Source organism: Saccostrea cucullata, unplaced genomic scaffold, assembly GCF_032062105.1.
Source record: "Saccostrea cucullata isolate Sc308-1 unplaced genomic scaffold, CSIRO_AGI_Scuc_v1 ctg750, whole genome shotgun sequence".
In the NCBI taxonomy this organism is placed as follows: Eukaryota; Metazoa; Mollusca; class Bivalvia; order Ostreida; family Ostreidae; genus Saccostrea; species Saccostrea cuccullata.
The window spans coordinates 1-111,053 of record NW_026926229.1 but is presented as its reverse complement, the minus strand read 5'-3'; the positions used below and the strand labels follow the sequence as shown (position 1 = coordinate 111,053).

General features: G+C 34.1%; 5 protein-coding genes, 1 long non-coding RNA gene and 1 other non-coding gene across 8 annotated transcripts; 5 read left to right on the top strand and 2 right to left on the bottom strand.

The window, feature by feature from the left end:
* The first annotated feature begins 314 nt into the window (after nt 1–314).
* Nucleotides 315–16,919, top strand: LOC134271175 (GRB10-interacting GYF protein 2-like). Its single transcript, XM_062753420.1, is given in 30 exon segments — nt 315–425; nt 821–863; nt 1,573–1,792; nt 1,878–1,992; nt 2,137–2,242; nt 3,185–3,351; nt 4,899–5,042; nt 5,125–5,213; nt 5,730–6,233; nt 6,451–6,604; nt 6,691–6,792; nt 6,880–6,944; nt 7,057–7,181; nt 7,544–7,705; nt 7,959–8,101; nt 8,185–8,264; nt 8,352–8,516; nt 8,611–8,741; nt 8,960–9,191; nt 9,304–9,417; nt 11,258–11,343; nt 12,728–12,851; nt 13,479–13,672; nt 13,969–14,083; nt 14,457–14,481; nt 14,484–14,520; nt 14,682–14,713; nt 14,912–14,958; nt 15,761–15,874; nt 16,357–16,919. Coding segments are annotated over 29 exon segments (3,828 nt in total). The 5' UTR covers nt 315–425; nt 821–831; the 3' UTR covers nt 16,561–16,919.
* A 1,986-nt stretch (nt 16,920–18,905) lies between these two features.
* LOC134271172 (mucin-5AC-like) lies at nt 18,906–27,300 on the top strand. Its single transcript, XM_062753418.1, has 18 exons — nt 18,906–19,148; nt 21,041–21,401; nt 21,500–21,650; nt 21,905–22,128; nt 22,225–22,347; nt 22,962–23,060; nt 23,660–23,686; nt 23,856–23,942; nt 24,046–24,135; nt 24,325–24,393; nt 24,575–24,709; nt 24,816–24,959; nt 25,115–25,291; nt 25,465–25,578; nt 25,762–25,788; nt 25,921–25,983; nt 26,105–26,204; nt 26,886–27,300. The coding sequence occupies exons 1-18, from the start codon at nt 18,948–18,950 to the stop codon at nt 26,890–26,892; spliced, it is 2,199 nt and encodes a 732-aa protein (XP_062609402.1). The 5' UTR covers nt 18,906–18,947; the 3' UTR covers nt 26,893–27,300.
* Nucleotides 27,301–30,414: 3,114 nt separating this feature from the next.
* Nucleotides 30,415–39,039, top strand: LOC134271171 (alkaline phosphatase, tissue-nonspecific isozyme-like). The gene is made up of 11 exons (XM_062753417.1): nt 30,415–30,750; nt 32,944–32,995; nt 33,219–33,439; nt 33,634–33,808; nt 35,993–36,168; nt 36,309–36,413; nt 36,589–36,691; nt 36,919–37,059; nt 37,350–37,541; nt 37,648–37,749; nt 38,747–39,039. Exons 1-11 carry the CDS (start codon nt 30,736–30,738, stop codon nt 39,019–39,021), a joined length of 1,557 nt encoding a protein of 518 aa, XP_062609401.1. The 5' UTR covers nt 30,415–30,735; the 3' UTR covers nt 39,022–39,039.
* A 99-nt stretch (nt 39,040–39,138) lies between these two features.
* Trnac-gca (transfer RNA cysteine (anticodon GCA)) lies at nt 39,139–39,210 on the bottom strand. Its single transcript has one exon. It is a non-coding gene; the product is annotated as a tRNA-Cys (tRNA).
* Nucleotides 39,211–41,903: 2,693 nt separating this feature from the next.
* On the bottom strand, nt 41,904–71,259 carry LOC134271174 (uncharacterized). The gene is made up of 24 exons (XM_062753419.1): nt 71,172–71,259; nt 68,505–68,689; nt 68,030–68,342; nt 67,700–67,873; nt 67,330–67,517; nt 66,233–66,395; nt 65,985–66,099; nt 65,542–65,695; nt 65,010–65,154; nt 64,454–64,625; nt 64,072–64,262; nt 63,882–63,935; nt 48,992–48,996; nt 48,351–48,533; nt 47,224–47,437; nt 46,895–47,065; nt 45,502–45,689; nt 45,165–45,336; nt 44,959–45,073; nt 44,529–44,682; nt 43,846–43,990; nt 43,473–43,644; nt 42,070–42,242; nt 41,904–41,989 (listed from the first exon to the last, which is right to left on the bottom strand). Exons 2-24 carry the CDS (start codon nt 68,682–68,684, stop codon nt 41,904–41,906), a joined length of 3,627 nt encoding a protein of 1,208 aa, XP_062609403.1. The 5' UTR covers nt 68,685–68,689; nt 71,172–71,259.
* A 20,621-nt stretch (nt 71,260–91,880) lies between these two features.
* Nucleotides 91,881–92,398, top strand: LOC134271170 (probable E3 ubiquitin-protein ligase HECTD4). The gene is made up of 2 exons (XM_062753416.1): nt 91,881–92,040; nt 92,168–92,398. The coding sequence occupies exons 1-2, from the start codon at nt 91,885–91,887 to the stop codon at nt 92,249–92,251; spliced, it is 240 nt and encodes a 79-aa protein (XP_062609400.1). The 5' UTR covers nt 91,881–91,884; the 3' UTR covers nt 92,252–92,398.
* An 11,568-nt stretch (nt 92,399–103,966) lies between these two features.
* On the top strand, nt 103,967–108,955 carry LOC134271169 (uncharacterized). 2 transcript variants are annotated; one of them, XR_009992969.1, is made up of 6 exons: nt 103,978–104,070; nt 104,475–104,586; nt 104,696–104,776; nt 106,555–106,685; nt 107,128–107,213; nt 108,850–108,955. It is a non-coding gene; the product is annotated as an uncharacterized LOC134271169 (long non-coding RNA). The 2 variants fall into 2 exon arrangements; XR_009992970.1 differs by lacking the exon at nt 104,475–104,586 and having other exon boundaries at nt 103,967–104,070.
* Nucleotides 108,956–111,053: the final 2,098 nt, after the last annotated feature.

The following is a 111,053-nucleotide window of genomic DNA, read 5'->3' as shown; positions in this document are numbered from 1 at the left end:
CTGCAGACCAACCTTGCTCATTTTATAGAGTGTGTATTTTTTTTAATGTCAAAAACTGGCATCTTATCCGCTATGTTCTCAACTAAACCAGGGACATATAAGATAGGGTCTCTTATACGTCTATGACTAAACATAGCTGCAGCTATCATTGGGTTTATTTCTTTCAAGAATTCCAAATGGTACAACTTCACGCATTTTACATTTTATCATCAAGCTGCAAATAAAACCACACGGGATAAATACCTGTAACCAACCCACTTTTCATATCCTCGGACTGCTTTCGAATTTTCGCGGGTTGATTTTTTTATTATTAGTTATCGGTCACTTCCGGCAAGAAGTGGGTCACGTGGTACATACACAAACTTACGGCCATATTGGTTTTGTGCTTCGTGTTCAGGCTGGTGAAAAAGTATTTTAACAGATAGGTATTGACACGCTAAGGCCAATGTCGGTCCATTTTGTTCATTAATACACCTTTGGCGACTATCGTACAAACTGATTAAGGTTGCTTTAGAAAAAATATACTAAAAAACGATGTCAAACTGTTGACATCTTGGCACCTTTCTGCAGAAATTTCTTAATCAGGAGTGTATGCACAGTCACCCGAGGTGTGTGGAATTGGACTTGATGATAGACATTAAGAATGTAATAAAATGACTCTGTTTGACTCTTTTACTTCAAACTATCTTAAGTATACTGAATGTTCGAAAAGAACGAAATTGTATGTCAATGTACAAGGTTTGGATCTGCCATGTGATTAGCAGAACTTGAGGCAAAACATTGAAGTCAGTACTAATCTAAAATTCTTGTCTTTTTTCAGATTGTAGTAGAATGGCAGACACACTGAAATTTGGTCCAGAGTGGTAAGGGAAAAGTCAAGTTAACTATATCTATTATTGCTGTCTTCTCTCAAAAGCTGCTTTGCAAGTGTTGCAGCATGTTAGTGATTAAGGGCAATATGCTTTTGGCACCACATGACCTCTAGCATTCATTGTTAAAAATAAAAAGTTGCCACTGAAACCTAAAATTTAATTTTAAAAAATGGACTTTGATATTTAGGAAAAATGCACAACAATGAAATGTTCTTCATTTGCAACAAAACTTGTGTGTGAATCGATGTTAATCTCTCAAACTAGACATATTAGACCAACTTGTCATCTAAAATCTAAATTTCATAAGGCAATGCAGAAAAACAGATAAAACAAAATTGGTTTTCTGCTCTAATGTAACTGAAATTTTTGTTCCTTCAATGGCAAGACCATCTGTAACAAACTATATGGATGCCCCCGACAGACTGACTAAAAATGGCCGACTCAAAACTTTTTTTTCTATTCCAGAACACAATATTTTTTTTTCTTTTTATTCCTCTTATTCAGGTCATCAAATATATTGAAATTTTCTGGAAAAAAGATTTTCCCAATCATGCAAACCCAATATTGATTGAAGAGTTTACACACAGACATTATTTTTAAGATGGCCCAATCTGCAAATTCATATGAAGTCAAATGAATAGTATATTGAAAGAAGGTGAACAATTTTATAGTTTTTAATGCTTTTTATTGTACTTTGTAGGCTTCGTGCCTTGTCAGATGGAAACAATGTGGGGACGCCTCCCCCTTCCCCAGGGTTTGGGAAGTATAAACTGGCAGAGCATCGGTACGGTAGAGAAGAGATGCTGGCCTTGTTTAATCCAGACATAGACCCTCCTGAAGAACTCAAAAAACTAACCCCAGTATATGTTGAGAAAAAACAAGAACCTCTTGCTCTAGTCCCATTATCTGAAGAAGAACAGGTAAAATTGTAATATGAGAAGTAACAAATATTCAATTTCTGTTGTGTTTTTATGGATTTTATACAAAGTTTCTTTGTTTATGTAGAGGATATTATCCCAGTCTGTAAATAGCGTAGCAGTATTAAGAATGTTTGGGCGAGGTGGACCTCCTGGGATACGAGGTGCCAGAGGGGGAGGACCAGATAGGGGGAGGGGCAGAGGTAAGTTATTTACCTGGTTTAATATGTTTATCTTAATATCTGACAAATCAAGTATTAGAAACATATATTTTTTTTAATTATTAAAAATAAAAATGAAAAAGTTTCAAGACTGTGACATTGAAGTTTTTTCCCCCTTTGGTACAGGGAGAGGTAGAGGAGATTACATGCAGAGGGGAATGTCCTATGAGGAGACAGGCGGGGGATTTGGTCGCCCTCCCCCACTCAACAGAAATGATGGATGGGAAGAAGTGTAAGATTTCTGCTTTACTCGTGCTATTTCTTAATTGTCAAGTGTTTCGCTCCTCCCGACTGATGAACTGGAAATGGTCTAACTCAAAACTTTAATTTTAACTCTGAGAAACTTTTTTTTTATTTACTCTGGAATAATATCATACAGTGTTTTCCCTTTACTTTAAAGTAAAAGGTTAGAGATCATTTGTAACAGGCTAGGGGCTGAGGTTTATGAACAGAATCTCTGTGAACCTTATAACAAATTTTTATTTCAAAAAGGCATTTTTAGCTCTACTGGTCAGAAAGGTGCGATAGTAAATTTCCGTCTGTCTGTCCGTCTGTCTGTCTGTCTGTAAACAATTTTTCAAAATGCTACTCCTCCTACAGTTTTGGTCTGATTTCAATATACTTGACACACAAGTAGACTACACTAAAACACATAATTCTGTGTATCAGTTTTTGATTTTGATGAAGGGTGTTGCCGTGGTAACTAAAAATAGAAATTTCTGTTAAATACTCTCAAAATGCCACTCCAAATACAGTTTGATTATTATAATATAATGTGACATGCAAGTAGACTACACTAAGGACATAAAGAGACTTAATCAAGGATCATTATTCTTTTTATTGCTGTGGTAAAGTTTCAATTCCCAACTGCTTAAAAACTTTTCTCCTCATTTGCTGTACGTACAGACCAGTAGAGCTTCAGTCTCGACAGAGACTTCTGGTTGTAAGTTGAAGCGGTCAATTTGGCCGGTAGCTGGTTCTTAGGGAAAACACTGATCATGTATTAACGTAATCTCCCATTTCATGAAATATTTTAAGTTTAACATTCCCTCAACCCACCCCAATTTTTTTTATCATTAGTTGGGTGGAAGCAGGAAAACATTTCTTTTAAAAGATGAACTTGAGAAAATATGTAGTGAAGTACATCCTTGTACTAAGTAATTAATTATTGTAGTGGTGCAAAAAGAAATTACAACACAGCTAGATATGATGATGGATCCAGTGGTCCTCCTAAACGTGAATTTAACCGTTCCTTGAGCAGTGAGAACTGGAGAGACAGGGGAGGTAATGAGGAGGAAGAGGATGAGGGAGACTGGAGGAGAGCGGGAGGATCCAAGTGGAGTAGGTTTTAATTAAAAAATATATTTTAGGCTAATTTATTTTTTTCAAGTCCATAATGCTATTTTCTCCCACCCTTTTAAATTTTTACATAAGGCAAAAAAAAATTAATCAATAGTTTCTCAATATTAACAACGGCTTGATCAGATTGTATTCACTCCATTACTTTTATACAAACATAAAACAACAACATTCTATGCATGACAGCCAGCCGTGCGTGCGCTGGAGGCCTTATTTTATTGACAGTTTCCACTAAACAGTACATCAATATACATATATATAACACAGAACATTGTGTATGAGAAATAAAAACATCAAAATTCCCCAAAACTGCTGCATCTATTATAATATTCTATACTATATTTTTGTGAAAAACATGAAAAAGCATCAAATTAAAAATAATTTTTTAAAAACTGAATGTGTCCGTCATGCCGCTGGATTTTACCTATCAACCCTAAGAAAAAAATCAAAAAAATATATTCATTTATACCCTTATCTATAAGGCTATCTAAATTTAATTCTCTGGTTCTCAGGCCAATTTTCTCCAACACAGATGCGGGAGGGCGGCTTTTTATTTATCTTTTTATTGGTATTAAAGTAGATGAGGGAGGTATTTTTTTAATTTTCGAATTTTCTTTCACATAAAGATAATTTTTTTAATCACAGATATACTTTCCATGTCTGATCAAAATTTCTGCTTTATCCATTGTTTATCAGTGTGTGAACATCGTAGATAAGGTCCTCGAATGTATTTTCAAACAAAGTAGCTAAAATCTCCATGCAAATGGCTACCGGAAGTGATATTTGAATACTAAACTACAAAAAAAATGAGGCGGAATTTTTTTTTCCGGACACATTTTATCAAAAATACGATAAAATTAGCAGTGCGGCTACCTCAAAACGGATGCGCGCGGGCCTGAGAACCAGAATTTCAATTTTATGTAGCCTAAAAAAAGAAAATTAAGCTGTTGCACGCTTAAGTCGGCGGCTAGAAGTGACCAACCTTTAAAAACCAGTTCTCTACTACACCTCAAAATCAATTTCTATTGGTCACTCTCTGACCAATCCACACAACATGCGTATAAACATCTTGTCATTAATACAACATTTTCCCGCTATACTAGCGAAACGCGGGAAAATATCATTATTGACATATTGAAATTGGAAATAACTCAATTTTCTATTTTTCCAAGTTGATAAAGAAAACCGAATTATTCCCCTTTTTATTAATGCTAAGATAGATGTTTTTATTAGAAAAACAATTTATTTCTTCTAAATTTACAGAATTTTATGAACTAACTTTTAAAATAATGTTTGGAATAACATTATTTAAAGTTGAATACATATTATACCTAATTTCAGAGAACAAAAATTAAGAAGTAGTAGTTACTATAATTTTATTGAAGAAATGGCTTAAAACAGGTGTAAAATCTACTTCCAAAAAAAAAGCCTGCCTGCCGCATTGAATTTTGAATTTGTTGGCCTGAGAAACTATTAATTTTTTTTTTGGCCTAAAGAACAGATTTACAATAGTAAAATTATCTGAGTAGATACAAGGGGGAGTTGGAGAGACCCGTCAACAAGAGGGGGGTTTGACCCTGACAGGAGACAAAATGGAATACACAGGGGAGGATTTGATAGGGGAGGGCGAACATATCAGCGGTCACGGACCAGTGAATCCTGGGACGACGATGGTAAGATTTTCATCTGATCTTTTCCATGCTTAATCAAAATGATGTATTGTTGATACAAATTAATATTTGAGAATTGTTTTAGAAATTTTACCCGAGTGGAGCATGCCTGATTCAGATGACGTGGAAGAAGTTGGAACTTTTGATTCAAGTGGAGCATTTGTCTCGACAAAGGTAATAATAACATTATAATGGAATTCTATTTTCTTATCACCTTTGACATTCCATGTAATCAGAATATTCTTTATATATTCCTATATAATTGTTGAAATTATCTGAATCTTTACAAGCATCATGTTTTCATGGCTACAAACAAAATGTGCTGACACTGACCGAGGTGTTTATGTTTGACAACAGACAAGGTCTAAAATCCATGCTAGGCAATTAAGATAACAGAAAGATGGCTCTGAAAAAAAAGAAATACAAACTGACTTATAATGTTAACTATCAGGAAATGTTGGATGGTTTTATGTTTCTCCAAGTACTTGAATACTGAATTTGATATTTGATGCTTAGACCTATCAATTTAGTATCTTTTTACTCATTCACGACACTAAAATATGATGAACACAATGTTCCTTTTCTTCAAGATATTTCTAAAACAAACCTTCATAAACTGCAAGCCTGCAGAAAAATATTAGAGGTCTAGATTTATAGATTGTCTTTAAGTTGTCTTGTTGTTCTGAACAGCCTGAAGATTTAAACAATAAAGACAATCAACAAAAGGAAGCAACTGCTAAATCTCCCCCATCGGACACAAAAGATTCAGGTAAAGTGGAGTCCAAACAGCATTCAAAGGAAGAGCCCTCTAAACCCTCAGACAAAACAGAGGAGAAAGTGCCTCCCAAAAAACAGGACAAGGTGACGGAAAATAAAACTGTGATATCTAACACTAATCCACAACACAACAAAAAAGCTGAAAAACCAAAGAAAGAGGAACTAAAAAAGGAGGACAAATCTGAACAAAAAAATAGTGCTCAAAATTCTGGTGATGATAACAAAAAACAAAGTGCTACGCTTGCTGCGGGTTCTGTACAAAGTGCCAAAACAGATACAAAGAGGGAGGAAAAGGAAAGGGACCAGCAACCAGCACCAAAAAAGAAGGGGGTTACTGTGTCTGAGGTAGAGAGGGAGGCACTGGATAGACTGCAGGACACCGCCGAAAATATGGTTCTATCGGCAATGACTGCTGAGGTAGGCTAGAGTTAGATAAAAATTGAGAGTTCTGTATTGATTTAATTGAGATTTGTGCTATAAATGTTGAAAGCAATGCTTAAGTTATAGAATTAGTTTAATACATGCATATGAGAAATATAAATTCTGGGTGATTGATTTAGCATTGTTAAAAATCAAGTCTTACTGTAATCTGTATTATGTAAAACTTTAAAAACTTTTCTTTTTGTAATATAAGGAAGAAGAAAAAGAGATAAAGAGCAGTCCAGTCCCCCCTACTGTGCCTCAATCCACTCCCAGCATGCCCCAGATCTCCCCCAGTATAGCAGTACCAATGGACCATGAAAACGCACAGAAATGGTTTTACAGGGACCCCCAGGGAGATACACAAGGTGCAAATTATGCATTCAATTCATTGATATTTTTAGATGATTAATTAAACAAATTCAGTTTTGAATACTTCTGACTTATTTTTCAGGTCCATTTACATCCAATGAAATGGCTGAGTGGTTCAGTGCGGGCTACTTCACCATGGATCTCTTTGTCAGAAGGGGCTGTGATGACAAATTTTCTGCTTTAGGTAAAGTTAATACCACACAGGACTGTTGAAATCACTGCTTTGTTGAAAACTTAGGACCACAGCTATAAATATGATTACTATTTGTAGGTGAACTGATTAAACGCTGGGGACGTGTCCCATTTTTACCTGGGCCAGCTGCTCCACCATTATTGGTATGAAGTCTTCGTATAGAATATCAAAGGAAATTGTCTTGGTACATGTATAAAGAATGTTTTATTTAAGAACAGTATCCCGGTGACTTGACACTTGTACATCATTTTACAGAATGCACCCCCTGCAAGTCAGCCCAGTCTAGAACAGTTACACTTACAACAACAACAGGAGCAACTTAAGGCTCTACATGCTCAGTATCTCCTCCAGCAACAAGTCATGCAACAGCAACTGCTAAGGTAAATCTGGTGCATGGATACCATGATCTATTGTGTCTCCCCTAACTCAAATCGAAAGGGAATTATGGAATTGTGTCATCCCTGCAATGCCTGTTTATCTCGCTTTTTAAGTGGGTAGCTGCAAGGTTAAAATCATTGATGGGTCAGTTTCCAGGAATCACATAGGATATCTTAACCCAACTTTCAGATATTGGTGCATTATTGAACAATTTCTCCTTTTATTTTTCTTTTTGAAAATGTATCAGATTGTTGTTGTGTTTCTTGTGCACCTGGGATTAGATTAAAGCACAAAAACTGGATTAGTACTTTTTGACGTTTTGTTATTATAGGTAATAATAATAATGTAATTCCTTGTTTTACAGACAATTCCAGATGCAGCAGATTCAGCAGATCATGCAGCACGTACAGGAGAACAGTCAGTATAAGAACCTGTCCCCCGCCCAACAGAAACAGATCGCCATGCAGCTGATGATGAAACAGACCTCCCCCGTCATGTTACCAATGCAGCCCAAACTATCTCCAAGGTACAACTTTGTAAATTTGTACATTGTGTGTCCATGGAATTTTGATATTTATCTAATAAGCATCATTTTGAAAGTTACTTATTATGTAAGTTTTGTTGATTTTTTTAAATTCAAAGCCTTTAATAAGTATAAGTGAGATGCAATGTGATTTGAAAATCTACCATATCGATGGAAATTTTGGGCATTTTATTTTGTGCATGAGTTTGAAACTTTAAAATGTTTTATTTCACATTAAATTTATATTATATTATAGATCCCCACCCACAGAGGCAGCAGCTGATCATCCACCCACCTCATCTAGTCACCCCTCATTTCACCGCTCCATGTCTCAACCCAGTGATTTACCGGTAGAGGAGGGCTCAATCTGGGGCGGCGTCCAGCCCCCCGTACCCACAGGTAAAATATACTCAGAAGATGCTTATCCAGTATCTGTAAAATCGTAGTGAATTCCAAATCTTCATGGTGAGTTTTTATTTCAGGTGCAAATCCTAATAGTGTGTGGGATGTAAATCCACACTCAAGGTCAACTCCAGATTTAGAGCAAGAAAGAGTGAGAAGGGTATTTATCCAAAACATTACAGTCTAGAAGTTGTAAACATACACAAAGTTTTCAAAAAATAATGTGACTGCACTGCTTTATCTGCAGGAAAAAGAGGAGGAGTTAATGAGAAAGAAACGAGAAGAGGAAGTGAAGCGTGAACAGGAGTACTTAAAGAAGCAGGAAGAACTACTGAAACAACAGCTGGAAATCCAGAGAGAGAAAGAGGAGATGGAGAGAAAGAGAGAAGAGCTGAAGCTACTAGAATTACAGGTAAAGAAATATGGAATCAGGATAAAAACTCTGTGAAATTATCGCCAGTCTCTTTACTGTGAATATTTTTGACAGTTGATTATTTGTATTGCAGAAGATTGAAGAAGCTCGGAGAAAAGAGGAGGAGACAAGGAGGAGACAGGAAGAAGAAGAAAGACTTAAAAAACAAAGAGATGAAGAACTGAGGAAACTGGAGGAGCTCAGGAAGAAAGACGAGGAAATGAGGTCAGATCATAAATATCGATGATTGTTTGATATGAAGAAAAGAGTTATAAATAAATTTATTGGAGTTTAATTCATTTAGAACTGAAGGAGTGATAGGGAAACATGAATTTACTTTTTTTCTTAAATATTGAAAAATATTTTTGTTGTTATGAGATGGATGCCTTTAAATCTAAAATTAAATGGTAAATTAATAAGTATATTGTGATTTTTTTTTACAGACAAAGAGAGATGAAGAGACAAGAAGAACTGAAGCGACAGGAAGAACTGAAGAGACAAGAGGAATTACAAAGACAACAGCAGGAGATGTTCCGACAACAAGAACAGAAGAAACGAGAGCTGGAGGAGCTGGAGAAACAGAAACAACTGGAGTTACAACGACGACAGGAACAACAAAGACAACAACAGGAGGCCCTGAAAAAACTCCAGCAAGAACAACTGGCCAATATCCAGGTAAATAGCTGTTGTCAGTACATAAACAAATATCTTTTTCTTTTACATGTGTTAACATATGATTGGGTCAGAGGGAAAAGTTTTACAGTATTTATGTTTATTTATATTCCAGCTGCCCTCTCATGCACAGTGGGGAAGCCAACCAGCAACACAGTCCCCCCAGAAAACAAAGTCTCTGTTAGAGATACAGAAACAGGAAGAGATTGATCGAAGGGAGAAAGAGGAGGTAAGAAGAAGAAAGTGTCAATTTACTAATTTAAAAAAAAATAAATAAACAGACATAGGAATGTATAGGTACACTTGCTAGATAAAAAAAAAATCACTGTAGAATGATCTCTGAGTTGTTTCCCTTTGAAATAAATGACGGGTTAAGACTTAAATCATTAAATTTCAAAAGATTTTTTCCCCATAAACCCATCTTTACCATAAACCACCAATACATCTATTTAAAGGATCCCCTCTTTTTCATGGGGGAAAAGAGCTCTTCATTATTAGTCAACAAACTGAATTGGAATGACAATGTAGGTCTATGATTAAAGAACATTTATTGGGTATCAAATTTGTACTCTTGTGCATCATGATAAGTCATTTTTGAGGCGCATCGTTTTCAAAGAAAATGCAGCCTCAGAGACGATCACCTGCCAACAACAACAACAGAAATCATGCGGCGGCAAATGACTAACAATATTGATCTCTCTTTAACACGTTATTAAAAATAGTGCTAATGTACATTGACAAGTTGGGCCATATAAAATTTTGTTTGTCTTGATATTGTGATCTGTACCCCCGCGCGCATTTCCTTCATTAAAACTTGTGTCTGCATTTGATGATTTTATTGTATTTTTGATAAACCATAAAAAGTTATATTGCAATTTTCACAATTTGAGGAAAGAAATTCACTACTCATTTTCAGTTTACTTGAGTTTTCAAATATCACTTCCGGTAGCCATTTACAATGAGATTTTGGCCTATTCATTAATATTAAAATACATTCAAAGACATTACCTACGATCATTACAAGCTGTTAAGCAATGGATAAAGCACAAATTTTGAAGAAAGCTGGAAAGTATATCTGTGATTAAAAAAAAAATCTTTATGTTAAAGAAAATGGTTTCAGTCAAATTAAAATGTTCTTAAAAAAAAACATGGTCATGTACTTTTTTGCCAATAAAATGCAAAATAAAATGCCGCCCTCCCGCATCTGTTTTGGACTAAATATTCATAGCATGTTCAGCTCATGGAATTAAATTTAGATAGCCTTGGCGATATCCATTGTGTGTGTCTTAAACAGCTAATAACATAAAATCTCACACATACATGTTGTTTTTACTTTGAATCAACAGAGGTTACAAAAAATGAGAAAATGAACAATTAAAACAAAGAGAGAAAACAACAACAAACATGCCCTGCGCGGAGTAAGATCTATTTGCATAACAACAGCTCGTACTATAAATTACTCGGTTTTGTATCGGGTTCATAATAAACTGTATACCACGCCCGATTGTTTATTTAAGTCCCGTATAATTTACATGAACATTTCATGTATATAACATTTGTTATATATTGTGCAACATTTATATTGGGAAATCAAGTTCAAAACAAAGTAGTTATTTATAAAAGTTCACATAATGAAAAATTTGAAATAATTCAGATATGAAATTATATAAATTTCTTCAATAATCATTACTAGTAATTTCTATATTGACATTCATTATTTCATTTTTAAAAGTAAAAGAATAAAAATAAAAAAGAATTAAAATACAATTAAAATCAATTATGATTTAATTTAAATATCAACGAATTATAACCGATATATCAGATTATCTTTTTTAAAAAAAAAAAAAAATGTTTTTCCTCTCCTTCACATGATCGGTTGGCTAAAACTCAGAGCCATGGCTCAATTTTTTTAACCTCAAAGAAACGTTAGTTATTTTTTAAATTCTTATTCCTGGATTCATTCATTCCCTTAACATTGATGTTGAATTTCTCTAAGAAAAAAAAAAGTTTTATACCCTCAATGCGATGCGCCTCTCAGGCCGTCAGGCCTTTGATTTTGTTCATTGTAGCTTCAAAGAAAATTGGAGAATGAGAGACAACAGATGATGGCCTTACAGCAACAACAACAACAACAGAAATCATGGTCCAGTCAAATGTAAGAATTAATAACTCTCTCTTTATCATGTAAAAATGAATAAATTTAATAAGTGTTCATCAAGTATTGTTTATCTTCAGTTTGCATTTAAAACAATATACCAGGTAATGTAACTGGAGTGTTTGTTTGTCTTGATATTGTGATCTGTACCCTTACAATGTCAGCTGCTGTCATTTCCTTCATTAAAACTTGTGTCTGAGATGCATTTGATGAAAATATTTATCAGCATTTTAGTTTGATGTCAATCACCAACCCATGTAAAAGATATATTCAATTTTCACAATTTGAGGAAAGAAATACACTGTACTCATTTTCAGTTTACTTGATTTTTGACAATAAATCATAGCATGAACCCCCTTGCCCCAATGCAAGTATGATAATTTTCTATTTACATTTATGTTAACCTATTCATTAATATTATAAAATATTATGGGAAAAAAAACAAACTTAAAATCATCTCAAGAACAATTAAGGCCCTGTAGGCACACAATCAAGAAGGGAGCTGTTAGAAGTTCCCTTCTTATTTATAAAAATAAAAACAAAATCTTCATAAGATGGAAATGGTTTCAGTCAAATTATTAGTACCCATGTTCTTAGATTTAATTTGATCAAAACATGGTCATGTTTGGCCTTTTTATGACAGAAGTAAATTGCAAGGGCTTAAGTTGAGGCGCTTGCATTTTGAAGTATGTTACTACATCATATTCATAGCAGTGTTCAGCTCATGGTCTCGTTATCCATAGAGTGGAGTTGCTGGAACATTTGTGTGTGTCTTACATAATGAATGAAAAACTGTGCAATCATGTATACTGTTAATCAGCTATTATTTGCATCTTTTAATTGCAATTCATCAGATTTAAATCATTTTGAAACTAAGGAAACATCTTTATACAAATGCAAAGCAAAGTGTATGCTGCAATTTATATTTTCAAGTTCATTTCTTACACATGAATAAATCTTGAATACTGTTCGTTATCTCCATATGTTTCATTCAAGTACATGTACTGTGAAATCACAAATTTTTGTTAGGTTTAATTTTCTTTGTTTTAGAGGTATGAATAGATCCTCGAATTCATGTCCACCACGAAATGTAAACACATACATAACAACTCAACAATTCTTCATCTGTGAAATCAAATTCATGAACCAAGATTTTTTCCTCAAACTAGGAAAATTTGACCCCATGAAAATATTTGATCTTACAGTACTCCACGAAACTCACATATGTTTCTTACCCATCAATAAAAATTGGTTTACAGTATACAGATGAATTTCTTTTCCAGCTTCATGATAGCATTTTTTGGCAAGTTTTTAAAATTGAATTTGGTGACTTCTATGAAGCAAGTTAAAAGAATACAGCTACAGCTAAATTTTACAAGGCTAGATGCCATTTTATTTGCAGATTTCCTAGCCAGCAACAAAGCATGAAGACATTACTTGAAATTCAGGAAGAACAGAGGAAATTAGAAGAAGAAAAACAACAAAAACAGCAACAAAGCCAGGCCAAGGTTAAGCTATCAAAAATTAATTCCCTGGTTCTCAGGCCATATATCAGTTTCTCCAAAACAGCATTGTCCGGAGGGACGGCATTTTATTTTTCATTTTATTGGCAATAAATTAGATGAGGGAGATATTTTTTTTATTTTAATTTTGTCTCTCTTCTTTAACATAAAGATATTTTCTTTTTTCATTACAGATATACTTTCCATTTCATGATCAAAAAAAATTCTACTGTAACCATTGCTTAACAGCATGTAAACATCGTAGGTAATATCCTCGAATGTATTTTCAAACGAAGTAGCCAAAATTCATTGTAAATGGCTAAAAAAAGTAATATTTGAATAGGTGTTCTAAACTATTCGAAATGTTAATTTTTGAACCCCGTTAATTTTTTTGCAAAAAATCTTCTTGCGCATTACAACTTTTTATTTTATCAAAAATACAATAAAATCGGCAATGCGGCTACCTCAAAACGGATGCGCGCGGGCCTGAGAACCAAGATTTCAATTTTTTATGGCCTTAGTTTGCATACTGTATTTCATGACTTTTACAGAAAGAAGAATCTTTTAATAATGAATATCCATCACAGAATTCAGGATCTGTTCTTATTGACTAAAATAATCTTTTTTCTACAGCAAAACCTAAGCCTGGGTGCAGCGAGTGCCTGGGGAGGGGGTCTCATCTCCTCCTCCCACTGGGCCAGTGAGGGGGCATGGGGGAATGCCGCCCGTCAGTCATCTACTGCTAACAGCAGTGCCAGTAATGGAGCCGGGTCTCTTGGATTCTGGGATGATGCCATTATATCCTCAAAACGAGCTACTAAACCAAGGTAAGTCATTCAAGGTCATCAATACATTGAAGTAGCATTTTGCAATAACTTAACATGTTTATATGTAAAAATGGTGCGGTAATGAAATGTGTAATAAGTGTAGCATGAAGTATATTATGGGTTTACTTAAAAAAGGCTTTTATTTGTACATTTAAAACAATATACCAGTCTGCCTGAAATTTTTAGGCACAAAGACTTCAATCTAGAAGGTTGAATTTTACATCTTGATGATACCATAGTAGCCCATAATGCATTTCAATGTGTATCAAATTTTGAATTGAGAATTTTTTTTCCAGTAATCAGGGAGGAGTGACTACTGAGTTTCCCACCTTAAAGGGACAGCCTCAGCAGAAAGCCCCACCCACAGCACAATCTAACAAAGGAAAGCCCTCAAAACGAGGCAAAGAAGAGGTAGGTGTGACAATGTGTAAAAATCTTAAATGTAGATTTTAAAAAGATGAAAAAAATAAAGAGGGAAATTTAAGCTCATAGCTGTGTAAAGCAAGTACAACTATATGATATTATGCACTTCATATTGTAACACAGAAATGAAAATTTTACAAAGAAAGGCTTTCTATGTAAGGAAATATTAATTTATTAGAAGAAAACAAGATATTTACAGGGACACGGTATGCCCCTTCGCTTTCTTTGAAAACAAATATCATTGTGACAAAGTCCTATTTTTGTATCAAAACGTTTCTCATAAATGTACAAGTTAAATCAGCATCATCTTTAAAATGAATTTGGCTTAAACATAAGCTTGCTTATTCCTTGTTTTTATCAGGAGGCAGTCCAGAGATTATATCAAGGCATGCAACAGATAAAAATTTCTCTCAGTGGTGTGACAATCTTGAAGGTGTTCTCAAAATTCAGTACATGTATATTTACTTATTTATTTTTCTACATTGTGGATAATAGACATTTGATGAAAAGACGATTAAGTTTTTACTAGGAGTGGCGAGGGGGTTAATAATGTAAAGACATAGTGGCTAATTTTTTTGTTGAACAAGGCACTGAAGGCCCTCAATACATCAGTAGACAGTAAGTACTGATACATTGTAATAATGTTAACAAGGCACTGAAGGCATCAATACATGAGTAGACATTAAGTATTGATATTGCTCTAATTTTGACACAGAGAGAATCAAACATCATGTTTGATTTCTTCCTCATTTATTACAGTGGGATTTTTTTTAAACTTATAAAACTTTGTAGCTTTGAGTCTGTTTGTATTTGCAGTTCCTACTTTTGTGGCATTTTTAAAGGAAGTGGAATCCCCATATGAAGTAAGTTAACAAAATTGTGTTTTATATTTGTTATGCTTTGAAGATACAGGCTTTATCAAACGCAATAGCAGGATAGTGTAGATCTATATTTTGTTTATTGGAAGTTCAGCTGTTCATAGAGACAAAACTGTCGGTACGAAAGACAGAAAAGTAGAAACTAAAGATCTTGGGGGGGTGGGTGGGGGGATATCCGCTTTTTAAAGGATTTGAAATGCAGTTAAAGCAGTTTTTGGGATTGTACATCATGATCATCTGTTTTTGTCATTTATTAAGCAATTTTTTTTAACTTAGATATACCGCTTGGATTGCTACGCATACAGGTGCCCTACGGAAGAAATAATAAACCATGTTAACAGTTTACAACTGAATTTGTTTAAAAACCACGATATGCTCAGAGTTAATTTTGCAAACATACCAATTTCAAAATGTTATAACTTTGTTTTAAATGAAGATATTTTGATTCGTTTTCAGTTTTTGTAATGGTTTTACATGGACCATTAAAAAACACAAAAATCTCAAATTCGATAAATTTTGCCATAAGGTCGATTTCTATCCGACGAGGCTCATTTGTTATCATTGAAGCATAATGTATAAAAAAAAAAAGAAACTTGTATATTATTCTTTGAGACATAAGGTAGCTTATCGTAATTGTATTGCCTTGATGCGACCTAAAGATATAGTGAAGTTATTGAATGTAAGACTCTCTGTGTTGAATCAAGTGTGCCCCAAAATATTGCATACTATAAGTGTAACTTATTTATAAAGAATATGTGTTTAGACACTGTACAATATGTTTTTTCAGGTCCATGACTATGTCCGAGTGTATGTTGGGGAGTCCAAAGGTGCACAAGATTTTGCCAAACAGTTTCTGGAGAAACGAAGCCAAAGTCGAAACAGAGCTAGACAACCAGTTGAGGTATATTTCAAGTTTTTTAACTGTAGAATTTTGTAATTTAAAAATAAATATCTTCACTTAAAATTTGGTATATTTAAATTGTATATTCTCATCTTAAATTGATAAAAAATTCTACTATGTTAAAAATCTTACATTTCTGCAACCATCCTTATTGACCTATACAATTTTTTGTCACTTTAAATTCAATCATTGTAAAATTTCGAATGAAAAAATAAAAACTATGTTGTAAAACTCCTTCATATTACTCATATACACATCACTTAAGTTGTTATTTCAGGATATTTGATAAAAAAAAATTTTGTATCATCTGTCCTTAAAAGAAAATTAACTTTCAAAAAAAAAAACCAACCTCAGAAAAAGACAAAATTTATTTATCGAAGTCTTGTACATACATTGAACATTGCAAGTATTTGCTATGCACTTCCCAGGCCTTTTGCTTATGTTAAGTGTTTTATTCAAGTGTATTTATTTCCTGTTTGTAGGACAGTATTTGGGGTCCAGCCCCAGCCAGAGATTTTCGTCAGTCCGGCGGGAATCAGAACAACGACTCCGATACACAGAAAGCCAAGGGAAAGAAGAAGAAGAAGATGCAGAAAATTGACAGCAGTATTCTGGGATTTACGTGTGCCGCCGACCCAGATCGCATCAACGTCGGGGAAATCGATGCTGACGGCACACCAAAATGAGATGGATTTTATCAGGAAAACAGAGGAAAATTTTATAACAGAAATTGTGAATAATGATTTGGTGACAACAATTTCTTTATTATGTGTGAGAACCTGGTGGTAGTTTTACTATTGGCTTTCTATACCCTGTATGTACGGACGTACGGGAAGTGATCGGGGCCCAGAAGTGAGCAGTCAGCCCCGGACACGATGACCCAGCCACTGGTTACAGCTCTCACAGAAATATATTGTTTTAGCATATCACAACTGACAAACTGTCTCCTGTTCTACCAGCCTAGGTTTTAAAATCTTTCTGTCTTAATATGCCAAAACATGACTTTTTAGATTTTTTTTTCTTATGCTTTTGAAAACTGTACTTTTTTTAAAAATAATTGAGGCCCAATTTCAAAGAAGCTTTTCACTACAAGTAAGCATTAAGCCAGAATTAATTTGCTAAACCCTGTGTGAGCTCCAATATAGCAAGCTTTTATGTTTATAGAGAATTTATAGATATATAAACTAAGCTACTGGGTTAGTGAGCTCTTGTCAGGGCTGTGCAATAATTTGATACACAAAATCATGTACTGATATTTTAATGAAAAACAATTTTACTTAGACCAGGAATGTCAGTTGATTTTCATTTAAATAATTCTAAACCTTTCAAATCTGATTGATTTAAACTGTAATTGAAATATTTCTCTGCTAATCTGTGATATAAAAAGAGACTGAATCTGAATTTCATGTTTATACCACTTTTCAAAATCCTAAAATACTCGTTTAAAGTATGTGAGATATTTTGTTACTATTTTGAAAATGAAAAATTTTAAAAATGGATTTTTTTCCTGTTAAGCAGTTGGTGTTAACATTCTGATGAATAACGGGCTTACTCCGGGTTGGAGAGAGTAATTGCCCTTTGTTACATGTGTTGATGATAATATCATCTGTTCTAGATCTTTGTCAGGGCCTAAGGCCAGGGTAATGTCAGTCCAGAACAGATGGTAAAAAGTTCAATAAAAAATTAAAACAATAGGTTTCATTTTATTTGTTAATCAGTCTGACAGGGTTTGGTGAAACAAGAGGGTCAACACACGATTGACCGTTTACTTTGCTAGGGATGTGATGTTTACGGAATCTAGACCGTTGACCCAGTACAAGGTGTTTAGTTAGTAAACGATGATGCAACTTTATCTACCGATTATCACGTGCATCAGGCCCCGGGCACGGATCCAACCCTTCTGTTCATGGGAAATGTTATTTATAAGAGGCCTTTATTAAAACTTGAGAGAAATGCTTCGCGTGGTTTACTGAAAATAGAAACGGTATTAAAGGTGTCTATTTATTAGGACACACTCGTGTCTATTTATTAGGACACACTCCAATTAAGACTTGGAAAAGACATTATAAACACCACTTTTGAAATGAGAACTCTGAAGTAGTATGCTGATATTTTGGTTGTCAACTGTCCTCGATTTACATTTAATGTAGAAGTCGCTGAAAAATCAAAGTACTTGAATAGCACTGGATAACTTTGCCGTGCAACAGTCGTCGGTCGCCAAGGCGGCACACCGATACTCCAAGTCCTTACCTCTCTAGATTTTAATGTATTTAATGCGATATCAAAAAAAAATATATATTACTCAGATACTAGTATATCACCCTATATCATGATATCGTCAGCAATTGAAAATGTGAAGTAATAAGTTGGACCTATGTCATTTTCTGTTTAGCGTCCACTGTATAGTTTTACGATTGTACTGGAATAAGTATAAGATACATTTATGTGTAAATTGACTGATTAATTTTTATAGATAATAACTATAATATACAATAAACCAAACAGATATTCTTCAGTCGTTTGTATAGGGTTTTACAAGTGTTTTATGCATGATAGTTTCTTGCATTATGATAGCATAACTTAGTGCCCCCAAAGAGGAAATGACGCAAAAGTACTCTGAAGGCACTAGTATCAGACTTCTGAAGAATTTATCTTACGTCACCGAGTCAATAAAGTAAATTTTTGTCTGTCTGTAGTTTAGATTTTAATCAAACAATTGCCTAATGTTTCTCATTCTTTGTTACGTTTGTTTGTCTAATGACGGCCCGCGGTGAAGATTTCGTCGCGTAGTACGCTCATTACGGCTAACCGACCAAGGAGTAAGCACTTCCAGGCACATTGTCATCCCGCACCAAAAAAAGGACAAGATTTTATTCGCTAGTAAATTATGTGTCCAATCAAACGATAGTCACGATTTGCTGCAAAATCTTGATAGTCATGCCTAAGTAACTTTCAAAAGTTCAAGATCTTGATGTAGCTTCTAGGACAGTTACTTTTGTAAATGTCAGGCAGAATAATGAAGTAAATACACTACTATCTATGAAACAAGCACCAGTAGCAAACTTTTGTGGAAATGATTGAGACAAAAGGAATAGTTTTTAAGTTTGTGGTATTTTTTCAGACTTTCGGGAGTATTTTAACACTTGTTGTGGAATTAGCTGATTTTGGTGCTGTTTTGTTAGATCCGCCGGGGCGTGGTTCTCTCTGGAGACACAATATATCGGGGGCACCTGTCAACCCCCGAGACCATCAACTCAACTGTGGAGGGGCTCAGGTAAAAATAGATATACAGAACTTAAACGCATCTTTTTGATTACTATCTTTAATTTTAATTTTTCAATATAAAGTACATGTACTTGTATCTGGACTTTTAATAAAGTACAGGGAACATTCTCTTTCGACATTATTTTTCTTCTTTTTAAAATGTAAAAAACGACTTTACTTTGAAAGTTTAGTTGTATAAAAAGTTCTGACTGTGCAAAATTAATTCAAATTCTCATAGTTTGAAACAAAGAACTAATTTATACGGTTTCCATATCACATTTATACTTAACTTATAAAGTATATATGTTGTAATTATAACTTATAACCTTAAAGAAAAGGATAATTCAGCGACCGTTGCTTTTTGTTGAATCATCAGTGTAATTTATCCAGGTGTAGGTTCTATACCCTGTGACCGCGCTATGGTCAGCCCAGAGGAACCCGGGGCGCTTCAGGCGCTAAAATGTGATATTTACGGCGCTTATCGGCTCCCATCTCTTACAAGTGCGATCCTCGACAATCACCGATAATTGGCCTGGTCGCAATTTATTTGTACATTAAATTCCGACACACTGACCCATTTGCCACAACACTTCATTTATTTTCCTTTAATTTTTTGGTGTACAAAATATTTTAAAAATTTTGTTTTTGAGAAATCATAAAAATCATTTTATTTAACTAGACTAGCTGTACGCGTGCAAGGGGAAAATTGCATGTACATGTACCAACAAATTATCTGTGAAATAAAAGAGAAAAATATGGTAACGACTCATTAGCATATAGTTGTTTTAATTTTAAACCTCTTTACATCTTCAAAGAGTGACTGAAGCAGCATTGGCCAACCCCCGTTCATTGTCGCATGTCTCTTGTCCATCTCAAATTTTTCTGACTTTAATTGCATGTCTATACATTTCATTCAAGTGATCAGCTAAATGTAATTTTTACGGACTTTTTCTTGTCAAGTAAAGGTTCATTTACTTTTAAATTATTGCGACAAAACAATAAAAAGATGATTTGGGAAAAAAAGGTACACCGTACAGTGTTTTTTTTTGTATTTATTTATATACCATTTTATAAAAAATTGACGAGAGAAAACTTTGACGAGGTAAAGTCATTCGTCAAAATCGTCAATGTTTCCTCCTCGTCAAACTTTCTACTTTTACAGTATTTTATCTATACACGCAAGATACTGAACACAGTATATTGTAATCATTTTATTATAAACATTCCATGATATGATTCTTTTTTAATTTTAGATCGAACAAGTAGTTCTTATTCTATCGATTACACTTTATTCAATGATTGTACTGAAAATAAACCATGATTATGCTCTCGTCTCTAACCAGTTTTTTGCATTGATAATAAGCCGCTATTTGAAAATAAGCCGGTTTTGAAAATAAGCCCCCACTTTCTTACCAAAAATTAAAATTAAAATAAGCCGCGGCTTATTTTCAAGGTTTTAGGGTATATATTATGGTAAAAGGTAAGAAATAATCAGTCATACAACAGTCATACAATGCATAATTAACAATATCAACAATACCAGTAAGGTTCAAGTTACAGTGAAGCTGTAATAGCTATTGTACGGAAGGCCACTTAGAACCTTTTAAAAATATTTTGAATGCTATATATATAGCATTTTTTCGTTAAGACAATGAAATCTGAAATATTTGTACCTTTATACACTATTATGTTCTCAATGTTCAACAACTGCATGATCATATGATAGTTGTATTTGTTTACAGTACTGCAATACTATTTTTTTTTTTTAAGTTAGGTCAACATAGCTTACGCTGTTTCTATTTGACGAATTAAAAGAATGGACAGCGCGGAATCTTATGAGGTTTAAATTAATGGTACGTTATGTACAAGTGCATACTTTAATGGCCATTTCCTGTCTTTCAGAATCAATGGAGAAATAATAATGGAAAATGTGGGTTATGTGGCGATCCCTGGAATGGACCACGTGATCACGAAATTGGCGGGAAATTTTTCACAAATCACATATCATCTTCATATCCAAGAAATTCTGTGATAAACTTAACAGTTAAAATGCTATCAAACTCTATAGGATGGATGGAGTTTAGAATTCACCCATATACCAAAAATATTGAACAAAATCATTTAGATAGATATTTACTTAAACTTGGAGGTAATCAAACAACAAGATATCGAGTCCGGAAGTCGGGATATCACGTGATACCTGTTTTATTACCGGAATATCTCGAGTGTGAGCGATGTGTACTTCAATGGAAATATCATACAGGTAAGTATTATGAACACTATTTTTTAGGGATGACTGATGGAAATTTTCATATATTAATTTGATAATTTGACAACAAATATATATATTGCGACTAACAGGTACTTTGTGGGGTTGTACTGATGACACCCAGACAGACTGTTGCTATGGCTGCGGACAGGAACAGGAAGAATACTATAACTGCGCAGACATCTCCGTCAAACCGGAGACTGGAATCAACAATCAACAGGACACCAAACTTAAATTTAAAAGGTTTACTTCTATGTGTGATACAATATAATTGGCCCTTTAATTTCCATTCACATAGAGTCCCAGAGTAGTCTCAAAGCAGTCCCACGGCAATCCTAGAGCGGTCCCAAAGGGACTGCTTAGGTGTCAGGTTGGGTCTAGTTTGTAACGTATATCTTTTAACTGGTGATAAAACGCTATAAAATGAAAGTAAATTACAAATTGTACGATTTAAAAAAAAAAATTGAAATAAACAAAGTTGTTATTTTGTGTCAAAGTTTGACAGTGACACCCAGCAGTGATTACCTGAGATGGTGGTGCCTGACTCAGTGTGAAGGGGAGGAGTGTAGAGAACCACCGTGTTCTACCATCTCCCGCCAACGCAGGTCCACGAGTAACTGTCTGGCCGCCGGGGCGTGGAGGGGACAGGCTAACATGGACACGTGGTGTCGGAACAATTGTCAGATAGGCTACTGTCCCGCATCTCACTGTCAGTGTCAAGGTAAGTAATATGTCACATGCTAAGAGGAAAGAGTGAATGTTATCTTATATTTTAATCCTAGTAATTAATTTATCGTGTGTTTGTCATTTTTTTAAGATGTGAGTCCAGTCACTACATCAACTACTAGCACAACCACAACACAATTCACGACGACAACGTCAACTGAAGATCTTTTGACCACGCATGCGCATTCCTCAACCACCACAACTTCGCAGAATGGTAAATGAACGTTGTGAACCGGGAGAGCCCCCCCCCCCCTCCAAGAATTTAGCCAGTAGATCCTTTGAACCATAGAATAACAAAATAATGCTTGCAATGTTTTTACTTTACATATAGAAAATTAGTGCTATTTTTTGTTGTACTCCTTCTTGTGCTTGTCAAAAAAAATCTACTGTTCGGTCCGCTGTATCCACTGGATAGAATTCCTTCCCAGTCCTGCTTTGAGAGATCTACAATATGCTGTTTATCTTTCTATTTTCGGAGATTCTTTTTGACACAGCCACTAATTTCTTATACAAAACACTTCCCATAAGATTTCTTAGTTTCAGGCACTTTTGAATACTTCAAGTCAAGTTCTAATTATCTAATTCTTTTTTTTAAAAAAACCCTTGAATTGTTCCAGCCGTCCTCTGAGTAGGTTTATATTATATATGATAAAACCAGAGACGTCCGATCTTTTGAATCCATCGTACATCAGATATTCCAAGTCGCATCTGAATACACAAAAGTTTCAAGAATACGCAGTTTATAGAATGAAACGATTATTAAAAATCACTTTAATTCAGTAATTAATTTTATTTCTAATTAATGTTATTTTCTTTTGTTCCCCTTAGGAGATGCCCCCGGTATTGTCCGTGTGCTTGTCAGTAGAGGTTGTGAGTACTGTAAGGACAGGAATGATTCTAACTGTGAAGATCTGTACTGTCCTGGATGTAAGCTATACTTTGATACTTAAATTCCATATTCCGAACTTTTGTTTTTCCGAAAGTACATGTACTTACTATTTTTTCGCCACTTAAAAAAAGATCTTGTTTTGTATAAATTAATCAGTATCTATCTTTAGATCTATATGACTTATCCCCAGTGATAGCCCAGTATGTTGTCATGTTGTATTTACTTCCATCTGGAAAATTCAAAATTTATAGCATGACAATTTCTAGACACTTATAGTAGCTGTAGAACCGTGTGTAATTTCTACTTATAATTTTGGATGAATGTCAAGATCGTCTACCATTTTTTTTTAAATGAGCTACACACCTGTACCTATATTTCCAAAAAATAATTAGGAATAAAATAAAATTAATTTAATTTCAACGGCTCATCAAAAATCTTACGTCCCCACCTCTGGTAAGAAATACCAATAAATCAGTTTTAAAAAAATTAAGACGAGGAAATGTCGATAAATATATCGTTTTAAAAAGTAAAAGTTGTGGCAATGAATTTCGTAGAAAAGGGATTTCTATGATAAATTGAATGTTTGCAGATATTAAGCACTGTACTATGTTTTTAAAAAAATACTTATTTGTTACAGACAACGCTGCAAATATTGTAAATAAAGGTAAGTGAATCTTAGATTTACCGTTTACAGTTGAATTTGACGATAACATTTAAAAATAGTTAGTTGTTTGGTTTTGGTTTTGCTTTTTTTTTTTTTTTTTTTTTTTTTTTTTTTTTTTTTTTTTTTTACACCAGAACCAAATTAAATTAAATAAGTTTTACTCATGCAGGAACCTTAACCCAAAAAATAACAGAGCTCTCGGATTATTTTTGTACAACGTGTGACATCGCAGATTCCATCTGTCAGAAACTGTTTTGTAAGTCGAGATTGCAAACAATCGAATTATAGTATGATTGTCAAAATATATAATAAAGTTCGCTCAACTTGTCAAATAAATGACAACTTTCCTTTATTGTTAGGTTCTCGCGAAAAATTAATGGTAAGTCTGGGACTTCACACAAAATGTCGGATCTGTGAGCTGACGGGGAACTGTCTGAATTACCCTGAGTGTGAGTATACTCACAGAGATGTCCAGCGTTACTATAAATATCTACTTAACGAAAAGCTCAAATATAAACTTGTTGCTGTATATACACAGATTGCAAGAAAGCAATTCGAACACTTTCAGAATATATGTACCTTTATCATTAAATAAATTCATAAAAGTTATAAATAGTACTTTGACCATATTTTGACAGGTGATCAGATAAACGGAAAGGGTACTACCACCACCAGTACTGTCACCACCCAACCCACCACCACCGTTAGTAAGTAACCACTGTAACTAATTTCATTGCATGTAAATATTTACTATTTATCACAATCTATCGTAGATGTGTTTATAAGACAAACCATTTGTCGCATTATAATCCTGTTACAAGAGAATTTTAACTTCTTCCAAATAAAAACAAATTCAGTGTTTTGACTTTGTGTAAAATGTTTAAACAGACACAGTACCGATGAAGAGGACATGTGTCGCCATTAACTACTACGCCCAGATTATTGGAATGGACCAATGGTGTGAAGACAACTGCGGAACTACGGCTGACATCAACTGTTACCCAGAGGTCTGCCAGTGTTCAGGTTTGAACCTTTCAAGATATGGACCTTCCATTATGATGAAAAATGCATTTCAGTATATATTTAAAATAGTTAAACTTTTGAAAGTCATTATCATTTTGTGGTACAGATCCTTCTATGCCGTTGGTACAGAAGTTGGACACAGGTGACGTCACAACATGCAAGGCCATAGGTCAAGTCGCCAACATTCCCGGCATGGATAAATGGTGTACAGATAACTGTCCCACCAACTGTCCAGAAACATACTGCTCATGTCAGTTTGAATTCAATGCTTTATATCTTTCCATTTGAAATTCTTCAGATTTTTTTCTTGATCCATTAATATAAAAATTTGCGAAATAAAAATTAGAATGGTTTTAGATTACTTACTACTACATGTACTTCACCTTGTCTATGGTCTTTTATTAGGTTCGGTACAACCTGTTACACAAGCTCCAACCACCACAAAAACGACAACAACGACAACAACAACAACAACAGCTTCTCCTACAATGACGTCATACAGGACAACTACTAAAGCAGACGACCCCACGGAATCAACAGCCACATTTACCACGCCATCACAAACAACACCCTCCTATAGAGGTATTAAAGCAGAGAGGAGATTCCGGAAAAAATCTAAAATATATATAAAAAAATTTTAAATATGAACTTTACAGCAGTAGAATATTTTATACTAGTGTTTACAAAAACCAATTCTCTGAATGACATTTAAAGATTTAACTTTCATTCCATATAAACAATAATTTTTTTTTTAGGAGCGGATTATTACTCCATAAATGCCATGAACGGGATAATGTGTAACATCTGTAGGAGTGACCTTGACCTTTATAGGGGGTGCTCAGATCAATTTTGTTCCAGATTTGACAACAGTAAGTCTGTCTGTGTCCTGTTCAGATTAAGAGCATCAGTGTACGAATAATTGTCTTTTAGAGAATGTTTATTTGAATAACAGCGGTATTTGTGACTATTTTTAATAACAATTTTAATTTACTTGTATCTGAATTAAATGTAATCAGTTTTTTAAAAAGAATATCTATGTTTGTGTGTTACAGGTGTTGGTGATCCGGTGGACAAAGTTGGTAAGCGAACATATGACTTGTTTTATAATTTCTATAGATAATTAACGGTATTGGCTTTGCGCTGAAAATATCTTTGGGTTCAAAATAATTATGCATTCATCCATATATTTGCATTCTTTGACATCATTTCAGACCGAGCGCTGAATTATTCTCCGGAACTTTTCTGCGGCATCCAGAACAAAGATTCAGTATTCTGTAGGTGTATCTATTACAACTATAATATTTTTTGAGCATGCATATTTCACATCATGGAAATGATTATATAAAATATTTTAGATATAAAAATCATCATACTGTCTCATTATTTCTATAATAGGTGAGCCTGCTCCTATCATCCGCCCCTTTATTCTGAGTTCCATGTGTTCCTCTTGTATTTACCTTTCGCCGGATCAAAACTGTAATATGTATTGCAGCAGGTAAGATACCAGAATTAAAACTGTTCACATATTGAACAAAATCCCATCTGTTTTACAATGTTAAAATGGGAAAGTTATTCAGTTATTATTATACCAGGTAGGATTGTTTACCTATTGTGCCAGGTAAAATACCCAAAGTGTTCACGAATTGAACTAGGTAAACTACCCAAAGTGTTCACCTATAGTACCTGCATCTTCGCTAGCCAAGGGTTTCTGAAACGCTACTCTCCTCATAAATCAGGAGGAGAGAAGTGTATCAGAAACCCATGGCTAGCGAAGATGAAGTACCAGGTAAAATGCCCCAAGTGTTCACCAATTGTACAAAGTAAAATACCCAAAGTGTGCACCTTTTCTTACAGATACAAATCCCTTTCTTAACCTGTTGTACAGGGTAAAATGCCAAAATTATTTAACTATGCTAATAGATAAAATACCAAAACTTCTCACCAAATTAACCAGATAAATTCCCTTTGAACACTGGAAACATAGGTATCAACAAATCTTTATGGACAATTCCTGAAAACTGAAATAGAAGGGACAGTTAAAAAGTTGACGATGGTGTGGGGTGCCTCTAACGGGAACTGAAAGGGGGGTTACCAGAGTAACTGGGTAATACTTTCATTATAGGCGGATCGAGGAAGTTGATCAGTTTTTAATAAATTTGATTTTGTACATTTTCAGTTCCTGATGAACGAGATTCAAAGCCGAGGCCAAGCTAAAAGAAATCCAATAATTCAATAGTGCATCATGTTGTACGGGTAATCTCCGTGTGAAATACTATGTTTTAAACAGTATTAATAGTAATTTGTGTGTGTTGATTTTAAGTGTTTTCCAAGGTTTTATTTTTGATAGACTAATCACTGACATATTGTAAATACTAGTTGGTGCTCTTCTTTTTGTCCTAAAATGTTTATTAGTATTTTCTTGTTTATGAATATTCATATGAAAGAGATCGTTCTCTTTTCGGGCCTAACGCTTACAAATACATGTACATTAAATTTGTTTAAATCAAACTTGAATGACGCAGGTAACGATTCTGCGTACTTTACGTGTTTGATGTACAAGCTAATGCTGTTAATAAAGATTAATAAAAGTGTCACCCAAGAAATCTACGAGCTTCCTGTTATGTTAAACTTCTTCTGATTTCCTACAAGGATTTCATTCAACACGCAGTGTTTTCTACACCCTGTTCTCGTGTTTTCTCCCTTGTTTGATATAGAAGACATGATGTAGGCGACAACAAATGTCCACTTCAAGAAGCCTGATTTCAGACGATTTTTGACACAGAACATGACTTCGCTACATGAAGGAACTCCTAACATCATAACAAATTCGTGGGTTTCTCTTTTTAAGGATTTTAAAATATCTTTAATTAGATTGACAAACAGAATAACGACTTCCTCCAAAACTGACATTCATCTGTTAATTCATTCACATGGTGTGTCGTTAATGGCGATGTTTATTCTCTGTTAGGGGAAAGGATTTTTTTTAATTTTATTTGGGTAACTGGGTATCAGAACGATAGGGAAATACAACATAGACAAACCCCATACCGCCTTCCCATAAAAGCAAGAAAAATAATGATAAGCAGAAAAAAATGCGAGTTTGAATAGAGACGTCTTCGGTTACAGAGTCAAAATTTCAATTAAGTTTTGGAGGGCAGGGTGTTTATACCTTTATGCTGCCAACAGATGGTATTTGTAAATAAAAAATTGAAAAGCTGTGACAAGAACCCTCTTTCGCAACATTTGTGCCGTTTTCAATGCTGAATTACAAATCGATTTAGGACAAGGAGAATCCTAAATATGATGTAAAACGATTTTTAATGATGGCTGATAATGGGATCAAAGATGATAAGAAGAAGTTGATTATAATGATATTTCCTTTTACTATAGAACATTTATATTAATTTGGAAAGATCCACGAATTCGTAGAAATTAAACCATATCCATCAACAATATACAATACCAGTATTTTTGAATGACTGACACCGAGGTCAAGGTTAATTATAGAAAGGTTAATTACAATAATAATTCATTTTGACGCATATATTACCAGTAGTATGTTTCTGATTCCCTCTGTGGCACACTAATGTTCAAATTGAGAATTTTTTTTTTCATAAGGTTACATGTATCTATTTGAATTATGTTAACCAAATTTAATTCACGTTAAAGAAATACCTACGAGTTTCTCAACCTTTTATGTGCGAATATTTTTCATTTTATGATGAATTTTTCCTCATAGATTGGTTTCAGACTGATATTTGAAGCAGTTTTGTAGCTGTATATCTTCATTTATATGTAAAGAATCACGAATATAAACAAATAAGTAAGTAAATGTAAGATGCTGTCAAAAGATTGAAGACTGGAGTTTGAACCACTTTTCTCCAAAAATTTCAAACTTTAACATTACTCACAACTTTTGAACAGTTGGTGCTAGGGCTTTCATACTTCACAAATGGTATAAAGATTTTTTACCTTGACCTTAGAGTTTGACCTACTTTAAAAAGCTCAGACTGAGTGGTAATAAACTGCTGATTCGGAGAAAATTTTGTTTGTTGATAGAGAAAATAAACAAGAGGTCCATGGGTTACAACGCTCACCAGAATAGCTAAAAAAATGAAAAAAATTTCCCCGATCGATTCCTTTATGTAAAGCTTTGCTTGCCCATTGAAGCCATATTCCCTACCCCCCAGGAGTCTTGATTTGAATGAACTTCAATCTACACTACCTGATGATGCTACCTTATTAATATGATTAAACGTTAACATGTCTTTGCTGTTCTTAATTAAAATTTTTTTAAAAAGATTTTCCCATTGTATTCCCATGTAAAACTTTGATCCCCTTTTCAGTGTGATTCCGCCCTACCCAGAGTTCATGATCTGAAAAAATTAGGTCTACCTATTGGAACTTCCATTTCCATTCTCCACATTAATAGTATTATGTAATTTTTTTGAATATTTTTTTTATTTCATGTATGCCTTAATCTACTTTTTTGTATTAATCTTATTGTTATGTTCTTGCAATCCAAATATACTCCTGTAAAATGGTGACGAGATTAAAATAAATAATTTAATGGTCAATTAGACACTGTCTAGTAATTTACCCACTGAGTCAAAATTCGCTCCGCAGGTATGTGGTCATAATTTATCATGTTCTTCTGCTTACATAATGTTTAATTATAGACTTAACATTACGGGCTATCCTTAATCCCTTAAAAAAGACTGAAATTGAGTATTAAACATAAACGCAGACAAACCCTTACAGAACCACACGAGCTTACAAGGTAGAACAATAAATGTCATGGACATATCTGATTTTCAATTGAAAGGTGTTAATTTCTTGGTGACAATTTATGTCATTGTATCTCCTAAAATGTTTGAAATTTTGAAAGAAGGATTAAATGATTCATAAGCTGCATATACTCGAATAGCCTACTGGAGAGTTTGGTGTGTCAATGAGTGGATCTCTATTTGACCATATATACATATATTGAACGAGGACAACTATATCTTTAAAAGATGTGTATTAAAAATAGAGAAAAAAGTCTATTTCAGAGAGGAGAAAACAATGTTACCATTCAGACAAAAAATGCACTTTTCTAATTTAATTCCCTGCTGAAAACTTGAGCAATTGATTTTAAAATAGTTTAACAATAAATATACATTATTTCAAAATGGTCTCTATTATGTGTGGTACGGGTATATGTGTGACTGTGTCTGACATGGAAAATATTCAAAAGTTGTTTTGGTCCCGTTTTTAAAAGAACTTACGACTAAGACGAAAAACGCAAGTTGATTGTCAAATTTTGCAAAATTAATTATTCTGTTTAAAATTGTAAGCGTAAAATATTTTAGAACTACATTCCTTTTAAAAAGATATAAAACCATTTTAAATTTAATGTAAATTAGAAAGTTATAAGCAGAATTACATTTTGGTCTTGGTCGTTTGTTCCTTTGTAAAAAGGGTCCAGTTTCTTAAATCACACATTCAAAAGATTTGTTGTTATCACTAAATATATTTTTTATTATATGAATATTCTTCAGAAAAACAGATTTGTTTGTCGTCAATTTCGTCCAAAAATTATGCAAAAAAGAAATCGGTCAACAACAATTTGTCAGCCTGAAAACGTAATGCAACACCAAAATATTTATCATCGAAAAGTAAATGCTCCATCATATTAAAGATAACCTTTGACCTTCTAATTAATTTGAATATTTTTTCTAAAATCAGAACTAGGGCGGGACTAAAGAATAAATTTTGACACGATGGCGATGCGTTATGAAGAGATGCCATTTCCCATCTATCAATCACCTGTAATTGGTGTGAAAACCTCATCTTGTTCAGGTTTGGAAATCATCTTTACTGTCATGTATTGAACGATGGTAGATATAAACTGAGAACTGGACATTTTTCGTTTTCTTCACTTATGGATAATATTGACTTACGTGCCATTATCTGGGTAAAGAGGATTTTATGGGTATATAGAAGGGGGCCGTAAATATTTCTGTACAACCTGATCCGAATTGAACATGAACTACCTCAAAGTAAGTCAAACTATTTATATCTTATCCACACATAATTTTTTTCTGCACTGTTTTAATTTCATTTTTTATGTCTCATTCACAATGTCTATGATAATATTTTAAAGACAAAGAGTTCGTAGGTTGTGCTTAATTATTTACCTAGAAAGGAATTTATAATTTTATTGTGAATAATAATTTCATAATCATATTTTAAACTCTACGTCAAATTTCTTTTAAAGATAATAGGTAAGAGAAGTCATAAATTTGACCAGCTTTAATAAATGTTAATGAACTACATCTCTCTGTAATTCGCTTAAATGCGTAAACATCAAACGGGCTGCATCACTTAATTCATAAAAACATTCATATAAGTTATATCTTCACTAATTGTAGAAATGACAATCATATCGTGAGTTAAGTTAATTGTATTCTCTCAGTGTTTTCGTTTTGATTTATTGGCGATAAAATTTATTTTAGTTCGACGTAAAATCTGATGATGCGCGATTGAACTTTGTTGAGTTTGAAACTCGCAGAACAAATTTACTAAGGGTGCACTTTTCGAAGTGTATATTGAGCTGAATTTTTGTTACTTGATTTTCAAATTAAAACTGTTTTATCGTTAATTAGATTGTATAATTTAAGTTTCAATCTGTGACTGTTGACCTTTTTGGTCCTGATAAGAAAACAGTTTGCTTTCCCAAAATATCACGGTAACATTTTCAGTGACAGCTCAAAAGATAAGTTTCTTCCCATAAATTCTTATTAAAATAGAAAAATTGGTGTAGTGACATATTAAAATTTTCTATTTTTATTAAAAAAAATTGGAAGACATAAGGTAGATTGTATTCCTTAGGCATTGACATACAAATTTATGTATAATACTTACAACATCAGTTTGATATTTTGACTTGTGTGGTAGAAACGTGCCCCATTAACTTTGACTTTTGAATAATGCAATGAAATAAAATAAACAAATATTTTTAAAAAATTGTTTCAAATAGTTCAAAATAAACACTTGAAATTTGAAACATGACATAAAATTCGAAACTTTGAAGATACCTGTACACAAAATTTATTACATACTTTCTAAAGTTGAAATTTAAATATGTGTCGAAAACTGTATGTTACGCAAAGTGTTGTGATGTCGTAAATTTTGAAATGAGTGAGTGGGATAAATGACAATTTATGACGCGACAACCCCTCAAAAGAGTTAATTTACAAAGTGTATACTGTACAGAAGTTTAAATGTGTCCTTTAATAAAAATAATTTTCTATGAGAAATGAAAGAAAATATTAAAAATGAAATTGAACTTGAGAATATGTCAAAAATATTAATTTTTGCAAACTGACATTTAATACAGTAACAAGAATACAAGCTTTAGTAATAAATATCCAACAGTGCAAACGTTATATAGTCAACTAAATTATTTATTCGATTGTATACAATTATGCAGTGCTAAGTATGATAAAATGTCACAATACCTCACATTAATTTGTTATATCAGTTAATTAATAGCAACAAAATAATGAAGAAGATGTCCTTTACATAAGACAGCTGAATTGCCTGAGATCAAATGCATTTATTCTATATGGGTGTCAGTTCGCATCAATGCTGACTGAATAACTCGAACTGGTACAAAGGGATGAGAACAAAGACTTTCCCTACAATAAATACAATTATCATTATACATCGATAGGTCACTGCAACTTGGTATTTCCTCAATGAATTCATTTATCAATTAATAAACACTCAAATGATTCATAATTAAGGGACAAAAGTGCTCACAAATCGAACGCAACTTTATTTCCTACAACCCTACATCAGAGAGGGTACCAGTGTAATGTTAATTTTAATAATAATGATAATGAAGAAAAAAAAATGTTTTTCAGGCCAAATGTCAAAAGACATTCCGTAATTTGCTAGGGGGCATTTTTTATTAGGATGATTACGTCATAATCGGAAGTACCTTTAAGATACATACCGGTATATCTATATAAGACTTTGTACAGTGAACTTATTATCAGAATTCATGTCAGAGAGTTTCGCAGACATTTTATAACAAGGATTTCTTTTAACAACTTCTCCATAAACATTTTTACAATCATATGAAACGGGTAAAGCTGACAACGGAAACCTATAATTTCTTCATAAAAATTCTGAAGATACACTCTGATACATGTACACGTATATATTTTTTTTTATCTTAATTTCAGATTTGTGTTTGCCTACTGTGGCTTCTATGTTGTATACGGACGACAAAACAGGGTACTGACCATAAGACAATAGACATGCAACACATTTTTCTTTGTATCAAATTGCAAAACTGTTCTACTTATTTTCTAAAAATATATTTCAAGCATAAAATCATCTTCGCTAGCCAAGATGGCATAAAATAAAATGAAATGAATGTGGATTTTTTATATTATCAATCTGAATATTCACACATATTTTTAAAGTGCCTTAACTTCTTTTTTGAACATTATTGTAGATGCAGAATTTTGGAATTCTATGGCCCAGGAAGACCTTCAGAAACTTCTTCAGAAGCAGTGGAACACTAATATCGCTAAGAATATCATCTTATTCGTGGGAGACGGAATGGGGATCCCAACAATAACTGCGGCGCGGATCTACAAGGGGCAGCAGCAAAACAAAACAGGGGAGGAATCAAAACTAGTGTTCGAGGAATTTCCAGAAATAGGACTTATAAAGGTAAGGGAACATTGAGGAAAACTTTAACATTTTAACAGTGTAATGGTCCATCAATGGGTATGAGGTAATTTCTGGACACTTAACAAATGTATACCATACACGAAAGGGAGAGAGCTAAAATTTTACTTTTCCCCGTATTATGTTGAAAAGTCAAACTTGACAAAGTGTGGAATTATAATAACTTGCCTTTCCAGACATACAGCGTTAATGAACAGGTACCAGATTCAGCTGGCACTGCTACGGCCTTTCTCTGTGGGGTCAAGGCTAAATCCGGGGTACTAGGACTGGACGACAGGGCAGACGAGGCTAACTGTACAACGTCTGTCGGAAAAGAAGTAGATTCAATTTTAAGAATGTCCAAGAAAAAAGGTAAGCTAGAAATATAATTATTGATCAAGAAATTTAGAGAAATTTACATGTTTTACATTATTTTTAGTTCATTTAAATCCCAAATACATGTATAAATGTACATTGTACTAAAAATCTGCCAAAAATTTAAAAAAAAAATTTCTCCTTTTAAAAACATTTTCTGTAAAAGTATAGTTGTATATATTGACAGCAAACTGAGACTCGATGAAAAGAATTTGAAAATAAACACTTAAGACCCCCCCCCCCAAAAAAAATCTATCCGTTCTTATGATGACAAATTTTTATAATAAAAATACTTTATTCAAGAAGTATTGAAAGTCCTATTGTCACTTAGCTATGGGAAGTGGATGTATTCTTGCCTCCACAAGCAGTAATTGACCCAAAAACTCTCTTCTAGTCGCGTTAAACATTCTTATCCCCCGCAAACGAAGCTTGGGGTGTGTATACAGGTAGTTCAGTCCTGATATTTTTTATCCCCCCCCTAAAGATCAATGTTATACCCTGTGGAAGAAAAACCATATTGCATCAGAACCTTTAGAGCTATCTGTCACAAAGTCTTAGTTTTCATGGCTTCGCTACGTATACCATTTCAGTGACATTTCTTTTGTTCGATTATTTTTTTTCTGAGAACTGTGTTCGATATTTTTTCTTCCTTAGTTAGTGGAAATGATACGTGACCTTGTTCATTTGGTGTTTTAAAACTAATTTGTCCTAAATTTCTAAAATGTCATGGCCGGTTAATTATTTTCCCGTGCATAGAAAGGCCCTCCACTTCCTGAAAGTGATCATATAGACAGCTGCAACTGAATTGTGGCTTTTCTTAATAGAAATATATTGTTCATTTCATTTTCGGTAGGCCCATCTTAAACTCAAGGTCATTTGAGAATTTACATGCACATGTGTGTCTTGGGATATGTTATGCTTTTCGGTTTATATATTTAAAATTGATTGTATAACGTCCCTCTCGAGAATTTTTCACTTGAATGGAGACGCCACCATTTGCCGGTGGAGAGCTCCAAATTTTGTCCTATACTCTGCACTTAAGGCCATTGAGCAGAGAGGGATTTTTTTCGTGCCAGCACCTACTGCGACACGGGACCTCTGTTTATACAGTCTCATCCGAAGGACCTGTCTCCACATCCCACAGTGGGATTCGAACCCGCAATATAAGGATCGACTCCTTACTTCGCGACTCTAGAGCAGACGCTCTAACCAATGCGACACGCGGGCGAAAAAAAAATATATATACACACACAACAACATGTATGAAGATATTATACACTTATCCACTGGTTGTGAGTGGGATAGCTCTTTTACCAACCCCGCGACCGGCAACTATTCCCCGCGGGCTGGCCCGCGGGGAATAGTCCCTGTCAAGGGTTTGATTATCCCACTCACAACCAGTTTTTTTATTATACCTAATATTTGAATTTTCTTTGGAGTTATATAATACTGCAAGAATGAGCTGAAATCCTGATGACATCACAATGCTACTGAAGTCATTATGACATCATCAGTCAATAGATTTATCACTGGAAATCAAAATTGGAGGCAAAAATTGCATGAAAATTTTCCGAGGGTGGATAGCAAAAACTATACCCCGGGGTATAGCTTTGGTATGCGTGAACTATAAAAGATAGCTATTTTACCTTCTGAACTTTATATAGGAAACATTTTAACAGACGTATAATAAATGGCAATAGACTTGAAAAAGGGCCTATCGCGACTTAACTTGGTAAAGGTCATTTTGGCAAGGTCAAGTATTAAAGTTGCCAAATTGAATGATTTGTGTCTCAAAGGCCAAGCAAGCAAGATTAAAGGCACAGGACTTAGAATAGTAGAACTTTGGATAACATTTATTGAGGGTTTATAAAAAGGGTTTATAACCAAGGGTGCAACATGACTTAGAAACATGTCTAATTAAATAAGATCAACGAGCATAGCATGTACATACAATATTCTGCCTACATAATTTTACAATTTTAATATCAGGTATATAAACATAAAGATTTTTAGGCAACACATTGTGTTTCAAGACATTTTGAATTGACAGTGTATACTGTAATGAATAATGCCACGTGTCCATTGGGGATTACAAAGCCTTTCAATTAAATCTTAAATCCCTTTATCCTTTTTAATTGAAACATCAACTCAAATAAAAAAAAAATAATTGTACATTTTTAGGAAAATCAGTGGGAATTGTCACAACTACACGGTTGACACACGCAACCCCAGGAGCAGCTTACGCACATTCAGCAAGTCGTACGTGGGAGGGGTCGTACGACATGGAACAGGAAATGGTGGACCCCCAGTGCACGGACATCGCATACCAACTCGTCATGAACAACTCCGATATAAATGTAAATAAAAAGATCTATATATTCTTTAACATACATATAAAATTTTTAACGTGCTAATGAAATACTGTAAGCACCTAGTTAACATAATTGTGGCCTGTTTAAAATTCCAAATTCTTTTAATTTTATTCCCACGTCGATAGGTACTAATGGGAGGAGGAAGAAGATTCTTTTTGTCAGAAAACAAAACAGATCCAGAATCTAACTTCACGTTTCGCCATCAAAGAAAAGACCTAGACCTCGTAGATGTAATTTTTTTTTATTCGAGACAAAAATATACATACATGTAGCTGGATAATGATAACCGACTCCTAAAATAGTTAACAGTGTTCTATGATGAGCTTAACGACTTCTTTCCAAACCATTTTCATTTTTCAACATTTTACGTTTTTTTAAATGATTTATTCTGACTGAATTTAACAGGAGTGGCTGAGAGTGAAAGAAGAAGAGAATGCGTCTCACAGTTACGTGTGGAATAACGCGGGATTTAACGCCATTGATCCTGAAACAACAGATTACATGCTTGGTAATCTTTTACAACATCATCTGCGACAATTGAAGAAATATAAGAAATATCAGTGTAAAAGATGCTGTATCATATCTGTTCTTTAACATGTTATAAATCCAGAAAAATATACCTTTTATTTGACACCCATCCCCATCAATTTATTTTATTGTTACTTAAAAAAAATTCTTTTGAAATATATTCATATTTTAAACAATCAAAAGTAAATCCTTTTTCGTTGACTTCAGGTTTATTTGAGCCGTCCCACATGCAGTACGAATTTGAACGTGACCAGGGGCCATTTGGAGAGCCATCTTTGGCGGAAATGACGAGGAAAGCCATAGAAATTCTAAGAAAAAACGACAAGGGCTTCTTCCTTCTCGTGGAGGGTAAGAATTAGGAATTCTTTCACCCCACATCTTAAAATTAAAATCTTATTTTGCAAATGACATCCTTGACATCCCCCCTCCCCATTTTCTTGGCTTTTTTTCGCTTATAACTTTGAAAGCCAATATTACACAGTTTGAGTTTTTTCTCGAACAATGCCCCCTAGTCACCAAGTTTAAGAACATCTAGCACGGTTAATCTACCTCCTTACTTTACAACAGTGACAGAAAGTAACAATATAAAAAGGATGACCCAATATAACTCTTGACAAAATCAATTTTTATTATTTCAGGCGGGCGTATAGATCATGGCCATCATGCCACACGGGCCGCCATTGCTTTATCAGAGACAGCCATGTTTGACAGTGCTGTGCAGGTTGCCAAGGAAATGACCAATGATGAGGACACATTGATAGTGGTAACGGCAGACCACTCCCACGCCTTCATGATTGCTGGATATCCCAGCAGAGGGAACGATATTCTGGGTAAGAAAGAAAAGTCTGTGACGAAAAATTCGATAACTCGATTGATAATTCGAAAATTCGATGTTTTCGAATAACATGACTTTACGTTCCTATGTTTGTTTACCAGGGACGGTTGATTCTGCTCCTGGGGATGATGGGATGCCGTACACAACCTTAAACTATGGAAACGGTCCCGAACAAAGAAGGAATCTTACGGGGGTCGATACCAGTGAGTACAATTCACTGAAATTCAGTAACATATTTTTATTAGGGATGTCAACGAATATTCGAAGATTCGAATATTCATTCGATGAGTTGATATTCGAATATAAATTTGAGATTCGAATATTCGTTTTTCAGTATACAAGCATTAAAAAGAGAGAAAACATGGCAAGTTTATTTAGAAATTGAATCAAGTTTGTATAAAATAAAAAAAAAAACACTCCTCTTGGATTACCTTAAAAGTATGAAGAGTGTATCTTCCTAAGAGTAATTTATTTATTTGTTCACTAAATTAGTGGTATAATAGTATATCAGCTTGTATTGTTGTAAGTAGTTTTACAGTAAACACACAGACTTCTTGTTTATGTAAATATCATTAAAAATCATTAACAGGAAATTATAATTAGCAAAAAGTAACTGCTAACTAATATTTCACCGTTAGATAATTGTTCTGCTTGGTATAAATTTTTAGGAGTTATCAGTGTAGACTTTAGTAAGACGATCAATTAATCTGGAATATATTAAAGAATCTTTTGAATTTTCAAAAATCAATCATTACATTTCGGATGTATACTTTTAAATAATTTTTAAAAATATAAATAATTGTAGTGCATTTTCCGAACTCTACACGAGATTTTTTTCTAAAATAATGGCATAAACCTATACTGCTTGACAGGATAGTGAAGATTTATATTTAATAATGGAAAATGTATATATTTTATCGAATATTCGAATATATTCGAATACTCCCATTGAATATTCGAATATCAATTATTGACAATTTTGACATCCCTAATTTTTATAATTATTTAAGGTTTCACATCAATAATTATCATACCAGTATTTCCTACAAAAACGATAAAATAAAGTATATTAGGAAGGACAGCCATAGGATGTAATTACATGTAACATATCGCTTCTGTAACCAAGATAAGCCACATTTAGGATTATTGTCTGTTTTTACAAGTTTCCTATGATTCTTCAAATCCGAACTCCCTTTACAGCCTCCTTCAGCTTCCAACAGTCCGGAGTGGTTCCGATGAGCTCTGAGACTCATGCTGGGGAAGACGTTCCTGTCTACGCTACAGGACCAATGGCACATCTTTTAGTGGGAACTCATGAACAAAATTACATAGCGCATGTGCTAGCCTATGCTTCCTGTGTCGGCCCATACCCGGGGCGATGTGACGTCACTCCTTCTGCCACACATTCTGGTGCTTCTAATACTGTGATCTCATTTCTCCTTCTGTTTTTGTCGTGTTTTCTCTGTTTCCTTTGAAATCCAATTTTATTCCAATTATCATATTTATATATTTTTGAAATAAAAGTTAGTTTTAAAAAAAGGTTTTTTTGTCGAAGGTCGTTCACTGTCAAGTTATTTGAAAACAAAAATGAAAGGGGACACCCGGGTTCGAACCGGGGACCTCTCGATCTGCAGTCGAATGCTCTACCACTGAGCTATATCCCCTGTATAACCTTACTGGACGACATCTACTATTAATTGGCAAGAAAAGTAACAGCTGTTCAATATTTCTACAACACAGTGAACACGTAGTAAATATAGTTTTAAACGTAAGCCGTCTAAAAATAGTACAGTTAAAACCGTTATGCTATTAATAACAGCTGGCCTTGACGCAAGTAATGTGTCTAGTCTATGGTGTTTAAAATTCTTACTTTTTCACCATCAGACATTGTGAAATATTGAGAGAAAAAAATTGATATTATTGTGGCTTATCTAAAAAAAAAAAGGTTTAGAATAAAATTGCAATCATAACGCATGCATTCCAATGAACAATTAAATATTCAATCCATTTAATGAATATGCAAATTTTAATGTATAAATGTCCTCCTTGTGCCTTTTTATTTGTGTAAATAAACCTGAAACATACTTGTACCCCAGTCCTGTAAAGTAGAAACTTCAGACATATTGTGGTTCTTATTCTTCGTATTGTAAATCAAAATTTTCTAGAAAATTCAGTCACTAACTTATTCAACGTACGATTTTTCTACTTTTAACACAACCATAACTCGTTATAAATTAAAAACTAAGTTTTTAATATCATAGACAACTGCTCCGTTAGTGGAGACAGAACTCAAACATGTTCACATCTTTTGAATGGGCAGCAACAAAATTATTTCATTTAAATTGACTTTGATTTTAAATACGTACTCTGAAGTTGATATTAAAAGGATGCTGGAGTTCCTTATTGATAACATTTTTATGTTTCCTTCTGAGACTAGGTCATCTGACAAACTGTTGGAATTACAATGGGCACTAATTGTGCTTCTTTATTAGGAGATTTGCTTTTATAGTCCTATTTCAAAACTTCTACATGAGAGGAAGAGATTATTTCCTGTGACATTCGACATTCAGATATATCGACGTACTTTGTTAATAAGTAATTTACATTCATTTGTCGCCCCTATATATCCTAGTGAACTTGAAATAACACACCACAGTGTCTGTCACATCTGTTTAATGATTGGGTGTTATTGACTATAGAACAAGACGAGACAACCAACAGATAAATTGTATGACATTCGAAATGGGTTTATGCCTGCCAACTTATTCAAGAGCATGCTCTGAGAATGGTCAATTGTTAAACAGTGGCAGGCTATTTACAGATTAGTTGATGATAGGATTTCAACAACGTCTTTAAAGTCAGCATTTCGTAAATTCTTGTCGGTATAGTGACCTTCTTAGCAAATCTCAGGCACGTAGCATCGTTTTTGAAAGTGGGGGGGGGGGGCAACCAGAGAAAATTTTTTTTACTTACCTGTAAAAGTTGACAAGCAAAAAAAAAAAAAGAAAAAAAAGGAAATTGCCCACACTCGAAAATCTTATTTCTTGGGGGGGGGGCAAATTTTTTTCAAGGCCAACTTGCTTTCACTTCCAATTTTTTTTTTTTTTGCATGCAATACTACTGTAAACCAAGTATTATACGCGTGCGAGAAATATCCGCGAGTTCCGCGAGTAACCTCTGCTCGCGGATATTTATCGTCGCGAACCAGTTCAGTTGTTCATTATCATGATTTATTTAGAGTTATTTGCCCTTTTTACAATACCGATCCCGACGGTTCAACAAGTAATCACGGAAGAACTTTACAGTTAGTGTACAAGAAGCAGTTGAAATTTAATTACAAACATTCAGAAAAAATAAAAACGAATGGCAAATCTAAAACTATTTGTCTAAAAATGATTAAAATGTCAATTATCATTTCAGCTTGTGTTATTATTGTTCATTTATTGTTACAGACGAGTCAGTGATAGCCTGGTTAATTATGGCTAATTATGGCCAAGTCCTGTTCTGTCCCAACCATTTATAATAATAGCCCCTTGGCTGTGTATATCTTAGAAAGCGTCGGTTACTCAATTAGTATGAGACACTTTTACAATTGAGAGTTTTAAATCAATTTTAATCTCCTAGATTTTTACCCGATTTTCGTTTGAGCGTTGTGAAAATGCGTATGAAGTATATTCATGGTAAACATTTTACCTACTTTGGGGCGGATATAAGATTTTAAATGGACGCAATGCACAGAATGTCTTGAATAATGCGTAAGCAGACCTCACGCTACCATTTTACCTAGTTTATGGGCGGATATAAAATTTTTATTTGATAAAAAAATACTCGTGGAAATAAAAAAAAATGTGACCACTCGTTCGCGGAAATAAATAGTCGCGGATAAGTTCTCTGGCGGTCAGTCGCGAATAAAAAATGACGCGTATAATAATTGGTTTACAGTACATTTTCCTTCATATCACTATACTATGGTAAGAAGTTGGGGGGGACCAATCTTTCAATGGACATTTTCAATAGTAAAAGTAATGTTGGGAAAAAAGGTGGGGGGGCAGGCCCCCCAGCCCCCCCCCCCCCCCCCCCCCGTTGCTACGTGCCTGAATCTATTACCCATCATTGGATCATACTATGTCTGCTGAATTGTTTCATAGCAATTGTTGGGCCTTTCTTGTAATGCCTCCTCACACTAGACACCTTGATTTGTATTGTTTGTTTAAAATTTTTCAGATTCCCGTTCATTATCTTCTGTTTTCGTATTTTTCCAAGTCTGGATGACCCCCATGTCTTGATGACCACTTTGATTTTTTTTTACACTAATCAACTGCAATTACACAGTCAATATTGAATAAAATAACACGTGTTATCTTACACAGTTCTTTATTTTGTGCACTAACGTTGGGTCAGTCATAGATGGCATAAGCCCGTTATTTTGTAAATGAATCAAACCTGTAAAAATATATATTTATGTAAAAGCGTAATTCAAAAATCACCTGAATTAGTCGTTTATATCAAGCTTGAATACTTACCAGCTAGGGCAGATTGAAATCCGGCATTGAAGTCACAGGCTACATCATTGTCTGTGTATACGTCATTTTCATCCGGGCCACCAACCAGCGCCCCCTTCAAAATGTGTGGACTGGGTCCGGGGTTAATAATATTGTCCCAACCGCAAGGGGATGATGGGGGATCAGGACAAGAACTGCACAGAAATGCTATATTTACCTCCTAGATATGCGTTTTTTACTAAAAACCTTATAAGAACTTGTACTATTTATACAATTTGACATAGTAAAAATAACTTTTTTTCTTCCATTTATGCCGCCGAAATATTGTCAATTCAGCTTTAAACAATATACGAGGGTTGTTCGGAAATTATTGAGACAATTACATTTACCCATAAAGGACGGAGATAATTTCAGGAAAATTCATCAACATTTTATAAAGAAAGAATAAAACACTTATGCAAAATTTCTAATTCTCATGATAATAAGTTTTAGTGAAATAATAAACATGCGTACGCCAGGGATGGTTTTGCATGTAAAACGATCGGGAAGCGTTTAATCTTTTTCCTTCTTTGTTATTACATATAACAGTACAAAAATTAATAAAACAGTCTCTTTTCTTAAACTATTCCTTAAAAATGTATGCTGTTGCTACCCGAGTGTAATATTTTCATTTGTGGGAAAAGATGACTTTAAATCATGCAGTGTCGATTTATGCAACTAGGGTCAACGATATTGATACCGTAACGATATTACTTGTAATACCGTACGTAATAACTGATGGTCGTCCGGAGCTTTTGATTTTACTCTGGTTGAATTAATTGTAAAAAAAAAGTATACCAATGAAATAACAAACCCAACACATTATTTTTTTCTTGTAGTTATTATTTTAGCAGGTCGTTGTGTCTGGAAAAGAGTTCTACATTGCGCTACACAAAATTTTAGGTATGTTCGCTGCTCCGCCCTTGACGTCAAAATCCATTTTTTCGTTCTTAGCAGATTTCTCTACCGCGCTTAATTTTTTTTATGATCTCCGTATTTCTGATCAAAATTCTATCAAAGTTGCACAACATGAATTTGAATTAAAGCTGAAAAATTATACACATAAACAGAATTATTTTCGCTCTTATTATGTGTTCACGAAAAGTTAGAACGTTGGTGTTACATATTTTCAATATCTGATATCGAGACTGCTCCGGGTACCCCTACTGATGACGCATTTATATACCATTGTACAGAAAAAATTTACTATTTGTAAAATATTTTTTGCTTTTATTAATTCTAAGTGTATGTCAAACGTATATGCAAATTTGCACCGAAAGACGTTCATTAGAGAGCAAAATAATGAAAATATACACAATGTCTCAATAATTTTCGAACAGCCCTCGTACAATAAATCAATCAATCAGTCACTTATATATTGATACCTAGCTCGATGGTATGGTTTCTGTGGATAGTTATCACCATATCCGATCTGATAGCTCAAGTTTTGTTTGTTATCCCCCAACATGTAGTTAATTTGTTTGATCGCCCACATCTTATAGACATCTCCCCCAATTCCTTCATCAGCCGCCATCAAAGCTACCAAGGCCGCGTTAGCTAGCATGTAAAAACAGTTTTCTGTGATTTTTATTATCATAAATTCACAACATTTTTCTTTATCAAATAAAATATCACAACATAGTACGTATACGTTGTCGTATGGTTTTTCAATGAAAAAGAACAGAGACAATTCGTTTGCAACAGTCGTGATTTAAAAAAAAAAGAGAACCATTTTAACCCCCATATATCCCATATTACCCGTGTATCTGAGGGGTCCGTCCCCGGTTCTCCAGGCTAGACCACAAGGGGTCTGCCTCACATCACCCCCTGGCATAAAACTCCTGAGGAAATCTGTGACGTGAGCACTGAATCGTCTGTCTCCCACAGCCTTGTACAACATCAGCTACAATATAGAGGTAATAAATAGAATGTTACGGTTACTGAATCGTCTGTCTCCCACAGCCTTGTACAACATCAGCTACAATAGGAATAGATTAAATGTTACAGTTACTATTTCTCACCTGCGTATACAGTACATGTGAGATCCACCTGGTCTCTATAGCAATTAAAATTAAAGGTTTATTTAAAGTTTCAGTGAGTTTTAAACACTATTACGAATGATTTGGTAAAACGAATCTTTGATTAAGGTTATATTAAACAGAAAGCCGGTCTGTTATAGAATGGATAATTTATGTAATCCTCGAAGATACCGATTCTTGACTGTCTACTTCTTGATAAAATAACAATCCTGATCCCAAACATCTCCGATTCTAAAGCAGTACCTATCATGCTCTAAAACTTTAGCTACTAGTATTACCGATTCCTATTTCTAACCAGTACCGATCCTTATCCCTGACCAGTACTGATCCCAATTCGATCTTAACCGATATCAATCTCGATTAACCAAGGATTACCAATCCTTGTCCTACAGACAAACTCACAGCACACTGGACATTCTTGTCGTCCCAGGAGAAGGCCCAACTTCTCATCCCAGAATCAAAGAAAGTCATGGCGTCTGTCAGGTAAGATGAATTCTGGGTAGCCTTGAAGAGTTCCACGGCGGCTGTACAGAGCTCGTCGCGATAAGAATGGGATCTGTAACATAATGTAACATTGCTTTATGCATCAAAGAACAATTTCTAGGCACGCTTCACGGCTTTAACAGCACAGCACAACAAATGTAAGACGCGATATTTTGGACCATCTTCGATATCGAACGAAGAACAATCACAACAAAGGTTGGTACATGTATATATTTTTAATTAAATAAAATGTTGCATATTAAAATTCTAGCTTGCTATTCAAGTCCATATTTCTTTAAAAAGTGTACTAGTATCTTCTCTGATGTATGTACATAAATACATATCTTACCCGTAATATTTGTTGGCATCCTGGACAGCCGTTGTGCCGTACATCCCTTGTTTTCTTTTGGCGAAATCATACAGACTCTTTGCAGCTGACAACAGTTTCTGAGAGTATGTTGCATCTAAAAAGTTTGTTAAAATATTTTGATATACAGATGAGAATCAAAACGAGGTAATAAATATTTTTCCTGAGTCGGTAAGTTCGTGACATACTTTTGTCTTTAAACACGATAGCTCCAGACGCCATGGCTGCGGCGGTTTCCCCGGCAACATCGCTGCATGTGTCGTTTACCGTACATTTATAGGCGGGCCTCCACATTGGTCTAAATTTAGACATATCCTCAGGCCGACCCCAGTATCTATGATCCTCTTTTCCATTTCCAATCTGTCATTCAAACAATATAAACTTTAAAGATGGTATTCACTCTATACGACTATACTCCATTCACTATGCTTTTATAGGTGCTATATTGCAAACACTTTTGTAAGACTGTTTAATGTACAGTATTTACAACATTTTTAGAATGCATTATTCTTAAAATTGAACTACCTGTGCATAATATTCTTGGGTTGTAGGATTCCAGCATTTCAGGAAGTAGTCCAGCGGCCATTTTAACATGTCGTACATCATTTCTAGCTGGCCTGTTGATTGATACGCATCCTTCCACCTCTCCAGACCCCAGGATAAGAAATGAGCAGACGATGCCATCGGAAGGTTAAATTTCATATGATCACCGGCTATTCCAATTATGAAGCATGAAAGAAAATACAATAACCTGAGAAATTTTTCAACTGAGCTAAGGTCTAAGTCACTCTCTTTTAACAAGTTTCTCAGGGTTTTTTTTTTGTTTAAAAGATTTCTTTCGGTCCATGCTATTGCTATATGGATTTAATTTTAAAATTACAAATACATGCAATATATAAATAAGTAAATTATTTTATATGATATAATATAAAGATCACCGAAGAATTATATCTATTTTTTAAATTTAGTTTAAAATGAAAGAAAATTTGACTCTGTACATGTATCAAATTCCTTATCTCATATACTAGCTTTTATTGAAAGAAGATGGGCGAACAAGGCGGGCAGAATGCCTATAGTGTCAGAAATTAAGAAATCATATTAAACATGTGAATTGATTATTTAAATTAACTCAAATTTATTGAAAATTTTGAAATTATGAGAAAAAAAACTTTTTTGAGAGTGAAAAAAATCTCGTAAAAAATGTCTTTCTTAAATTATTAGATGGTATTCGTGGGATTCGAACCCTGGCAATAAAAATCCGACGTATCAATAGCATACTGCTTTGAGACTAATGCGTTAACCACAATACTACACCGCTCATGTTGATTTGAGGCATTTAAATCATGTTTGTGATATGACCCGCGACTTAATGGACTTGAAGTATTTCTCGGAAAGATGCTAATGTTGTGTCATAAAAGTGTACTTTTAAGGTATAGTGGGTCTTCTCTCCATGTTTTTGAAAACCAAAAAATGTGTATTTTATTGCACACTTTTAGGATCATCTTTCAAAAAAATGGAGAGAAGACCCACCCATATTGAAAAATTTTGTTTAAGTATGAGAAAATGATCGTTTTTGTTCTTTTTAGTGTGTGTAAGCTTTTCCACTGACACATATTCTCAGTCCTTGTAAGATTTTTGTAAATTGAAGAGATTTTACATAAAGTATACTTTAATATTAGATGAGATATGAAATAATATTTGGATAAAATTGAGATTAATTTTTTTCCCTTCTTATCAGTCGCGCTATAGGCATTCTGCTCGCCTTATACGCCCATCTTCTTTTTTAGCACGACCATTTACATTGTTACCAGAATTTTCATTTTCAACTGAAATATAGGTCATTTTGCCAATAGCAAACTTTTATGATATTATTCTCCGCTTTATGAAACGTAAGCTATAATTTTTATGCATTATGTACCGTCATACCACCCGCCAGTTAGATCCTCTCCTTTGTCACCATGATCATCTACCGCGGAGTCATTTCTCCAAGACACCGGGTTATTTGCCGGAAGTATTCCTGATCTCTGAGCGTCAAAAAATAGAATCGACAAGGAGAGTGCTTCTGAATAGTTGAATTCCACCACTGGTTCTACAACGATATCGATGAGCATTCTGGTATTGATATTTAAAAAAAGGTAAAGTTTATTTGCAAATAAAAACAATTTTCCTTCTTATTTGATCTAAATGATGTGCAGGTATAGTAACATTCAAGTTTCGAAAATGCAATTGAACAAAGATAATCATAACCGATGGAGGTGTATCCTGGCATTGCTGTTGTGCTAATCCCTAATGCGGGAGCTGTGTCAACGGTACAGCGCGGATTGTTGTTATCCGAGGGCATCCTTATCACGACCTCTACTTCCTCTGGTGGCTTTGTGCTGCCATCTGGAAATAGTTCTTCATTTCTGACAGTAAACACAGAATTACCAGACGTTGCAGACACCACCGCAGCTGACCAAATCTGAAAATAGTGTTAAAGATGTAAATATAGTTTTGACATTGCACGTCTCTTAACATTCCAAAAATGCCCGGATGGCGCAGTGCACGTGGATAAAAAGTTTGCTCTCGAGTCGTTCTAAGAGTAAAGTATCAGTCACATTATCCAGCGACGGGGTATAGGACGAGAAACCGATGCGTTTTTTGATAAAAAATGGCGTGGTTGCCGGCCGGACACCTATGCTTTAGTAATCGTACGGTGACTGAGGCCATTTGGCGAATCGGTGGGGGTCATCAGTAGAAAATAAGTTGTAGTTAAAAATCCTCCACCGATGCCCCACATCGGTCCTCATCGGCAACCCATCATTGACACAACTTTCAAGGATTGTCCGATGTATGTCCGAGCATCGTCAAGTGTCCGTTGAATCTGAGGTCATCGGGGGGTTGAGTGGTGGGCAACAGAGATCGGCCGATCATCGGTCGATGTTCGACCAAACATTGGCCCATAGTCGACGGACGTGTGAACGATGTTCACCAATGTGTCAGCGATGTAATATACGTCGGCTGTTTACCCTGGAACATCGTGTTATGATTAGCAATGCATCGCTGGGCCTTTATAAGTCCGGCCGGCAACCACGCCATTTTTATCATAAAACGCATCAATTTGGTTGCCCATCGTATACCCCATCGCTGGATAATGTGATTGATACTTTAAAGGACTACTATGCCGACGTTGGGGCATCGCTCACACCACGGATTACCACCGGTCTACGGCCACCGGCCGAGAAATGTGACTAAGGCATAAGGAGTTGATCCTTACGTTGCACGCTCGCATAAAATGAGCTTCGCGGTTACCGGTCCTTCGATTTGGATGAGACCGTATAAATTGAAGTCCTGTGTTGCAATAAGTGTTGGCATGAAAAAATCTTTATTCCTACCTCTAGTTGACCTATATCCCTGTCACAGGAAATAGTAGCCTCCCATCCTTTCCCGAGGAGTGAGGGCTGAACTATAAAGTATCCGTCTATACCTGTATTCCACTCGTTCCTCGAGATAAGGGGTTGTGGCGTACCGCTAATAACGGTAACATAGGAAACCAGACACAGCCAAAACAGCATGCTCTGTAAAAGTATGATATATGTGTATCAAATATTCTCGAAAGAACAAGGTAAGTTTAATACATATAACACATGATGTATACATAAATCCTGGAAACTATATATATGCGTGCTATATACTGATTTGTAAAGGTATGCAATTGTCCCTTTAATTTAAACTCTTCAGAGACTGAAATATTTATGTACACCACAATGATACATAATCAGAAAAGAAATATGTGCGTATGAAATGATGATAAATGGGTAAATCTGCACCCCCTCCCCTAGATTCTCAGTGTTCCTAGTTAAGTGTTGTCTTCTTTATATGACTGTGTACAGAACTATTGTGAAGTAATCTTTGTATATTGTGCTGCATGCTATCCTTCTAAACATAGCAATGTTTGTTAAAAACGACAATTGACAAAACAATTTACAGATGATAATATATATGTTTTAGTATATTTCAATAGACGTCATCTTACCCCAGCTATTTTGATAAATCTCAGTCAAAATAAGGTATCATGTCCTTGTTATTAACACCAAGTCTTTCATACTGGACTGTTAAGAGATAAGGAACAAAAATCAGTTGATTATACCACACTGAATATATATATTATACTTAACGATTTTATGATTTTTTTTTATTTTAAATACAAATTGGCATATCATTCAAATGATGTATTCATGTATATTCAAAGAAAATTAGACAAAAATATTTCAAATACTGATAAATGAATTATTCTTTTTCCACACTCATGTTTTTTTATGATACATGTATGTTAGAAATTTTGTCAGAAAATTAAAAGAAAAAAATGACTCGCCTCTATCATGCTATCTTTCTCCCATCTAAGCATTTATATGTAGTTCCTTGTCTACTCAGTTTTCTCTGTGTTTTATCGCCATACAGTTCTTCCACTTGTCCTGGGTTCCAGGTCAGTACCAGTCGCCGAATTAAGGTTTCCTAAAGCTGTCTACATACTTGTGCTGAATGTAGGTTTCCTAATGATGCCCTACTTCCGGTGCAACAATCAAATAGCAAATTCTGCTATTAGTACTTGGCGACTCTTCTTTTTAGACTACCTTATGTTAATTAATTAAGATGTGTTTAAAACTTCTGAAAGTCTGAATTCTGTTCAGTAACTTTTTTCATCATCCATCCTCATCAGACCCGTAGAGCAGATAGTTTTGTAATCAATTAAAGGTGAGCAATTATGAGGCAAATTTTGCAGATTTCTCTCGAATTCCAGATATTTTTGAGCATAACATATGTTGCCCTAGGTCGCTCGCATGGCGCAATGGTTATAGCGTCTGCTGTAGAGTTGCGGAGTAAGGAGACAATCCATACGTCGCGGGTTCGAATCCCACTGCGGAGACCGGTCCTTCGGATCAGACTGCATAAATCGAGGATCCCATGTCGCTGCAGCTGTTCGCACAAAACGATTCCTCCCTGCTCAGTGGCCTTAAGTACAGGAAATTTTTTGCAACTCTTCACTCGCAAATGGTGGCATCTCAATATGAGTGAAACATTCTCGAGAAGGACGTTAAACAATAAACAAAGAAAACAAAATATGCTGCCCTAGCTTGCAAATCCTTTAATACGGTTTCCACTCGTAACTTCAAAAGGTATAGGAATTATAAATATTTTGTCTATTTGATTTGTGACATATTTTATTTTTTAAAATATCAATCTCATCTCAACGGATCTGCAGTCAAGCCATCCGTTATTTATGGCTGCGAATTATGGAACTATACCACCATGTATATCCCAACATGAGGGGTGTATGCTATGTTGTGCGCGGGGTGTATGCTTCCGAAGCGAGAGAAAGGGGGTCAATGTACGTTCTTTGTCCATTTTCTCAAATTACGGATATTTTTCGCCAGAAAGCATATGCCTACGGAAGAAAGCATTATCTAAGGAGTATATGGATACCTATGAATCCACTGGACACCTTCTAGTTTTATTAAACACCTCGACACAATTCCGAGGATCGGAGCAAGAATGACGCTACACTGTGTTTATGATCGAATATCAGAACAAAGCTTTGCTATATCGTCACTTTTATATTCTTGTTAAATATATGTTTACAATATAAACGTTTGTACAAATTGTCTGTAAATAAAACAGTTCGTATATAAAGATATTGACGAAAAATCAATGTTGTGTCCTGGGTGTATGCAACATGTTGTACGCGGGGTGTATACACCCAATATTTTTCTTAGGATTGTTGTGCGAAGTATAAATGGAAGTTATATTTACACAGGTTTAAAAGCGACAAATAGTGTTGATAAAAGATCTTAATACTACATGTAATGCCGAACCAAAAAGTAATTTCCATAAACGTACTGAAGTAAAAAACAAATTAACTAAATTAAAAAAAAAAATTTTAAACAAACTATCATATTCAAGCATAAAAGACGCTAGATGTACAAGGAGCGATTGTTATCTACATTGTAGACGGCGCAGTGGTCTAAAAAATCTCTCCAAAGCTTCCCCCCCCCTTCCCCAATCCCTGCATTGAAGACACTTTGCCCTTTCTTCGGCTCGTTTTAATCTAAATAAATAATAAAAACACTACATGAATGGTGTATTATGAATAAATCTTTTTATTTTTTGTTTCTGCAACATTTATGTTATCAATACATGTATTTTTAAGCATTTATGACAGTGATGTAGAATCTTTTTGAAGGGGGGGGGGGTACCCGAAAAAAACTTGAGATAAGTGGACTAGCTATAAAAAGGGGGGAAGGGCTTATCGAACTCAAAACTCCTAGATCAGATGGGGTTGTAGGTCCCGTCTTTTTTCAGTACCAATTCTCTCTTTGTTTTTTACTTAAACATAAAGCATAACCATTGCATGGTTATGTTGCAACAAAAAATAGGGGACAACCTGACTTTCGATGAACATTTTCTGTAGTGAAAAGTTGTGTCTGGAACAAAAAGGGGGGGGGGTGATATTACGTGCCTGTATGATATATTAATTTTCCTTTCAACTTTTGCAATATTCGGACTCATTTTTCCTTATCTGATAAGATTTCGTATTTTACAAATTACAATAAACATGTAAAGTCGGCTATAAAAATGCACATTTGTAATAAGGGACGACAATTTTCTGAGGGCATGCATAATTGAAAAAAAAAACAAACAAACTACGAAAGCCCAGAAGGCTCATTCGAGATTCAAGTTTCGAAATACGAGATTCAAAATTCGAGATTCGAAATTCGAGTTTCGAGATTCAAGATCCAGATTAACCAATCAAAAGGCTCATTCGAGATTCGAGGTTCGAAATTCGAGATTCGAAATTCGAGATTCAAAATCCAGATTAACCAATCAAATGCGGGTTCAACATTGATTACTCACCTTTATTATGTTTAATCTATCAATAAATCGTTTAATATATTTATAACAAATGAGTCATTTGAATAAATTACAATGCAAGAAAGAGTGTTATATTAGAAAGAAAGTTAAATAATCATTTGATTTTTGGTCAGCAAGATATACTTCAATTTATATTATGACTTCTTAAATATTAAATAGAATACATAATCAGAAATATATATATTTTTGCATTGTCTACTATATATAAAGGATTGTTGACATAATAATAAAGTTATAGATAGTGACTAAAGATTAACAAAATCCTTGTAGCCTTGATAAATAAAAACCGAGTATATTTTAGTCTTTGACCATAACACTATGGTCAGAGACTAAAATATAAAACCATAACGCTATAGTTCTGCAGCTAATTTAGACTAATCTACTGTTTGATATCAGACAAAATGAATGCTGCATTTATTCTAATTCCTATTTGCAATCTGTATTGTATATATAATTGTTAATTAGTTCAAGAAATCAAAGCCTTAGATGAAGATAAGTAATTGAAAACTTTATTTTAATGTATTCCCTCTATTAGGAAAACGAGCGCGGTTTTTATTTATCAAGGCTACCTTGCCTTTCAAATTTTTAAAGTAACATTTTCAGTGTCGGGAAAAATTGGCAGGTGTTGCCGGTAGGGGTGGGGATTTTGTTAATCTTTAGACACTATTTATAACTGTATTATTATGTCAGCAACCCTTTATATATAGTAGACAATGCAAAAATATATAAATGATAATAGATAAATGAGGGTCCACTGTATTCCTGATATATGTATTCTATTTAATATTTAAGAAGTCATAATATAAATTGAAGTATATCTTGCTGATCAAAAATCAAATGATTATTTAACTTTCCTTCTAATATATATAACACTCTTTCTTGTATTGTAATTTAATCAAATGACTCATTTGTTATAAATATATTAAACGATTTATTGATAGATAAAACATAATAAAGGGAAGTAATCAAATGTTGAACCCGTATTTGATTAGTTAATCTGGATTTTGAATCTCGAAACTCGAATTTCGAATCTCGTATTTCGAACCTCGAATCTCGAATGAGCCTTTTGATTGGTTAATCTGGATCTTGAATCTCGAAACTCGAATTTCGAATTTTGAATCTCGTATTTCGAACCTTGAATCTCGAATGAGCCCTCTGGGCTTTCGTAAACAAACTGTTTTTGGTACAATTACAATTTCACGGTGACGTGTAATTAATATCAATGAATGTCCACTCCTCCTTTATTTTATTATTGTATATACACGTAGTAAAGATACCACCCCCCCCACCCCCCAAAAATGACATAAGACACAAACACACCCTCCTCGGGCCCATTCCTAGAAAATATGTACTCAGCACAATACAATGCCTCAATATTAAACAAATAGTTTACTGCCAAATATGGGCTTATGGGGCCAAAGTACACAACGTAAACTATTACGTATTACTATTACGCATACTACATGAAGGAGAACAATTTTTTTTGGTGTTGATGACATTACAAAAATCTAAATATTTTAAAACTCATTTAAAAAATATTGAAAAAAAGTTAAACAGAAATTATGAGGAAATGTTAAATGTTCAAAATGATGCATGTGTGAAGCATTTATTAAGGAAGGATCTGAATAAGGTGCCTTTAAATCGAAAGAAGGGATGAATTGCTGGTTATCACATTAAAAAGTTAAACAAAGTACCCTGTACATTTACTTCCATGTGCATGTAAAGCCAAAAGTACGATGAACGTATTATTCCAGTAAATCGAATTCATGAACCTGAAGTTGTGCTATTACAAAACTGGTGAATAATTAAGAAAAAAAATAGAAATTTTATCACAAAAGTCAGTTGTTAAGAATTTTTTAATGACATTTCAGACAATGATACTATAGAGTAAAAAGAGGGGTATACACCCCGTGCACAACATGTTGCATACACCCCGGACACAACATTGATTTTTCGTCAATATTTTTTTATACGAACTGTTTTATTTACAGACAATTTGTACAAACGTTTATATTGTAAACATGTATTTAACAATAATATAAAAATGACGATAAAGCAAAGCTTTGTTCTGATATTCGATCATAAACACAGTGTAGCGTCAATCTTGCTCCGATCCTCGGAAATGTGTTGAGGTGTTTGATAAAACTAGAAGGTGTCCAGTGGATTCATAGGTATCCATATACTCCTTAGATAATGCTTTCTTCCGTAGGCATATGCTTTCTGGCGAAAAATATCCGTAAATTGAGAAAATGGACAAAAAACGTCCATTGACCCCCTTTCTCTCGCTTCGGAAGCATACACCCCGCGCACAACATAGCATACACCCCGCATGTTGGGATATACATGGTGTATACGGAGAACCAAGATATATGACACACTGCAGCACGGAGTATGCAAACAAGTTTTGAACCTTCCTAAACTTACCAGATCAGATATTTATGAACAACTCGTGTCTTCTTCCAATCACCAATCATCTTTATTTCTAATTCGCGCCTATTCTCCTTCCTCTGTCTACTACATGTAACTGGGGACCAAATGGGATTCATTCCGGATGTTTATTCCCCCTCCAGACCTACCGACTTTCACATTACATTGTACTTCTGCATCGTTCCCATCAAGATTATCATGGAATTCTATAGTGCATTCAACAGCTTACAAAAACTTTTATTTTGTATATCAAAACATATCTACATGTGAACAATTGAAGATTCTTTCAGTGAATTGAAGACTTTAAATTCATCTCCAAAACTTATTGTATCGAAACCTGCTCAAAATCCCTCGCCTGCGTGTTATGCGGTTACCCTATTACGGGCGTTTTTTCCCATGCAACAATATCCTGTCCAGCCCTTTTGAATCAACATAACATATATGGTGGAACTCTCTCTCAAAATCGTTTGACTTTCACCTTGAAGCTGAATTATGTGGTTCTCCTGAAGATGAGATTTTAATATTCTTCTTGAATACTTACAGTCATGTCCGCAAAAAAAGAAATCGAGTTTAAAAACTTAATTCCATACATATCGTCTTCTCTTACGCACTCTTCAACAGACAAGCAAACACAGATTTATAAATGGATAACCCATCTCTTGTCTGGTTGTCCTTTACCATAAACTACTGGGTAGTGTGTGATATGTGCATTATTTTCTGCATTTTTGCAGTTTTGTTTAATTTTTTTTTTTTTATTACTCAAAATATGTATTCTTTTCTTCTCTCCTCACTTTATGTTTGAGTTATAATCTATTTATGATAATTATCAAGCTAAAAATCTCTGTAATAGAGGAAATAAAAGATGAATGAAAGAATGAATGAAAATTTTTCTATGGAATTTTTTGATGTCGTTAACATTCCATGTTTGTCATAAAAAAAATTATGATCATTCCAATAAAAAATTGTTTCCCATATAAATGATTATATATTTAGCACATTTTTCTAAATAAAAAAAATTATTTAAATTTGGAATAGTTATACTATTTCTCGACATTTAACATTTTTTTTTCTAAAATACAATCTATTTCCGTAAAACTTACTTCGTCTTTAATAAAATACTTGTCTGTATAATTGAAAGAAAATGATAAATACCTGTAATTAACGTTAAATTTTCGTGTTTTCACAATTTTTGGGGGAACATGCATCAATTGACATTTAGACTGAGTTACTCAAATACAGCAACATGACCTTTTTTCATGAATTAACTTTTAAGTCATATAACATTTGCATACCACACTTAAGATTGTATTTGGTAATTTGTAAATAATTATAAGTCATTAGAATTAATTTTCCTTCTCATTTTGTCTGACTGATTTATGTGAATTACGCACATTTTGTGATAATTACTATTCTGGGATGTAAATGTATCAAAATAAAATGTATATATTAATAACACTTCCTCAAACACTGGGAATGTACAAATGAATAAATTCCTTGCTATTTCAAAGACCACAGCATATAGATAATTTGTACGTTGTGCACGTGTAGTCCGTATACAGACTTAATGGAAATAAATCACACCCATGTATAAATTAAAAAAAAATGTACACGTAACATCCTTTTTTTAACACAGTAAGCTGTAATCCGTATCTAAAAGAGAAGAAAATTATTTTCCATTTTATTTTTAACTCAAATGTACAAGATGTACACATTTGTTCATAGTTCAGTCATATGACAATCCTGCTAATTGCAGCTGAGTGTCATTGAAACAGAGAGTAACTGTGCATGATTAGTGATAGTGTAATCTAACTCAGTCTGAAATTTTGGTTACCATTCACGCCTCATATCTTTTAAATAGGAGCTAAAATAATGGCCAAAGTATTTGAAAAAAACTTAGCCCAGTCACTATTCGAATGAAATATAAGGAGATAACGAACGTATGGAATAAAGAACATTATTATACTTTCATGTTAAATACTAAAATCTGATTGATTTAGACGCAGTTAACAATCCGTTCGATTACCCTGAGCCTTAGAAACACACGTGACAACGGGTAACACAACGGTAATGCCACATGCGTGGAAATTATGCGCGTACGGTTCACCGTAGAATTCTCAAAACGTCAGTTGCGCGTTTGAAAGAACCGGAATTAACTTGACGTCAATAAAAGCTTGCGTCCGATATAGCTTACTTGAAAACAACAAACGACAGACGATACATGCTTGCGAGTGTAGGAAACATGCTTGCGAGCCAGAAATAACGAAGCTTTATATGATAAATGACTCTAATTCGAGTATCAAACAAACAACTAGTGCTAATTGTAACGGGGACCGTTACAGATGTTCCCCAAACGCTCCCTAACTCCCCTTTCGTGCCATATCCCCTGTAAGCTTCATTAAATAAGACAAACTCTATGCATTTGAGACTTTAACAACGTTTACCCAGAAGTGTACCAAGTTCATTCAAATTTAAGCATTGCACGCGCGCGCGTGTGAATGCATGTGTGTAATGACCATATCATATTGTCTACAGAATCTATATATATAATCCAAAAGTATTAAAAAATACGCTCATTCAAGTGTATTTTTTATTTTACTCTTTTCACGTGCACGCACGTGCATACATGAGCATGGTGACCATACCTTCTTGTAGAAGTCCATTATATCTATCTATATTCTAAATCCCAACCCGTTTGGTTGAAAACCAAGGGAGTTATTGCTGTTTAAAGTTTCAGCCAATCAGATTGCAGCATATGTACACGCACGTGTATGCATGTGCATGTTGACCATACCTTCTTGTAGAGGTCCATTATATCTATCTATGTTCCAAATCCCATCCTGTTTGGTTGAAAATCAAGGGGGTTATTGCTGTTTAAAGTTTCAGCCAATCAGATTGCAGCATATGTACACGCACGTGTATCCATGTGCATGGTGACCATACCATCTTGTAGAGGTCTATTATATCTATCTATGTTCCAAATCCCATCCTGTTTGGTTGAAAATTAAGGGAGTTATAGCTATATAAATTTTCAGCCAATCAGATTGCAGCACACGTGCATGCACGTGTTTTCATGATAATTGTTATATATCATGTTGTAGGATATCTTAATGCATGGCTATGTTTAAAATTTCAAAGGATTTCATCAAAAAACAAGAAAGATTTTGAGACTTTAGTTTCAGCCAATCAGAGCGAAGCGCACGTGCATGCGCGTGAGATCCTGCGATTTTGACCATGTCATATTGTCTATGCTACTAATATATCCTTATATTATAAGTTTCAAAGCATTTCATCAAAAATGTAAAAAGTTACGCCTATATCAATTAAATCGTTCATTTCACATGTTGCACGTGCACGCTCTTGCAAGCACGTGCGCGGAAAATGACCTTCGTTCCGCAAATCTACATAACATGCCTACTAACCCTAAAAAGGTTTTACCTAAGTCGGATGTGTAGTTTACAAGATCACTCCCGGACAAATAAGTACCCAGGAAGAAGAAAAATAATAACTAGTGCTAATTGTAACGGGAACCGTTACAGATGTTCCCCAAACGCTCCCCAACTCCCTTCTCGTGCCATATTCCCTGTAAGTTTCATTAAAGAAGGCAAAATCTATGCATTTAAGACGTAAACAACGTTTTCCCCAAAGTATACCAAGTATTTCAAATTTAAGCAATGCAGGCGTGCGCATGTGATTGCTTGAGCGTAATGACGATATTATCTTGTCTACACTATTTTACTCATATGCACGTGCACGCACGTGCATGATGACCATACCTTCTTGTAGGAGTCCACTATGTCTGTCTATGTTCTTAATCCCATCCTGTTTGGTTGAAAAACAAGGGAGGTATAGCCATTTAAAGTTTAAGCCAATCAGATTGCAGCGCACGTGCATGCGCATGTTTCCATGACAATTATTATATATCATATTGTAGGACATCTTAAAGTTTGCCTATGTTTTAAATTTCAAAGCATTCTGTAAAAAAACAGAAAAGATATTGAGATTTTTGTTTCAGCCAATCAGAGCAAAGCGCACGTGCACGCACATGCATGCATGTGAATTGTGACCATACCATCCTGTAGGAGTCCTTTATGTCTATCTATGTTGTAAATCCCATGCTGTTTGGTTGAAAACCAAGGGAGTTATAGTCATTTAAAGTTTCAACCAATCAGATTGCAGCGCACGTGCATGCGCGTAATTTCATGAAAAATTTTATATATCATATTGTAGTACATCCTAATGCATGTCTATGTTATAAATTTCAAAGCATTTCATCATAAAACAAAAAAGATATTAAGATTTCTGTTTCAGCCAATCAGAGCAAAGCGCACGTGCATGCGCGTGAGTTCTTAAAAATTTGACCATGTCATCTTATGTACACAACTTATATATCTTTATATAATGAGTTTCAAAACATTTTATCAAAAAATATAAAAGTTACAACCATATTAAATATATCAGTCAGTTTACTCATTGCACGCGCCCGCACGTGCATGCGAATGCGCGCAAAATGACCTTCGTTCGGCACATCTACACAACATGCCTACTAACCCTAAAAAGGTTTTAACTTAGTTTGGTGAACAGTTTCTGAGAACACTTCCGGACAAAAAAGTACCGGAGAAGAAATAAGAAGAAAAAAGAATAATAATAATAACTAGATGTGAAACTCGTTGCGAGCAACGAGAGGTCTTCCGTCCCTTTCCGGAAAGAAAACTTAAAATCGAGCTGAAAAAGTAAAAAATGATTTGCCCACAAGAGGGATTGAACACATTAGTCGCCAGCATGAAATTCCAACACACTAAATATTACGCTATCGGGACCTCTACTCTAAATCTACTTGTATATATCAACAAAACAGTGCTTCTCTCTTAAAAAGAAAGGCGGGTCACTATTCAAAATATAGCGCCAAACGCCACGAGTTAAAAAAAAGAACGTTCTTATAGCGTAACATTCGAGGTTTAGAAAGTATATTTAACACATTTTACAAATTCCATATTGTTTTATATATGCATGTAACACTAAAGCGGTGAAACGGTTATGAATTTTAAACTTTTTTCAATTTCCTGTTTATCCCCAAAGTGAACTATCCTGATTAGTTAATCAAAATAGGTTGAAACGTTTTGCCGAAAAATCTGGCTCGCCCTACGACGGTCAAGGAATCAGACATCATTTATGCTCAATAACTTGAATCAGGTCTTTGAGACAAGAATGCTTGAATAAACTCCATGAAGCGATTGGTTAGTGGTTAAGATTTATACTTACAATATTCATTGATATTCTTTTTTAATTTTGAGACAGTATAACTTATAAGTACGATTTAAGATCTGTTTTTCCGTGGTGCACAAAAGATATTAGGTATCGAATTTCATCTGCACATTTAGTCTTTTCTTTTTTTATTTTGAAAACCAGCCAAAACCAATTATAGAAGACGTTAGCTTGACACAGAACTGCAACGTAACTACGACGTGACAATCCAAGTATTCCTTTACATTTCATTTATCCTTTTGTTTCTTTCATTCAAGCAAACGCTCGGCTGCCTCTGAAAACCCCCATTGCGAAATGTCGACGTTGACTGAGACAGCCGCCATTTTGGACCCGCTTCAGATTTTTGAATGCTAATATCTAGAGTTTAGATTTATCAACATTCAAACAAATTATATAATAAGCATTATAGGGAGGGTTTCTATTAAATTACCAAAAATAAATGAGAAATATTGAAAAACAAAAAAGTTAGAAAATACAATTTTTTTAAATTCGCATGCCGTAACGACCGGAAGAACTGACGACGCACAAAAAGGTGATTCTGCAAACCACAAAGTCACGAACTATCGTCTCCAATAAGTCTCCAGGTCATATCTTTAGCCATTTACGATAAAAAGGGGCGACAAAATTGCATTTTAAAATCAGGAAATTGCCCATAACTTGGCACCAGAAGCGAATTTCCAAATTTCCTTAAAAATGTATCAAGTTCATCTTATTGCGCATAATTCCTGAAAATTTCATAAAAATCCGCCGAACAGTTGCTGAGAAATCGCGTGCACAAAATTTTGGGAAAAAAAATAATAATAATAATAATAATAAGAAACAGTAGAATAACTATAAGGTCTTCCGTGAAGACGGAAGACCTTAATAATAAGAAACAGAGTAAAAACAATATGTTCCCCAACTTCGTTTGGGGAACATAATAATAACTAGTGCTAATTGTAACGGGGACCGTTACAGATGTTCCCCAAATGCTCCGCAACTCCCTTTTATAATCATATTCCCTGTAGGCGTAATTAAATAAGACAAACTCTATGCATTTGAGACTTTAACAACGTCTACCAAGAAGTGTACCATGTTCATTCAAATTTTATTATTGCACACTTGCGCATGTGAATGCATGTGCGTAATGACCATATCATATTGTCTACACAATCTATATATTTTAATATGCTAAATATAATCCAAAAGTATATAAAAAAAAACGGTCATTCAAGTGTATTTTTGATTTTACCCATTTCATGTACACGCACATGTATGCATGTGCATAGTGACCATACCTTCTTGTAGAAGTCCAGTATATATATCTAATATGTTCTTAATCCCACCCCGTTTGGTTGAAAACCAAGGGAGTTATACCTGTTTAAAGTTTCAGCCAATCAGATTGCAGCGCATGTACACGCACATGTATGCATGTGCGACCATACCTTCTTGTAGAAGTCCAGTATATATATCTATGTTCCAAATCCCATCCTGTTTGGTTGAAAACCAAGGGAGTTATGGCTGTTTAAAGTTTCAGCCAATCAGATTGCAGCACACGTACACGCACGTGTATGCCTGTGCATGGTGACCATACCTTCTTGTAGAAGTCGATTATATATATCTATGTTCCAAATCTTATCCTGTTTGGTTGAAAACCAAGGGAGTTATAGCAATTTAAAGTTTCAGCCAATCAGATTGCAGCGCACGTGCATGCACGTGTTTTCATGATAATTGCTATATACCATGTTGTAGGATATCCTTATGCATGGCTATGTTCAAAGTTTCAAAGGATTTCGTCAAAAAACAAGAAAGATATAGAGACTTTAGTTTCAGCCAATCAGAGCAAAGCGCACGTGCATGCGCGTGAGATCTTGCTATTTTGACCATGTCATCTTGTCTATAGTACTAATATATCTTTACACTATGAGTTTCAAAGCATTTCATCAAAAAATAGAAAAGTTAAGGCAATATACATTATATTGGTCATTTCACATGATGCACGTGCGCACTCTTGCAAGCACGTGCGCACAAAATGACCTTGATTCCGCAAATCTACATAACATGTCTACTGACCCTAAAAAGGTTTTACCTACATCGGATCAACAGTTTACAAGATCACTCCCGGACAAAAAAGTACCCAGGAAGAAGAAGAAGAAGAAAAATAATAATAATAAGAAACAGAGTAAAAACAATATGTTCCCCAACTTCGTTTGGGGAACATAATAAGAAACAGAGTAAAAACAATATGTTCCCCAACTTCGTTTGGGGAACATAATAAGGAGATTAGTGAACCGGTGAGTGTGAAATCTTTCTATACATGAACGTAAAGACGATCGACGGTTTTTTTTTTTTGCTGACGTCCTTAATAAGACATTCAGTATAATAAAATAAATGGTGCCTGTTTTGGAGGGTAACATTTGAAATTGACACCCCTCGGAAAACCATTGTCAACCTCCGCTGACGCGTCGGTTGACAATGGTTTTCCTTGGGGTGTCAATTTCAAATGTTACCCTCCAAAACAGGCACCATTTATATATTATTCAATCTCAAAAGTCCAATTAAACAATACTAAACTGGAACAGAGTATAGTCATTGAATCGACCATAGAACTTGATAGAAATGATAACTTTAAACGAGACTGCTGATATTTTTGTCCCATCAGCTTATTTGTCAATAATTTGCCTCGTCTAAGGAATTGTTCATACATAGAGAGCATGCTCTTGCGTATCGAATCAACTGAGAGATACAAATCCCATATGCAGGTGAGGAAGGTACATTGCTGTATTGAAAAGTTTGTCATCACGTTTATCTTTAACTTTGGTTGATAGATTACCATTAATGCCTTTTTCAAGTAAAATATCCAAATATGAAATAGATGTGTTAGAATCTGTGTTTACTTATCTTTTATTTCTAGCCCACCGGGATATACATGTATCATATTGACAAAAGAATGGAAATAACCGTTGTAAATTGACAATACGCCGTCGATATTTCTAATTGTCGAGTTGAAAGCCACAGCAAGTAGTGTTTTCTTCTTTTTATGCATTAGATTTTGGAAAAATTCTGCTTCATATGAGTAGATTGTTGGAAAACCTGGTCGCCAAAAACCACACTTATACATGTGTATTGTCAATCAAAAACTAAAGGATCTTTTTAACATTAATTTCAGAAAACTTGTGTGTACGACCAGAATGTTTTTAACAAAATAATTTTGAAAATGACTTATGACAAGGTAAGTAAACTTACGAGTTCTATTTCTGCTTACAAAGTAGTTAGAATAATCTAACTGTGTCTCGGAACAAACCCTCACCGCAGTTAGAATACCACCCATATACTCGCAATGTAGCAAATAATTGCAGAATCGCTCCGAAACTATTTTGTAGAATACAAAAGGATTTGCACTGAAAATAACTTCCAAATCAATTGTAACAAACCTTCTTGAGATTGTATATGCCTTTTATTCCAAAAAATAATCCATAAAAATTCGAAAATTCAACTTATTTTCTCAACGGTTTCTCTCGCTTTAAATTTTTCTGCCATGTTTACAATCGGAACTCTCTGGATTGTTCATAGTAAATGCACTGAGTACGAGTTATCACCCGTGTTTATTTTGCTACATTGAGAATACACGCAACAAATTCTATTGTTAAATGGGTCTGTAGGACATTTATCATTTTAACGATAGAATATTCTATCTGTTGACAAAGCAGTTACCAATGATATAAAAAAGCCTGGCCCCAAGAACATAAACCGAAAACAGACTTAAGTCAAAATTTCAAATCAATATTACTTTTGTAGTAATTTTGATAACGAAACAAAAAAATTACCATATGTTTAAATTAAAATATTTTACAAAACCTGAACATATTTGTTTCTAGTTATCGTCCAAATCTAAAGAGACATGTCAGACTCTATATTGGTGTCTTTTAATTTTAGAATAATTGGATATATTAAATCAATGTAGGAATAGGAATAAGTATTTTAATTGACAGAAAGTCGTCGGAATACTTCTGAATGTCGAATTGAAGGCCACTTGTTTCATTGAAATCAGAGAACGTTAGGAGGATACCATCTTTGAAAACTTGTTTTACAGGTAAACAGATCTAGATGGACGGGCGATACACGCATGAATACATCTTAATTTGCAAGTAGATATACATATAAATGTATATAAAATGTTTGAATCATAAACATTGGCTCTGACTAGGCAATATCATTGGCTTAATTTGTGGAACCATACAATTGAAAATAGGAACTGTGTCACAGTAGAGATCGGATTTATTGTCACTAAATTTGATCAACAAAAATGTACACAATACACCACTAACACTTAGCCGGAGGTGAGTCGGGCAGGCAACCTCGCTTGGCCATGCTGGACAGCGCTGAAAGAAATTATACATTGGGAATTTATTTCTATGGTAACAGATGAACTATTGAAAAGTGATTTTAAAAGCAATCTGTTATTTCAATGAAAGTATGCTAAATGATGAATATAGCGGCAATGTTAGGAATACTAACCTGCCAGAGCGGACTGGAAGCCGGCATTGTAATCACACGTGACCTCGTTCTTGGTGTAATCTTTCCTGGAGTCTGCGTACTCGTCGCCTCTTCCGGGTCCGCCCACCAAAGCTCCCTTCAGTAATTGAGGACTAGGTCCGGGGTTGTTAAAGTCATTCCAGCTACAACCAGCTGGGGGATTGGGACAAGAACTGCAATCAAAATCTATTCTTTGAAAATATTTATTTATACATCAATAATGTGAAAAAATAATGCGACAATAACATAATTTGTATCCTATTTTTTGTGACTAAGTTTATAACAATTTTACATTTTATATACATATGTTTACGCAACTAATGAAGTTATGAGTCCATTGTTTCCCTATCCCTGGGTTTCCTACCTTCCTCTGTGGTGAGGCTGTCTGGGATAGTTACTGCCGTAGCCGATCTCGTAGCTCATGTGATGGTTATTATCACCAAGTATATAGTTAATCTGGCTCAGAGCCCACGACTTGAATTGGTCCCCTCCAATACCGTCCTCAGCGGCAGCCAAGGCCACAAAAGCTGCGTTTCCTTTTAAATAAGTCAAGAGCATGTTCAGTCCTTAGCATATCCAGCCATAACTTATTGGCTTTCTATTTGAAGTTTGATCTAAATCTAGATCTCATACTGTGAAATCACAAATTGTGATTAATTTTCGTTGTTTTCGAGGTATGAAGAGACCCAAGAATTCATGTCCACCATGATGTGTAAAATGTTACATACATAACTACTCAACAATTCTTCATTCACGAATTCAAATCCCAACGAACAAAGAGTTTTTACGCAAACCACGAACATTTGACCCCACGAAATAAGTGATTTTACAGTACTCATGGTTTTTGGCAAAATAAGAGTTTTGATTCAATAGTTTGAATGACACGTTGACAACTCTGATTTCATTATAACGGTTCTTACCTGCGTATCTGAGAGATCCCCACTGGTCCCTCCAGGCCAGACCACACGGTGTCTGGGCCACAGAACCACCAGGCATGTAGGACTTCACAAAGGAATCCACTAGAGACTTGTACTTAGCTTCCTTTGTCTCTTCATACAACAGAAGCTGAAATTACAGAATAAAGGAACTATTGCAGTATTTTTTAAACGATCTTAAAGGTTACTTAAAATGATTATTTACTCAAAGTGGCCCTTCCCACATCAACTTACTAATTTTCAGAATTTGGAGGTATATCAACTCTTCTAGCACATCTATCTAAACTTAATATGTATCGATATGTTTGTTAGACTTTGTATGTAATACTTAACATCTTGATGTATTTGTCAAAATTAATGAAAATATTCTCCAGCTAGAGTGCATCCTTTTAGCATTTAACTTTACAATAAAAAATCACTATATCAAACATTATGTCATTTAAGGATCATTTAAGCAGACATGGAGTGATTGACATCATTTGGTGATCATTCCTGAAAAGAATCATGGTTGACTTACCTGGCAGAACACGTGCTCATCGTCCCATGACAGAGCCCAGGCGGTCTCGCTACCCTCGAAGTTGGCCTTGGCGTCATTTAAGTACTTGGGTTCCTTGGTGGCCTTGTACAGTTCCATGGCGGCCACGCACAGCTCATCTTTGTATCCAGTGGATCTGAATTTTGAAGATAAAAGATATGTCAACATTTGACATAAAACACACTATTCCTTTAAAAAGTATTGATTTGGATGAGGTTGTTTAGAAATATTAACTTTTAACAATTAACAAGTATCGTTCATTTTCTTTTACTTTATTTTGAAATATCATTGCGAATCTATTGCAAAAGTATCCGATTTAGGAGAGGAACGAACGACAACTCTTAAAGGAGATTTGAAGACATCACGAAAGTAACTCATTTTGCTCTTACTGCTAACATGTTCTACAATATTTTCTATAATCCTACCCGTAATATGATGAGGCATCTGAGATAGGTCCCTTGTTGTAGATACCTTTGTGGGTGCTGGCAAATTGGTACAAGCTCTTAGCAGAAGACAACAATCTCTGGGAGTATGATGGATCTGTTTAGGAATGAAATTTGATTTACTTTTCAAGCTATTCATCATGTCAATTACTGAATACCGAGTATGATAAATGGCAAGATTCGTCCAGTTATTCCTTCAAATGTTGGATAATGCTGTTATCCATCCTTACCCTTTGACTTGAAGGCCATGGAACCAACAGCTAGCGCAGCCGCAGTGATGCCTTCTACGTCACTACATCCGCCATTACTGGCTGTGCATTTATAGGCAGGTCTGGACATTCTCATATCTTCTGGACGACCCCAGAAAGCGTGGTCAGTGCCTCCATTTCCGACCTTGTTACAAAATCATGCGTTAAATTATTTTAAAAATTTCGTGAAAGGATAACTTAGGTATACTAGTAACAAACGAAGAGACCTATAGTTGGGAACAATTTTCCGGAAAGGGTTATATTCCAAGAGAAGTCGTTTTACTGGTTGCAAAGTATATATCAAGTGTTTTGAGTAATTTATTATTTCGAAGGAAATGTGTTGCAAAATAAACGCATATCTAGAAGGGGATTAAGACTTAACATTACCATTACACTTAAAAGTAAAGAAAAGTATCAAAGAACGATTGGAAATAAAAAGAACTTGAAATGCATCGACAAATTTTTTTCGAGTTTGGTCGTCCATGAAAATGATCCTCCTATCTCTATATACTACAAAACTGCATGGATTGAATTTAAAACTGAAACGATGTAAGACTACGAGAAATATATAGTCTGACCAAAGTGGTACACACCAGGCTTTTAGTAAAGATGATACAAGTTCTAGTCCTATCTTTTCATGTTATTATGCATGTACCATTGTAGGCTGGGTGAAGTAGAAATGGAATTCCCGTCGTTATCAAGTTATAATTCTTTAATATATTTGTGTAATGAAACATATGGAGATAAAAAAAAATACAAAACAGGAGCAGAGCAAACACGGACCTCCAAAACATCAGAGGTAGGATCAGGTGCCATGGAGGAGTGAGCATCCCCTGTCGACCGGTCACACCCGCCGTGTGCTCCTTGTCATGATTAGAAAGTGACGGAAAAAATCTGTCGACTATTCAATGTGTAAAGGAAATAATGGTCTAACAATAAGTATGAAATACGTCAGTCAGCATTTGACTTCATGATAAATTGTATTTACTGACAAGGTCATTGTATCGACCGTAGAACTTACAAACTGAAGACTTTAAAGCTTTATCATGACATAATAAATCGGAACTATTCGACAGTACTTGAGCATAGTATTCCTGAGAACTTGGTCTCCAGCATTTCATGAAGTAGTCCAGTGGTGTTCTCAACATGTCGTACATGTTCTGGAGCTGATTTGCAGATTCATAACCATCCTTCCATCTGTTTAATCCGTAACCCAGTATATGGGCCGAGGAAGCCATAGGCAAGTTAAACTTCACGTGGTCTCCAGCTGTTGGAAGAAATCTTTGCAAAATTTATTTATGCACTCGAGTTTCAGACTCTAAATAAAGTAATATTCAGAAGTAAAAGTGACATTTTAAGAAAAAAAAATTTATACATTTATTGGCGATCTCCAAGATATTTTTACGTGTAAATAAACAAAGATCTGTTAAAATAGGCCTGATACCATACCGTCATACCAGCCTCCTGTGAGGTCCACCCCTCCGTCTCCATGGTCGTTCATGGCAGAATCGTGTCTCCATGGAATAGGGTTGTTAGCTGGCATTTTCCCAGATCTTTGGGCATCATAAAACAAAATGGACAGACCCAAAGCTTGGCCGTAATTGTACTTTGTACTTTTGGCGCCTTAAAAATAAAATGACGATTCTAGAAATTAATGACTTATGATGGAAACGGTATGGGGTTTCAATTTGATCGATTTTATAATCAGAACTCCGCAATGGTCACTCTACATCAATTTGAAGATCATAAAATCGAAATAAAAAAGAAAATGAAACCTACTTCCACAAGAAGCTCCAGAAGTCACGGTTTCTGGATGGTTGTTTCCATGTGTTGTATGAGAATCTCCGCCACCAGATGGGGGCTGTGTCGCTGGAGGGTTTGTGGGGGCCGGGGTCTGCGATCCTCCACCTGAATCTCCTCCCTGTCCCTCGATGAAAACTCGACAGTTTGGCGGGGTGTCTCTCCCTGGTGTTCGTCCCACAATGTCGACATTCAGAGAACTTCCCGCGTTAATGTCGGCATCGTAGGGTTTGTTTCTCAGGACATATTCGGTTTTGTCAGCACTGTTTGATACAATATCCGCTGTCCAGATCTTTTAGCACAAAGAAAGTTATTTGTTAAAAGTACAGAGATGTTGCATATGTCTAGTCATTTACGTCGACGGAGTTTAACACAATTTGGAGTTGCCCTAACTCCCTACATTAACCCAAGGAAAGATATTTAATGAAAACAATTTAACTTTCTATCTACTGACCTCTAGTGAATCTATGGCCGCATCACAGGCGAGATGCGCAGTCCAGCCGTGAACGGTAGTAGTTGGAACTAGAGTAAAGGTACCAGCAAAGCCGCCACTCCATTTAGACCTGATAGTCATACCTTGTGTTGCACAATGGGCAATGCCCACAAGACCAATGAATGCCCAAAGACGGAGCATTGTTTCTGTGGAGAATATATATTTTGTGAAATGTGAAAATAAGTTTGCAGCAAAAGCAGTCTGTGAAAAGAGTTCAAAAACTCTTTAGTTAGTTAGAGAGATTACATCAATCTGACACAGACTAAAACAACCATAACCTGTATAAATGAACAGTATAAAAAACCTTCCACCCCAGACACAGTCTAAGCCACTGCATCATGAAGAGAAAAAGCTAGGAAGGATAGAATCAAAATATAAATCAATGTAATAGACAGGATAGCCAATGTCTGTTTTGTTAGAAATGAAATTCATTTCACCAGTGAGACAGGATGTTACTCGTGCTTGAGTTTCATCTATTAACACCATTTTAAAGATTTCATGAAATTTCTACCAGGTCTTCAATGTTCGGGATCAGGTTGCAAACAGTTATTTCCATATTGGAGGTATATCATATTGTCAACCCAATCCAAGAAATGCGTTAAAAAGGTTTTGGCAATATTTCTCAGTGAAATATGAATCATGTTTAATGAAACGAAACAAACTGTGAAAAAAGCAAAGATGAAGCATTGAAAACATCAGAAGTTGGCTCAGGTGCCATGTAGGAGTAAGCATTCCTTTTTGACCTGTCACACACGTGTCCTTTGCTATATGATTGGACAGGTGATAAACGGTTCATGTTTATTATTGTTACATAAATAAGGGATGCTGTTTCGTAAATAATGGGGATTTACTATAGAAAAGTTGAAGTCATCACGTTTATCATTAAGATTACATGTAGTCGTTAGCTTGCAATCAATCTTTTGTTTAAAAAATCCACATATAAAGCGGATGTGTCAAACTTCATGAAGTCTTTAATTTTAAGTTGAAAAGCATATACCTAATAACTGTATGAATGAAAATACTGTTAAACCACAGACACATGAAGTTTCTTATTTTTCTTTTAATAAAAAAAAATATACCCCCAACCTAATATTATACAAGGTGTATTATTAGGTAAGGGGTTAATTTTTTTATCAAAAGAAAAATAAGTAACGTCGTGTGATTGTGTGTTTAACCGTCATCGATATACATGTATCCTTAATGTTGAATTGCCATACAAGAGACTTCTCTTTTAGAATAAATCCTGCTTCATAAGAATTAAAAAAAAATACTATCCATGAGAATTCCAAGAGATTGTTTAAAAACAGAGTTTTCAATAGACTAAATAGATACACAAGTCTTTTCTTTAATATGAACTTCATAGAAGTGCATTGAATCAAAACGGTTTTAGCAAAGTTTATAGATAGCTGATACATAGAAAGGAAAGTTTCCGTTTTCCATTCTAGTTCAAGAAGTTATCTATAATGTCAAAAAGCCTGGTCTATAATTAATCGTGAGTAACGGTTGTACATAATGTATAAAGTGATGAAAGTCATGCGTTTTTCATGTAAATAATTTAGTTAAATAACTTCATTGTTTTTTATACTGGGGATAGAGATTATAATTTGCAATTCATCCTTTGAAATATTGAGACATTATAAATGTGACCTTCAGGATTTTTTCAGTATATCTTGAGATGATTTCGCACAGTGTTGTATAAAGTGATGAAAGTCATACGTTTTTCATGTAAAAAATTTAGTTGTGACCCTCAAGATTTTTTTCAGTATATCTTGAGATGATTTCACACAGTGTTACTTAACGATCAGTGCTGCAGGACTGATAAGCCTCCAAATTTAGTTGCTAAGCTTTGGGTTCAAAAAGAAGGGCATAGAAACTAAATAAACGCACAAAAAAAGACAAAGAAACTAAATTAATGCACAAAAAGAAGGGGGGAGATACTTAGTGCATGCAAACAACAAATTAAAGTCATACGCAACGTAGTTTGAACTTTATTGGGTTCTTCCCTGGAGTTGAAGAGTTCCACTAAATAAAGGACCGATGTGCAATACTTTTAGTGTCTATATATGGATTTGTACATCTCTTCTATAAGAAATTTTGATGAAAAAATCTGGAATTTATGTTTTGTACATTTTTCTTTTCTTTTCAAAACCCCTGGTAACACATGCTGATTTCTTGTCTAAGAACATGTAATGGTATTATAAGTATAAATTTAGAATATCTTGAAAAGTTATCAGTAGGTAAGGTACATTGCGTATGTCCTTAAGCTCAGTTTAAAGGGAAAAGGGAAATGCATTCAGCAACAATATTGGAAGTTCAAAAACATTAGGGAACATAAATGCATGCCTAATGATATTAAGTACTAGTTAGTTAAATTACAATGTGATCTTGAATCCGACACTTATAGAGATCCATATACAATAATCAATGATAAAGTTAAACTAATTATGAAAGTAAGAAAAAATGTAATTTCAGTAAACTATGCTGATAAGTCTTAACATTTGCCTTGTCTGCAGTGAATTTATTTTTAATTTAAGAATGTACTACTTAGAAGTAAGTATGAGTATGGGTGGAAATGATTTTGTTTTAATTAAAAGTTTCATTATCTTCAGTAAAGAAAATTGTACTCACCGCTTATCTGGGTAGTAACTGTAGAAACCGTCCCAGTTAACTAGTTTTATAGCGTTCAGATAAGACTAAGACTTCTGAAAGTCATGGCCTGTAAATCTTCAGGTAAATATTTAGTATTCAGTTTTCGTAACAAACCCTTACCCTCCTATCATTGTACCAAGATAACTCCAGGTTGCAAATAAAAATGAAACTCTCTTTTTACTTATTCACACTGCAATATCAAAGCGTAGGACGATCATTTAGTCAAACTTTGATGGACCCATATTTAACCTTAATGATTGGATTTTTCCACATTTGTAGCAGTGTGCAAACTAACCTTGAGGTACAAAGTGATGATTTTGCAAAAAGCTGAAGGATCTCAAATCTAGAGAGCACTCTACTTGTCCTCTGGGTAATTTTCATTTCATTATATTGATGTTGTAGATTGCCCTATTAGGATGCAGGAATCATGCAAAATCCCCTACATTCTTATGTATAACAATATTTGTATACGGAGAGGGTTGCTTGAAATTCCGAATCTTCCATTCGAAGTTGGGTGATTTTGTAAAAGCTATATCCTTACGTCGCGGGTTCGAATCCCACCGTGGGACATGGAGACAGGTCCTTCGGATGAGACCGTATAAGTCGAGGTGTGTGTCGCAGTAGGTGCTGACACGAAAAAGATCTCTCCCTGATCAATTCGCAGCTCTCCATCGGCAAGTGGTGGCATCTCCATATGAGTGAAAAATTCTCGAGAGGGACGTTAAACAATATACAATCAACATAACACAACGAGCGTCTAACATAGCAAAGAAGAAGGAAAAAATATATCGGACGAGACCATGGATCACCATACGTACTCAATATGGATATTTTGATAATTTAAAGAGAGAACCTGAAGCTGAGGACAAAGTATCACCCAAAAAGAGTGGAGGCACATTTAGTTAGGAAGCTTGAAGACTTGTTTGATTTAAATATATATATTAAATATATTACAAAAACAAGATTCAATTTTAAGGAAGGATTAAAATTTTCCATTACACTTCGGTATTTATACAAAAAGGAGAGTCATACATTTGGATCTCGAGTTTCGCACAGCACAATTTCCTTGCTGGTTCTTGAAGTTTATGAAACTACCATAAACCAACTATTATTAATGTCATTTTATATTCGCGATTTGTCAGTTTGAAATCAATCCGCGACGATATTTTTGCGACCTTGGAAACATTCTCTTCAAAGTATTCGTTAATTTCGCAAATATTCTTCGTCGTGAATACTAGCAAGATTCCAGTATAACAGCAGAATATGCTAATGAAGTTATTGCAAGTCGAACAACTACAGATCAATGGCAACAGATAGCTGAGCAGTTCAGAGTTAGATGGAACCTGGATCATGTTCTCGGTGCTTTGGATGGGAAGTAGATAAGTTTAAAATGCTCCCGAAACAGAGGTTCAATTTTTATTACCATAAAAGGTTCATTCCCTCATTCTTATGATGCGTGATGCTTGTGATTATAAATTAGTTTGGGTTGACGTAGGTTCACACGGTCTATGAAGAGTGTGTATTAAACTAAAGATTCGGCAGAGCAAGGCGCGCTGTAGAAGATGTTTGGGAAACTCACCAACAGACGGCAATACTACATGTAGTACCTTTTAGGTCTCTTACGCCAAGAACCAGACACTATATCACCTATTGTACTAGCGTGTTTCTGTCTTGAGAATTTGATGTGGTTGGAATTTCAATGGGCACTATCAAGACCCTTTATTAGGTAATCTCTTTTGTATTCCTAAGAAGCAGAATTTATTCAAAATTTTCTACTTGAGAAGAAAACACTTGCTATGGCCTTCAACTCGACATTTGTATACTAGTATATCGACGATGCATTATCACTTAACAATACTTGCTTTTATTCATATGTCAATTGGATCGACAGATAAGTTATAGGCCTAGTTCCATGGAGTTCGTTTAACGTCGCATTTCGTAAATTCTATGGTTGTTACAATTATCTTGTTAGCAAATATTTCTTATCATTGGGTCGTGTTTTAGCTGACTTGTTTCATACCAATCGTTATTCCTCTTTTAAAAACTGAATTTATCTATGGATTTTTCCAGATTAATACATATGACTTACGGCGAGTGTAACCGGTCAACAGGGAATGTCTTCTTCTCAATGGCAGCTGAGCCAACTTCTGAAATTTCCAAATATCCTTGTTCCATGGTCTCTTTACAGATTTGAATTGTTTACATATTATATTAGATCGGTCAATGTTCGTCGTCTTCACTTTTTTCATACTGAGACGCTACCACTTGCCAATGAAGGGTTCTACTCGAAACATACAGCCTTTGAGTGGATAGGGATCTTTTTTGTGCTAGCAACTTCGGCTGCGCAGGGCCTGGGTTTATACAGTCTCATCCGAAGGATCAGGCTATACATGCCGTAGTGAGATTCGAACTTGCAACGTAAGAATCAACTCATTACTCCACGACTCATTAGCAAACACTTTAACCATGCGCCACTCGAGCGACCATGAAATATTTGAACAATAATCGAAGTCTCCGCAGTTGATTACCCAGCTTTGATATTGTTTTAAAGATTTCATTTTGAAACAAATCTTTATATATTTCGTATTCGTATAAACTCGTCATTGTTCTTAGGAATGCATTTTAAATCATTTGAAAAAGTATTGCTTTTAATCTCGTCTTTTACTTTCGGCATGTTGTCATCTCTGTTCTTAAATAAATCGCCAAGGTTTGTCCTGCTTTTATTCAAATAAACACAATTATACAAATAAAGCCCTTTCATAAGGTCGATCCATAGATAAACCGTCTTCACAGAGAAGCATATTGACAGAGCACAAAGTTGGAGGTTGATATGCTTTTCTGTGAAGTCGATATATCTTTTGATTGACCGTATAACAGGGCTACATTTGTTATATTTTTTACGGTAATTATCAAAACTAAAATTTGAAAATAATATGAACAAGCGACAAGTTTCCTCATTCATCTTTTTTAATAAAGACCAACGATTAAAAAAAATAAACTTCTTATCCTTATTGTGCTTCCTGTTTTATTGATGAAACATAAGGAGATAACGAACAGTATTCAAGATCAAAAGTCCATTAAAAAAATACAAAATAGGAGCATGGAAGGTTATTGTACAGACCATAGAACTTACGAAATAATGACTTTAAACGAGACAGCTGAAATTCTTGTTTCATCAACTTGTCTGTCAATAATTTACCTCGTTTTAGAAATTGTTCATACGTAGAGCATGCTCTTGCGCATCGAATCAACTGAGAAATATAAACTTCGTATGCAGATGATGAAGGTATATTGCTGCATAAGTAAGGGAAGTTGACAATAGAAAAGTTAAAGTCATCACGTTTATCATAGAGCTTGGTTGTTAGATTACCATTAACGTCTTTTTTCAAGTAAAATATCCAAATATGAAACAGATGTGTCAGACTCTGTGGTATCTTTTATCTCAAGCTCACCAGGATATATCGTATTGACATAAGAATGGAAATTACCATTGTTAATTGACAGTATGTCATCAATATACCGGTATCTAAATATCGAGTTGAAGACCACAGCAAGTGTTTTCTTCTTTTCACGCATAAGATATTGCACAAATTCTGCTTCATATGAATACAAAAATAGGTGTGCTAATAACGGGTACCCATGGGAATTCCAATAGATTGTTGGAAGACCTGGTCTCCAAAAACGACATAGATATAGTCAATCAGAAACTCTAGCATCTTTTTGATGTCGACTTCAGGGTACTTGTGTGTACAATCAGAATGTTTTTAACTAAATAATTTTGCAAATGACCAATGGCAAGGTAAATTTACGAGTTCCATTTTTATTGTAAAAGCAGCTGTCAATGATATCAAAAAGCCTGGACTTTAATTTATCATGGGGAATGGTTGTGTATAAAGCTGAAAGTCGTAAGTTTTAAAGCTGTTGTTTTTGGTGAAATCTTGTGATTTCAAATTTTCCAAAAGTTATTTGGAATTTTTAAGTATCTACATCTGATTTACATCACTTTCTGAATATACTGTTGCACAGTACTCTTGAAGTTTCTCCTTCACTATTGTTGTTATCAGTGAGGAGTAAAGAAAAGGGGCTTCTTTGAACATTTACTGGAACCCGCTTTGTATCTTTGTTTGTAAGGATTATTATGAAGTTTTGAAATCCAATACATATATATATATGTGTGATATATATTTTAATGAATGTAATAATTTCAAAGATTACATTTGTTTTACTATGTTAATAAAATCATTACGAATATATTTTGATATAAAGAAGATTCATTATGAAATTCAAGGCATATATAGTTACATAATACAGAACAATTATAAGAAGTAGTTGAATTGTCTTTTTTTTTCAGAAAAATCAAGTTATATTAGCTATTAGTATTGTGAAGTCAGCACTTTTGTAATTTTCCATTTTTAGAAATATCAAGAATGCTTTTTTAGAATCTATAAATAGTAACACAAGTCTATATGTTGTTACTTGTACATGTATATGGGTCGTTTTCAAAAAAGTTCACTTTTTTGTCTTTTGATCAGAATAGTAGGAAAAATATTCTTTAAAGTGAAATTTTTCCCCCGTTGGTTAATATACATGGTCATACAGCTTATAAGTTATTTTATGATCATCTCCCAGGTGTTGTATAAAAAATATTCTATGCATACCAAGTAAAATTTAACAGTAAACCATGTCACATTAACAGAAATTTTATAACGCGCTTAGTTAAATTATGGGGAAAATATTACCCTGTGTAGATATGTACAAATTTTGCACCTCATATTAATTGAATTCATTCACAGATTAATTTAATATTGGTGTTTTACTGATGCCGCCACTAAATACTAGTATTGTGCATTTAACATTCAGGAAGTGACATGTCTTACCAGTTTATGTCATTCCTGTTACCAAAAAGAAAATGTTAAAATAAAAGTTATCTCACTTTCCTAAGAACTGTTTTCACGATCCTCAATATATCATCATTTTCTGTTGCCTCAAATTTATGAGCGCCATGATTTGAAGTGAATAAAAAAAGGGTTCAAAGGTCGATAAGTTTGTCTTATTGGTAGTGTATAATGAAAATATGTCCTTATCTGTTAATTACCTTCATAATATGCAAGTACTTTTTAAATTGAACAATTAGATGAACTAAGTTACAAAGAAATGGTTTCAATGTCTCGATTATGCATAAAGAGTGCATTATACTAAATAACGGGTGATTTATATGAGAAACATCCGTCCTGTTACTGTCATTCCTGTTACCTTTAACATGGTAACAGTAAGGAAAACTGGACTTCATATCTTGAGTTTTAACAATAAAAACAATTACTTCTATTTTTCTAAGTAATAAAAGTTTAATTACACATATTAAAAAACTTCGTTATGTTGTGCTTCAAATAGTGCCATTATAACTTAAACATGCACTCTTGTAACAGAATGGACAGAAATTGTAAATTTATATAATTATGAAAAATTCTTAGTTTTGCAACAGCATAGAGTACCTTTAATAAACAAAAAATGAAGTGATAAATATTTTAATAGCACTTTACAATTAAATTTCGTATAACAGGATGGACATAAATGTCTTTCATCGTCTCGACTTTGCCAGATTTGACAAAATCATATTTCTATTCTACATTTCTTTCTTTTCTTAACCAATAAAGTTAGAAAAAGTAAATTTTTATTTAAATTGTAGATTTCATTGTCCATCCTGTTACATGTACACTGCTTTGTTCATCCTGTTACTGTTTTGTCCTTCCTGTTATCCGAGTCCTTACTGTTACCAGTATATTTTCCTAGTTTAAATTGCTTTGGCAGAGCAAATGTTTAAATAAGTTTCTGTAATTGTTTATTCTAATCACAAAAATAAAGTACATGAATGTTTTTTTGAACTATAGTATATAAACATTCCGCAATAAGATTTTTCACGAAGAGAAACCCGTAGATTTTGCTTCTGCTTGGTATATGGTAGTTTGACATACTTTTAAACGCTCATATATTAGATGAATGTCAAACATCTTGGCATTCAACGATATTTTTTTTTTCATTTTTTAACAATATACAAAAGATTATTTGATGAAAATTTTGAAATAGAGTTTTACAGCTCTTTTTATGAAAGTAACAGGAAGGACATTAAAGTTTAAATGACTAAGATAAAATGTCAATATTTTTTAAAAAGAAATATTTTCTTTTCTGCAATGCAGTGGATTTTAGTAGTTTATTGCTGTATTATTCAAATAAAGTTGAAAAAATCATAGTAAAACCACTTTCATTTCATTTCATCCGTCTTTGTGTGTAGGAATCTAGGTTATCGAACTTTTTTTAAAAATGACCCATTTAGAGAAAAATAATCAATCAAAAATAAAAATACAAAAGTAGTGTCACTAAAATGAACATTTTTTTTTTTAAAAGAAATGGATAGAGTTTAATATGAATACTAGCAATCTGATTAAATCAGATCCTTGATCCGTGCACATCGATCACATATCATTTAGATGGCTGCGATCCTTGCATGTGAGCGGATCAAAGGACCTGACTTTAATGTGATTGTGGATACTTGCATTTGATAACAATCATTTACACTCGGGAAGAAAATGTTGATAGACAATGAGGTACTTGTGAAAAGTAAAACAACTGAATACAAATGAAATGCTAATTAAATTAACATGCTTGAATTGATTAGAAATTGAATAGATGTAAGGGCAGATCATTCTGACTGCATAAAAAGACTGACAGCACTGTTGTACCTTCAGCGTAAAAATTGTAGTAGTTATCTTTCTTTAAATGCATTTTATTTCAGTTGTCAAGCTAATACCGTTAATTCGTCGTGTGTAAAATTTCACAAAAATAGAAGTTATGTTCAAATAGTAAAGAACAAAAAGAGAATATCTTTAAATCATATATTACAACCCATGTTATGGCGTGGAAAAATGATGGAAATTTTATAAACTTGATAACCTTATAATTTTTATGTCAAGATATGAGGTAACTTAATTTAAACTTAAAGTTAAGCGTAAATACAACTTTATTATTTTTCAAAAATATATGTGTATATTTAATGTTGCACTCTTTATTTATTTATTTTTTTTTTTTTTTTGGAAATTAGTGGCGCACGATATTTTAAAATAAATGTATGTGATTTATTTGAATGGATGTAAATAAAATACTCAAAACAATATATCAGTGAAGAACTTGTATTACCAATTTCAATATTCAAAAGATAAAAACTATCTACAAAATAAGGATACGTGTGGACAACAATCAAAAATTGAAATAAGAATGTATATTATCTATAACAAACTGAGCGTGCTCAGCAACTTCTTTAGTACAGGAAGCTGAACAATTTGATATAATATGCGCTATAACCCCCCCCCCCCCCAAAAAAAAAGAAGAGAAGATTTTCTTAAAATCAATAAGTATGTTTTGGTGTATACTTTATGAAGCATTTGAAATACGTACATATGAAAAAATGGAGATTATGGAAAGTAACTAAGTTAAAAGTCCATTTAAACCATAAAATCGGGAGCAGAACTAACAAGGACTTCTAAAACATCAGAGGTGGAATTATTTGCCATAGAGGAGTAAGCATCCCAAGTCAACGGGCACATCCACCGTGTGCTTCATGCCATGACCGGTCCAAAAAAAGCCTTGGTAAAAATAATGGCCTTACAATTATGAAAAACGTAAACTAGCATTCGACTTAATGTTGAAATATGAAGATAACGAACAGTATTTAAGCTTAGGAGTCCATTCAGATACACAAGAACTGTTAAAGAGCTGCTCATTTAGACAGAAATCAGGACCAGAACAAACAAGAACCTATAAAACATCATAGGTGGGGTCAGATGCCATTGAGGAGTAAGCATTTCGGTCGGAAACATCCGCAGTGTGTTCCTTGTCATGATCGGAGAACGGAAAATCCGTATTCAATTCAGTATGTAAATAACATTTAGTATGAAAATCGTCAGTCAGTATTTGACTTATGATGGATTGTTTTAGAAGCAATGGGGTTTATGTCTCTCAGTTGATTCGATACACAAGAACTGCTCAAGTACGAACAATTATTTCTTAAACAAAGCAAGCTATTGTCAAACAAATTGATGAAAGAAGAATATCAACTGTCTCTTTTCAAGTCGTCATTTTGCGAGTTCTATGGTCAATACAATGACTTTGTCAGCAAATACAATCTATCATTAAGTCAAATGGTGACTGATATTTTGCACAGTAATTGTTAGGCCATTACTTACACAACGAATTTTCCCGTTATTTCCGATCACGGCAAAAATCACTCGGCATGTGTGACCGGTCGGCAGGGATGCTCACTCGTCCATGGCACTTGATCCCACCACTGATGTTTTCGAGGTCCATGTTTCCTCTGATTTCTATTGTTTAATGGACTGTTGAGTTCGAACACTGTTCGTTTTCGCCATATATTTCATCCATAGGGAATGGACGTGCATAGTCTTCTTGTTCAATATTTTCCTCGTTGTAATCAATGAAAAACTATTAGTATGATAGATTGTATTTCATGACAAGGTCACTGAATCGACTATGAAACTTGCAAATTTTTAAATTTAAACGTGTTTGTTGATATACTTGTTTCATCAATTTTTTGTCAAAAGCACGCCTTCTTTGTGCAAGTATACTTACTTGGAGCATGCTCTTACGTATCTAATCAACTTAAAAACATACATTCACATGCAGATGATAATGGTAATTCCGTTCCAAAATCAAAGGGGTTAACGAAAGAAAGTAAAATTCATCACCTTAATCATTAACTTTTGTTGTTACATAACTATCTCTTTTTCTAGAAAATAATTCATATATATATAATAAATTCCATGGTATTTTTTTTATTTCAAGTTCAAAGTCTTTTTATTTCAAGTTCAATGTGGGTGTCTCCATATGAGTGGGAAAAAATCGAGAGGGGCGTTAAACAACAAACAAACAATAAACAAGTTCAAAGTCGATATTTTCAATCTAATCTTCAGACCTGGAAGTAGGCGGTGGCTTCAAATTAAGAGGCTGTTCAGGAAGGAATCTATGAAATTTCAGATATTGTATGTCAGAAAACTGTTGTTCAAATATAAAACAAGCTAGAAATACAAGACAATTTTCATTGATTTAATATATATAATTCTGCCACGGATATAATTTTTTATCGAGATGTTCATGATTTTCTTTTTTTTAAAAGTCATACATGTAGAGTCCAAAACCAGAAATACGAGGACATATCGGGGGACATTCAAGTTACAAACTGTCTTAACAATCGATACGCCATCTGTATGTACAGTTCGATGAAAATATACCGGTATAAGCGCCTAAAACGAGACCGAAAGAAGGTGGTGCAACCCATATAGAATTGAGGGTTTATTTTTTTTTAATTCTAAATTTTAAAAAAAATTGAACAGAGAAATGTTTACCAAATTCTATCCTTCAGATTTCAAAAACTGTAAATATGATTTCATTCAAATTTACAATTTAGACATCAGTTATTTCTTACTTCTGGCACAAATTGGTCAAGATTTAAAAAATGTTGAAATTGTGTACGGATACACTTACATCTACTAGTATTATACCTATAGATTGGTATGAATTTCTCTACTGAAAGGGTTTGTTAAAAGATTGATAATGCGTCTTCGAAATATCTGAATGTTGGATTGAAGTCCACCACAAGTTCTAAATGTAGAATATTAAAATTCTGCTTCAAAGAAATATAAAGACAGGCCGGTTAATAAAGGTTCACAATTAGTGCTTATCAAAATGTTGTCCAACAGAAACTCAAGCTTTAACATCAACACCATAGAGCATTGTACTTATGTGTAGAATCACAGAAGTTGAGGAATCCAGAATAAGTAGGGTCGATTGAAGTTACATGTACTTGGTTGACTGAAATTTTAAAAGTATAAAACAATGAAATATCATGCATGTCACAGAGTAATATAACTTCATAAGTACAAAATAGTAGACGATGGTAACGATGAACACCATTGTCATTCAATTTCGTTGTTAGGTGGCCTATCGTAAATGGTCAGTAAAACATCCAAATATGAAAAAAGATGTGGCATAGATATAATGTTTCATCACATTCAAGAAAAAAAAAAGGATCTGCACATAGGGAATTTTACTTGAATTTCTTCAGAGTTTCAATTTTTGCAAAAATGTTAAATCTTTATTCATAGTTTTTTTTTTGATTGTTCTGGGTGTTTTTACATACTTCAATACCTCGTCTTACTCTATCTGCAATCTGGAATACAGTTTTTACGTAAAATGTTTAAGCTGGGATGTTTGTGTACTAGTATTTAAGAAAGAAATAATGTTTTTTTTCCTTTTTTCTTTTTAAAGAAAATAAAGCATTTAAAATGGCTAACAGTAGAGAGGAAAATGACTTGTAAAAAGTAAATGCCCTAATTAAATATCTGACGATAAACATGCAATTAATTTTGTAACTGTTTCATTGTCCAGTTCCCCATAAGCAAAGAATATGTATGCCATCAATTAAGATAAGTATGTAGAACCAGTTTTTTTTTTCAAGATCTTTCTTCAGTTAACCGACACAAGAAAAAATTTAAAATGTCTTAAAGCTCGTAGTATAAAGAGCTGTCGCATTCGAAGTGAAGTTGGCTCCTATTTTCCGTGATATGCTTTCTTTCTTTTTTGGTAAAATATACGAAAAATTGTACTTCGTTACTTTAAGTTTCTGTACATGTATTTAGTTTCACATTGTAAACATATCTTTACCCAATATTGTTAATGCAATTTGAGAATACATTGAAGATGTAAAAGGAGTTCTTTATCATTGTTAGCTACAATAATTATTTAAAATCTGGATAAAATTTTCAAAATATATAATCTCAAAATTGACTGTAATTACAGCTGCCATATTAGTATATACAATCTTTGTCATTTTGGCCTAACTTTTATGTATAATAATTGTGTACTTATGAAAATTTTTGATTATACTGTATACTTTATGTTGTCATGGCTGTTTGTAAAAAATCTGAAACTTTTTTAATGTTAAGAAGATACATATGAGGACTGTTCATATCACATAGGAAAGACAAATCTACAGCAGGCCTGGCATGGAGAGCCATTCTGGCTTGCAGATTTAACATCCACTTTGAAAGGTATCAAAAAAAAAACATTTCAAGTTATTTATTCATTTTTACAGAAAAAATGAATGAAAGCCTTCATTGGACTAAGAATCATTCTTCTGATTTAAATTTTTTCAACTTTTATTATGTGAAGAAAACATAAAGAGAAGTAGCATATATCTAAAATTATAATTATCTGTGAATATTTTCAGGTGTGCCTGTCTTGATGTCAGTCAGGCGACCCAGACGGCCAGTCAGTGGACACCAGAGATGGACTCGGCCTTGGTCCTACACATCAACTCCTTGTCCCGCAAACTAGCAGTAGCCACTGCTTTGTTACATCCTCATGAAATCCATAGATCAACTGCTTACAAGGTACAGTAGAAATTTAACATAGCTCTTCTGATAATTCAACTGATAATTTATTTCAATTCAAATTTCATCAATTGAGATTACAGCAAAGCTCGGTTACAACGAAGTCACTGGGACCCATGGAATTACTTCGCTATATCCGTAATTCGTTCTAACCGTATAAGAAATTCATTAAATTTATATAGCTGGGGATCCAAGATGACTTCGCTATATCCGTTAATTCGCAATATCCGTGACCAAGCTTTGCTGTACTTGGTATTACGGTACAATTTTGTAACTCATTGGAAGTAAATAATGAATAATTGTAAACATTCAGATTACTAGCAACAATGGTAATAATGTAGCTGTAATTTAAATTCCACTTGATATATTGGGATGGTACCCTCTGTTGTAGAAGATGTGAAGAACTGCTCGGCTCATAAGAGCGACAGTTTTATTGAAAAAGGATTATTGTTTTTAAAAAATGGAAATTTTGACTTAAGGAATGAAGCTTATTTCAACTTATGTTATCCGATATAACATAATTTGGGACAGTTTACACTCTATAAACCGCGAAGCGGTTTATAAATTAGTGTAAACTGCCCCAAGTTTTGTTATATCGGATAACATAAGTTGAAATTAGCTTCATTTCTTATAATTTAATTAATTTCAATGTAGACAATGAGACAATATTTCCTCCAGGAGGTTACAGACTACTAATTTTACCCCTATTTCATTGACCACTCAAGTAGTTCTAGTTTAAATATAGAGGTTTTTTCTTAAAAATTCTTTGGGGTGTTTATGGAGTAGAAAGCGGTTATTTTGGGGCATAAATTGAAAGGAGAGGGTCTGAAAAAAATTATAAAAATGATAATAATGGGAAATTTCGCTTTTAAGTGCGTAGTAAGAAGGGTGTAAAGAGGCCCATATTTACCCTTTCCTCAAAGAGAAAGTGAAAAAGCAGGGATGGGGTTATTTGCGAGGCCATAAAAAGACTTGCAGACTATGAATGTTCGTGAGAACTTGGTAAATTTTTGGACTTGAAATGGTCTTACTCTGTGCCAAGTTTCAGGTACGTTGAGCTGGTGTAATTTTTAAAAATATTTTTTATGTTATAAAGGAATGAATAGCAAAATAATTCATTTGGTAGTCTGTGTCCTATCAAGTCAAAGGTCAAAACTCGTGTTAATCAGTTTATTGGCACTTTTCAGATAATTTGGAACTAATTATGCTAATTGTTGAAAAAAAGAATGGATAAAATTATATTTTTGAGAAATTAAATGAATTTAAATAATTAAAAAAGGGGGAGGGGCACCTGCTCAGGTTGTCAAAGGGTATGACATAATGTGTGCAATTAATGTGTGTCAAGAATTTATGCAAATATGAATTTTGATTCTTTATTTAATGTTGTAGGTAACATAGAACCCATTCCCCACCTATCCTGTTATCTTAAATGTCAAATGGAGTTCAAAACCAAGGTATGTTTTTAACATTTGATTGTTTAGATTACATTATTGTTAGTAGGAAAGAAATGCCTAATTTCTCAAAACTTAAGCTACTTGGTGTTTGTAATTATATTTGTCCCAATTACTTATTTATTTGACACAATAACTTATTAATTATGAATGTGAACTGAAGTTAAAATGCTTTTAAAGTCATTTTTTTAGTGGCTCATATTTAGCAGATTGTGGGGATGCAGGCAGTTGTAGCCTGGATGGGTGACTTAAAAATTTCAGGCCAGTTGCCAGTCAAAAGTGAACAATTTTTGTACCAGAAGCAGAGAAAGTGAGCATTCAGAAAACAAGATACAGCTGTCAATATCGCAGTCAAAAGCAGCCAAGTCAAAGGTATACAATCAACTGAGTCATAGTTTGTATTATTTTGTTACCGGTCACCAGGAGGCGGTCGGTTATATGATATGAAAGTTTTAAGTCGCTGTGCGTTTCTGCGGAGTTAACAATTTAAATAAAAATCAACATTTATCTTGTTCATATCGCTGGCGAGTCAACATTAAACAAAGATTGTCTAAACGTTTAAAAAAAGCACAATAATCGTAAAATTAAATTTTATAAATAATGGGGTAAATATTACATCCAATCCTGATTGACAAACTCTGATTTAACTGAAGTGCGGAGAAATTGGTACGAGTGTTAGGCATAGTCTAAAACAAAGACCGCGTTGTAAATCAACAATTTTACTTTCTCTTTTTAAAACAGGATCTGCTGTATTTATTTGAAATGAAGTGTATATTTAAACATTTCCTATAGATGTTTTTCAAAAATATGATGAAATATTGATTTCTTAAAAGCAAAGAATATTATGTTCTATATTATTTATAATAAATATAATTATATTGGAATATTATGTTCGTCCAGGAGACTAGGATAGAGCGCGTTTTACAATGTGCCAAACACTTTCCCGCCACATCTCAACACCAAAACAAAGAGATTGAAAGAGAAGTAATGTAGTGGTGGATCTAGAAGGAGTTCGGGGGGTGGGGGGTGTTAACATCCTCTAAGAGAGAGAATGCGAGGAGCCCCACATATTATATATTTGTTGCGTTTTTATTTAGTTAAAACTATAGCTAAGTTTAAACTTTAGTTTTGTACGTTTTATGTAAAATCTACTTAAACAGCAAACTCACAAGAGTTCGTTAAGTTGTATCAAACTGAGTGCAGAGACGCAGAGGACTATGCACAGTTTATATTGCCTATACATGTAATATTGTACATACATTATTCATGAATAAAATCGGCATTGTTGCATGCATTTTTTTTCGTGTCACGAGGATATTTTAACAGAAAAATATAAGAATTTTTGTTTAAAAAAACCCAGCATATTTCAGGTTCTAAAATAATTTCAACGGTTATATAAATTGGTTTGCGGCCGATTTTTGACGCTTGCGTCAATATGTTTCTTGTTTGTTTTCTTTTTTATATACTGTTTTCATCTGTTCATCATCATGTGTTGCCTTTTAATGTATACTCTCTAAAACTTTCTTTTTTTCCTTCAGCCTTTGGAAATGAACATCTGCTGTCTGATTGCTGGCACTGATCTGTGATTGTCCAAGACAGGGGAGGTCAGTAAGGTGCTCAACATTTCATATGGGATGTTTGGTCCTACTGCCTTTTTCTACTCTTGTGAAATCTTGGACATCATTGTCGGTGGTCGCATATCAGACAAAATCATCATTTTTTGACCAAGACAGGTGTTTAAGAGAATTTAGATAAACTTTGTGCAGTAATAGAGCTCCACAAGACAGACAGAACTTATGTACTCCAGTTTAATAGAACCTTCTCTACCCCCCCCCCTTTCCTGTTCTTAATAGTGAACTTCCAAGCAACTCCAGGACTAATTGTGACACAGGCATGGTATGTATTTTCTGTGTAAAACAATTGAATGTATGTATAAATGTGTTTTAATTGTTTTGTTCTTTGGTACCTTTACAGTGCAGAGTTGCCTCCCTTTTTTACAGCAGCCTGAAGAATGTATGTAGGTAAAATGTATATTTAAATTCCTTTTTTCGTAAATTCAGAATTATAAAATCCAAATTTTCATAGAATTTATGGTATTTGTTGTCTAAACATGCATATTGTTACAAGAAATATCCATCAAAGAAGTCTAAATATGACCAGGGATAATCCAATTAGAGTTGTAAGTACATGTACCACTTCCTGACAGAGGCTGAATTGACCAGGTTGGATGGTTTGGTTTGAACATATTTTATTGTTTTGGTGTTTAAACAAAAGGATTGGACACAAGTTCTTAAAAACTTAGAACGTCCTCTCCTTTAAAACAATTTGTAACACAAAGTACATTGTTCAAAATTAATTTACACAGGAACCAAAGGTCAATAAGATTATCTAACATAGACAATGCAAATACAGAATTGAATTAATGTTGTATGGACATACTAATCTAAAAACATTACTCAAACACGACCAGATCTCTTAATAAACAATTGCACATTTAAAAATAAACTTTCATTTTCAGAAATTTAAATGTCCCCATAATAGACATGAGTGTTACAATGTGAATTTATCATTCTAAAAATAGCATTGAACAAATCGTTTCTTGGGGCAGTGTATTCACACAAGAAAAAAAGAAATGATATGCATCTTCTTATTTTTCAACTGTCAATAATATTACACCTAAATAAGTCTTTATTTAGGACACAATTTTCTTAATCTAGTATGAATTACACTGAGTAACGATCACCAAAAGTAAAAAATGACTTTTTAAAAGTTTATACATTTTTTGAAGGAACCAATTGTAGTGGATTGTCTTGTTTCAAGAGATAAAGAATTCCATTCCCTTATTGCCATTGGAACAAACGATGATTTATAAATATTTAATCTACACCTAGGGATACCAGGTTGGATAATCTGCTTATAACAGGAAAAGGCTTCAAAGTGAGCATTATTTTAAAAGTAACGTCAAGCGGAGTGGTACGTTTTTGAAGTAACTCATTGTGACGTAGGCAAGTAATGTTATACAAAATGGATAAAACCGTTTAACCAATCAAATGACACGTTACAACTGGAGTTAAATTATCTATGGATAAAAGTGCTTGCATCCTTATCTTCATTGCTCTTTTACACTAGGTATTGACAAAATATGTTTTGTTTTGAGATTGGATTTATGATCACCATAGTTTTCTAACATTGGTCATTTAGGTGCAGTTGTTAGGTATCACAGTGTGGGCAGACATCCCCCTGGGGATAGACATACTGTCCTGTTTCTGGATTCTTGTCACAGAACTGGATTGTCCAAGACCTGAAGGAAGCTGACCAACTGACCTACAACTACACATGTACATCAAGAAGATTGAAATGGTTAGTTATTTCTGTGAATGTAGGTCAGTAATAAAATAAATGTTGTTTCCTAAAATGAGAAATTTTCTCTGACAGCTGTAATTTAAACAAGCTAATTCAGAGAATTCGTGTCCCCCGCTTAGGGAAAAAGTCGGCTCCCCCTGACTGAATTTGTAGAATTATTAAATGTATACATGTATACTGAAGCAAATAAAATACATGTATGTCAATATGCATATAAAGATTTGATTGCTTATTTTTCATTTTGTGTATAGAAGATTTTTTTATATGGAATTTTTATCACACTGTAATGATGATTTTATAACCTAATAAATTTTTCATTTCACATGCTGAATACTATAATTTATTAAAAAAAAAAAAAAAAAAAAAAAAATTTAAAAAAAAAAAAAAAAGAAAGGTTCGACCGAGATTCGATCCCGGGACCTCTCACACTTGAAGCGAGAGACATAACCACTAGACCACGGAATCGCTGTACATTCAGGGAAGTATATGCAGAAGTGAAGTCACATACATGTATATATTCATGTTTTCATGTTCAGGTATTCTGTTTTACACAATCCATGGTGTTTGATTTATTTAGCCTTTATTAAACAGTTCTAATAGATGTACAGTGTAATAAGAACATAAAGTCCGCCGAGAACCTGTTTTATACGCAATAACTCTCCTTCATGCCCCTGCGCTAAAAATAGCGATATGTAAAACTATAAATACTAATAAAACAAACTGGGCTAATACTGGAGGGGCGAGAGATATATGGGAGTTCTGATTAAGATTACATTGCATAAGCTTCTTCTTTTTATCGCCCGGAAATAATAGTAATTACACACAGAAAAATGTATAAATTTACGACCTTGAACTTTGACCTTTTGACCTCAAAATCAATAGGGGTCTTCATTAGGCCACAGGGAGTTGTTATGTAAAATTTCATTGCAATAGCTCAAATGGTTCTAGAGATTTCGTGTGGAAACGAAAGTGTTTTAACAGAAAATTTGCTTATTTATGACCTTGACCTTTGACCTTTTGACCTCAAAATCAATAGGGGTCTTCTTTAGTCCACAAGGAGTTGCTATGCTAAATTTCATCGCAAAAGCTCAAAGGGTTCTCGAGATATCGTGTGGAAACGAAAGCGTTACAGACAGACAGAAAGACGGACGGACGGACAAACCCAAATTAATATCCCCCACTTTTCAAGCGGGGGACAAAAATTTTAAAAAGTCAGAAGATCTCTTTTTAGAGACTGCTTTTAAAGCCCGAGATAATAAGCACCACCCTCAAATTTACCTGGTCTGTATCCTCCTGTCAATCAAATAAATTAAGGACCATCATTGGGTACTTGAAATTGATTGACATTTGGTTACTAGTCCCTGTGTATTTCTCTTTCGACTTGTTTGACACGATTGGCCAGACCATCAAATTAACTTTCGGTCGTCTGATGTTTACCGCTAAATCACTATCGTAATGAGGAAGCCATTTCGATACAGACAATTTTAACTTGATAATTGACTATGATTATCTTTATTACAAACATTTCATTATAAAATGAAAATGATCTCATAATAGTGTTTCAATACAGCAAATCATGATTGTGTATATTTTTTCTAATGAAAAGTGTATAGGCGACTGTTTTCAGTCGTTAAAAAGATTCTTGTTTTGAGACGCGGTGAAAGCATTATGGATTATGAAGGAGAAAATAAACTGGTAACATTTTTTGCATATATTGGACAGTAATGTTGAAAACAAAATGTCTGATTAGTAACAACTTCGCCTGGACAAGTATTAAATATATTAAGAATTTCTTTCTTTTCTCTTCCTTTTTTAATAACCGAGCATTTCTTGCTACATGGGTTGTTACCTCCAATCAAGGTCACAGGTGTTAAAAATAGTTTCGAAAGAAATACGCAAGTTAGCAATAAATTATTATGTTGTTTTCAGTTGTTTAATTTTTATCTGAATTTACTAAAAATACATATTATTTGTATATAATTCAAACTTTACGAAACCATCATTATCGCGAATTTTTCACAATAAGATACAGAATATGTACATCTGCTAAAAATTGGACCACACGACTTAAACAAACAGGAAGTAACTGTTTATTTGACGTGATCAAGCTCTATTCATTTCCCCAAACTGTTGGGGAACATAATGACCAAACTTGTTTCTTATTATTATTATTATTTTTCTTCTTCTTCTTCTTCCTGGCTTTTTTGTCCGGAATATCTTGAAACTGTTCATTCCTGTAGATTATATGAAAAGACATGTTATCTAGATTTGCGGAATGAAGGTCATTTTCCCGATCAAGAGCGTGCACGTGCAACACGTAAAATGACCAATATAATCGATATAGCGGCAACTTTTTTATTTTTTGAGAATTGCTTTGAAACTCATATATTAGGATATATTATATAAACCAAACTTGCACAAATGTTCACGCACTTGCACGGTGTTCTCAATATTTTCTTGTTTCTTGTCATATTTGAAATTTTGAACATAGTCCTACATTAAAAGATCTACAGCCTGATATATAAGAATTTTCCAAGAAAGCATGCGCAATGCACGTGTGCTGCAAATGATTTGAATTTATTGGCTATAACTTTGTTTTCAACCAAACAAGATGGAATTTGGAACATAGATAGATATAATGGACTTCTACAAGAAGGTTGGTCACCATGCACATACATACATGCGTGTACGTGCGCTGCAATCTGATTGGCTGTTTAAACAGCTATAAGTCCCTTGCACTTTTCAACCAAACGGGGTGGGATTTAGAAATAGATAGATGTAATGGACTTTTACAAGAAGGTATTAAATATGCTCATGTATATGCACGTGAAATGAGTAAAATCAAAAAGACACTTGAATGAGCGTATTTTTTGTGTACTTTTGGATTAAATACTTTAAATTTAAATATATAGATTGTATAGGCAAGATGATATGGTCATTACGCACATGCATTCATTGCGCATTTGCGATGCTATGAATGAACTTGGTACACTTCTGGGTAAACGTTGGTAAAGTAAATGCATTCTATTTAATGAAGTTTACAGGTGGCACCAAAAGGGAGTTGGGGAGCGTTTGGACATTGTAACCCCCGTTACAATTAGCACTAGTTGCTTATTATGAAGAGTTTAAGATTTTGAAAGGGACAGGCAAGGATGAGTATTTTACTTTTGAATTTTTACCTGTGTTTCATTATTTTTCATTTTAACAACAAACTCTAGCTATCGCTACTGTGACATACAATGTATTAAGGACTTTTAACAAAAGTTTGAGATTTTGCTTGTAAATAAAACAAATAAACTGAAATTAAATTTATAATTATCATCAATTATTTCTTATGATATTTTTTATTTATGGTGTTGAGATTTTTTAATTAATTAATGATAAACATTGGCCAACAATGTGTTTTGTTCCTCTGTACATACTGTTTGTGTATAGGGATTATCGCTTCCCACGGTCTGCATGACCGTCAGTGCCTCGGGGTTCCACACATGTAAAATTTAGTCCCTCCCCTTTCCTGAGAAAACCGTACGGTTAAAAATTTCGGCCTTTAACTCAGTTTTACTGTATCTTAACAGATTCAGGTAAACTGTGTGCACAAAAAATTTTCGGGTTTTTAATTGGTATACAGTGAAAACTTGTCTTATTTTGATGTTGTTCATTTTGTAACCTTGCCCTAATAGGAATTGAACTTCAAGTCTCACTGATTTAAAAATGTGGCCTGTTCCGGAATGTTTTCTAATTTGGCCTATTATTTGGGAACCAGTGGTGGTCGGATTTAAAAAAGTTTAATTGTCAATGAAATCAAAAAAGATGTAGGTTTAATACACTACTTCAGAAAAACAAAAGATAAGTTTTGTTTATTTAGACACAGAGGAGATTTGTAAAACAGGAATGAGAGAATAATGTTGTAATTGTAGGTGGAGTCGGAGCTGCAGGCTCTGTGCTCGGGGGCCTTCTCCAGATTTGTGTACTCCTCCCTGGCAGGGGAAGAGGTGGAACTCGTCAACAAGGGGCGAACAGTTCAAGTCTGGTAAGGGATACACTTATAATACCAAATACTCTAGTCAACTGAACTAATACTGGCCAAAATATATGCCTGGCATTGTATATCTTTTGGTTTCTCCCTCTTTTTACTGAAAAAAGTACATGTAATTATGACAAACAGCAAAAATTTATTTTATGGATAAACAAATTGCAAAAAATAAAAAAAGAAAAATAGCCAGCATTTCTACAATGTATAAATTGCTTAGAGTTATAATGTAGTACATGTATTTTAAAAACTTTCTTTTTAACAGTAAAATTCCCAATTTTGAAAGTTTCCTAATTCCTGAAATAAGGTATTCGGTAACTCTTTCAATAGAAACTCTGGGTTTATTATTTAAGTTGGGAAAATAGACAGGAATGTGTAGACGCCATCAGATGACTCAGATTCCAGAAACTTCTGAAGGCAGGGTAAGGGCAGTTCATTGTGGACTTGCATCAGTTATCCCCCTTCAACTGATGGCCCTAATGTCCCCACTGGATCTAGAAATCAGATCCTGTGGATTACCAGTGGTGGATCTTGACTTTTTGAAGGTATTTACTGATATTTTATGGCCTGCAAATCTTGCAATGGCAGTGAAGTTTTTCTTGGAAAATTTATTGATGCAGTAAGTATACACTGTATTGTAACCTTACAAACAAACTTTAATTATTATTAAAGGCTCACACCATGTACCAGTTTGGTCTGATGGAGACTGATCAAAACATCCAGTATTTCTGGAACACGTACTCTGAGTGGACTTAGTCAGGAGAACCTAGGAAAATTTATCAAATTCGCCTGTAACCAGGAGAGGATACCCCAGACCTGTCCCTGCAGGGATGGGGGTGCTGACTCCATGCATGTCCCTCCCTATCCCATGAAGATAGCCCCTCCCTATCCCATGAAGATAGCCCCTCCTGATGGACCAGGTAGGAAGTGGTTGCAAGAATATGAGGAGTGGATTTAGAAACAATTTTTTATGTGTACATAAATTATGTGCTCTGTTCAGTTTAATGATGTGTTGAGTATAATGACCAAGCGTGCATGAATGATTCATCCTACTAGGATGCATACTACCAGATGTACTTGCTTCAGATGCCAAATCTGACGTATATTTTTCAGTTGAGAGAACAGGTTAAAGTTTTTGGTGCAGGATTCATTTCCAAGTAACTGTGAGTCTCATAATGACCAAACTTGCTTGGATGGTACATCTAAGGGTGCATTCTACCAGGCTGGCTTCGGATACTGAATCTGACCTACATCTCCTGGATTAGTGAAAAGATTAGTTTTTTATACAGGTTTCATTTCCAAATTCCAAGTAACTTTGAGCTCTATGCTGAGCAAACTTGCATGGATGATACGTTTTAGGATGCACACTAATGGACTTTCTTCAGATTAATCTGAATTCTACATACATTTTCCAGATCATGGACTGGCGCCCTTAAACATTATGGGTGCAGGTCTATTACCAAGAAACTACATTTATATATTAGGCTTATATAAACCAAACTTGCACAAATGTTGCATCAAGGGATGAAAACTCTCAAACTTGCTTCAGATGCCGGATTTTAATTACGTTTTCATGAAGAAGAACTAGTTTGAACTTTTTATATAGGTCTATTCCAAAGTATCAAATCAAAATTGCATAAATTTTGCATTTTTGGATGTACACTTTTTGTTGGTTAATTGTTTTGACTTGTTTGTAAAGACAACATTCGTTGAGGTGAGCTCTGTATAATATCTGATTACCTATAGGTGCTCTGCACTCCTGAAAATATAAAATAAAATCCTGCCCCACTGGTGAAATAAATTCTATATTCAACTGCTACAAAACATTGAATATCCTCTTTATATTCAGCAGAATTATCCCACTGAATTAAAGGGAACTTATTTTTAGGTGCACTTGATACAGCTTCCTGGATGGTGTGTAGGCGTTTGTCAACATGTGAATTTAAAGATTAACCCACATGTATTTCGGGGTAGGTATATGTACATGTACAATGTATTTTTATTTTGGGTGCACTCAATTGGAACCCTTTCTTTTCCTGAATAATTATTCTTTCTGCTTGATTGGTTTGGAAGGGTAGACTAAGAAGGCCTTCGTAGCCTTCAGCACCAGAGAGGGAAGGATAGCAATTCCAATATGGCATCAAGTGGGTGGGTGAAAACTTTGGGGACTTTTATTATTGTAAATAAAACAAATGAAACTAAAACAAAATACAATTGCAAGAAAGTATTTTTTATAATGCATGAGGGGTAATTCTATTACGAACCATTTTTCCTAAATCAACCATCAAACAACGCACAGTTTCATTAACCATGTAATAATGGGATGAAGATGTGACCTGTATGTAACTTCCCTGAACATTCTCTCAACTTTTTATAATTTTTATACATTTAGTTTAATATTCGACTGTCTAAGGCACTTGATGTTTTTAATTAACCTTTTTTTTTACCTATTAAACTTCCAATACTTTTATATTAAATATATTTTACCACTCTTAGTTATCTATTCAAGTTTCCCTTTCAAACTAATATTTAATGCTTTAAATTAAAATATTCAAATTTTTAAAAAACAACAACTGCAGTTTTTCAAAACATTGCAGATGATATTCCACCATTTTCAATACCCTTCTGAACACTCGATTTAGACATAAAAATTCCCACAGTTCCAACATTCCCCTCTGCTTCTAGAAGGGTCCCAGTCAAGTGCGCCCCCTGGTCTAGATTTTTTTAAAAAGAATTAATCTTTATACAGTGGAGCCTCATTTATCCAGACGCTTTGGTTCCCTGTCAATTTGTCCGGATATGTGAAGCATCCGGATACCTGAATCACCAGTTAAACAATACAAAATTACATTTACAAATTTCGTTCTGATGAAAAATCGTCCGCATACATACTGAAGCATCTGGATATCTGAAGGTCCACTGTATTCTCTTTTATGTATGACAGTATATTAAGAGAATTTTTTGTGAGGATGATGAGGTTGCTAATAATTGAATATCGCTAAAAATTAATCGCAAGTGAGACAGGTAATACTTGCATTTTAAATAAATAATATAGTAAAAAAATAAAGAAATTGAAGTTCTTTAGTCTTAAAACATTCTTGTGGGCAAAATGAGAATGTTCCTATCAATATAATTATAAATAAGGTACAGGAAATGCTTTGTTCTTTAAATATATCATGGTAAATAATGTATTCATTGTATTTCTGTAGGTTGGACAAATGGAGTATTGCCTTGTATTTCTCCAACTGGAGCTGTTGGGATGGAGTCCTGAGACATTTTCCGTAAAGGTGTCTTTCCAAGAATTCTGATGGAGCCTGGAGCAGAGTTTGGAGATATTTTAGCTTTCCGTGTTCTTCCAAGGATTGTCTATTGGTCTTGAGATATTTTCACTTTTCATGTGAGATAGACTCGGGGGATTTTAATGTAGGATCAATCACATCACATGTAACTAACTGGAATTGTAGCTTCACAATGTTAATATATGGGATTGAAACAACATACTTGACATATGGGCCATAGCAATTTATTGAAGCAATAATTTTACAGACTTATTTATTTTTGTATTGTGCACATGACATTTTCCATAATTGATCTGGGATTATGACTATAGCTTTGGAAATTCTTAGTTGTATTATATACACACATATTATTTTTTTTCGCTAATATCTCTTATTAGGAGATTACAGTTGTTGTTTTGAACACTTTTCTGGATGCATTATAGGTTTCCGATGTTATTTGCTTGAAGGAGGTGGTTGTGAAAGAGGGGGGGGGGGGGGGGTAGTGGGTGGCCAAGTGAACCATAGAAATATGTTATTTTGAAATTATCTAAATATAGTATTAAAGATTTTGCTTTGTTTATTTCTTTTCATGTTGTTGACTTACATGTATCTATAGATAGTAACATCAATGAATTTTGCAGGCAAACATGAAATTGTCTATAATGTTTTTGATCTCTTTACATGTACCCCAAGTACTTCATAAAGTAGGATAAAAGAAAAAAATTATTGACCAACTTGTTTTAGGTGTGCATTTGCTGAAGAGAATTAATTAATTCTTTTCAGGGCTTAGAACTGTTTTTAAAATTGGTTATGTAAATATTTGCAGAGACCTGAAGACTATATGTTGTGCTTTATGATTCATGAATTAAACTCGGTCAAAGATGATTCAAAGTCAAACATGCAGAGCACTTTACAATGCATATTTGGATGCTTGCATTTGACACTCTTAATATCTATAAGTGTGCTCTAGACACAGACTATAGTACAGTGCAGGCTGCTTTAATGTACTTGATATTCTAGAAATCATACTTGCATATGTTCACCTACACATATGGATGCTGGTAATCTTATGCTTTGTATACTAGAAGCCTTATGCTTTGTATGCTGGTAATCTTATGCTTTGTATACTGGTAGCCTTATGCTTTGTATACTGGTAATCTTATGCTTTGTATGCTGGTAATCTTATGCTTTGTATACTGGTAATCTTATGCTTTGTATGCTGGTAGCCTTATGCTTTGTATGCTGGTAGCCTTATGGTTTGTATGCTGGTAGCCTTATGCTTTGTATGCTGGTAATCTTATGCTTTGTATGCTGGTAATCTTATGCTTTGTATGCTGGTAGCCTTATGCTTTGTATACTGATAGCCTTATGTTTTGTATGCTGGTAATCTTATGCTTTGTATACTAGAAGCCTTATGCTTTGTATACTAGAAGCCTTATGCTTTGTATGCTGGTAATCTTATGCTTTGTAACTACTGATAGCCTTATGATTTGTAAACTGGTAGTCTTATGCTTTGTATACTGGTAATCTTATGCTTTGTATACTGGTAGCCTTATGCTTTTTATACTTGTACCTTATGCTTTGTATGCTGGTAATATTGTGCTTTGTATGTTGGTAGCCTTATGCTTTATATGTTGGTAGTCTTATGCTTTTTTTACTGCATCTGACCTATATCTACACTATTTCATCATAACTTGCTTTTGTTGCAAGTCAATAATCAGCCTTGCTCATGGGGTACATCCACCTTAGGCTTTGTTTTCAGGTGCTCTGGTATTCCAGGGTTTTGTGTATGTTCAATTTATTTCCATCATTTATATGTCAGAGCTGTATTTATATGTTGCAATTTTTTTTTATGTAAATAAATATGTTGATGAATTTATTATTAGTTCTATAAATTTTTATGGACATTTCTTGTCTATCATGCAATGCCTTAGAAACTAATAGGCCTTTATACATAGGAGCAGCATGGCACAGTGGTTGGATCATTTGTTGTAGAGTTATGTCTGAGTACTAGGACTTGTTCCTAAAATGTCTCTTAGGTTTAAATCTGGGATATCCCCCCAAGAAACATATATTAAAGATCAGTCCTTCAGGCCAGGCACTGGGTGCCCAGTATAATGAAGTTCAAATTTGCAGTCCTCCAACGTCAAGTGGTGATATACCAGTATCTCAATATCGTGGACCTATTTGTATCAGAGCTGAATTGGATCAAGATGTACAATGTTCTGATTGTAATTCAAAGTCTAATGGCTATTAAAGAGAACAGACTTTAAATGAATTTCATATTATAAATTCTTTTAATTTGATATGCATCTAATTTTTGAAATAGAAAAAAAGTTTCTAATTTAAGGAGGAATGCCACAACTTTTTTTTATAGGTCTCTGAGTCAACCTTTTTAAACATTGGTTTCAGCATTGAAAGGTCAACATTAGCTCTTAATTATTTTATATGATATTTATTTTAGTATTTTTTTAAGAAAATGAAACAAATTATTTATATCCAAATAAGTTGTTTTCGAGTTAAAAGTTTGATGTGTAGTGTCAGACTCAGAAACAGATGAGCACGAGATTTGCAAGCATAGTAGGCCTTTTAGCTCATGACATACTGACCTGCCTAATTTATATTCTGGTAGAATTATTAAGAAATTAACTCCGGTAACTTTTAAAGATTTATCACAGAGAGAAAATTTAGAAATGGAAATATTTATCCTTTAACATCAGACAAATGTACAACTTTTTGATACATATGTTTGGAAAAAAAAATCAAGTCATTAATAAACATAGTAATTCTGATCTCCGTTTATAGTCTTCAAGGCGTTATAAAATACTAATAGAATAATCTTAATGAAAATGTAAAAAAGAAAAAAATTCCCGAATTAAAATAAATAGAAAGTTGGGACCCTGTTCAAATTCTTAAATTAGCATTCAGGCACGTAGCATCGTTTTTGAAAGTGGGGGGGGGGGCAACCTGAGAAAAATTGGTTTTGGGATTGGTAACAAGTTTTTGCCACTTTAAAAAACCTTTTACACTTGTTTACATGGTTTTATGAAAATGATATTTGACCAACAAAACTATTGTTTTTACTCAAATTACGAGTCACCATGGAAAATCACAGTAAGATAAGAGAAAAGCTTCTATATCTAAAAAAAATTTCAAACAATAACATTTAAAGGAATATTCTGAAAAAGTATATAGGCATTATCCCGCATAGGAGGCAAATTGAAAGGGGGCATATTGAAAGTGGGGGGAGGGGGTGGGGCTTAACCAACAAAAAAGGTCAGCCCTAGTTTTCAATGCCTATATTACATGTATGTCTATCTTTGCAATAAAAGTGTGTATGTGCGTTGGTGGATAGTTAGGCACCAATTGTCATGGCAACACAAACAAAAAAACACCAACCCCACCCCACCCACCCCACCCACCCCACAAAACTGTGTTGGTGCACTCCAACAAACTAGTTACATGAGAATTTAGACAAAGGTGTAACGTGAAGCGGTCACCCATCCAAGGGTTAAACAGACTCGCCACTGCTTAACTTGTCTGAAATAGAGAGAAACTACCGCCATCACTTGAAAAGCTAACTCACTAGCGAGGCAGTATAAGCTCCCTATATACTGTCCGCTACGAAAGCATTTAATATTTAAGAGCATTCATTTGGTTTATCTTTTACATTTGTCTACACCAAATTTGTCTTTAAAAATTAAAAATTCAATATTTCTTAAACTTTTATAAAATAGTCGTTGTTGAATAAAACGCATGAATCCATTAGAAGTTCATCGGTTTCTTAAATTGATAAGAATATGTCCATGACACACGGGCCATTCCAACAAAACCTCTAAAGCTTAATTTTTAGCTCTACTGGTCAGAGACCAGAAGAGCTTATGCGATAGTAAGGTGTCCGTCGTCCGTCCGTCTGTCTGTAAACAATTTTTCAAAATGCTACTCCTCCTACAGTTTAGAATTTCTGTGAAATTCCTTTAAAATGCTATTCCTCCTACAGTTATGATCTGATTTCAATATAACTTGGCACACAAGTAGACTACACAAAGATACATAAAATATTGCATCGGTTTTTGATTTCGATGAACAGTATTGCCATGGTTACTAAAAATAGAATTTTCTGTGAAATTCCTTTTAAACGCTACTCCTCCTATAGTTTTGGTCTGATTTCAATATAACTTGGCACACAAGTAGTCTACATTAAGATACATAGAATAGTGCATCAGATTTTGATTTTGATGAAAGGTGTTGCCATGGTTACTAAAAATAGAAATGTCTGTGAAATTCCTTTAAAAAGCTACTCCTTCTACAGTTGTGGTCTGATGGCAATGGCTTCTTTTCTCATCCTTTGTTATACGTACAAACCAGTAGAGCTACAGTCTCGACAGAGACTTCTGGTTCAGAATATAATACTAGGGACCCCTCCGAGGGTTCACTCTGAGAACAATACATGGATTTTGCCATATATTGAAGGTGGGGATATACATGTACTAGTATATCATTTAGTGAGCTGCAGTGATCACAGCTACCTTTAGTGTAAATCTGACTGCTGTGTAAAAACCTTGAAGAAAAAAAAATGAATGAATTTGCTCAAACAACATTTTGCATGAAAAAGATTGAAAATCTCAAAATAAATAGTTTTTACCCCTTTTTACCCCTTTGATCTCAAGATACATGTAATAAATAATTGCTTTCAGGGATCGTATTGTAATTTATGAAATAAAAGAACTATTTTCACAAGAAGATGTCCTATAGGCTACACATCGTCGCAAACCACGGCCAAAATGTATGATCCTCTCCCAGTCTGGCCGTCTAGGAGAGAGCGGACTCCGAACCACGGCTTGAGACGATGTAGGACTTTGTGAATCTGTAGGGGCACCTGTTGTAAAAAGAGAAGAGTGGACTGCATGGTTAATCGTCTTAAACGACAACAAAATAATCAAAATTACTTTATAAATGAAATAACAAGAGGCCCATGGGCCACATTCGTTCAACTGAGTAACTTTGGCCATGATATTCTTTACCAGATTTCCCTTTGTAATACATTGTATCTATTATGACCCTGCCCTAGCTATTAAGGTTCATAATTTGGAAGATGTAGAATCTACACCACCCCAGGATACTTTTTCGTAAGTTTCAGCTGATCTTGACCATTGGTTTTTGAGAAAAAGATTTTTTTTCAATCCTGGGAGGGGTTACATGTAACACGAGCCGAATGCCCATTTTTTTTTGGGGGGGGGCTTAAATTTGCAATTACAGTACTGACCGGACCCAACCTGACAGAAAGCAGTCCCAGAAAGCAGTGCTCTGGGACTGCTTTCTGTCAGGTTGCGTCTGGTCGGTACTGTTCGTTATTCGAAGTATTTCAGTAATGGATTCTTCAGATTTACTTATATGCATTCAAATGTTTCAAGTAATTGTGAAAGTGATATCTGGAATCTAAACAAGCTAAAGACTTCACTTTTATTTTGTTTTTTTTTTGCCACATAATGTCTATTCTGTAACCTGAGAGTTACAAGTGTAGATATTGTTTACAATGATTACAGCTGCAGAACTGTAGCTCTCCGAAAAATATGTATATTGATAGACCGGAGAGGTACAGTGCCACCCAATGAAAAAAAAAACTGTATATTTATTGCGCACAAAAAAGTGCGCTCGGTTCTAGATTCATTCTTCCAAATTCTTACCTCATTTGCAAAAAAGTTAGATTTCAATAAGGTCCTTACTTCTCTATCAATTACTTTCGTAGTTTACATCTGCACGAAGCGCGTCGGACCGAATTATCTTTCAAACCAAAATGGCAGTATAAACAGACGTAATTTTCGATGATTGTTCTGCTCTAATTTTGTATTGTTTTATGGACTTTGAGATTGAATACTGTTCGTTATCTCCATATCCTTCTTTGAGATGATAGTTTTAAAAACATGGAAAAATAAATCGAGAAACAGCGCACTTTTTTGTGCGCAATAAATATACAGTTTTTTCAATGGGTCAGTGGCACTGTAGCTCTCCGGTCTGTCAATTTTTTTTTCGGGGAGCTACAGTTCTGCAGCTACAATTATTTTTGCATTCTTATATTTTGCTTTATAAGCGCTTAATAGCAAAGAAAAACGGAAATACAAGTATACCATGGCCAATATAATATATTTATTATAACCCCCCTTCCCCCGGCATTTTGAATAATTTACTGTAAATGGGTTAATGTAGCCTATATGAAATTTTCATAGGCGCTTGGGTCAAGGATACTGTATTTTTTCTATATAATGTATTGTCGAGGAAATTGGAACTTTCTCGTAACATTTTGTTTCAGTGTGCAGTGTTAATTTTTAGTTTTTTGTCCACCTTTCTTCTTCATATACACTAGAATTTCACAAAAATTCGATTTTATGCACGCTTTAAAAATGACATATCTCACTGTATACTAAAAAGAAACCTTAACTTTCATTATAAAAAAATAAAAATTGCGTATCAGTATGCACTTATTTAATGACTACAAGGTAAACAGTCAATAATGACGTTCGATAAGGAGAAGATTCTGAAGAAGAAAAATTACCACTTCAATGCTCTTTATTGTATCGAGCTAACTCTGAAACTAATGTGAGTAGCACGTGATTTGTGAGCGTACATATTGTAACAATCACTAGTTAAACCTTTTGGGTACCCCTTGTTTTGTTTGCAAGAATTACCCTTCAAACACCTCACCGTTAGCACCCAGGATTCTTTGCAAAATTTTGGCCGACGGGTAACAATAGCTTGAGGTCATTCCCGGCAGAGCTGTCCAGCGTGCAAGACACAGAGTTATGGGACAGGGTAGAATTTGTTAATTTTTGCACCAGCATATACCTGAAACTTACTGTAGGTTTACAATAACCAATTTGTACTTTTCTGCACGGGAAACAGACCCAGGTGAGTATATTTTGCAGTATTTTAAAGTTATGTTTAATGTACTTTTAACATTCGTTCTATCAGTGTATCTTGGCAGGCACTCATCTGTGAATTACTTGTGTGTGTGTTCAGGTGAGACGTTAGCATTAGAGTGTTTGAATAGTTTATCTTGTCAGAAGTTTGATCGCTGTTAGAGAAAGTCTATATACGTTAGAGAAGAACAGCCTGTTTCCTTATTTTATTGTATTTTTGTTCACTGTATTACTAGTACTTTTTCATTCAAATGTGTGAGCGGTAGTAAATGACCGAAAATATTTTCAACTATTTTGTATCTATGTCAACTGTAAACATCCCGATGTAATGATATTGAAATTACATGTATTTTAGTAGCATTTCGAATGACCGCGGGGTGGGGGTGGGGGGGGGGGGGGGGGGACAAAACCCAATATCCCCCATAACCCACTTACAAATGTAAGGATGACTCGTTTTATTATATAGAGTGGGTTAATCCGATTTTTTTCAGTTTTTAAATAAATGAAAGTGTTTGTTTTTGTAACTTTTTGGGTTTTTTTTCTGATGGTATGGATTACAAGACAAATAATTTACTAAAAGATAGTTTAGGGAAAAAATCGAAAAGGGACCGCGGGTCTTTATTTATGGGGGGGGGGGGCTGTCCTCAAGCACCTGTGCATTGTCCTAGTGTAAAAGTATACCCTTCAACTTTAAAAGTAAGTGCTCCTCGCAAATTTTCTATGTGTGCTACTGGAGCACTACATCTACAGCTGATCTATATTATAAAACAATCGCCAGAAGCTGTTTTACTTGAACATCAATGTGTTTGTTTCTTGTTAACCTGTGATAAATTCAAGTTCCAATCCCCATGCATTTCATTTCAGTTATCAGGTTATGCTGTGGGCCAACCCCTACCCCGTTTGAATAATTCCAGGATCCTCTTGTGATACTTGTCAACAGTCTGTAATTATAGTCTTTCTATATTTCAGGTGTGTGTAATTTTGTCGTTCAAAATTTTTCAAATTATCATCAATAAAATATAAAAAAATATTCGAAAAAAATCAACCAAAATATAATTTGGCAAAAGCAGTTTGTGAGAAAGACATCATTGGGAATCATTTTTAATCTTTGAATTTAACATCTATTCAATTCAACTTGCAATTACCATGACTAAGTATTTTTTTTTTTTTTTTTTTTTTTGCATGTTTAAAATGCATCGGGATCGAAATGTCAAACCCATTCATGCGGAAGCGCGGGAAGAAAGGATCAAACGACAGTCACAACAAAAGATTGAGCAAGAGGATAGCTACAGGTGAATATATTTTAACAATGTAAAATAAAATAATTTGAATGTATTCTCAAAATATGAACAAAATGGGAAGGGTAATTTACAGAAAATTTTTGATAACTTGGTGACGGTGTAGTGCTCAAACAATGTTCTCATCGTTTTATTTGAAAGAATTAAAAATAAAAGTGGTTTAATATAGAGCCTTTCACCATAAATCTTGTAAGTAGGTCATGCTTAAAATTTATGGGTTCTCTTTCCTGATGGTTTTTTTATAAGGGGGGGGGTGGGTTTACTAAAAGTGTTTAAAAAAATGTATACCCTCTCCCTTTTTTTTTTTGTCTTTGGGGAGGGCTACTCCTTAGGATTTTCTATGGTGCAGCTGCGGGAGTATTTACTCCCGCACTGATTTCGGCTCAAATTAAAAGTAAATGGCTATTTTATACCCTCCGATTTTTTTCAGTTTTTAAATAAATGAAAGTGTTTGTTTTTGGGGGGGATTATAAGACTTTAACAATTGAAAAAAAGTAGTCATTAAGACTTAAACCAATGTAAAAATATTCAACTTTAGAAGGTAAATTTATTTTTTGTGTATGTCAACATCACAATCTAATTTAAAACAATCCCAGAAGCTGTTTACTGACCATTGTAGTTTGTTTTTGTTACAAAATTTCAGTTCCCCATATATTTCAGTTATCAGGTTATGCTGTGGGCCAACCCCTTTTGAATAATTCCAGGATCCTCTTGTGATACTTGTCAACAGTATGTAATTATAGTATTTCTATATTTCAGGTTTGTGTAATTTTGTCGTTCAAAATTTTTCAAATTATCATAATAAAATAAAAAAAAAAAAAAAATCAACCAAAATATATTTTGGCAAAAGCAGTTTGTGAGAAAGACGTCATGGGGAATCATTTTTAAATTTGAAGATTAACATCTATTCAATTCAACTTGCAATTACCATGACTAAGTATTTTTTTTTTTTTTTTTTTTTTTTTTTTTTGCATGTTTAAAATGCATCGGGATCGAAATGTCAAACCCATTCATGCGGAAGCGCGGGAAGTAAGGATCAAACGACAGTCACAACAAAAGATTGAGCAAGAGGATAGCTACAGGTGAATCTATTTTAACAATGTAAAATAAAATAATTTGAAAAGAAATAGTAAAATATTCTCAGATAGATATGAACAAACATGGGAAGGGTCGGCTTTAAAGCTAATAATTAAAAAAAAAGGTGATAACTTGGTGACGGTGTAGTGCTCAAACAATGTTCTCATCGTTTTATTTGAAAGAATTAAAAATAAAAGTGGTTTAATATAGAGCCTTTTACCATAAATCTTGTAAGTAGGTCATGCTTAAAATTTATGAACGGTTCTTTCCTGAGTCCCTTTTTTTTGGGGGGGTGGGGTCCTGTCTCATAAATATTGCTCCCCATTATGAATTTAATTAGGCCTAGGTTATTCAAGTCTATAGCTGCAGATCGTAGCGTTATGATTTTATATTTGTCTTTGACCATAAGCTGCAGATCCCGTAATGCAAAAGAGGAGCACAGACCGACTGCCATGAGAAGTTTGTCAGTCCAGACAGATTTCTATCAGTCCAAAATAAATTCAATAAAAACATAAAAAAAAGTAAGCCGGCAATATATATATACATGTAAATATGCCAAGACTCATGTACTGTGGATATCATATCTTGTGCAGAATAATCCCACTGAATTAAAGGAAACTCTTTTTTCAGGTGCACAGCCACATGATGCAATCTCTGGATGGTTTGTAGGCTGTTCATCAACATGTGAATCCCACACACATTTTGGGGTAGGTATGTTTACTGTCAAATTTCTTTCTTATAAGCCACATAAGGCATATTTTTTCTGATATCAAATTTTTGTTCACTCATTAATCTTTATTTTCTCTTTCATGAATTATCTGCTGAGAGTCTAATTAATTAAATAATTTAATCAAGGCCCCGCAAGGATTTGCGGGTGCCCTATAGTAATCACTCTGTCTGTCCGTCTGTCATTCTTCTGTCCACAAATTTTCTGTTTTTTCCTAATAACTTTTTTTGTGGTTGCCCAATTAAGATCAAATTTGGAATGGTGGTAGTTCAATTGGCAAAAAGACATACTTTGATGCTAGGTTTGTTACTCTATGTCCCCTGGTTTAGTGCTGGGGTGGTGGGATAGATTCCTTAACTTTATATAAGAATGCAATGGCAAAGAGAGATAACTGCTGAAGATGTTCCCATTGTAAACCGATTGCTGCTATGAGTCCATTGGGATTAATTAGCTTTCCTCCTGAAGAAAATCCAGAGCATTATCTTTATCTGTCACATTGAGATGAATTACCACTTCTGTCTGCAAATGAAATTTATTTTGAAGTTAAGTCAATTTGGAATGTTATGAACACTCTGAAATGTTGATTTAAATATAAATGTTTATACTTTATTTTTGTTAAAATAGTTATGATTTCATAGAATTCTAAAAACAATAAATAGATTAAATAAATTTTTTATTTCGATTAAAAAATATTTTTATATTTTTTACTTTTTTTTCCTTTTATGTAAATTCAAGAATATTATTAATTTTTAAGGTAGTTGTATAAAAATCCCATTCTATCATTAATACTGAAAAAGTTCTTATTGTAACTTTAGAAGAAAATGATGAGATAGGTATAATTAATCCCTTGGGATTAATTATCAGCCTGCTGCGGAAAATTTAGTAGGCTTTTCTTAATTTGTCACATTAAGATTAATGAAAACCTTAATTCCTTAATCTAAGTATATTGCCAATATATCAATATTACAAAATCGTATTGCAATACAATATTTTTTATCATTGTATTGTACTATATTGAAATATTCATATTATTGCCCAGCCCTACTCATTTTGACTACAATTTATCTGATTTCAGGAGGAGTCTCTCCTGCTAAAGATCAATATTTAAATGGCTGATAAACAATGTAGCAGTCTGGTCATCAACAGAGAGTTAACACCCGTATACCCTCATTTCTACCAATCACCCCTGTAATCTTTGTTGTGTTTATCACACAGGTAAGAAAAATAAGATTTTTTAAAAAAAGTATATAACATTTTTACGGGTATAGACTCTCTCATATAAGAAAATGTCACATTTTACACATACGATAATACATTATTTACATGTCCACATTTTTCCATTTATACAGTTGAAAATATTCACTGCATAATAAAACATAGCATTAATTATTACATGTTAGACAATTCACAAAATGTATTTTATATACAATTTTCATACATTTGACATAAAAATCATTAATGAAAACTTAAATTCCTTTTAAAATTTGGATCTGTTAATAATTTATTTAATGTTAAAAATTTTATTCTAGGTGAAAGAAAATCGGTTATTTATGCATAAAATGGCCCTGTGGATATAAATTAATTGATCAAAATTTGATTTTCTGTTTGAAGCATTAAAATAAAATTAATTTTCCCAATATATCAATATTACAAAATCGTATTGCAATACAATATATTTTATCATTGTATTGTACTATATTGAAATATTCATATTATTGCCCAGCCCTACTCATTTTGACTACAATTTATCTGATTTTAGGAGAGTCTTTCCTGTTAAAGATCAATAATGGCTGATAAACAATGTAGCAGTCTGGTCATCAACAGAGAGTTTACACCCGTACACCCTCATTTCTACCAATCACCTCTGTAATCTTTGTTGTGTTTATCACACAGGTATTTAGAAAAATAAGATTTTTAATAAAAAATATATAACATTTTTACGGGTATAGACTCTCTCATATAAGAAAATGTTACATTTTACACATACGATAATACATTATTTACATGTCCATATTTTTCCATTTATACAGTTGAAAATATTCAGTGCATAATAAAACATAGCATTACTTATTACATGTTAGACAATTCACAAAATGTATTTTATATACAATTTTCATACATTTGACATACAAATCATCAAGTCACCCCCATCCCCCCTCTTCACAGTTTTGCAACTTAAATTCCTTTAAAAATTTTGATCTGTTAATAATTTACTGTAAGTGTCTAAAAATTTTATCTCCATAGGTGAAATCTCTGTAGTATTTTCTTAAGATTTATTTTTTAACAGTTTCTGTTTCAATTTAAAGTAATTTTGTCTATTTTGTTGTTGTTTTAGATGATGGACCACTCTACTTCCTTTTACAACAGGTGCCCCTACAGATTCACAAAGTTCCAGTGTTGAGTTTCCATGACCCCTATTCAGTGAGTGTACAACTTTATGTATTCTAATTTCAAAATTTCTACTACTTGTAATACATTTTGGATTTGATTTAAAATATTCCCTATTTACAGATTCAGATTTTTGTGTAAAAGTATGATATATTAAGATTACTTTGTCTTAAAGTCAAATTTTTACAGTCTTTTAAGAAATATTTGTCTTTTCCTGTCATTAGGGCCTCGGTGGGCGCCCTATAGTGATCAGTCTGTCCGTCAGTCCGTCCGAGATCTCTTGTCCGGAGCATATCTTCTCTCCCCTTGGCCCAATCTGGCTCATACTTCACCCACAAAGTGCCCTTGGGTAACTGGTGTACAGTGACCTTGAACCATGTTTGTAGGTCAAAGGTCAAGGTCATTGCAAAATTGTGTGAAAAATCCTTGTCCGAAAAACCCTCGTCCGAAAAATCCTTGTCTGGAGCATATCTTCTCTCCCCTTGGCCCAATCTGGCTCATACCTCACCCACAAAGTGCCCATGTGTAACCGGTGTGCAGTGACGTTTAACCATGTTTCTAGGTCAAAGGTCAAGGTCATAGCAGAATTGTGTGAGAAATCCTTGTCCAGAGCATATCTTCTCTCCCCTTGGTCCAATCTGGCTCATACTTCACCCACAGAGTGCTTTTGGGTAATCCATGTGCAGTGACCTTGAACAATGTTTCTAAGTCAAAGGTCATAGCAGACTTATATGAAAAATCCTTGTTTGGAGCATTTCCTCTCTCTCCTTGGCCCAATCTGGCTCATTTTTCACTCACAGAGTGCCACTGGTCAGTGGATGTGTAGTGACTTTAATTGTTCGAAGTTTCTAGGTCATAGTCAGAATTAGCCTCTATGTTTAAAATCTTTGCTTGGTGCATAATTTTTTCCCTTAATACCAGTAAATTTATATAACTGAGTATACAAGATAACTTATATCTGTAAAATTGATCTGTGAAGTCTACCAAATACTTCACCCACAGAGTGCTTGGGTAACCCATGTGCAGTGACCTTGAACAATGTTTCTTTCAAAGGTCATAGCAGAAACTTATATGAAAAATCCTTGTTTGGAGCATTTCCTCTCTCTCCTTGGCCCAATCTGGCTCATTTTTCATTTGCCACTTCATGGATGTGTAGTGACTTTAATTAAAAATCAATTTCTAGGTCATAGTCAATTTGTTTAAAATCTTTGCTTGGTGATCCCTTAATACCAGTAAATTTATATAACTGAAGTTACAAGAAACTTATATCTGTAAAATTGCAGTATCTGTGAAGTCATACCAAATGTTCCTTTTCAAAATATACCTTTTAAACTTAAAGCAATATGAGCTGTATCTTTGAGAATTTTATTTTTATTGTAAAATGTGCTATTATGATCAATTTGTATGTAATTTAAACTTTTATGATCAATGATTAAAATCCATTGCAAATATGAGCAACAGAAGTTTATAAATAAATTATCTTTTAGTTGATTACAAATTTTAAATAAAATTTTCAAATGTCAAACATGCAGCTCATATTGCTTTAATCTTACATTTCATGTTCATTGTTGAAAGCGGGGCCCTTTGAGATGGTCACCATCTCAATGATATCTAGTTTTAATTCAAAGTCATTAGGAAACACTGAAGATTTCCACATATTGCTTTTCAGTCCATGACAGGAAAAGGAATAATGTTGACAGGAATTTCCGCACTGTCCCTGGTAGCAGGTTATGATGGAACCAACAGCAGTAGACAGAGCATGCTTCATTAAAAGTAAGTTCCCAGGGTGGTGTTTGTAGGAATTCTTGTATTCAGTCCTGCATCATTGTTCATGGCAAATTTTCTCTTCATGGATTTTCTTATGGTCTTGGTTCTTCCTGGAAAGATATGACTGCTGAATGGGGCCTTAGCAGTCTTGAATGGGGTTTTTAGCTCACCTGAGCTGAAAGCTCAAGGAAGCTTATCTAATAATATTTTCTGTAGTCTGTAGTCCCTCTGTCCGTCTGTTTGTCTGTAAACTTTTTAGCTCACCTTAGCCAAAGGCTCAAGTGAGCTTTTCTGATCACATTTTGTCCGTCGTCCGTCAGTCTGTCTGTCCGTTCGTCTGTCTGTCTGTAAACTTTTCACATTTTCAACTTCTTCTCAAGAACCAATAAATCAAATTTAATCAAACTTGGTACAAAGCATCCTTGGGTAAAAGGGAGTTTAAATTGTTAAAATTGTTAAAATAAAGGTCCAAGTCTCCTTACAAGGGGATTTAATCAAGAAAGAACAAAAATAGGTAGGGGTCATTAAAAAATCTTCTCAAGAACCACTGGGCCAGGAAAGCTGAAACTTATGTGGAAGCATCCTTGGGTAGTGTAGATATTAAATTGTTAAAAACATGACCCAGGGGGTAGGGCGGGGCCACAATAGGGAAATATTAGGTTTACATAGAAATATATAGAACAAATCTTTAAAAAATCTTCTTCTCAAGAACGAGCTGAAACTTGGAAAATCTTTATTAATTTTTTTCTCAAGAACCATTGAAACAGGAAAGATGAAATTCATGTGAAATTAACCTCAGGTAGTGTAGATTCAAGTTTGTACAAATTGTGACCCCTGAGAGGTAGGGTGGGGCCAAAATGGCAAATCAAATTTTTACATAGGAATATATGGGGAAACCTTTTAAAATCTTCTTTTCAAGTACTTCCTCATGTAGTGTTGATTCTAGTTTGTCCAAATCATGACTCCCTACAGGGATTAAAATTCAAGCCCCCCTTCCCTCCCCCCCCCCCCCCCCCCCCCCCCAACCTCGGTAAACTTTCAGTTCTGATCTGATATGTGCTTTTTCCTAGCCGTTCACCGGTCTCACAGGCAAAACTGTTAAATATTTTAAAAGTCCAGTAATTTTCTTCATGTAAAAAATATGACTTCTCTGGAATTTTAGTTAATTTGCGAGATTGTCAAAAGGATTGAATCTGTGTCTGTGATAGAATAAACTGAAGGACTTTTAAAACAGTTAATTTTTCATAAAATGGCAGTGCCATGACCTAATATATTCCGTAGAAGAAAATCATTTTCCATTCAAATTACTCCTGGGTGATTTTTTTCTTTTATGGATATCTGTGTTATTTCAGTCAGCTGATTCAATTATAATTTTAAAAAAAGTTAATTATTGCTCTATTTGGGATGCAATATATGTCAACCTAATAATCATTTACCTTAAATATAAAGAGTAATAATAATTTATTGTTACATTAACATTTTCCCCACAACATTTAGAACTTTGTTTTCTACTGTAGACAGCCATGTTGGGTATCCACTGTAAATATCTTACCTGGTTAACTCAGTCTTTATGTTTGACCCCATTAATTTTTTAAGGCCCAACTGGAATTAAAACAATTTTCAGGTTTTTTAATATCTGTATGCTGATGATCCAGTGAATATTTGTATGGACGGGTGAATTTCACCAAATCACTGGTCCACTTGACCAGTGAATTTTTATTTATTTCAAAAACTCTGGTGTGGAAGACTTCCTTTTAACAGAGTTGTGGTTAACCATTTACATCATAGGAGCCATGTGGGCCCCTTACTTTTCAAAGTTTAGGGGCCCACTATGTGATTTACAGGCCCACATACCGGTACCTCATCAACAAAATATTTGAAAATGCTGAGCAGGCACTTAGCATACGTCTAGGTCATGCAACGTACTGCTTGTATCGTATACAAATGTAATAGTTTGCACACAACACCAAAAGTCATGGTTAGCGTAGTGTTTGTTATAAAAAAAGGAAGTGGATTTTAAAAATACAAGCAAAGCACGGTCATGTTCTGGGATCAAGACGTTCACCATGTGGGCGATCAAATTTTGATTTCTTCATCACCCACTTG

Excerpts from the sequence above, each read along its gene's own strand:
- LOC134271171 (XM_062753417.1), top strand. Across the intron at positions 36,692-36,918 it reads AACAACAGATTACATGCTTG|GTTTATTTGAGCCGTCCCAC; the intron begins GTAATCTTTTAC and ends CGTTGACTTCAG. Across the intron at positions 37,750-38,746 it reads TCTTACGGGGGTCGATACCA|CCTCCTTCAGCTTCCAACAG; the intron begins GTGAGTACAATT and ends CTCCCTTTACAG.
- LOC134271172 (XM_062753418.1), top strand. The coding sequence starts at position 18,948 with ATGATTGAGACAAAAGGAATAGTTTTTAAGTTTGTGGTATTTTTTCAG. Across the intron at positions 21,402-21,499 it reads TCAATGGAAATATCATACAG|GTACTTTGTGGGGTTGTACT; the intron begins GTAAGTATTATG and ends TGCGACTAACAG. Across the intron at positions 25,292-25,464 it reads AACAACACCCTCCTATAGAG|GAGCGGATTATTACTCCATA; the intron begins GTATTAAAGCAG and ends TTTTTTTTTTAG.
- LOC134271170 (XM_062753416.1), top strand. The coding sequence starts at position 91,885 with ATGACTCAGATTCCAGAAACTTCTGAAGGCAGGGTAAGGGCAGTTCAT. Across the intron at positions 92,041-92,167 it reads TGGATCTTGACTTTTTGAAG|GCTCACACCATGTACCAGTT; the intron begins GTATTTACTGAT and ends TTATTATTAAAG.
- LOC134271174 (XM_062753419.1), bottom strand. The coding sequence starts at position 68,684 with ATGCTCCGTCTTTGGGCATTCATTGGTCTTGTGGGCATTGCCCATTGT. Across the intron at positions 65,155-65,541 it reads ATGAGCACGTGTTCTGCCAG|CTTCTGTTGTATGAAGAGAC; the intron begins GTAAGTCAACCA and ends CTGTAATTTCAG. Across the intron at positions 41,990-42,069 it reads ATTTCAATCTGCCCTAGCTG|GTTTGATTCATTTACAAAAT; the intron begins GTAAGTATTCAA and ends ATATTTTTACAG.